Source organism: Accipiter gentilis, chromosome 7 (assembly GCF_929443795.1).
Source record: "Accipiter gentilis chromosome 7, bAccGen1.1, whole genome shotgun sequence".
Classification (NCBI taxonomy): domain Eukaryota; kingdom Metazoa; phylum Chordata; class Aves; order Accipitriformes; family Accipitridae; genus Astur; species Astur gentilis.
The window spans coordinates 37,332,862-37,477,040 of NC_064886.1; the positions used below are offsets into that span (position 1 = coordinate 37,332,862).

The 144,179-nt window shown below is 39.2% G+C and overlaps 3 protein-coding genes across 6 annotated transcripts in view; all 3 read left to right on the top strand.

Annotated features, from left to right (window-relative positions):
- Nucleotides 1-13,969: 13,969 nt before the first annotated feature.
- On the top strand, nucleotides 13,970-78,149 carry VAT1L (vesicle amine transport 1 like). Its single transcript, XM_049806579.1, has 9 exons — nucleotides 13,970-14,552; nucleotides 21,147-21,276; nucleotides 25,280-25,495; nucleotides 36,337-36,479; nucleotides 40,110-40,213; nucleotides 41,442-41,497; nucleotides 43,239-43,433; nucleotides 72,937-73,020; nucleotides 75,085-78,149. The coding sequence occupies exons 1-9, from the start codon at nucleotides 14,323-14,325 to the stop codon at nucleotides 75,181-75,183; spliced, it is 1,257 nt and encodes a 418-aa protein (XP_049662536.1). The 5' UTR covers nucleotides 13,970-14,322; the 3' UTR covers nucleotides 75,184-78,149.
- Nucleotides 78,150-93,438: 15,289 nt separating this feature from the next.
- Nucleotides 93,439-99,360, top strand: CLEC3A (C-type lectin domain family 3 member A). Its single transcript, XM_049806001.1, has 3 exons — nucleotides 93,439-93,622; nucleotides 95,780-95,860; nucleotides 98,969-99,360. The coding sequence occupies exons 1-3, from the start codon at nucleotides 93,439-93,441 to the stop codon at nucleotides 99,358-99,360; spliced, it is 657 nt and encodes a 218-aa protein (XP_049661958.1).
- A 21,891-nt stretch (nucleotides 99,361-121,251) lies between these two features.
- Nucleotides 121,252-144,179, top strand: part of WWOX (WW domain containing oxidoreductase) — a 537,288-nt gene continuing 514,360 nt past the window's right edge. For all 4 annotated transcript variants that reach the window (XR_007506720.1, XM_049805747.1, XM_049805749.1 and 1 more), the window contains exons 1-4: nucleotides 121,252-121,412; nucleotides 124,066-124,130; nucleotides 125,323-125,380; nucleotides 126,584-126,762. Coding sequence is in view for 3 of the 4 variants with exons in the window: in XM_049805747.1 (XP_049661704.1) it covers nucleotides 121,306-121,412; nucleotides 124,066-124,130; nucleotides 125,323-125,380; nucleotides 126,584-126,762 (409 nt within the window). In the remaining variant the exon portion in view is untranslated. The remainder of the gene's footprint in view (nucleotides 121,413-124,065; nucleotides 124,131-125,322; nucleotides 125,381-126,583; nucleotides 126,763-144,179) is intronic.

The window sequence follows — 144,179 nt, forward strand, 5'->3', positions numbered from 1 at the left end:
TTACTGCAGTTCCAGAGATACTGATGATTTGTCTACTATGTGGAGTTGTCCATTAGAAAAGCAGGCATGGTAAATTTAAGCTTTATTCAGTATGAAAAAAAATGTGATTTGTTCAAAAGCTTGAAGAAACTTTCATTGCTTTCAATGAGACTGATCAGATAAATAGGATCAGAGCTCTTACTGAATTGGTAATCCAAATTTTCTCCCAGGTGCCTGTCAGTATGAGTCCTTTTACACTTGCACAGAAGTCAGTGTCTTTCAGCCATCAGGGACTCAGAGTCCTGGGCTACCTTGCAAAGGTAGACAAAAGAGAGGAACACCCATTTCCCTCACACCAGCCTGGGCAGCAAAACTAAAACTCTTCACAATTTCTAATAATATTTCTGAAATTCTTCAGAATAACCTTTGTCTTTTATTTCCACTCTATGTAATTAAACCTTCTCTGGACTGAATTCCTTCAATTTGGCACTTTCTATTGACTTTCAGGTATGTGTGCCTGAGAACAACAGACTCTGAATTCTTAGGCTTCAAACTTTCACAGTAGTGCAATGGGATGATGCACCTCAAAAACAGTCATAACATATGTCTGTTCTCCTAAAGTGAGGGCTGTATCCTAAGTAAATGGTGACTTAGTTCATCCATCATTCTCTGCTTGATTCTGACAGCCCAGAAATGTGATACTGAAATGTTATCTTTTCAGAATACACTATTTAAGCTTGGGGGGGGGGGGGGGATGTTTGTTGCTGGGGTTTTGAGGAAGGAGTTGGCACTTACTCTCTATCTATGTGTTTTTAAAGCAGGAAAAATATTAAAGGTAGAATTCTTCCCTTTTTCTAATTTTTAAGAATTTACAATTAAACAGAGCAGAATGTTTAAAACTTTACTAGTTGAATCACTAGGGACTTGAGAGAAAAAATCTCTATTAAAAAAATTTGTGTTTAATTTTAGGCATGAACTTATATCCCATTAGAAATACACCAAAGCCAAGAAGGACAAAAGTAAGTGGCTTAAATGCTTTCCTGAATGAGATCCTGTATTATATTCTTTCAAATTTCCTATCAGACTCTATATTGGATAAAATTCACCCCAGTGGAAACTATTCTGCACAGAGTAATGCAAACCAGACAAGGGCCACTGGTGTCTTCTTAAAATTCCAGTGTGGTTTCACTGAACACTTCCCTGGGCTAAATAGGACTTTGTCATAGATTTGATGCTTCTTTCAAGAGCAAAAATCAGTCTGGGCACTACCAGGATGTGACAGGGATGAAAACAATGATGATGATGATAACAGTTAAAGTCTATCAGGTGCTCTGTTAGGACTATGGCATGTACCTTTGTGCTTTGTTTTGTTATTTCTCATCCATCTTCCTTCTGGTTTATGCCTCACTTACCTGGGCTTTATTTATTGCTGTTGTTAAAACCCTCACAATATGTTCTGACAGATAAATATACAGTAGGTAAAAGATGGAACATGAAAATAGATGTTCTAAAACATAAAAAAAGCCACTGGTGCTAGATGATTGCAGGTGGATGTTACCTGCTCTTTATATTGCATTTAGGACCTCAACCTGCAATAATATCAACAACTTTCTAATATGGGACCCTTATGTTTTATCTATTCTTTTCCTTGGTGCTTTGTGTTTTATGGGAGGTATTGGAACAGTTATTGCTTTATGAAGCAACATTACATTCCTTTTGTAGTGACGGCAATTAAAACTTAGTTGTGACCTAAGCATTCACTTAGATATGTCAATTATTCCAGAGCCCATAGATCTTTGGTGAGTTGTGCTATCTGAGTAACTTAAGTTGCTATGCTACATATTTCTAAAAAAGCATGCGGTACCAAAACCTGCTGATTTAAAGACAACCTCCGGCTGGTTGTCATATTTGATTGTGCTAGTTCTTTGTGTGAAAACAGACTTCAGTGGCAAGCAGGTAGTTTACTGTGTATTTATCCACAAACTGTCCTTTTTTCCCTTTAATTACAGTAGAACTAGAAGCCAATTCTGGAAAGGTGACCTAATCAGCTGACCTCAAGGGGAGAATGGGGAGGAGTCAGAGGAAAAGGAAGATGACAATGACTTGACCTGGATTTCTGCCCTGTCAGAAGCAGCTACACTCCTGTAACTATTGCACTTGAGGTGCTCAGGAGTGGTGAGCAGTACTGCGTGGTACCTCATTTTCATCATTGCCTCGTTGGGAGGGGAGGAGGCAAACAGGTGGGGGACAGATTCATTTGCACATATACTCAAAACGCTTTGTGCTGAGGTAAAGATGATGCAGAGGAAATGAGCTGCTGCTGCAAACAGATATGTTTATTAAGTTAATTGAGTTGTCATGACAACTACTTCATCTAAACTGCTACGGTGTTTAGGTTGTCATTGGCACCTGATGACTCTACACAAACCATTATACTTTCCAACAAAATCAGCAAACTGTGTTCAGTCTACTTAAAACTAGTGTTAAAGAATGTAGTTTTAAATGTTTAAAAAAAAGGGGAAAAAAAAAAAAAAGAAAGAAAAAAGGACTTACTTCTTAATAGTAGGTCACCACAGCTTAATTTTAGTGACCTCAGCTTTAGGCTGGAAGCACTCTTCTAGCTCATCCAAAAGAGCTGGCATTTCATCTTGTAACCCACAAAATATGAAACAACAGTTGTTCAGAACCTACAAAAGAAGCCAATAAAGAATCGTAAGAGACTGATGCTCAGAAGAGCCTCTGAGTATATAATGTAGATGACTGACTGCTCAATGTTAAATACACCGTAACCTGAAGAGAAGATAGAGTATTTTAAATTTGAGTAAAGAAATAAAATACTATCATTTTCACATGAAGTGAATATTGTGTCATTTACAGGGAGCTAGGATTCATTGTGATAATACTTACCACTGAACAAAGTGCAACTGGAATATCCCTGTCCTAGCAAATCTGGCAAGTGTTCACAGCTAGAAATCCACGTTCCTTGGCATGACTGGCACATCTGCAGTTAAGAGTCCAGAGCTAGACAGCATGCAAAAATAGGTGCTCATGGGAATGCTCCTCTGGTTAAGCTCAGAAGCAAAGGGCACAAGTTATGGCAGTGATTTTCACTTTAGAGTATCCTTGCCTTTGTGAGTGCACCTTACTGAGGCTCATCCCCTTGAGTTTGAAATCTCAGTATTGACTGATGGGAAAGTATCTGGAAGGTAGAGGAAGAGCTGCAGCATCAGGCCCAGTCCTGGCTGAAGGGTACATCTGTAACTGCAGAGAGGAGGAAAATATTTAACAGCAGGAATCCCATACCTTTGCTTGTCCTCAGCTTGGCACAAAAGGTGACATATCTTATGGAAGAGGGTCTGTGGTACGGCATGGGAAATGAAAAGGTCTGGGAAAGAGATCATTGAGTGATAAAGTATGGAAACTGTTCCTCTAAGTTCTTGTTGCACGGACATTTATTTTCCTGCAGTTGACACTCTGGGGTGTTTTAAGTCCCAGCAGTTCCCTGATGTGTCTCACAGTGTGGCCACATAAGCCACTGGGCCAGCCCAGCTGAGGAGGCAACACCTTGCGGCAGGTTGTGGGAATGAGCAGCGAGCAGCTGAACATGGAGTAAGCGTGAATACCCTAAACTGCTGGAAACTTTGTCATCATGAGTTGCAGCTTTGTTTATAGTTATTTAGTTCCTGACAGCTAATCTTCCATAACTTTTTGTGGACTAATAATGTGCTCTTTTCCTACCCAGCTGTGAGGCACAATGTGTTGGGCTGGTTGAAAAAGAGATTTACCTTACAGACTGGGTGATCTGTGCACGTGAAAAATCTGTTACAGCAGCTCAGATGATAACTGAGCGAGGCATGATATCGATCACAGCCATAAATCAATAAGAGGAGGACTGGAAGTTGTGATTTAGGGGTTGTTTTAAGCTCTGTCACTCATTAGCAGCATATGCACGTTGTGTAGGTTGATACAGGTGTCATGAATACACTGGATGTTGTATTACAAGATCTACTGCACAAGCACATCCTTCCTAGATGTCACAATTCAAAGGAGAGAGCAATGATAAAGGGGAGTTACTATCAGAATGTATCATTAAGCATATCCTGTAATTCTATCAAGGACCACGTATGTTCAGGGTAAGGATATGCTGCTATTAGGCTGGACTAACCTTTTAGAATGGCTTTTTTCCTGACGAAGGAATATCCTGTTCTCCACCCTGGCAAAGAAACCAGCTCCTGGCTGAGGTGCTCAAGCAGAAAAATCAGAGCCTGGCAGGTACCTATTCCTTCTGGGGCCATTTTGTCTCTTGTGCAGCAATACTGTATGATGGGGCTAATGTACTGTCACTGTTTTTGACATTGATGTGTCTATGTCACAGTTTCCCAATTAAAGGCCTCTTAATTTCCTCTTATTTTACTGATGAAAATGATCTCTTCCCTTTTAACTTCAGTCGTTCCATTTCTGGTGTTGCTCACCAGCAGCATGGGCTGTGATCACCGTAACTGTCCATCAGAATCTTTGCTAAAATTCTTGGCAGTTCCCTCCAAAATTTGACAAGACTTGGCTCTGTATTTTTATTTGAGGGCGGTTTTGGTCACTAAATTCATGGCTGCCTAGTCATCCAGGAAGACTGCTGATAGGTGTTTTGTTCAACTGCTTCTGTATAACATTTGAAGTCTCCTGCAGAGATCAGTCTTGGCAGCCATGAAGCTGGAGCATCACTAAAAGAAGTATTGTTCTGTGTCCCTGATGGTTCTCACCCACAGTACTTCAGACCACTAAGCACTCATCCTGCTATGTAAAAGATTTCTTGCCTGCCTTTAAGGAATGTTTTATTTGGATAGGGCATGCATTTTCAAAAGTAACTCATGATCCTTTTTCTAACAGCTTCACATGGATTTCTGTTTTGATGTGTTTGCTTCCCATGAAATGATACCAGATTTTTGCTTAGGTGTGTCTGTAGGGCACTGCCTTCTCTATTCTTTTGTTCGTGTTCCTACCCACACTTCTCTCAAAATATAGCAAGTTCAACACCCCCTCTCTGCATCCCCCACCCCTTGTTAAAATTTATTGCAATAAGAGAAAAATCCTACACTGTTGACTTTCTGGAGCACTGTTCATCTTTTCTGAACCTAGCTAATAATTGTGGATAGGTTCTTGCTCCTCTTTTAGCTTGATTAACCCAACAGTAGCTTTATCTTTTCTAAACTGGAGAAATTAAACCCTCCAGTTAAATACCTGAAAGTAGTTTAGGTCTCTCGCATCTTCCTACTAAGGAGGTGACTTCAAGGTGACTAGAGTCTGGCCTCTTATTTGAAAAATTCCTTTTTTCATCATCTTTTGGGACTACACATGCCTGACAATCCCACTGATTTCAAGGTCTCTGAGGAAACTTGGGTGACATTCAGCAGAAGTAATTCTGACGCTGCAGCTTAACCAAGATAGTATTGGTATTTGGATCTGATTCAGTAACACAATCCCCCTCCTGCTCTACATCAGATTCCAGATACTATTCAGCATCTCTACATTTGAAGACAGATGCTGGCTGGTTACCTACCATGAAAGGACATTGCTTACCTCATGGTTAAAATATCAAGCAGAAAAGTTTCTCTTTATTTTTTTGATGCAACAAAAAAAAGGATGATATTTTCTATTTGTATAGTGCAAAATACTAATTTCCCTAGAAATCTCAATTTCTTTTGTCCTGACTTCACTCTCCAAGTTAGCCCTTCCTGACTTTTATTTTTAACTGTAGATGTAGACTGCATTTTGAGTTATTTCTTCAAAGAGTAAGGCAAATGCCAGCACTTGTGTAGTCCACCTTGTACTGTGATTTCATAAAGTGACTCTTGGCTGCATTCCAAACTCTTGCCTAAAATGGTTTCCAGTTTTAATTTAAATCATCTGATATATCAACTAGCTAGACTTTAGATATAAAATTATCTCAGAGTGAAGGGCAATCAAACTGCATGTTTGGGAAGTAGTTGTGGCCCTTCCATTTTACCCTGAAAAAAAAAGATTTATCCAGAGTGCCCAAATTTTCTTGCAGTTTTTCTTAGACTGGACAAAAGATCAAGCAAATAATTGTTTACACAGATATCTAATTGTGTTAGGTCATACAGGGAGATAGCTGGTATGATCTAAACCTTCCACATAAAAGCCCATTTCGTCAGGACTTGGAAGCCTTTTAACAATGTCTCAAAAAGAAATGTGTGAAATGCACAGCGATCACAATCATGCAATGTGACTACAACATGCTAGTAAGCAGTCCCCCCTTTGACCCCTTAGTTGGGACTTCACGGTCTAATGCCCACTGTGGCCAAGTTCTACAATTCATGTTTAAATACCTTTTCTGAATACGTATTCCTGATAGTTTGCAAGTTATCAAAATTAGAATTCATCTGCACAGTTTCTAGAGGGAGAAAAACATGAATGCTTCCCTTATGCAACAATATGTTGTCTACGTTGAGTCTACAACCACGTCCTACCCTGCTACTAAGATGTCTCTTACCGCACAGGCTTGGTATCAGTGAAAGAAGTTTGAGAAAGCTGTATGGGCTCTCGGCTCCTGACTTTTTTTCCCCCAGAAGTTCCAAATGCGCTTATAACCGTCAAGTCCATTTGACCAGGTCCGATTTCTCAAAAGACTGGAACACTGAAGAATCATTTGTCTTGGTTGCAACTATGAAGGTTTGCTATGCAAGGTTTACATTAATTTTGTCTCCAGAAATCACTTTTATCTAACATTTAGCTGATTATTATTGAGAAGCAGACTGGAAATGAAGCCAATGCTTCTTTAAAGCCCCTAAAAACCAGAATAGCATAGTCAGTCTCTTCTGTAATAACAATGGTATCAGCAAATGCAGACTACACTTGTTTTTCAGTTATCCTCCAGTACCCTGAAATACAGCTACAGATGCAATAAATGTCATAAAACTAGAATGCTTACTTTAGTGCTATTATAAATATTGGCTACAGTGCCATTATCAATAGTATAAGCTTACCTAAAGTACTTCACTAGTATGCTTAACTGTAGTCTATGGAACTACTTCTCTAGGTGGAAAAGGCAGGAAGATTTTTCAGGCCTGTTTCCTAATTTATCAGTTTACCTGTTAAAATTACTATAAAAGAAGACAGCTGTCTTTTTGGTTGTGTTGTGGGTTAACTCCAACATGCAGATAAGCCTCACACAGCTGCTCACTCTCTCACCTGCAGTGGGATGGGGGAGAGAATTGGAAGGGCAAAATTGAGAAAACTCGTGGGTTGAGATAAAGACAGATTAATAAGTGAAGCACAGCTTCGTGTGCAAGTAAAGCAAAATAAGGACTTTATTCACTGCTTCCCAGGCAGGCAGATGTTTAGCCATTTCCAGGAAAGCAGGGCCTCAGTTGTAGTTCCAAATGTCCCCCCTCCCTCCTTCTTTCCCCCAGCTTTTACTGCTCAGGACAAAGTCATATGGTATAGGATACCCCTTCCATCACTTGGGGGCAGCTGTCCCAGCTGTGTCCCCTCACAACTTCTTGTGCCCCCCCAGCCTACTTGCTGCTGGGCCAGTGTGAGAAACAGAGGAGGCCTTGATGCTCTGTAAGCACTGCTCAGCAATACCTAAAACATTGCTGTGTTATCAGCACTGTTGTGGTCACAAATCCAAAACACAGCATCATATGATCTGTTGTGAAGAAAATTAACTCCATCCCAGCAAAAAAGAATACCGGTTCTAAACCTTGTCTACAAACTCAAATGCTTTTATTCAGTGAAAATCCCTGGTTTTGCCAGCCCAAGTGAGATCTAACCTAGCAGCTTTGTAATGAACAGTTCCATTAGCATCTTAAGAGTGCTCAGAGTAAACCAATCTCCTAATAAGCTGGCAATTATGTTTTTTGTTTTGGGTATTGTTTTTCCTCAGGAGGGAGAGTAGAAGAGAACACAGCAGCACACTCAGTGGGTTTATTAAAATCAATGAGTTAGAAAGCAGTAACTAGCTATGGAGCTGAGGAAAAGAAACCATTAATAGACCATGATAAAACACTCAATAGAAAACACAATTATGCTAAAGCACATCCTGTTCCTTTCTTCAAAAGGCCCATCACAGAGGGCACAACCAGACTAGTACTGAAAGCTGCATCAAGACTTTGCGAGGGAAAAGGACAGTTCTTTGTATTGTAAACCCTACAGAAATTCTGTGCTGTGACAGAGCTCTCACAAGAGCTGTAAATTAGTATAATGCCTTCAAGTTTAAATTCAAGCTAGAAGCATCACTGCTTCCAGAGCAGCAACCTTTGTCACATGCTGTTGGACTACAACTTCAGCAATATGCAAAACAGAGCTCAGCTTAGTAAACCTAAAAGCTCACTTTTATTTCCTTGAATAGATTTAGGAGCTACCTGTATTACACATATAAATACTTAACAAGAAAAAAACAAGAGCCACAGAAAGGTAAAATAGCTTGGTAATTTGTCAAGGTAACTTTGACCAAAAATACAAAGCATTATTAGATGTAATCAGTCTGGAAGATGACATTCACAGACAGATGTTCCTGATGATATTGTGCACTGTATTGTAAGAGTGGATAACAACTAGATATATATCCAGTATAACAACTGGATATGCTTTTCAAACTTATTCTCAGTATTCATTGAATTCTCATTCTTCTGTACACTTCAGCTCTGTTCTAAAGTTCAGAGACATTTTTTCACAAGCTTCTAACAAGTTACTCTGGATCCATAATTACTGAGACCAAATTGAGTCAAAATGCCAAGCGGGATTACTCTTTCTCAGTGCCTGGAGTCACACAGAATGAGTAAGTATATAAAGCAACGAGTGCATCCCCAGATATATAACAATCCCGTTACTGACCACAGTACTTTTAACAGGAGATTTAACATGTGTAATAATTTTTTTACTTTTGCTATGAATTACCTTAAAAAACAAGGTATGAATAATGTCTTGAACCTGTTGGAATTCAGGGATGGCATTGTAATATCCTAAAAAAGTCTAAGGGTACTTAGTGCTTGCGCTGTACTACAAGTGACCAGTAAGTGTGTATTACTAGTTACTATTCATATGAGGTAAAATGATTCACCTTAAGTTTTACAAAGAGGGAAACAAGTCATAAAGAGTTGAAATGATGGAGTCGGGACAGTATAGCCAGTCTGCTAGTCTTGAGTGATGCTTTTAAGCAATGACAGTACTAATGTACTCACCTCCTGTAACTTTGCTCTTTGTGTTTTACTATCCATCTCTGTAATTATTTTCTGACTTTCTTTTCTTCATTTCTCTAAGTTGAGTCCAAAAAGGAAACATACAGCTTCAATTTTACTATCAAAAATAATATAATAGTATTTTTTTCAGTGTAAAAAAATACTTGGAGCTTTCAGAAAACACAACAGAAGCGTTAGAATGTACAGACAGCAAACAAAAATACTGAACAGTATTTTTTTTCATTATACCGTGTATTCAGTTAGCCAAGCAAATGGATAGTATGGCTCTAAAAATAAATATATAATATAAATGAAGCTTTGTTAAAAGGGGTTATTTTGGTCTGTCCGTGTTTATTGACGACTATCATCACCATGAAGTAAAGATTTCACAATCCATTTAAATTTTCTTAAATTGTATTATTTCTTGATCACCAATAATGTGATCCATTTACTTAATTTCTATTGTACACATCACTGAATTGTCTGAGCACAATTTCTGTACAAGATGAATGGTAAAGTAATGAACAAATACAATAACTGGTTAGTCAACAGGATAAGTCCTATTGGCATATATCGGCCTTGCCAAATACTGCGTGAATGCTTTGATTTCTTTTCCTCTTCAATTTAAAACACAACACATTTTCATTACTCCTGATGTTTCTAAGGAGCTTTAAACTGGTTCTATCTACTGAAGGGAAATGTACAGTTCTTCTCATTGCCTATAAACAGAGAATTGCTTCATTGCTTCTATGATTCTTAAATTACTCCACCAGTAAGAGAAAGCCCCTGGCTAAGATAAAATAATTATCTCAATGTGAATTAACCTTAGAAAATAGAGGTCTCCTTTGTTTAGTATAGCCCAAACAAATAAATCTAGCATACTATACTCTTAAGAGATTCCTTTGGAAATGTCCTTCTTTGTTAATACATTCTATGCACGGATACAGGGCGGGGAAAAGTCACTAAAACCATTTTCCTATTGATAAGAGATGTTGTGGACTATAGGTTATAACAACCACTGAAACAGGTATTCTGAACATGCTCTCAAAACATAATACATAAGGTGCATCAACTGTCAAGCAATATGGATGTTTTATACCACACAAAGCTGTAAGGGGAAAATGCTGAATAAGACTGAAAAGTTAAGAGAGTCCTGAGGATTTGTTTTCTGTCCCTGCACTAACCAGAATTTTGTAACAGCAGACTGTAAAGAAAACAATGTTTTGGAACTCAACGTATTAAAAGCTGCCCTGTTTATGCATTAAAGCAGCCAGAACATATATCAATATGATTTCACTAATGTAATTTATAACTATTAGAAAAATACATCATTTAGCTTAAACATATTTTTAATACTTTAAGACAAAATGTGATTTATGCCACAGAGAAAATTACTGAGATAAAAAATGCAGTATTATCCATTCTAACTGAGGGTTTGTTTTTGCCACTTATGTGTTATTTCCTTTGAGCAATGTGATTAGTCGTTACTCAGGCTTAAATGTTGGTCCTGCTAAGAAGGGAAACATACAATGACATCAAGTCCTTCTTGAACACAAACCTCATTATTCTTCTTCCAAAAAACCCTTCTACAAAGTACATAACAGGGATCTAATATAGTTCTTTTCCAGAAAGGTCCAAGGGTTATTTGGTTTGGTTTAGTTTGTTTTTTTTACTTCCACACAGAATCAAACCTTGCATTTAACTTGTCTACTTTAGTTTTTGATTGACGTTCCATGTGGTCTCTTTTTCCAGTAACAACTTCAATTTCTTCAGCTATAAGTATGGTAATACTACAATTAGATTTATCCTGAATGGCTGCTCTCTTCCATGAAATTCAGGCATGAACCCTCAAAACAGTATCCATGAAGAAGGCTGTTTTGTCCCAGATATAGTCATACATGGGTTCTTCCGCTGAACAAATGATTATGTTCTGAAAATAAGGGATCTGAATCAGCAAGAGATGTTGACTGTAACTGCCAGCATTTATCCACAAGTACACTGTTCCATTTCCCTTCTTTTCTACATAGCATTTTTAAAAATCACTGTTGCAAAGCATAGATATCACCAACTTGACCAGCAGATAAAGATGGTGACAGAAGAAGTCTTAATTCCTTTTTGTTCAGGTTCTCACAGTATGTTCATTAATATTATCACTACTTGACTACACCCATCGAATCCAGTCCTATGTTTTCACTTTTACAGGCCTAATCCACCAGCCACTGAAGACAACGGAAAGCCACCATTAGAATGTTTTTCTTGAAGCCTTAGGTGATGTAAATGGCCACCTCAAGCCTATGTCTAGAGTAGTTAAATTTACAGTCAACTGTAAGTATAAATCCTGCTTTTACATATTGGTGTAAGCTTCTGTACTGCATCGTCTAATATTCTTAAAGAAGTGGTTATGAATTAAATCAAACCAATGGAATCAGGATTATGCAAAAATACCTGATACATGTTACCTCCATTGCCACAACTGAACCGTGCAATTACTGGTTCTACCATAAGCAAGACATTACGTTTCTACAAAACAGCCATCCTTCAATCATTTTGACTTGCAAACAGTACATGGTTAAATCACTTGGGATACATTACTTTTGGTTCAGGACCAAGGAAGAATAGAGATAGCTTTAAATCATTATGAATAGGGTCAATCAGAAAACTCCCAAGTCATCATCATAAAAGAGGACTGCAGTAGCAGACAAACCAGTGCAAAACAAATGCAGTTTAAAGGTCCAGATTAACTTCTTTGGATGTTTCAGACTACTGGAGTGATGCGAGTGAGCTGCCCCAGAGCCTCTTCATTATTCTGGATGTCACTTAGTTGACATATGCTATCTGCTTTACTTTCCTCAGTCATTCTCCACTTTACCATGCATTTGAGTTACAACTGTAATAAGATGCCAGTTGAGTGAATCATTTGGAGTCAAATGCATGTTATTCTTTATTCAGCTGCTGCCCGCCTGGTCATGCATTCAAATGGCCAGATCTAAAGTGACAGAACTTTGTATTCCCTATAACAGCACTGAATTAGCCAAGTATAGGGAACAGGGAAGGGAATATTCACGGTATTACCAGGGCAGCAAGGGGCTAAAAAAGGTTCATGACCTTTAAAACGGTTAGATCCCTCCACAAGCTGTTACTTAGAATGAAGTGGATGGCATCACTTTAATACGTCACACAGGAAATTCTTGATGGTGTTAATGAGCTGGCTTTGAATCTTTGTCCAAAACATATCTTAAGGACAACGTAAGAGGTGTTTGAGGCATCAGGCTTCAATTGTGATAAAATGTTTTTGAGCTTCTTGAGATAATGAAGCTAGTGAAGCTTCCCTGTGGCTAGTGCTCCTCCTTTGCTCCTAACATGTATTTGTTTACTGCTTCATTTATGACAGGCTCAGATGACAAATTCTAAGAAACAGGCTTTAAAAAACATTTTGTCTGCAAACTTTTTACAGACTATGCAGAAAAAAACCCAAAGTGTTACATATTGAGTACAAAGAAATACAAAACCTCTGTCTATATCTCGCTTTATTTATTAATGTGAACAAAAATGTTTTACCCCCTTACTCGTTATAGCTAAGACGTTTCCAAGTTTTTTTGCTTCCTCTAAATACAATATACTAAATACATAACCCAAGACAAAATCAATGCATATTGTGAAATTGAGGAATATGGATAAACTCAGACTGCAACAAATCTACAGCCCAAAGAGATGGTGGTGATAATCCCTACCATGGGTCAGAAAGGTCCTGAAACTTCTTAAGAACTCAGTTGCTGCTGGGCGTCGATGGAACAACTGTGTCCACAAAGAGGTCTGTAGGAACGCTCGCTATACATACAGCACGCTGCAAAGAATTTTGACTCCATAAATACATGCATAATTTTAGGCATGTAAGAAGTGGATTTATTCAGGCTGAGGGGGCCATCAAGAAACTGGTGCAGGCATCTAATACTGAGCTCAACAGACAAAATTTAGACACCCATAGAACCACAGTTAGCAATCCCGCCAAATCCACGTTCAGCTGTCATGGATGAGGCTGCAGGCACCCACCCTCATTAACACAGAGCTAAGGGGCTGATGCCTGAGCCTGGTTAGGGCCCCCAAACCAGGCCAATCCCAGGAAGCTCCAGCTGGTAGATGTCTTGGAGCACACCCTGCCCTCCCACTAAGGGATTAAGCTCCCTGCAGAAACCAGCAAACACCAGCATCGATCACTGGGAAGAGACCTGTTGTATAAAGGCTTAAATGCGCGCTACAGCACGGTCTCAAGCTTGGGTCCTTTGCTTGCAAGCGTGTCTGTCGGTTGTGAGGCAACTGCCTGCCTGAGTGATCTTCCTGATGCTAAGAGTGTTCGCTTCGTTGGCCCTGAACAGCTTCAGGACGGGGAATGGGTAAGGAATGACTTTGCACACCTGGTTTCCCAGCGATGATCGAGACCTGGGCACCTTAACTTGAGATTTAAGCCATGATGCCACTAGGTGTGGAGGGAGGTCAGACTGACTAGACGCCCTACCACGCGGCCCCCAGCTCGGGCACCAAGCTCCTCAGGGGCTTTGGGCTGTGCCCAGGCCTAAGACAAAAGTATGAGAGGGAGATTTTTTGGCTTTGCCTCGCAGGGGCGCGGAAGCACCTCCAGCACCGGACCGCTGCTCGGTGGGGACGAGAGCGAGAGGTGCGGCCGTGGCAGCAGGCTCCTACCTGCGGCTTCAGGCCCTTCGCTCCGGTTCGCGGGCCCAGCCCGTGAGGAGAGGAGCCAGGCTGCCCGCCGCCTCCAGGGGAGCGCGGGGCCCGCCCGAGGCCGCCTCAGGGGAGCGCCGGCCCCGCCCGGCCGCCAGGTGCGATTTTCGGCACGGCGGCGGCCCCGGGCGCTCCCCTCACGACGCCACCGGCGCCCTCGTCCCGCTCCGGCGGCCGCGCAAGGGCAGCGGACCGGCGAGGGGCGCCGCGGGGCCGCCTCCCGCCGCGCCGGGGCGGCGGATGGCGCTGCGCAGCTAGTCGGTGCATTGCGGCGGGCGGGCGGACCGTGCGAGCGAGCGACCGACCGCCGTGCCGCTCCGCGCCGCGCCTCTCCCGCGGCCATTCCAGACGGCGGCACCGCGCCTCGCACAGGAGCAGCCGGCGGGAGCCGCGCCGCCGCAGCCGCGCCATGGCCAAGGAGGGAGCGCAGCGAGCGGAGGAGACGGAGCAGATGATCGAGAAGGAGGGCGGCAAGGAAGCCGCCGAGGGCAGCGCCGCCGGCAGCCTGCGGGCTGGGGACACGAAGGAGATGAGAGCCGTGGTGCTGTCCGCCTTCGGGGGGCTCAACAAGCTCCGCGTGTCCAAGAAAGCCATGCCGGAGCCGCAGGAGGGGGAGCTGAAGATCCGCGTCAAAGCCTGGTCCAGTATCGCCTCTCGCCCTCTCCTTCCCTCCGGCGGCGGCGGCGGCGGTGGTGGTGGTGGTGGGGGTGCGGGTCCCCCTCAGGCGGGCGGGAGGCCGGGGGGCTGCCCCACGCACACCCGCGTCGAGCCCCCCGCCTCTCCCCGCGTTGGCGACTCTGCCCTGCGGCGGGGCTCTGCCCTGGCCTCGGAGGGGGCCGGGATGGAGTGGGGGGAGGGTTGGGGGGCGGCGGGCGGAGGCTCCCGGCGGGTCGGGGTGCGGGTTGCGAGCCCCGCAGCCTCCCCTCCCGCCGCCCGGGGCGGGCGGTTGTTGTAGTAACTTCCCTCACTTGTGGCTTCCCCCCGCCCCGGCGGGGAGCCCCTCTCCGAGCTGCCTCTGCAGCGTCCTGCCCCGCCGCCGGCCGGGAAACCCACCGCGGGGTCGGGGCTCAGCGCCCAGTCACTCGGTACCGGGCGGGCGTGGGGTTCGTGTGGTGTCAGCAGCAGCTATGAACGGGGAAGGAAGAAAAGAAAAAAAAAAAAAAAAAAGTCGTCGTTGATTTTCACAGTACCAGCAGGGAGAAATGGGGGGGGGGGGGGGGGGGGGGGGGGAGCGGGAACTGGCCAACTGTGTTCAGGGTTTTGTTGTTTTCTCTCTGGGAAATGTGGATGCCAGCTTGCGTGTGTTGCTCAGCACCAGTCCCTCTCCCTTCTGATACTAGCTGTTATTTTTCTGTTGGGAATCACTTGCTTCAGTCATCGTAATTTTTCTCCGGAGCTGGTGTGACAGCGTAGCTGGAGCTGAGGATAACTTACCAGCGTTTAATTCCTGTGCCCAGCTGACAAGTGGCTAGTGATCTGGTAGCATCCTGAAACGAGCTTTCCTAGAAGGCTAATTTTTTTTCCTCCCAGACAATTGGAGCAGACTGTTCTTCCTAGATAGCCGGTTCTCAGTTCACATGTTCCTTCATGAAAATAGGATTGTTTTTCTAAGTGGCAGAAGCAAGGCTAGGATCTTCCTACACAACCTGATGCGTACCAAAGACCAAATTAATTTTGCCTAGGCAGGGATTTATCTTCTGTTTTCCTCTTCTGCTATGTGAAAACATGGTGCTTCTGGAAGATAAATTCCAAGGTGAAGGCCAAGTTGTTTATTTTAGAAGTAACTTGCATTAAAAATGATACCGGTATGGGTCAGTGAGCTTGTTTTGAACCTTGTATGAGGTGGGTGTGCCTCAGATCTTGGAATATCCCGGTAGATTAATGTAGCTAAATGTCTTGGCCTGTTTGGACACTGGGGCTTTCCATCCTGAACTTAAGGGGGATCATAAGGTTTGTGACCTATGCGGGTATCCCCCCCCCCAAGGTGTTGCCCATGAAAAAGGGTGAGATCCATCAATCTGAATCATGAGTAATAAATGAAGGGCTGAGATTTTTTGCATTCTCATTTGTTGGGTTTTTTTTTCTCTACTAGGCACAATGGGAAATGCAAGAAATTCCATGCTAGGTGAATATAAGAAATAATGGTAGCATAGTAGTTGCTGGGTAGCTCATTTTGCTATGAAGCAGGGCTGTAATTACATTTGAGGATGGACTGTGTCGTTTTCCAAGTGACTTCAGCTGTTGAGTTAAGTTAATATGCAAAAAAATTGTTCTGAGCTCATTGACATGTTCCTTTAAATGCCCAAGGGGTTTACAGCATTCTCCAGTACCTGTATGAATTCCACTTTCATCAAAGCAGTAGATATGAGTGTAGGAAGTTACCTGCAAAAGAACACTTGGCTGTAAAATAGAAATTGTCAGCTCTGCTACTAATACAGTTGCTTTCCGGGGTTCCATTATCACTAGTGAGCTGTATGATTTGCATGCTTTGCTGTTTGACATCCGGAGACCCACTCAACTGCTTCATAGTTACTGTCAGGTTGCACAATACCATGTGTGTTTTGGAAGCTTCCCTTCATGCCGGAGGAGCCTGTAGGTTGTATAGTGTCTGCTTGTCATTCCTGGCTGGAAATGGCCATAGGGCTGAAATGTGATCAGGTCACCAAAGTGTGCTTCCAAACAAGGCAAAATCAATTTGCTGATCTTCTTGACCTGAGTCTGTAAATACAGAAGATTGATCAGGATGATGATGGACTTGCGGTCTAGTCTGGGAGACTGAGTGAGAATAATGTCTGTTGGCTTTGGCCAGTGTAGAATGCACATGTTAATGCATGCGGTGCTGAAAATGCCAAAGATGGGCTGCTCCAGTAAGACATATTGATGACAGAAGAATGTTTTTAGTTGAATTGGTTTTGTAGTTGACCATCATTGTAGATGATGATTATTTTTTCTCCATCAACTTGTGGAGAAAAATAATCTTTGTTTTAAGAAGAATGTATGCATGCATGATAAATAGTATATGTATCAGTAAAAAGTGCAAGTTCTGTGTGGTCTCTGCATTCACTAGGGGATGAAACCAGTTGAATCATTTGTATACACCAGTTAAATCATATGAATACGTTTTGTAGTATGGTACTATAAATGGAGGATATGTTGCTATTAGCACTAAGCCAGATGAATAATTCTTTTGAAGGTCTGGAATATCAATGATCCGATTGAAAATGTGTCAGCTGAGATGAGTCATGTGTTAGCCTCATTCAGTGACTAAGAAATGGAACAGCCATCGATGTCCAAGCTGAGTCACAGCTTCTGCATATTTCCTGAAATTATTTTTGATTGATAATGACAGAGCAGTTGAAGTCGCTGTATTTGTTGGTACTGTAATTTGCAGTCTGCAGAACACTAGTATACATATTGTTTAAAATTAGACAAGTAGCTAGAACAAACTGAGGCAGTATTTGAGATAGGATGTGTGAATAAGGAATGGTGTCCTGTAATTGCCTCCCTTTATTTTTCTTTTCTCTGTTCTAATTATTTCTTCCTTGTGCTGCTATACATGTGTGTCATGAGGAACGAGGCAGAAGTGACCCTTCTGCCTCTGTGACTGTGAGATAACAGCACTTTAAAAAAGCTGGTAGCAAATAAAAGAAATCCTAAGTATAGCAGAGTAGCGGACAGTGTATCAGTTTTGTTCTTAAAGGAAGTCTTGTTCATCTACTTTGGGTGTTTCTGGATAAAAAAGCATAAGATCTGATAATTTTAAACCTTTAAACTTTTTTTTTTTTTTTTTTAAAAAAGATTGTCAGGCAGTTTGCTGGCCAGGAGTAAGAGAAAGGACTTTAAGAATATAAAACTCCGTGGTCCTCTTATATTCTCTCTTGTATTTCATTAACTTAAGTAAATAATTTCAGTGGAGTCTTTACAGTGAAGTAAGAAGGACAGATCAAAAGCAGCACCTCTCTAAACCAAAGTGAAGGATGGTCTGCGTGATTTGGTGTTTTGCAGTGGAAGGTATTGGGCATCCTTGAGCGGATGGGGCAGAGCAAGGAGAACCAAGTTGCTGGTCTGATGGTGAAAGAAGTCTAGAATACAGCTTTCTATCTGCTGGACTTTCCACACATAAAAATGTAGCAAAGCTAAACCACAAGTATAGAAAATAATATTCAAGATCCTCAAAACTGGTGTTAAGGGAGAGAATTGCAGATTTGGAAAGTGAGATTCAAAGATACTTAGATGTTTGATAAATTCAATCTCCAGAGATGGACAGGTAATTCAATTTATGCAGTTCATGCCAACATCCCTCCTATTTCCCGGAAAGTTTCTTGCAGAACCCCTATGTCAGTGTATTGATCTTGGTAATTCATATCTTTCCCTATCTTCATTTGCATTCAACTTTTGATTTGGGATTAAAAACACATGACTGCAAGAAATTCTGCACTTTTTTTTCCACTGGATCACTTTGCATTTATACTTCTCCTTCTGCATTTGCCCTTAAAGTTCAGGAGTCACTTTCTCTGGCTACACACCAGAACAGGCTGTGCTGGTTTGTACTGATACAAAAAAATGAATTGTGCTTATTCTCTAAAACCACCACTCTTCGTGAGACATATTTTCTTGTTATGTTCTGTGCAGCCAAACTTCCCTTTTCCTGTGTCTGCTGTAGGTTGAATCTGAATGAAGGACTTGATAAGGTAGGGTGTCTTGGAGGTAGTTACTGAACTAGCCGTTCATCTTTGGGCCCTCCAGGTTATTCAAAGGGAAAAAAAAATTTGCTGGTTTTACCGTACAACATAATTGTTCAAATTTGGCAGGTAAAATAAAAGAACTTATTTCTGTCTTTACTTGAAAGTGGAGAAGAATGGGAACAAATGCATGTATGAGAGTAGCAGGGATGTGACAACATGTAGGCATATAGGAGACCAAAGATGGAGCGAATGAAGAAGAAACTCTCTGGAAAATGACTAGAAATTATTAGAAATGCTGATCAACACTATGTGCCAGCTAGTAATTAAAATCATAAAAACATGTGACTTAGGTATTATGTACCTTGTGTAGTGTTTTCTCTCCTTATCACACCTTTTCTAGTATTGTCTTGTAAGTTCATCATAATAGAGGTGAACTCTCTATTTTATTTAATATTGCTGCCTTTTATTAAGGATGAAGACAGATGAAAGAGAAATGGAACTAGAACAGAACTGAATTGCTAGTATTATGTACTTAGATGCAAAACTGAATATGTGCCCTTTCAAAAATTGTCTGTCAAGTTACTTTGTAAGAATTAATGTTTCTAGAAAGAGCTGAAATAATGTATTTGTAATCATATGTCATTATCAAATAGCTATGGTCTTTACCATATCCATCTGTCTGCTTGTTGCCTACTTGTTATGATGTCATGGGGCATGTTCCTACGCAGGTTCCTGCATCGCAGTTCTACCTCCAGCTGCCCTTTCTTGCAGGAATGTAGAAAAAGTTAACTTTCTACATGTAAAATGCTCACAGTGTGAAAAGATGGATTCAAAAGATAATCACTGCAGTTAATGTACACAGACAGTGGTTGCCACCATGTGTGTTGTGGGGTTTTTGGGTTTGTGGAGTTTTGGTTTCGTGGGCTTTTTTGTTGGGTTTTTCTTTTTTTTTTTTTTTTTTTTTTTCCTCTCCTGCCAAATGATGACTGCCTTGCAGGCATTATGTTATTTGGAATTTCTCTTTCATTATCAACATTACAGTGGTGATGTAGGAGGTGGTCTTAGCCACTGAATAAGAAGTGGCCTTTCCAAAATAATTTCAAAGCTCCCAATTTAATTGTGCCAAACCCCTCCTAACCTTCCATATGCTTAATGTTATGAGCTTTGTGTGTGAGCATGTTGAGGGTTTTTTTGGTTTGCTCTTTTTATTTTTATTTTTTCTCCTGAGTTTGTCAAACTAGACTGTTAAAAGCCATGTTTTTCAAAAATAATCTGTAATCTTGCTTTTACAGAGCTAAAAATTGTGGGTTTGGGTTGCTCTTAAACCCTCCACCACAATTACAAATATTTACATTTGGTGAAATCCCCCCCCCCCCCCCCCCGCCGCCCCCAGTGACCTACATCTCATGAATGCTGTCTTGTCTTCGTGCTTATGCTCTGTGTCTAATCTGTCCTTTTGGTTTTTTGGGTCTGTTCAGTCTGTTTGTGTCTTGACTAGTATCTGACTAAAGCTCTATCTTATAAATAACTTGTGCACATCAGTAATTTTATGTATGCAAGCAGTTGCTGGTATCATATGTGTGAGTACAACTCACTGTGTGCATAGCTTCGTAGAGTCGGGGGAGTTAGTATGCAGTAATTATGGCTAACAATAAATACAGGGCTGTGTTTTGGAACAATGGATTAATGCTGAAGCATATTGTAGCTAGTTTTAGACATTTTAACTATGTATGGCATTTGTGCCAGTAATCAGTATATGCACATAGTAGATAAACGGTGCTGTTTTTGCTTGGTTTTTTTGTGGCTGCCTAGAAACCCACAGAATTTTACTTAATAAAATTGGATAGCATATAAAAGACAAAGCAAAGATGCTTCAAGACTTTTGCAAAACTGAGACTACAGGGCAACAGCTGTATTTTTTCTGAGCAGCAGCCCTGCAGGCTCCAAAGACCCAAATAACCTTTGCAAAACTGTACAAAAGTGATCCAGGCAGAACAGTTTTAAAACAACAGCCTATCTGATACTTAATAAGTTCATGTCAAAGTTTGGACTCCTGCCTGGGACAAACACAAGATTCTTTCCTGGAGTCACATCAGAGGTTAGGACAGTTACATCAGGCTGCTCTTGGAGCAGAACTTCTATAATGTGTGAGGTTGGGGGTTTCTTCTTAAATTGAACTGGGTTTTCTTGCCAGCTAGTAATGCATTCATAGAAATCTTAATGTTTCACTGTACTGAATTTTTAAATGCCCTTAGTGAATTTCTGTGTGTGACTCCCAAACAATCTTGTAAGCTTTGGGGCTAATGACAGATGAGGTTGCCTTGCATGTGTACTCTTCTGCCTGAGGCCTGTACAGCACAGTGTGAAGTCAGTCTGTGCCACACATGAAGGATGAGAATGTCTGCTGCGTCCCTCTTACGCTGTGGAGCCCAGCTTTTTAATGCTGCCCTGAAGTTTTCTGGCTTTCCCATCACTCAGGTCAAGTTTTCCTCTTCTGCTTTGATCTATGGTAACAGTCTTGATGTTATTTTTTACCTGTGTTTTACAGTGGTTTGAACTTTATTGATTTGATGGTGCGACAGGGGAATATCGACAACCCTCCTAAGACGCCACTTGTCCCTGGGTTTGAATGCTCTGGAATTGTAGAAGCTCTTGGAGAAAGCGTGAAAGGATTTGAGGTAATACTTTCTTTATTTTCAGAACAAGACTAAATAATCACCAGTTCACTGAGTATGTTGTCCCTAATCCCTTCTGGTCTGCCAGTGACAGCAGCCTTCACCACCCTATTGAGATTTGAAAGGGCAATTTTTCCTTGCTGCTTCCCAAGCATGAGAATGACCTCTTGAATTACTTTCTAAAGCCACCACTGTCATCTCCTTCTAATCCTTCCTGAAAAGTCACTTGTGCCATGTGCATATCCTATTGGCTAAATAGGAACTGGAAAGCATGACTGATGTGCTTTAAGAAAGTGCAAGAAATTGAGTTAAGTTTCTTGTCTTGGCCGTGTTTGCTATCATTGTTGCTCTCTTTGTCAAAGCCCACGTGCTGCTGATTCTAATTCCAACTTTTGACCTTGAGTTAGAGACCCTCATCTACAACAGGCATTGCTTCTTACAATCATGTGCATTCATGAGATGCAGATAGAATTGGGACCCTGATTCTGGGTATGTGACTTATTCTGATCACTCAGGAAAAGGATCTCTTTCACTTAACAGAATAGTGATAAATGACAAACAGTTAATGTATATAATAAAGCTTTCATAACTGGTTGGCATTATGTAGTCTTTGGTATCTCTTATCACATATAAGCAGCATTCTGTCCTACCTCCTATTCCGTTACTGATGTGAAACATATGTGTTCCCTCCAATCTTGCACTTTATTTCCTAAATGTAGAAAAACTTTGGATTAAAATCTGAGTTAATGCACGTCAATCCTATCTTAGTTGTTTGCTGAGTCAGTCATGTCATCAAGTAATTGCATTTTCTGAATACTTACTGTATCTCGACCTTAAGGCAACTACCTAAAATGTTTTTATTTAAAGGTAACATTTTTGCTCTTCTAGAAGAGCTGTAAAATTTCTCAGTTGAGTGAAGATAATGGCCAATTTAGTTTCTAGTAGGGTCTCAGTGATAAGCTCTTCTTAGGACATTTTTCTACCTTCCCTTTCCTGCCCCATCTCTGACTTGAAACAAGTCATAATCTTCCAATGTTTTTTGTGACAAACTGAACGATAACTTTGCTGTTTGAAAAACTCCACTGCTGTAGTTGTTCTGCTCTAGTATCTGTGTTATAGTTACGCTCCATATTGAAGAATAATCTATGAAAGGAGTGTAGACAGTATCTGCTGTAGATCAGCATTCTCAGTTTAAAAGTTCTTGCTATTTTTAAAGGGCATTATGAGGCCTCAGCATATGGTTCTCATTTGAATAACGGTGCACCTGACTGAATATACTGGATCTCTTTTAAAGTTATATCTTTGTTCTGACTATAGAACATGTTTGTGCTCTGGTGTACTCCCTGAAATTGAAACAAACCGTGGTGTTTTATTTTTTGCATATAATCTGCATAGCCATGGTAGTATTTGAGTGATCTAGAAGGGTCAACACTCAGAATAACCGCTATGCGCAGGTATGAACCCATCAACCGGAGAACATACCATGAAGAAGATACAAGAATGTTCTGTCAGTTTCTTTATGGATTTCTTGCACAGAATAGGAGCATGCCAGATGCTTCTTGTCTCCTTGACATATGCTGCTACCACCGTCCATAGCAATGGCAGGAATGGCAAAGATTGCACCCTATGTCTTCCGTCCTTCTTTCCCTTTGTTGCCGTCTTCCAGTTCAAGTCATGTTAAAGTCGTGGGCATTTCATGCTCTGGAAGAAGTGTCTTACTCAGGCCCTTAGTCTGTGCTACCTGAGATACCCAAGATATTGCCAGCATTTATTGTCTTCATTTGCTGTGATTGCATTAGCGTATGACAAATGACAGCCCTGAATGGCAGCCCATTTTGACAGCAATGTGTAAGAACGTATTTTACATCGAAAGAAAGCCTTTTTTATGGAATAATGGTGTAATGCCTATTCCTTCTCCTATTAAAAGAAAAAGCTGATTTCTACAGAGCTCAAATGCACCAGGCCTGATCTCTCTGTAGTTGTGGGGATGATTCTCAGGAGCTAAGGCCTAATCTGACATGATGACTAGGCTCTGTATAGTGTTATTGTTACTAGGAAATCCCTTGAGAATCGCCAAGAGGGACTTCTGTGCATTCTTTTTGGTAATTGCTTATGTTTGTTTGCAAGGATATAGGACGTGTTAACATCTTCACTAATCCTATCAGACTTCAGGTTTTAGAAGCTTCTCTGACAGCAACAGGGAACCACAGACTGGTTACCAGGCAGGCATTGTTAATTTGAATGTGTTTTTCAAAAGGAGGAGGCATTTTGGTGAGATTGGAATGACAGTTCTGTTTCAGCATCCTCATTCTAAAAGACAAACCTTTCAGAACTGTCAGCAGCACCTTACCTCTTAGCAAACCCACAATATCCCAAAGCCAAAGTGATGACAAGTACTTGGGAGACCAAAATGTGCTTGTGCTATAAATGTTTGCCTGAAGGTAAAAGCGTTGTGCTTTATTCCATTGCTGTGGAATATAGTTGAAATTATCCAAGAACAACCTGTAGTATTTCTAAAGCATTAGTGGGTATTAGTAGAATGTAAGATAGGGAATATCAGTCAGATAAGCAAAGGTATTTTAGAGGGACAGCTGCTGTTAGTTTTAGTTAAAACATGAAGTCCTGAAGTTTGATGCTATTAATGCCTTTACACTGTGGCTCCATTGAAGAGCTCCTTTCATGGTTAAGGATGCTATTTTTGTTGGTGTATTATAGAAAGGCAAAGAGGTCTAGGGCAAGGTAAAAGATGCGTAGGGGCTGCTGGTGACAAGCCATTATCAAGAGTTTGTAAGAGTTGTGCCTTTGAAGGTTTTAATATACACTGGCCAAACGTTTGCTTACTGTGGCTCTCCCTAGTAGCCCCTGCAGACCAATTTCTACTTTTACATGAGTGTTGCTTTCCAAGTCTGGTTGCACCCCTGCAGGAGCCTCAGAGCTCTATTTGCCTTGTTATTTTTCTTGTCCATCTGTGGGGAGTCACTATCTCCATTTTAAAAACCTGAAGCTGCAATGAAGGCCATTATACAAACATATGAATTTGATGGGCCTCAACCTCTGAAAGGTTCCTAGGAGCAACCAACTGTATCTAATACTAATAATAAAATAGTTAATAATATTTTTCTCCATAGTGAAATACCCTTTCACTACTATGTATCTTCCAAACAAATTGAGTAGAGAAACATTGCGTTCAAAGAGAATATTTAATCGCTCCTTTAAATCCTGTCAGATTCACTTTGTAGGCTTAGTAGTGCCTCAGAATCCAGCGGTATGTTTAAGGTGCCGTATTTGAAGTTGCAGGGTCAAATTCTGCTCTGACACATAGCTGTAGAAATTACAATCATGGAAATTTATTGCTAGGATCAGTTATTAAGACATTAAAAATGGAGAGTGGATACAGATGGTGTTATCTTCTAAATGAGTCGTATCCAAACCCGTTCATGTGCTTTCTCTATCAGAGTATAAGACCTCCCCTTCTCAATCCACAGAGAGGAAAAGTAGCTCTGAGTTAGTGTGAAGACTGAGAAAGCAAAGTGAAAATTATCTTGGATGTAACTTTGTTTATTCTACGCATCTCACCAATATCATTATAATGTTTTTTCCTTTTTTCTTGTTTCTGTAAGCAAATTTTCTGGTTATTAGTAAGAATGCCGTTTTCATTTTTACAGCCCCATTTGTTATTTAGGAGCTCTGCTAGCAAAGGATGATCTGTATTAGTGATGATGGAAGACTGTTCTGTCAGAGAAGCAGCATAGCAAAAAAGAAGAGGTGGCTTTAACTTTGTTTGGATATTTTTGTTAAATTCAACTTTTTAAATGGATACAATTTAAAAAATGGCAAAAGGCCAAAGCTGAGAAGTGTAACTGCTATCTTGCCAAAGATGTGAGCACCGTTATCTTCACAGTCAGTGACCCACAGCTTGAACAGGATCGTTGCGGGTCTTGCCAGTAGCTCTCTACAGTCTCAACTGCAGCCATATCCTCAACATTGTTTTCTTCCTTGTTTGTAGATTGGAGACAGAGTCATGGCTTTTGTAAACTACAATGCATGGGCTGAAGTAGTATGTACCCCAGTAGAATTTGTCTACAAGATTCCAGATGACATGAGTTTTTCTGAAGCTGCTGCGTTTCCCATGAACTTTGTAACTGCCTACATGATGCTCTTTGAAGTTGCTAACCTGAGAGAAGGCATGTCTGTGCTGGTTCACTCTGCAGGAGGTGGGGTGGTAAGTTGGAACTTTTCTTACTTTCCTGTCACCGGGTAACTGAAGCAGTCTGATGCATCTCGATCTCTGAAATGAACCAGACCCTGCAGTTTCATTCAACATCAGACTTCCCTACATGAGGGATTGCAGTGGGGGGAACTGCATCTTGTTTTCCCATCAAAAGGCTGATGTGAATTGTTGGCAGGAGCTTTTGGTGAAATAAAAATGTTCTGACAATAAACTCTACCCAAAAAAACCCTAATTGGTTGTCAGAGATCAAGGAGCAAGTGTTGTCCTGAACACTGCATTCCTGAACTTAGGCATCTTGTACTTTTTCTATGTAAAAGAAGGCTGTAACAAAAGGAATAAATAAGTTGACTCCCTGCACAAGGTATTTGTAGGTAACCATAATCCTCCTTGCAGTAAATGGCCCTCTTGGAATACTCCTGCAAATACAGTGTGCGAGTGTGTGTGATGCTTTCTCTGTGAAAGACTTCTTTTTCTCCTTCCCCCTTTGTTTTAGAGGGATTGAAAGCAATGAAAAGCATTATCATGCCAACTCTGAGGAAGATACACAAATGCTGAATTTGAGTCAGTGGTGGCTGTTGCATGTCGTAGTTTGGATCATTAATAAGGAGGTGGTGTGTTGCATAGGCAAAGCCACAGTAGGATGAATTCAGTGGAATACCAGGCCACACAATGAAATGAAAAACCAGCATTTTGTGTTACCAGTTCCTTGAGCTATCTTAGAGGAAAATCTCTCTCCTTTGGAAAATATTTATGCTCGTGCAAAAATATTAAGATACTGACAGGGGAGTTTGTTTACTTTTGAAATTATGCAGTCCTTTTCCATAAGACAGGCTTCACAACCTAAGAACATTAGCAGAGCTCAGCCTTTCAAATTGGAGTACCTCTTCTGTTTTCCTGTTATGCCTTATTTATGCTAAATTAATATTCTGTCTACTGAGGTCTGGTGGGCAGCCCCAAACACCTTATCCCTAATTCTATGCCTTTAGACCTTCTTTCAGGTTCACATATAAAAGAAGGCTGTAATCAAAGGAATAAATTCATGAGTTCCCTTTACAAAGTATTTTTAGGTAACGATAATCCTACTTGCAGTAAATGGCCCTCTTGGAGTACTTCTGTAAACGAACGGAATTTATAATCGTATTATGCTTTGGCACAGTACAACCTAGAGCGTTATGGCTGATTTTATTGTTCTTTTAATATTAAATCTTTTCATGTGGAATTTAGGACTGTTAAAGCAACATGAGGCCACACATTCAGGGGGACAGCATATTCTACAGGAATTGAAGGCTCAGCTTTAGCTCTAAGGCCATTTGCCCAGCTGACACTATACAGATCCAAGCTAAGTATGCAGAATTAGCAAAACGCCCTAAAGCAATCCCTGCGCATATGAATGTATCTAGAGAAAATGAACTCCTTCTCCTTATTAAGATAAAGTGTACTTGCTAAATTTCTTTCTTTCTTTCTTTCTCTCTTCCTCTTTCTAACCTCACTCACCTCTGTTATTCCTTTCTAAAGTACTGTTAATGCTCTACCAGCTCTCACGTAGTCTTCTTCACTAGTGCTCAGCCTCTGTGCTGGGCTGTTCCTGCAGGGAGCTGCTGGCTTCCTCTTAGCGCAGACGCTCAATTTGCTGCTTTTGACTGGTCCTCTGCTGTGGCTGCTTGTGGACCTTCTCTGAGAGAAGCTAAAGGAAGGATGGGTTCTTGTTTGCTGCCAGGAGATCAAGGAGAAAACAGATGTGCCACCTGCTAAGTAGTTAAATAGAACAGAGTTTCCAAGGGAAGAGATGCGGGAAGAACAGCCAAGTTGGCCTGCGACTGACAAAGGTCTGTGTGTGATCCAGGAGGGACTGTACGTAAGAGGGAGACAGGGCTGGGTGGCCTGCGAGACAGGATGCTGATCGCTGTGTCTCAGGGGAGAATGCCTCATGCAGCCTGTTGTTCCTTGTAAGGGAAGAGCATGTATAGCTATAATTGGAAAGGAGAGACTTCCCACTGCTTGGTAGGTCTTACAGGTAAAATATCACTCTGAACATGCATGGAATTTTTTCTTTTCTGCTAACTAGACATAAAAATTTCAGAGGGGTCTGCATTACTCTTTAAACTGCTCTAATAATCTGTCTGTTAATGCTTTGAAAACTCTTAACGGCCTCAGTCGAACAAGTCATTCTCACAAAGTTCTTTGTTAAACCAGAAAAGTGGCACTGAAATTGCTATGGGAAGAGATATTTTTTTTGTGCTGTTGCTTTAATAGATAGAAGGCCCATTCCCACTTTCAGCAAGTGGGAAACCTGTTCAGTTTGTTTCTAAATGTCATAGAAATTCCAGAACACTTTAATGAGACAATAGGCTCCCTGTGGGACTAGAAGTTTGTAATTGTTCCTTTCTCATTATGCAAGATCATTATTTTAGCTGCTTCAGGCAGTTTATGAAAAAGAACTTGTTGCTTCAGAAACGTTTGTGAGGTTCTTTGTTCTGGTTCCCTATTAGGAGGATCCCGCAGCTTTTTCAATAAATTGAGGCACGGAAAATTCTCTGGTACCTTTACTTACCTATTGCCTCAGTTTATTTATGTGGCCTTATTTTTGTTTATAGATATTTTTGGTAGTGAGGTAGCTATAGCAATTGTGTTCCCATCTGTGCCTGGGGTATGATTAGTATGTGACAGTATCCTTTAATGTCTGACAGGATGCTTTAGATAAGTCAGTTTACTTATTTCCCGAAGTTCCAGGGGACATCAGAAGATGATGTAGAGGAAGAGGAAATGTACCAAGATAACATCTTGAAAAAAGTCTCGCGTACCTGTCTCCCTGTTACAGAGACTTGAATCCTGTTCCATGTACCAGAGGAGTATCTTCTCTGCCACCCATTCAGCCAAAAGGTCAGGGCATCATGCCATCTTCCCTGTTCACAGTAGGAAACACAGCTCATGGTAGGGAAGCGCCTTGTCTCTCTGAACCAGGAGGAGAGAGGTGGACACTCACAAACTCTCCTTCTGACACTGTTGGTATATTATAGCCCTCTACCTGAAGAGGAGGACCTGCTGCAGTGCTTAGAAAGGGGGGTTTGAAAGGAGAGATTGTATTTGCCTTTTTTTTTTTTTTTTTTTTAACATATGGCTGGCTTGTTGATTTCAATTGTTTGGTAAGGAGGCTGCTTTGGGGGTTGTTTTGGTTTTCCTGTCTCATTTTTCCTCCTGAAGTAGGGGCAGTTAAAAGAGACTGAGACTCTCAGCCTGGACAGTGAAGTAGGCTGGAGAAATTTTAGGGGCCTTCTATGAAGGCATGGTACAGGCTCATAGTTGCATTGCATGATTCAATCAGACTTCGATGAGAAATTCATACCTTGAAAAGCATTCTGTTGTTATTGCTCAAGCTGCTACTGACCAAGATCTATCAAGGACAATTGTCATATGCTCCCTTTCAGGCTTCTGCTTGGCAGGATGCTTAACACTTCTGCTAAACCATTATATTGAGTAGCAGGGCAGTTCAATAATTAACAGAAGATATAATTGTGTAATACAAATAGAGTTTAAATGCTTAAAGCTATGGAAATGTTTAAGTGTCCTTCTGAACTGATCCTAAAATAAGGAGAAAGTCAGCTAACACTGAACTTCAAAAACTTCCTGTTTTCCATACACAGAAATTAATGCTCAGAAATATGAGTTTGCAAGAACTTATGACTTACTGTAGGACATATATTGGCCTATCTTAACTGTAAACCGCTGTAATTAATGTTTGAAATGACTGTAAGACAATGGTGGAATAGCTTCCTTCACATCTTTTTTTCAAGTGAAGCAATGTGGCGACTGAAAAAAATAACACTGAGAAAACTGAGCAGAGCATGCACCCTGCTGGGACTGCTCTGTTGTATGAAGCAATTAGTTCTTTAAAATGAAAACTGTTTAAGTCAGTGCATTTGGTGCAAGTCACAGTGCCGGTTTGTATGAGATTATGAAGCTGCTCTTAAAATTACTAATGTAAACTTGTAAACTGTATCCTGGATTAGTTGAATTAGTATAAATACAGGACTGTTGTATTAAAAAACCCCAACCAAATAAAAAAGGAGGGGGCAAAAATCCTTCAGCTCTTCTGTTCTAGCTTTAATAAATACAGTCTCTATCTCTATAATATCCACCTGGAAAGTGAATTATTTCAGGGATTTAGATTTATGAGAGACAGCCATTGTGCCCATTTGCTTATTCGTTTACTCTTTATGTACTTCCTATTCTTAATATTTAGAGCACAAAAGTTTGGTCATTTACCAAGATTGTGTAAACACTTCAATTTCATTACTTAGCCCCTCAGACACAAGGCAGAATTATTAGCCAATTCTTTAGCATTTCAATCTTAGAGATGCTAAAATTAAGCTGCCTTTCATGCAGAAGCATCGATTGCTATCCTGAAGCTGGGATCTGACCTTCCCTTTCAGGCTCAGCAGCAGAGGAAGTGCAGAGTAAGTTACAGATGCAGCTCTCATGTTTGAATTTGAAGGGTAAATCTGACTTGGCAACAGATTTAGGTCATCTTGGCAGGATTGGTTACTGCTTGGCAGGAACACTCTTTTTTTATTGTGTCTCCCCTGCATAAATTGCAAATATTTGAGGATGTGTTCCAAACTGAATCACTGAAGTGGTGATATTTTATCTGACAAAGAACTGGCACTCCTTAGTAAATCTAGTCACCTGCTATCACAGGCAGTATATAGGAACCCTTTCAAGAGAATTATCAAATTTCTTCTTAAAAAAATACCTATGTGTTTATCCCTTCAAATTCTCTCTGCACTGTCTTGCTCAGTGAGAAATCTTTTTCAATTTCCAGACTTTATGTGGCCAGTTAATGCATCTTTGTTCTTCTGCTGGTGTTGTCCATTAATTAAAATTAGCTCTTCTTTCCTCTTGGGGCACTTCTTTCACATCTTTTTGGTGGGATGTATATGTGTTTATGGCTAGAACAAGCTCAGAATCAGATCTCTCCTTGGCCTGTGTTTTTCAGGTTGAAAGCAGGTTTGTTCATACCCTTTTTTTTTTTTTTTTTTTTTTTTTTTGGTAAGGTTAGATGTCTGTTTCCTTGGTCGTCCTACAGACACTAATCCAGGCAGATACATACACGTTTCCTGGGCTCTGAGCTGTTGGCAGCAAAGCAGCAGTAAGCTGGTATGAAAGTGGGAGCCTTTTAAAATAAGTCTCACAGCATCCCTGATCCTTTTAAACATTGTACAGGTAGACTGACTTTAGGTCTGTCTGCACCTAGCAGGTTGGTATCACAGTAAATAGCACTCTTGTGTTTGAGTCAGTCCTTCTTGAATGTGAATAATTAGAATTTACTCCGCTCTTCTGATGGTCCTGGCCAGCGTACTGTACAATGACATTAATACTTCCAACTTTGCTGAAATCTTTACCTGATACCTCCCTGGACTGCACTTGCTATTTTTATATTCGCAGTTCATAGCTGTTCTGCATTTGATTAAGTGCTTTCCTCTTATTTCATCTCCCGCAGCCAAGGAAGGGAATAAATCAGCTCACGCAGAGCTCTGTGTAACCAAGTCTAGGCTGCTTTAAGTACCGAAGCTATCGCACTTAGAGCCAGACAGGAGATCTGGATGCTGAGCTGCCCTGTGCCACTGAGTGCCTCTAAAGCAACGGATGTGCTCCCTCAGCAGCTCCGGAGAGTCCCAGTGCCATGCCCGAGTCCATTTCCAGACACTGCCTCAGAGCATAATCTGTTAATCAAACACAAAAGCCTGGCGAGTCATACACAAAAAGCAGTTTCCCTGACCAAAGCAGGCTGCAGTCTCTGAAGGCCTTTCTTTTTGCCTCTCGCAGAGGACATGTCCTTTCCCTGAATCCCCTGCAGAGTCGTGTCACAGACGGGTAGCGCTTAACTCTTCCTTGGCTGTTCAACCTTTTCAGGTAGAGCTTGCATCCTCTGGGCAAGGATCTCGGCTGGGGTATGTTGTCGCAGCTCCGTTAAACTGAAGAGGGTATATACCAGATGGAGAGCCAGCTCTGAGTTTTGGATGCGCCTCAGCCGCACAATTTTGTGAGGGGGTAGGAAAAAAACGCACCCTGGTAATTGTTGCAGAAACGAAGAGATTTTGAGGGTAAAAGAGATCATTGTTTCACGGTGACTGTTCCCCTCCCTCTACTCCAAAACTTACTTGCGGTGCACTGAGTGTAGCAGATCCTGCCTTACCCTTGTTCAAGAATCACGTTTTAGTTTGTCCAGTCTGCAATGTTCACCTTAGTGTTTGGTTTCCAATTTCCTCTGCCGTAACTGGAAAAATGACACCTTCAGGAGGTGGAGTGTTGCGTATCTGACTTCTCCTAACACCAGAGACGTGCCAGGACATTAGTAGATGTCTTCTCTTGCAGTTTTCTTACTATGTTTGTGCACCTCATACCACCTTCAGAGCTGGTGATACGGCATCAAAGCATTCTGGAAATGTGGATTCTTTTCACGTTTGCTTCCAGACAGGTTTCTTGTGCAAGATTGTCTGAATAATTTTTTTAAAATGCCATAGCACCTTCGGGCTGCAAAAATGTATCATAGAAATGATAATTTCAACGATGCTATTGGTTCTAATAGATGTAGTTTTACAGGGTGGTATCTTTTAGATGGTTTGTTCTTTCCTGGTATGAAGCTGGCCTCAGTTTACATAATAGCAAGAAAGATGCTTTCTTGAAAGTATACTGAGCTATAACTGCTGTAATTCAGTGCACAGCTTGCACATCAGACTGAGATCTGGCCTGTGCTATTTGGTCAGACTCTTTAGGAAATCCACTAACTTACACCCCTTATTTCATCCAGTGTTAGTATTAAGAAGCTAATTAGATTAGTAAGTTTTCTTCTATTCATGCTTTCTGTATTGAGTTTTAAATGTTAATGACTTTTTTCACTTTGAAATTGTTTAAATTCACAGAACAGTCTATTTCATTTTTGCTTCTTAAAAAAATACACTTCTCTGGTTTTATGTGATTATCTCAGTATGAGAAATTTCCAGTCCTGCAGGTTCAAAGTTGGGTTTAAAAGCAAAGGAATGTAAAGAAATCTCAATCTTTTTACTGGATCTAAAACTACTATAAGAATATCCATTTGTAATAAACCCTGTAATAATCATATATGTAGATTAGGTTCAACATACTGGTTTTATAAATTGACAGGATACGTTGAAAAGGAATCCATCAAACAGACTTTGAAGCTAACGAGACTTAAGACTTCTATGCCAAATCCATTATTAGGAGACATGCTTAATTTCCACAGAATGTTTTAACCCAAGTTATTCATTCCTTTGAGGACTCACCATGTGGAGTTCTGCATGATAAGTAGTATATAAAATATATATATTTTAGAGGAGATTAATTCCATTTTAAGGGAATATTTTGTAACCTTGTCTATCCCTGCAGTGAAGGAATTGATTTTTTTTTTTTTTTTTTTTTTTTAAAGACTGCTAAGTCCTGTTAAAGGTAAAATTAATTGTCCAAGTGAGAATTATTTTTTGCCACTTATTAATTTTCCCGGCTTCAGGAAGCAAGAATCTAGTCAGTGCTTATATGTAGAAATTTGCATCGTGATGCACAGTGAAAGCTGGTAGCAGAGATGATGTGGTTTTGTCTGGGCAGGGAAGAGACAGAAAGCCCTCGTCTCTGTCTACCACAAAGCATTTTTGAGGAGGGGAATGGCTTTGGTGTCCAAAAGACGAGAGGGCTTGTGCGCCCCTGTGATGAAGGTGTGCATCCTGGTGAGAGGTGGGCATGGGCACCTCTCCTCCCCCTCCACGGCCCTGGGAAGAGGATGTTCTTCCTTCCAGCTGCAAAACCCTTTGGGCATGCTTCATTTGCAATTAACATGTATAGCTACTAATCCAGAGGTAGCTAGATGACTTGAGGGATTAGAAAAGAGATTTAAGAGTGACTTGCGTAGCCACAGTGGTGTTTTGGAGCTTAGTCGAATTCCACAGAAATTAGTGAAATGTTTGAGTTCATAGGTTGAGTTCAATTCTCCTGTTTTGGTGGGAAAAGCCAGAAAAGTCCAATATCAGCCTTTATTCCTGAATTTCTGAGATACAAATACTAAGAATACTTTGCACAAAAATAACTACAAGTCAACTTCAAATTGGGATCTTCAGAAAGCTGTAGAAGAATGTTTCGTGGGATTGCCTCAAAATACTTCTGTGATGTTGTTTGTCCAATTATAAAAAGTACTGGTCATATGAGTCAGTTTTAGGCTTTAAATATCTACAGAAAGCTGGAAAATATTCTGATCTGGGATTTTAGATAAGCTTATCTCTATGGGGGGAGGGAGAGGTGTACTAACAAGTTTGAGACAGGAGGAAAATAGGGTATGCACATCCTGGGTTTTTTGTGCATTTCTCCTATTCATATGACTGTCATTTTGTTAAATGTTAATCATCTTCTCCAGGATAAAAATCCACGTATTTTCTACTCTAATATTTGACCTTTTAAACATTCAGTGGTTTTGGTTCAGGAGATACTCATTATCCTGCGTCTTCCCAAGTTAGATTGAAAATGCAGAAAACTAATTAGAGAATAGATCAATAATGTCAGAATTTCACTCAACTAGCATACATTATAAAATACTGACTTACCTAAATCACTGTGGGTGATGGTTTTCTGGGAGACACAGAAAGTGTGAAAAGAGGATGGCTAGTGAAAATGACTGAGAAAAGGAGATACAAAATCCAGATTAATTTTTGTCTTGTAATTTTATGTTACAATATTTGTGGAGGCTAAAACCTGGGCTTCAGAATGAGATGGTAAGTAATAAAGAAGTAAAGTATAAGAAGAGTGAAATGTTTTCTGCCCCCCAAAACATTACATCTTGAGATGAGACCCCTCAGGAATGGATTTTCCTATGATTTCTAAGAGATTAGGGATTCAAATCCAGGAAAATGGTGGAAAATGGATTCTAAAAAGAAGAGGTAATTTATGTTTGGTATTGGATTACCATGCCATGAATCAGCATTCCTACCTGGGTCCTGCTGTAAGTTTCTCTGAGCTGTTGTTGAACAGGTTGTTCAATTTGCTGTGCTATTCTATTTCTTGTCTAAAGTAAGAATGAGAATGCATCCCTTCTTCTGCTGTCTTCTCTGTGTCTGTTGGTACCTGTCCAAAGGTACATGTAAACTGTGCCTTGCTGTGTAGCTGTTTACTAATCCAGTAAGAAACCAATCTGAAACTCCTGGAGGCCACCATATATAAATAATAATACTGTCCTCTCTTGTGATGTTCAGCTCAGAGGATTGTCACTAGCAATTACATTCAGCATGATATGTGAGGATGCCAAGACCCCCGAGGGTATGCAGGGTTATCTAATTGTTCTACTGTAAATAAAACCCAAGCACTGATTACTGGTATTTACATACTAATGATCAGGGTTTCTGGTTGGAATGAACAGAAATTTGTTTATCCATGGATGATTTTACTGGTCATGCATACAGTTTACAAATGACAATCTTTTGGCTGTAAATGTAAGTAAGAATCTGCTGAATTCCGTCAGACACTATTTTTAGAATGACAGTGCTGTTTCTTGCTTCGGGGCATATCCCTGTAACCCTGCTAGCTCCAGTGGAGTAATGTGGTTACAACAAGAGGCAGGATGTGGCTACCAAAAGTCTGTCTTCCATTTGTTAGTGTGTTAAGAGTAAAACAAAACCCAGGGTTGTAAAAAGATGACCCGTTAGGATCTTTTTTGAAATCTAGATGGCTCAGCATTTACGCAGTACTTCCCTTCTCTCAGCCTCATGAAATTAGAGGTTAAAACTTACAGAAGTTAAAGACTTCTGGGGCTCAAAGCTGGAAAGTGGGAGTACAGACATTTGAATGCACAAATTCTCTAACCCCTCAAGTCCTACCTAAACACTGACATAACATTTCATTGACTCCACTGGGTTCCTGCCCAGACCCAGGAGGGATATACTAGGAGAATGACTTTCTTATACATGCTTTAGGCCATTTTATCCCCTTTGCTGTTGATAAGTTTTGAGGTTGGGGCACTGGCCTAAGCAGACCTGTTAGTGTGACTCAAGGCTATTCCTGCATTTTGAATAATCAGTAATAATTATTTTTATTTATAAGAGGTAAACCAGATTTGCTTTACTATGCAGTATTTGTTATATCAACTTGCTGTCTCCCACTGAAACCACAAGAAAATGTGATCACTTAGGAGTGGTAGACTACAGTCCTGGGACTGACTGACTAGACCTTCTGTACTAGGACGGCAAAAACCTGAAGCATAAAAGCCGTATCTGAGTACCAGAGGAGCTAAGTACTTTCACATTTTCTGCCAGAAATTCTGTTCTGGCATCAGGTGCTGCAAGACCTTTCCCGTGAGCAGAGAGGATTTGAATCGCGTGCAGAAGCAGTCGCCACTGTTTGGAGGTAGGAAGTGCAGAGAGGACTGCTGACATTACTCAAGGGACTCTGGAGGAAATGCACGTAGGATGCAAGTAGCAAATGAGAAATATTTCTCTAGCACTCTTTGAGTAATCATTTTTGGTGGTCCTTGTAAATTAATGTTGTTTCCCTTAAATTACGCTGCCATTGTTAAAAGATCAAGAAGAACTCTTTCCCAATACAATTTTAGATACATTAAATTACTTTTATCCCTGCAGTTGCTTTGTCTTCAGAATATCCTTTTGATTAAGTGTATTTTTTTCCTGTGGCTGAACTGCATAGCACTGGCAAGAAATCAGTTTGGGAACTCCTTGCACATGTTTGGTCTTGGATTTTGCTGTGTCATGAGTGAATTGGCAGCTGCGAAGTCTGTCAACCAATTTCCATGTCGGTGAACTAACATAATAATGTGTTTGCAGGGTCAAGCTGTTGCTCAGCTCTGTTCAACTATTCCCAATGTTACTGTTTTTGGAACAGCTTCATCTTTCAAACATGAAGCAATCAAAGACTCAGTAACTCACCTGTTTGACAGAAATGCAGACTATGTTCAAGAAGTAAAAAGGTAATCTTTTATTTTCCTGAGTAAGGGTATCAGTCTTCCTCCTGTATTCCCGAGTAAGGGTATACTAGAAGTATAGTATCTGGCAAAATACTATGAAAGACACTGGATTGATCATATTGGTGGGAAGAGATTATATTTGTGAGTTTGGGAACTGTCGTTTATTCCAGATATTCCATCTGTCCACTACAAGCGACAAGATAGCAAGCATCTCCTTATTTCTTTAAGCAACATAAGCTTTGTTAGTCCATGTTCAGACTTGGACATCTGTTGCAAGCCAAGTAAACTAAGTGGAAAAGAATAAAGGTCTTAACAGAAGGATGCACTTGGCTATTATCTGCATATGTAGCAGCTCACTGTAACACACCAAATAAGATATTTTCGGTGGCTCTAAGTTATGCAGGTTTTGGAGTTCTCTGGTGTGTTTCTGTCTGCCTGGGTTTTTATCCTCTGCCAAGGATTGATATCGGAGCACGTAATGTCTGTTTTAATTTCAGATCCTTAGATTTTGTTTGTTTGCATTCAGATTAGAATCATCCTCTTGCCTTTTGAAGTCATCATGTGTGTTTCTATTTACATGCTTTCAAATACTTTGTTTTCCAGTTTGCTGGTTTTAGATATTGATGCTGATACGGGTGGCAAAACGTTAGAATTGATAAGAAAATCTTAGTAAAAAATGGGGTTTTGATTTTTTTACTAGTCAGATAAGAATAATGTTTTCCCTTCATCTTGTATTTGTCAAAATACTAGATTATGTAGCTGGGCATAAACCAAGAAATTTCTCAAAGGGGCACTCCAAGGTAGTACAGTTGACAGGCTTCCTGTCAAAGTTGTGCATTCCTCAGTGACATGCAAAGTCTCAGAAGGTCTCTTGGTACGAGGGTTACTAGCCCTTAAAGAGGGTCTTCAGTATATAGCAGACTTTGGTCTGAGCTGTTAGCAATCCAGACTGGTGTTGGAGCAGAAAGCAGGGTGTCTTGCTACTGTTTCTGGAGTGCTCCCAAGGGTTTAAGAGAACATTTGAAATGATCCATCACAAAGGACATTTTCTATCAAAGGAAAATTTTTCTGTATGGGAAGTTTCACTAAAAAAGATAGGGCTTGTCCATCAGATGACACCCCTGCCATTTTCTTACAGCTCAGAATTGCAGCATATTTCTTCAGCCCTTTGATAGCCTTTCTCTTGGGGAAGTATACATACCTAAGTGTTTTGCTGCCCCTGGAAAATTGCTGTAGTGAGGTGAAGACTGAATTCTAGCAATCTCCACTCTACAAACATTGATTCAGCAAGAAAGAGCACTTGAAAACACTAATCTGAGTTCAGCACCAACCTTAATCCTAACACTTGGCAGGGGCAGCAGAGGATCTGGTCTAAGTGGATATGTGATATGGGAGCAGATACAACAGAAATCAGTGCTTAAAAAAAGGAATAAAGCCCCTTTAACTTCTGATAACTTTATGATTGCGGGTAACAGCTGCTTCTGCCCTTCATCAGAACAGTTCTTTTTTGAGACAGTTCCCTGACACCACCCCTGATTCTGTGTAACACACTGTAACTACTGAAATCAAAAGGAGACCTGGTTACGAAGGGGTGGAGTTCTGCTCTTTTAAGTCTGTCAAAAACCCTTTTGGTGGTCCTGCATTTTCACATACTTTTTCACCTTGCAACAGACCAATGAGGCAGAGAACCAGTGGGTACAAAAGATAAAATGTAGATGCAACAAGATAGTTTGTGCTTCTTTCCTGATACAGAGGTGTGTAGTATCAGCACAATTGATAGTCCTGATTAAAAGTAAGAATTGGCACCCTGTAGAATATGCCAATACTCTGGTTTGTTGCTCAGATCTGTGTATTTTCACTCTGCATTGAAAAAAAGAAAAAAAAAAAAAAGGTGGGGATTCTGAGAATGCTGTAAAGACAAATTGTCTTTTGAAAGAGGCAGTGGGGGGAACAGTGTAATTGTTTAGTTTGCTGTACATTAGCTGTATACTATGTTCTGCTAAAAATGTTTGGCTGGCCAGCAGGGAAGACTTCTAGTCTGCATTTGCCTGCTGCACATGGGGTCAGGGGCAGCCCTAAGGGAAGGGGAAGGCTCTTCATTTCTTGAGTGTTTGTGAGCAGGAAAGGGTGGGCACGGGCTTGAGAAAGGATAGTGGTAGGAATCTGCTTTATTGCAGGTGACTGGGGTATTCAAGGGAAGAGCTTTCATCAGGGAGCAGTCAAAAAAACCCCAAACAAACAAAAAAACCCCAACTCAAAATCCCAAACAAATGAACAACAACCACAAAAACACCCCAAAACCAACCCAACCCCAAACAAAAAACCCAGAAGTGATACAAATGTGGAAAAGTTCCTAGGGGATAAGCAATCAGTTCAACCGTGGAAGCCACCAAAAGCTGTTTGATTGCAGTCATTATTCATTTACAGTGAAAGTTCATCCAGTGGCCTGAATATTAACAATTTATTACCCCACATACGGCAGCAGTACCAAAGAGTAAAGTTGTCCGATTTTGTTGCTGTTTGTAACCAGTGGATGCCTGAGTATCACCTTTGTTTTGTGAGGAAACAGAAAGATGCATTACAAGCCATAAAGCTTTACCTCTTTCCTGACTGCTCATTGCAGTTACGCCACTGCAGAAGGCATGGTCATCAGGAGCTAATTGATGCTCCTGGGAATTAGATGCTATTGACTGACCCTTAAACCTTTGATAATCTTCAGGTTGCAAGTTTCTTGTAGTGTCTGTACCAGTTGTTTTCATAATTGTTTAAGCGTATTAATCAAGAATTTACTACTACTTGGGCTGTTTACTTGGTTAGGTGGTAGGATATTAGACTTAGATCAAACCAGTGATATGATTTTGCAGGCTGGTGTTTTGCCAGAAAAAAAAAAAAAAAAAGAACTATATCAGGGCATTTGGGTGTATTTTTTTTCTTCAGATCATATTGACATTGCATTCATAAAGATATTTATTGGAAAATTATAAATATGCAAACTATTTATTGAAACAGTAGAAATACTTTATGCTTTCTATAATATGGCCTGATTGTATCCTTAGAGCTGGATTTCTAGCTCTTGGTGACTTCTCTTTATGCTTGATTTCACTCTGCTGACGCCTAGTTGATACAAAGTCTGAAACAGAAGACTAAATAACTTTACAAGGACATAAATTTATCTGAGAAGAGCTAGGATAGGAAGATCTGTTTTCTTACGAATTTAGAAAAAGAATAAAAGCTGTGAATAACAAAAATGTCCTTGTTCTCTATGACATTCACTGATGCAGAAAAATGTTCTCTGATGCTTTCATTCACTCAAAAAGAACTTTATCAACTGTTTTTGGTAATATAATTTTACTGAAAGCCCTCAAGAAGGGGGAACAAGATGGTTTCCCACTCTCCTAAGCCTTGAAAGGTGTGGGTTGGCTAGCCCAACAAACTCACATTCCAGCACTGAATGAGTTTGATGTTTGAGTTTGATGAGGAGAAAGTTTTCACGTAGTCAAAGCCTCAGGCTTAAGAGTCCTTTCTAAAGTACCTGGAACGTGTTGGTATTATGTTAACAATCAGCCTGTATCATGCTGGCTGACCAGTCCTGTGGATCTTATTTCGAAGTAAGATTTCTTTCTTGCTTTTCAGAATCTCGACAGATGGAGTAGATATTGTTTTGGACTGTCTTTGTGGAGAAAATACTGGGAAAGGCCTCAGTCTTCTCAAACCACTTGGGACTTATATTTTATATGGTGAGTGGAAAAAAGCCAGGTACATATTTCAAAACTAAAGCTTTGCAAAGCTTAAAATCTCTTAAAATCACCCATGCTGCTCCTTCCAGAACTGGAGGCTGCCATGTTATACTTTCTCAACTTGACTGTTTCCAATCAAGGATTTTAGCGAAGCTGAGCATGGACTAAATTATTGAGAAACAATAGGTAATACAAAGAAACTCTTAAAAAGAAAAAATGAAAAAAATATCCAAAAGTGAAATGAACATATGTTTCAGATTGTTAAACGTTATTAGGTGATACAGGAGAAGGGTAGGAGAAGGCTTGAATCTCATTCTACACACCATAGGAATCACAGTGTGGCCAAGGAAACTGTAATATAGTTCTTGGGGGAGGGAAGCTTGGAGGAATATTTCAGGAAGAATGCTATTGTTTTTATTTGACATGACTTTGAGGAATTCAAGCCCAGGCTTCTGTTCAAAAATTTCCATTCATGTACATGGACTGTTCCACATACTGAGTAAACATGTCTGTCTTGAAGTTCTGTCATGTTGCCATGTTGTATGTTGATAAAGCAGGCCAAGCTTCTGTAGGAGGACAGCTGAAGGGATTGCTAAACTTCTGAAATGAAGAATATATCTGTATCGCAGTGGAAGGTGCAGTGGCATCATGGATAAGCATACCAGCTTCCTTGGACTTTTGCCTAGCTAGTAGGGTGGCAATAACGAATGGGTTGTCACTTGGATATCTGCTTGGACTGTAGAAGCTAAGCTGGTTGCCTGTTTGTAATGAAGTCCCTGCCAGTGAATTGTCATTACATTTGTTAACAGGTTGTAGCGTATAATGTATGTATGTTCACACATGTAGTGGTCAGATAAATTTGTCTTTACAGATACAGAGAAAGGACAGCTGTGTGTGGTCATTGCTGCTAAATAAGTGTGTCGGAGATAAATGGCATTTTACTCCTATAGAAGAGTTTTGGTGTCAAGATGCCTAGTAGCACTTAATGTATTCCTGGAAGATTTGATAGATTGTTTTTGTCATCTCAGAATACCTATAAACTTGTAGGGCTCAGTCAACTTGTCCCTTTGTTTTTTATTCCCAAAGTATAAGGATGTCTGCTAGTCCCTTTTAAATGTAGGGGAATTTTTTTTCTTAAATATGAATCATGGAAATTATTTTATATATAATAAATGGTCTGTTTGTCAGCATGTAATAAGTTATGTGTGAATGTACTCATCTTTTACAGGTTCATCTAACATGGTTACTGGAGAGACAAAAAGCTTCTTCAGTTTTGCAAAATCAGTAAGTGTCCCAGTACTGTGATTCTGCTCTTTCCTCTAACTTCAGTCTCTTCTGTAGCATTTTCATCTTTATCATTCTTACTTATCTCCACTAAGTTGTTACTTCTGATATTGCTAAAGAGAGCTTTTTTTCTGACTGCAGTGTGGTCTGATGTGTTTTCTTCTGATACAACAGCTAGACAGGAATTGGATCTGTGTGCAGTGCATATTTAAATTGTTGGTTATCAGACATATATCTCTGATGCAGCTAAGTTTAAAGTTAGACTCCATTATTTATTTACTTATGGCAGAATATCATATCCATGGGTATGGATAACTGTACCGTGTAGGTTTCTTATATCTGAAAACAGTCAGGACAGTACAGTGAATTAAAGGAGATCTATCTCTTAAGATGAGGCTTGTGTCCAGTCATTTCCAGCTTTTCGGAAGTTAGTTCCACACAGAAATGCATTTTTCGGTTCTCTGTGTTCATTCAAAGTGATATCAAAGAGATGATGTTGCATTTGTTCCCTAATTGATGATGTCGACAAACCCAAAAGTCAAATGTTAAAATTTTTTTTCTTCAGCTTACTACAGCAAAAATCTGCTCAGAAATCCTAGTGACTGAAAAGGGGACAAATAGATCAAACAAACTGCTAGCGATAAATAAGTTAACCAGGAGTGAAAGTGATGCCTTCAGACAAGAAAAACAGAGGGAGAAGCCTTGACTGAAGATCTGTCATATGATCTTTCTGCCCAGAGCTCATTTACAGCTTCCAGCAACAACCCTTTCCCAGGAGAAATTAGCTTCAAAAGTCTCTATGTAGTTGAAAACAAGATAAATCAAAGACTGTAGCAAGAAGCTTTTCTTTGCCTCCTACGTTTTCGTAATGGTTGCAGTGGCACAATCTTTGTTATTGTCATGTGTTTGTGAACTAAAACAAGATAATCTTTACTATGCAGCCTTTTTACTGTTAATATAAAAATATCCAGATGTGTATAATTTGTAGGGTAGGTTGGCCCAACAAAATCAATTTTAACTGAAATGTTTCTCAGATAGTACTGGTATTTGACTGAATAAATAAGAATAAATAGAATTAATAAAAAAATAGTATGTCAAATTTTGTATAAAAGTATAACTAGTTTCTTTATGTAATTATACTGCAAAATTAATCAAAATTGTATGAAAATTTCAATTAAAAATTGACCCATTCAAATAAAACTTGCTAGGAAGTGGAAACTCAGTCTCAAGGACGCTCTTGGGCTAAATGAAATAAAATAATTTCATTAGATATTATGAGACTTGCTCGAATACCACAAACATAATGGGTGGATAGTAGATGGAAACTGATATGCAGTGCATGGTTTTCTTGTTTCTGAAAGAAGAGTAATAGTCAAGAGTTGCTTGTGAACGTTTGGGAAGCTTGCATGGCTCTCTTGAGATAACAAAGAAGGATAGCAGAAGTAAGGAGGGAGGTCCCAATTCCTTACTTCTAGATCCATGTCCTAAAGCCAGATCTGTTCACTGTGCTTCTAACACCCTAATCTCATGCAACAGAAGTCTGTGTTTTATTTCCACATGTCAGTCGGCTGCATACTTTTTTACCTCTTCCTTAAATAAAATCCTTACTGCTGCTCTTGGCTGTTGCTTCAGATTTGACAGATGAGTCGTGTATCACACCTGCCCAGACATTTTTCTTGTGAACTTTCCTGTACGTTTCTTGAAAAATGTTTTTCTAATCCTGCTGTTTATTGCTTTCCAGTGGTGGCAGGTTGAGAAAGTAAATCCTATCAAGCTGTATGAGGAAAACAAAGTCATTGCTGGATTTTCCCTGTTGAATCTACTTTTCAAACAGAATCGAGGTGGCCTGATCAAGGGTGTGATGGACAAACTCCTAAATCTATACAGCAGTAAGAAGATCAAGCCTGTGGTTGATTCATTATGGGCTTTGGAAGAGGTAGGAGCACAATTTTTTTCCCCATTTTGAAATTTCTGCAATATATGCACTTCTAGATGCAAAATTAGATTTAAATATGTTTTCTAGTTATTAATGTATTCTGCTTTTTAGTTTGTGCACAAGTTGTCTCCAGAGCCCCTGCTGTTCATAAACTCCATGATCCAGAATTATTCACACATTTCTCTCATAAATATTTCTGGAGTTTCAAATGCTCTGTGCAAAGTTCTTGAAAATACTAATAATGAATGTGGTTTTTCAATCTTAGAAAATTGTTTCTGTTTCATAAGTGCATGCAATGTGACTAACAAGTGCAGCGTGAAATGCAGACATAATTGAAAACAACTTAAAATATATTCTGAGGAAAAGATCTAATAAATATAACACTGAAGCTAAAGCTTAATTGTGCTAGCACACCTTGGAAGCTTGGAGATTTTCAGGAAGTAACTGAAAATGTATCACAGGTAGTCAAATCAGAAATCACTTTTAATCTAAGTTATATTTGTGGAGTGTGGGGTTTTTGGTTCTTTTTTTCCTTCTAATTGCTCAGCTGTCCTTAAAGACATGTAAAGAAATTAATCTGATCATAGCCTGGGCAATTACAAGCCCCTTAACCAGAGCACTGTTTCTGAGACCTTTATATTTAAGATGCTGATAAATGAACATCTGTGTTTTTGGAGGTGTGAACAGACATTAGCATATGAATAAACAGCATGATTATAGTAGCACCGCCAGATTAATATTTGTGTTCTATGTGTTTGTGAAGTGCACTGAGCCTGACACATCACTTAAGGTGCATGATCTGTAAGAGCTCTGCTGAACATGGATTGTGGTTGTGTCATTGTACGGTTGCTATTCAGAAGGTGCTGCGACAAAATTCTGTCTGTCTGAACACGTTAGCTGGTATGACCGTGCATCCACGAGGAAATGGTAACCATCAGACTTAATACATTAATCATATTGTATTTTATTAAGATTGTGGACGCCCTGTGGGCAGGGTTTTGAGCCCAGCACGTTGTTCATTATTCAGGTGGCCTTACAGCACCACCATAGTCATGGACACAGGTAAGATATCTTGGGTTGCATGGTGGGACTCTAAAGCCTATGGCAGTTCTTGGAGCAAGATGTATCGCATGTTCACTGGGGCTTGTACGTGCCTGGGCCAGGTTATATGACAAGGCAGGTACTGCCTTAGGCTGTGTTAATGTGGGACCTATCTGTCTGTTCATGCTATCGCTACATCTGCCCCCGTGTACCCCAACATGCCACTTTATGGGGTACAGCAGATGCAAACGGTCCACAACGATATGGGCTCCATTTGTTCCTCTCCAGCAAAAAAGAGACGAATGACAATTTCCCCAGGAATCTTCTCCTGTTTCTCTAAAATGTCTACCTGAGGCCACACTGTTACTGATAGCAACTCAGTAATACCTGTCAGTGGCATGGGCGTGGCTAATTTTCACCATCGAACTGCTTAAGGGAAATCAGATGTTGCGATAAAGAGCAGCTAGCTAGGGCAAGACAAAATCCTCTGCTGTTGTCTGAAAGGGAGAGCCCTTTGAAGAACAGTGTAAAGTAGAAATGTGATCAGATTTAGGTTTTTCATGTGGGGCTTTTTACTTAATTATTAAATAAGCTTACAAAGTATTTAAAAAAATTAAGTGGCACAAGTCTCTAGATAGGCATTCTGCAGTTTCTTTGTTCGTGTAAATACATACTTTTCATGTATTGGTGAGTAAGAAAAGGATAAATTAAAATAGTAACAATAGCTTAAAAAAAATCTTGATTGAGGACATGACATGAAAAATTACACATGGTAGGCTGATCTTAATCGTCAACATGATGGGAATTTGTTGGGAGACTTCTGTTTGATAACATTACATCTAACATTTGGCAGTAACATGCACCATCCCTACCAGTAGATATTGAAATGTGTAAATACATCTGTTGAAAAGCACAGTCTAGAAAACTACAGCTCATTTATCACGCCTGCTCACTTTCCATGAGCTATCTGGTAATTTACAAAGGAGATGTTTGGCTAGTATCTTCAGGGATATAACAGTGCTGGAGGTGTCTTTAATCGATTGCAAAGTATTACTGAAATATTACTCATTCAGGGCATTATCATTTGGGGGATATGTTTTTTGTGGGTATAAAAATAACTTAGGGCTGACTCTCAAGTTAATATGATACACAGAAAAATGTGTCATAATTGAGCACTAAATGGAACCAGACTGAAGAAGGGTTGGTATGTATTTTTGTTCTGTTTTGGGAGGCTTCTTTTTTTAACTCCCTAGCTCTAACATCTTCCCCCCTTCAGAGTTTGATATTTGATTGCTTTTCATTTCCTATTGAGTAAGCCTCATTTTCTCCAGATGTCCACTTCCATTTGACCATTCTTAGTAGTCTTCATTAGAGACTAAACCGGTATGACTAATTTTTACCATTGATGTTTCCTGAGGAAATTTCCTGACCCATAAGAGCATTGAGAATAAATATGTTTAACTAGAGAGTGGCAGAAAGGTGGACTCCCTGCATCCATTTGAAAATGAATGATTGAATAGTTTTCCATGGAAGAATATCACCCTCTCCAGAGGCTCACGGGAGAATCCATTTTTCCTCTGACCAGTAATTCTGCCATAGAGATGAGCTTGAATCTAGTAAGTGACATTCAAAATGAAAACATTTTAAGGAAGAAATCTCAGAGGTGTCTAACCATGGGACACCTTTCCAAATGTTTAAGTACTTGAATGTATCGTCACATTCATAAAAGTTCTGATCTATATATGAAAAGCATATCCCCAACATACCCCTTCATCTTGCTTTATTCACTCTTCATCTGTTTCCATGTATTCCTTCTTTGTGCAAATATCAATTCACAAATTAATGCAGATTCTCTAAAGACAACATGGAAGACACCTGGTTTTCTTCCAAAACTGTATTACAGTACAAATACTTATTCAGTCCTGTATCTGTTGCAATAGCCATCTGTGTATCAGAACTGAAAAGCATCTTTGCAATCTTAGGAGACAATGAGTTATATTTACAGTGGTATTTCCCCTTTGCTGCTTAAGGCTGGCTGCTACAGGACCGCTTCCTTGCATGATAACCCCAAAATTGAGGGCTTTATGTTCTAGTGCTTGTGACAACAGCCAGAGAAAGGTTTTGCGTCTGTTTAAATAGGTCTCTGAACTGTCTAAAAAAGATTTCATTGTTCTAAAAGCCTCGTATGGTTCCTTGAACAGCATTTGTTTCTTAATACTTTCTGCAGGAGTACAGCTTGAATTTAGAAGAATGTACTGATTAGAGAATATTGTAATTGCAGTGAGATTTTGCATTTTTACAGTGTTTCAAGTGGCAGTAATACAGGGTTTAGAGAAAGTTATTAGATTCCCATTTGTCTATCACATAGTGTATGTTAAGTGATATCTAGTTGATTGTTGAATAATATTCAAGATAGGAGTGTTCAGAAATTATTAGACAGGCTTAGGTTGATACTATTCCTGTTGAACAATGAAGGTTTGTCTGAGTGTCAATGAGATCATTCTAATTAGGATAGAATCCCTTCTGGTATTCTGATTTCTGTGGTTCAGGGCCTCATCCATAGGCCATGGAAGTCAGTGGAAGGACTGCTGGATTCACTGGTCTTTGTTTTGGGATGATTGCCCTGCCTCTTCAGTACAAGCTGCTTAAACACTTTTACCAACTGACTGAAGAGAGAGAGAGGGACAGAATTTATTCAGGATGGTAACTTAAAAGCGACTTTGTTTTCTTCAGTGCCTCAGATTATTGCCGATACAAGGGAGATCAGGATTGAGACTATTGGCTACTGCTGTGGAGCAAAACTGCTTGTATTGCTGTGTTATCTGTTGGTGTTGGCTTGGGAAGGGTAATTTTTATCTCAAATTTACATCCATAAATCCCAGTAAAGTCAAGTCTGTTCTCAAGTAGGCCATTAGAGGCATTTTATGACGTTAATGTAAGAAAGATTTAACTGAGAGACAGTAAGAAAATCCATAGATACTTTAAAATGGAAATCTAACAGGGGAATTATTCATCATGAGATAAGTGAAGTCATACAATAAATTAGCTGCTGTTGAGATGTCTCGCTATTTTGCAGCTATTTGTTTATGCGTTCAAGTGTTTAAAAGACAAGATAATTTGTAGATGGTGCATGCTTAAAATACTGTTCTGTAGTAAAAAGCTGATTGTCTAGTAAGATTGCATTTCATTACAAATAGAGGTTAAAACAGAATTAGTATTCAGTGAATATTTGTTGAGCTTTGTGGTTGTTTCTTTGCTAGTAACTACTTATCTAATCCTTAATTTGCAGTTAGTTTCATTCTGATTAATTTGTAGTGCACATTTATGCATTGGCATTCTCCTGAGGGTCTGTGAATCTCTGGCTTGATACAGTAGACTATTCTAGATTATTAAGCAGGATGAAAACTGAAGGTTCTCAAAACCTAGTGTGTTGAATAAAAATGTACGCATTGCACTTCTCTATTAAAATTCTGTTTTCTTCAGCTTTTTATAATTGCAAAAGAAAATACATACTCAAGGTAGAACAGGTTATTGACACAGAAGTTATATAGACCTTCTTTGGTGATTTACAGCAGTTAAAGGTAGCACTGACAGCATGTAAAACAAAACTCACAAATTCTTGCACGTGAACTGCCAGTCAGGAAAGTGACAGTGCAGAATATGGTCCGTATCATCAAAGTATCTGTAGGCCCCTTTCCCTCATGCTAGCCTACCTGTTTCAAAAAGGACTTGGCATGTCAAAGTTTTCAGACTTGGGCTATTTTGGTCCATATGGATGACCAGTGAGACTATAGAAAAACTCCCAACTACAGACCTGTGTTGTGTACCAAAGGATTCATTGCGTTCTTGTCTCTCAGATGATTTAAAGGAGTGCACTGTTAGGTAGTAATAATAGTATCAAAGACCGGTACTGCCTTAGGGCCAGTAAGAATGAAGAAGATACTGAAACCTGTGGAATAGAGTTGCTACTTATTCTTAAAAAGTAAGAGGATAATCTGATAATATTACAAGATCAGGCAGGTACTTAACAGTAGGCACTAAACATCACCCTGTGTCATTGTTTTGTTGTGATAACGTGGTAATGTCTTCGGCAGCTCCTTCCTTAGCAAATAGTAATGCAACAACTATAGCCCAGATCCAGGAATATACTGTGGCACTCAGCTGTGATTGAAATCAGTGGAATCAAGGCACTAAATACACATATGGATCAAGCCCCGTGGTTCTTGATGTGAGTATCAGAGGACTCTAATGACTGTACCTCATGGTCACTGCATAGAATATTTTTGACTGGAAAGAGCCCTGCACCTTCATTTGGTTTGAAAGGATCACTGCACTATCAGGTGCTTTTTTTTTTTTTTTTTTTCTTTTTTTTTTTCCCCTGAATAATTGAGTGATGTTGCAGGTCTAGCTGTAAATACAATTTTTATATAAGTGAGATTTCCTTGTCTTGAAGCCAGAGCTTTTCCCTGTAGTAAATTGCTAAGGAAAAACCAAGCTGTGTTTAAGAACCTAAACCTAAAGGAGTACAGTGCAACTGATTACATTATAGTAACATTATAGAATACCTGCTGATGCAGTAATTTCCTTGAAAAGAAACATTTGCTCATATGTTGCTGTTCTCGCATACTTTCTGTTCTCTGCGTTAGCTTTCTATGTTATTAGCATGCAAAGGAAAACAGTGGAGACCTTACCTATAAGACCACAGCCTTATCAAGTTGCAATCCAGTGATGAGAACCGGATGAAGGAACACTTTCCATACAGAATTTATAGTATGTTTTGGGGAGGGCAAAGCCATCACAGTATGTCTAGTTTTAGCACTGTTCTGTGTGGCTTCAAAGGATTTGAGTACTGTAAAACTGTTTTCTTCCACTGAACTCATTCTCTTGTACAGATTACTATCTCAGTGCATGCCTTCAGGTATCAATGATACCAACATTATTTGGGGTGGGGGCAAGGGAAATCTCAAACCTATGATAGCAGAATAATAGCAGTGAACCCCCTAAAGCAGAGACTTTAATTTCGTCAAAAGCTATTCATGCCTTTCACTGTTCTTAGCTGTAGGGCAAAAAGCCTTTCATGTATCACTATAGTAAGGCATAGAGAAAATTGACCCATTAGTTACTTTTAACATAGTAAGGGGGCAGTCTAATAATATCTAATAAAAGGCTGGTACCTTGTTATGAATACTAAATACCATATTGTATCTGTTCTTTTTTAGTGATAATATAATAATGGCACGTGCAGGTTTTTATCTTTTCTGCTTGATGGAAAACTAATTTTTCAGATGAACAAAAACTATACCTTTTTTGAAGTCAAGTGACTTCCATAGCATTTAGAACCTGTATTTGTTCATCAAGGTATGCAAAATAATCTAGAGTAACATGATAAAAATGGAAGTTCATTTATAACCAAAATAATGACCCACCCTGAAATACAGAAGAAAATAATTTTTTCATAAGCATAAAACAATTTACTTTGCAGTGTTATATTGTAGAAAGAGGGAAACGTAACTCATTCTGTGAAAACTCCCATGAGCATATTGGTGTTTCCTTTGCTATGACTGCTCCTCTAGCATTACAACGCAGAGTCCGCTTGTTTTGATGCTGCGAATATTTCTCTGATGGTACTTCATTTGTAGTTGTTCATGAACTGCTTTCCTGATTTACAGGTATTAGCTCTGCATATATACTGTCCTGTGATACTGCCTTAGAACTCTCTCTTTGTTCTTCCAATCTATGAGATTCTGTTCCCTTTGAATGTATAAAACAAACATCTGTAGTTCAAAGTAAATTTAAATGTTTTATCTGTACATCACTGTTGTTTCTTTGTATACAAACAAGTCTAACATAAATTTAATGCAAGCTTCATGCAGATATCAAAGCGTACAAAAATGCAAGGAGCTGTGTCTTACTGATGTAACAGGTTTCAAGATAGAGATGTGGGGAAAACAGACAGAGAAGCAAAACCTGAATAATTCAGGGTAGCTTGCTTCTCTGTTCACAATCAAATTATACACAGTTATAGGCCAAAATATTTTTCAGATTTCGGGAAGAGTAAGGGGAAAGCTGTTGCACTTGAATTTTACCTCACTAACATTAAATGCAATGAACACATGTTCTAAATGAATGAAAATTGAGCCACGAGTAAGGTGATTTTAAATGAAGACTTTGCAAAGAATTTTTCCCAAGATGCTTATCTGAAGTAAATTTTAATGAAAACTCAAAATAATTTCAGTGCTATATGCTTAGAAGAATAAAACATACCTTGAAAGTACTGGAGATTAATTAGGTATTGCAGTTTTTTTCCTTCTAAAACATTGTGTATATGTGATTATGGGATCTCTGCTGCTCTTACATGAGTTCCTTCTAAATGCATATATAATTTCATTTATGTTTCTTCCCAATTTAATGCTGTTTAACAGGACTTCATATTACTTTATCATTCATTCTACCCTTCCTACCTGCATCAGCAAGTGATGGCATAACCTGGTAGTCTTTTTGGCTTTGCACACTGTTGATGGCAATGTAATGTGATTTTGATTTTATTAAAAGTAAGCTAGAAAGAAGCAAGACAAGATTTGGATACAGGCACTGTGGCTCCATAATAAGGCCTCAGATACATGACACTAGCTATGATTACCACAAAACCAGGTTGAGTAAATGAGCTGGTTTAGGAAACTCAGACTTCACTTCTTAAGTCTGTTAAGTATGTAAGCAGAAGTCAATTATTTTCAATTGCTATATATTATTCATAAAGACTGCATGAAATTTAAGCTACATGAATGGAATTTAATGAAACTAGTAATTAATTTCAGCTCTGTTCTTTGTTTTATTTTGTTTACAGCTTCTGAAATTTAGCCTGTTTTGTCTAGCCTGCCAGTTGAATACCTGTGTTTAAACAATTTTGCCATCTAGAGTCTTCAGAATGCTCCTTTATGCGTGCTGAGAATATTCATGCTATAATACTCATTTAATAGATAAATAACAAAAGGGACTGTGGATATCTTCACTTGCCTGGTGCCACGCAGCGTGTTAGTGGAAAGATCATGGATCAGCCTGAAAATCTTTTAATTTCCAGTTCTGGTGTCTAACAGCCAAGCCCCTGGGCTGTGTCTCAGCATTTTTGTGAGCCTTTGTGATTCAGTGCATTTATTGGGGGCTCTAATCTCAGAATGGTATGTGTTCTACCAAATTCAGTAAGCTGTTTCATTTCAGGGGAGTGGTATCTTAATGTTTTGGAATGAAGTAGCAGACATGGAAAAGGATTTTGGCAATATTTCTGATGAACATTGATTCTGTGTTCAAATGTTGCTATTACAAAAGTCAGAAGCTGGCTAGTGTGAGACTAAACCTCTCTCGGTTAACATAAATACAGCCTGCAGCTACAGCACTTTTCTAATCTACTTAGTAAGCACTATGCTAAGAATTAATTAGTTATGGAGATACACAGGCAGAAAATACTTTTCTAGAAGGCATGAGACACTGGAAGTTGAAAGTGCAGTGGTGAGTCATGGTATGTGTTTCTGGGTCAGGACAGATTGTCATTTCTATTTGCCCTTGTGTGCCACAGAGATAATAGCTTTCTGCAACTGCAGGCCAAAGGAAAACAACATGTAGACTTGGTTCCTGATGGATAATGTGAGGGCGGGGGGAAATAGGCAGAAAAATAATACAGGAAGCATTGATAGATTCCACTCAAGAAAGTGTGCACTATTAAAGATAAACTAGTCACATTCTTCCAGTTAATTAAATTAGCAACAGGAGATTATATATGGGAAAACCTGGTTTGTCATTTATTAGAAAAAAATAGAACAAACCTGTTACATGGAGCAAGCTGCTGATTAATTACTGTGAAGAAGCAGTATTTTACAGGAGTAGTCTGCTTACTGAAATGTATTAGCTGGCTTTTAAGTAATAAATTGGCACATGCTCCTTATGTATTGAACTGATATGGTGATACTGTACCTGTGGAAGAAAATAACCAGAGACCTAGTTAGGGAAAGCTTTACCAAGGCAAAGGGGATATACTTTAGACATCAAGGACACCTTTGAAAACACCAATGTGTGCGTAACTCCAGGAGATAGAGTATACTCTGTTTCTTTTATGTCTATCTTGAATGTTTGAGTCTAACACATGTGTTTTACACTTCATTTTTACTGTTCGTGTCACAGAATTTAAGCTGTTCTCAAGAGTCAGGAAAACAGGGTTTCATGGAGTCATTTCCCTATTCAAAATAATTTCTAGATGCTTCATGAAGTATTAGACAACAAAAGTTACTTGCTTTTTATACCCTTGATCCAGCCGTGCTTCAATCCATTCCTTTATTTCTACCTGATAATGCAATGAAATATCTGCCTGTCTTCTCCCAGTCTTGCATGCAGGTTGGTGAAATATATGCCAATACATTACATCCACCAGCAGAAATAATTTCAAATGGATTCTAACAGTTTATTTCCTGTTCCACAGAGTTAATAGTACCACTAACTGGCAAGGAATTCTTAAGATTTAGAAGAGTGAGTGTTTTCTGTCACTTGGAGAAATAACTGTTGGATGCCATAAATGAAAAACACTAGATAAATAGCAAGTACTAAAGGGAAAACATTAGAAACTAAGTTTTCAAAGACACATTTAGATGTTATTTCATTCTTGTGTTGTGCACTATTAATGTGCGTAGTTTAAGCCAAAGAGCCTCTGAATGGAACATAGGATTCTCCTGTGTGTCAAAAAATTCCACTTATGCTTCTTTGTTAATTAGTCGACTGGTTGGAAAGAAAGCTTTCAGTTGTTCAAGTTGAACTGGCAGGGAGATTTCTCACTGCTGATGGGAGAAATTCAGCTTTTCTCCCAGTGTGCCATGAAGGTTTGTGTTAACAATTCTTAGTGATTGTTTTCATTCTCTCGGAAACTTTTTTTGGTATCAGTTCAAATTTAAAATGACCTATTTTCCTAGGTGCTAAGTATTTTAAAAAAAACCAAACAAACCCAAACAGATAATAATAATAAAGTCCTGTTGGTGCTGCTGAGAGATGTCATCCTGTCATTCAGATTCCTTCTGCCTTTGAAACCTTTCCATTTTCAGGCTGGGAAGAGATTCCTGATGATATGGGGTGAGGTTTTGGCCTCTGATTTGCAAAAAACCAGACTAGTTATTTGGGGGTTTCTTCTGGCTATAATCTAGGAGTCTAATCATTAATCAATGAATGCCTAGAAAGCTGTCTAAGGAGTCGCTGAAAAGAATCAAAAGGGGAGTGGGAGATAAGAATAAGGGAAATATCTCTATATATTTAAATGTGCTAGGTCCATTTTGTCTAAATGATGCTACATTGGCAGCATTGATCCCTGTGACTATCTTCCATGACTGACAGTGAGCAGAAAGGTTAACAGAGCAGAAGGGAATGAGATGCTTTCAGAGACTGCAAAATTACTGTGGTGAGAAACATCAGTAGATAGTATGCCTTCAGCATTTCTGCTTTTGGGGATTTGGGGTGCTTTTAGCTACAGTAGAAGGATGTTTAGTTGTTAGTAGACACAGAACTCTGGTAAATGAAATGAATTGGACCTTTTTGGTTTTAGAAATGCCTTTCTGAAGTGAACATTCTAGCTTTTCTCCTGGGATCTGCTTATCAGTGTAACAATAGCCAAAGAAAAAGTAAATTATTAGTTCTGTCAGCAGAACCAAGTTTTTCTCTTGGCAACTAATCATGTTGATAACTAGTTCTGGCAGACTGGTAGAATTTGTGGCAATCTCATCAGCAGTAGCAAAAAATTCATCTCCTGGGTGGTTGTTTTCTTTTTTTTTTTTTTTTTTTTTTTTTAATTTTCCATACTAGTAGTGTAATTAGGTTACTAGATTCTCTTTATTGCAAAGTTGACACAAGTTTTGTGTGCCATTTCATACAACTTTGTCAATATCCCAAAAAAAGCACTTATTAATGTCTTACCTAGAAGACTTGTAGATAAGATAATTTTGTAGTTTTATGTAGATAATCTTCTACACATTAACCAGATGGTCCATTGCTGGTATTGATTGTAATTAGGAAGGACAGTTCAATATTAAACTTCATGAGTCAACATATTGCAGTGTTTGAGTCCTGCCTTACACACCTTGAGATTCATTACTGAATCATCACAACATGGACCAATTCATCTTCCAGGCTGTGCTTTAAGCCCACTCTTGGGGTTCACCAAGAGACTCATGCGCTTTCCCCAAGGGCTGTGAAAGTTAGTGATGGGCACTTAGGCAGTAGTAGTAGCAGCACACACTATGTACAGCTCTGTTCTGATTATGAGGCTGTTCTGATTTGGAATTATTTTTTTATATTATCCAAAATTCCCTGTTGTGATTTTTAAAGTCTTAAAGCTTTAAGATTTTATAACATTTTACAACATTAATGCATAGTATGATTAAATTCTCCTTTCCTTAAGTATAGTGGGGAACTTTAGTTGGAAGCAAGTTTACTTTTCTGGTTTACATAATTTTATCCTGAACAAAATGCAATGATTGTGTCCAAAATAACACTTTATTTTAGTGCATAACAATCATTAATCAAGATAAATGTTCTTACCTAATGAAAATGGCTCATAGATTCTTTTCAGTCGTTTTAAACACAGATGAGTTTTAAAAGGAAAATTACTCTTGGGCATAAAAACATCTCTTAGCATAATATAATCCAAATTTAATGTGATAATTGAGAGTCTTATGTGGTATTGAAGTTTAGTAATGATATTATTGCTCATTACAGATAACGATATAAATTAACACCAAGGCAGCAAAGCAGATATATTGTCAATACTAAAAGCTTCCTCTATATACTAGCCTGCTGTGAATGATTGAATACAAAGATATTTTGGAGGGCAAATCTGTATGTTACAGTCACTGACTTACAGAAAACAATACTAAAAGGAAGCAATGCAAGATTTTCAAATGAGCAACTCATTTTACTGAATATGCTAGTTTGAGTATCAAAGTTCAGGCTTTGAATGTGGTATTAAAGTGTACATTTGAAAACATAGGCCATACCTGTAAGAAATAAACCTTCACGCATCACAGACACCTCCGAATCTTAGTTTAAATGCATAAATGCATTCAGTTTAGTAGAATGAAAGTTGTCTAAAAGTGAATTCTCTACCATCACCAAATACCAACAACCTTGAGAATAACCTGAGGTTTTTTCTGTTGTGTGCTATGGTTATGTCCTGGGTAAATATCTTAAAGATCTTCAACCTTCCTGATGAAAAAGGGCATAACCTTTGAATTCTTTAGCAGAAGTAACACAATGCTGTATCTTTTCCTTCAATTTAAAGTAAACATCCAGCGTAATTCTGAGAGTTCCTACAGTTAAGCCTACAGTAGCCTAGAGCTAGCAAAATGTGTGTTATTAAAGTTCTTGCCTATTTTCCTGAATTAGTGTAGCTAGTATACGTGCCGTTTCCTTTTTTGGTGCATCTACACATGCATGTTTAATTGAATTAGATTAGAAACTGTCTCAGCTGAATCAGTGACTTTCTGTCACATGAACACTTTGCTTTGGCTCCCTGCTACCATTTACATAGCAATTTGATTTCAGTTGATACAACATAATGCTAAGCTGAATGACTATTCCACATGAGCATTAAACTTGTTGTAAACTAAATCAACTTTTATAGCAATCACATTGGTACAATACTTATGTGGAGTTAAGATCTTAATATGGGCTTAGTATTTTAACAGTGCCAGGAGAAATTTTAAGTAATAAAGCAAATAGGACTGCAGAATCTATTGTAAAACTGTCAACTAGCGAACAAGATAAATTCAAATACCTTTCATCTCACCTAGATGAATGATTTCAATCTTACTGTAAACTGATTTAGCTCAAACTGAGGATAAGAATGAATCATACTCTCTAACATTACAACTGTATTCCAATTTAATGTATCAGTGGTTTTTAAGTACAATTTTAATGAAGTTACAGAGTGGCACCCAATGGTAGGCTCTGACTTAGCCTTTTGAATAATCAAAAAATATGATGATGACTTATGAATAATTAGATTTGCAATCCTCATGGTACTACATTCTGAAACAGAAAAAAATTATACAAGAAATCAAAGGAGAAATATTTCCTCATTTGGATCTTTAGAGACCTTTGGGATTTACCTTGATGAGTTTCAAGAATTTCTGTAATTGGTTTACTGATTAGGGATGGATTTTATTGGAGAGAATCGATTGTTACAAAAGAACATGGGAGATTTTTTTCAAAGACACAGTATTAATATGCTCTTGTAATTGAATCCTAGTAGGTGGATTTGCATATGAAGCTTCTCAGACTTTGGAAACTGTAGTGCCAAGGCTTTTTAATGATTATGTCTTTACTATCTGGAAGACTGAATGTTTACTGTATTTTGTAACCAGTCAAGTTTGGTTCCCATGGTTTGGAATAGTGGTTCTAGAATAGAGCACAATTTCTTCTCCATAGTAGTAATAAAGGAAGACTTAAAGTTCCTTGAAATAAGCAGACAGGTAGTACAGGGATTTCTAATTTTTTGTTACTGATTTTAAGATCCCTTATTGTGAAATAAATAGCTCAAAATGGAGGTCAAGGAAGAGTCTGAGGACTATGTGATAGAAGGTATTTGGGACTAAAAATATTTGACTCACTTGAATTGTTTAGAAAATATGATGAAAAATTATATTGGCAGAAGTCATGTTGGTCACAGGTTTTGTGCCTGACTTCCAAAAAAATCACCTGTCATTTGGGAAAGGTAGCGGAAGAAGCACATGTTTTCATGAGGCAGGATCTTATTACAAGGTTCAAGTAGAAGAAAGCAAGGCACAGTCAGCAACCCTTACTAGTGCAAGACAAAGAAGAGAGGACACGACAGGGAAGGTTAGGGGAGAAAAAAAGGGAACTACTGTCATGCAGGTTGTAGTGCTTTAAGTCTGGGTTTAAAAGTGTTGGTGAGAAATACTGAAAAAATCAGTGCTGCTGGTAAGCTATGGAGAAGTCTCTAATAATGACACTGTATAAATGAGTTTCTTGTTACTGAATGATGATTCTGGTGGATTAGAGAACTGGAACAAGCCTGAAAGACAAAAGAAGTGGGAGTAATATAGGCCATCAGCATGGAGTGCTGGTCAAATAATATGAGATACAAAAAATACGAGGTAAAAAAGGACCTTCCTTTTGGAAAGTTTTCTGCGGTTTTGCAGCTTCCTAAAACAAAGCAAATCCTCTCTAGTGAGGGACACACAAAGAAATATCTCCTTTATGTAAAATAAACTGTTTTGTTGCCAATAAACAGAGTTTTCAATAAACAGGTACTGATGAAATTTTGGGAAAGAACAAGAAGGTAACCATGTGTGGGTTTTTTAGTTTTGTCATATCCAGAAGGTAGTTGGAAGGGCTTTTGGTCTAAACATACAACTGTAAAAAAGAACAGCTGTTCTTTCACTATAGTAGTAAAAAAGCGATAGTACAAATCGTCTTCTACCCACGCACTCAAACCTAATGGTGTGTGCATCCTGGAAGGGGGCAGAGTAACCAGTACTAATAACACGTAGGAGTTAAGTGACCATCTTTATACAGGCCTCAAATGTCAATGTACCTGGGTGAGTTCAGGTTGCATCATCCCTAATTTGATGGCATTTGGAGCATATGAACAGTCATATGAGGTCAGAACAAGGTTTCATCTACACCAATATTCATCTTCTAACATGACAAGGGTTTTTGGTTAGAGAGACTATAAAAGAAACAGCATATAGAACAGGCACTTTGAGCTTTCTGGAATAATTTTCTTACATTTGACTCTGAACACTAAAGCCATGGTATGGTTTAAAGGGCCACCTGAGTGATGTACTAGCACACAGCAGTATTCCTATAGACTACGTAAATACTGTGTGTTATCGTAAAGACAAAGAAAACCAGGCATGTAATGAAAAGGTTTTGTACATAGCCATACAGGGAAGCAGTGTTAAATCCACAAATAATATCCGCAGGTACTGTCACTGTGAAGGTTTAACACTGCCATTATTGTAAAGCCTGCTGTGCCTGGAAACCTTGGGAATCAGGGCCCCATCGTCCCAAATGAAGTGGAGTCCCTGCAGAAAACAGCGTAATCTTTGCTATTTCATTTATATTCTGGTGTAACTGCATAGACATACAAAAACCATGGTAGAATTGCACTGATTCTTGATAAATGCCTGTTCAAGAATCACCTAATATTTTGCAAGCTGGTTTGTTGCATTCCTCCCTACCCCCTCGAAGTGACAATGTTTGTGCCCATTTGCCCAGAGGCAGAATTAAGACATGGATTGACTTGGAACGCCTTGAAGCTAGTTAGCTCGGAGGCAATTCAGAATATGGTGTCAAAGATTCTTCTGTCTTTATAGATAGTGGCCTGCAAGTGTATAGATGGTCTGTGTGAAAGGCTGTGGTTCTGGAATTGTTTCAGACTTGGAGTTCTCATATGGCTGTGAAACAATATAGTTCCAGAAAGGCTGTCTGATCTTTCACTTGTGTGTCGAGAGGGATCTCTGTCTGCCAGATTCCCACCGAGAAGTAACCAGACAGGATTGCTGCTGCAAGGCTGTGCAGAGGAGATCAACAACATTCACCTTCTACAGTCTAGGCATTATAATTAGAAAGACAACAATACAACACTACACAAAGCAGTATGCTTGTAATTAAGTTTGCATGTTCTGGGGGTGGAGGAGGGGGAGAGTTTAATGACACTCCAACTATTAGAGTATGCTTATGTGAAAGAGAACAAATAAGACGTACTTGTGGGTTGGTGCAGTTTTTTCTCTAAACATTTTTTTCAAAGAGATCACAAGGCAACATTGCTGAGGCAAGAGTATAAAAACTGATGTCATGGAGCTTGATAGTCAATAACATAAAATGTCTTTTTTTTTTTAGTTGCACAGTGATGAATGTAATAAAGTTTATTTCCTTCCATAAATTGTTATAACAGATTGTGATGGAATACAGGAATACACCAAACTGAACATTATATATGAATTCAATTTAGGCAGGAGACTGCTGCATCTTAACAAGACACAGAGTGCCGTTTTGCCTGCAACTGCCAAAACTCCTCTGCAGCCAAAGGAGTTTTCCCCAGTATAAGAACTGCTGCTGCAGACCAAACCAGACTCACTGGAGTGGAATCTGAGCCACTACGCTTTTGAATACCCCAAGGTTCAGGAGTGTCTGGGGCATCCCTGTGTGCACAGTTGGCTGCAACTTAGTCTAGGATGCATTATTGCTCAGAACGGAGAAAGGTAACCATCAAGGTGACCAGTTCTGAGCTCCTCTACTTGTGGCTTTGATGTGCTTGAAGCCATCTTCCTAGTATAAATTGGGCCCATGCTTTCTACCAGCATTCCCAAAGACTCAGACAGCAGCTGAGAGTCAGTGAGAAGTGTGATGTAGGAGGGATCCCCCTTTGGTCAGTGGATTTGAGGAATGCTTTAACTTTATCACAATAGTTCTGTATCCCTTCCACACAATGCTGTGCTTGTCTTCAGACTGGTTAATCTCCGTATAGAGTCAATATGATTGTAACGTGCTGTCAACTAGCCAGACTGCTTGTAGAAGATTTGGGTCCAGGAGTTCTGGCTTTATTGCTGCTCTAAAAGAAATTCCAGCGCAGGATCCTTAAAGCTTCATCCTGATTCACAAGATGAGGCTTTTCTGCTTGAGTGTGTTCCAGGGATTTCTTCACCAAATCTTTACCCTTCAGAAACAACCCTTGACTTTGAAAGTAATAAGGTAATTATTTCCCATATTAGTACAGAAAAAAATTCCCTTTTTCTTCAAGCGTATGTTAATAATAAGTCATAATGAGAAAAGCTGTGCTGTGCCAGTTTAAATCAAAAATAGCTTTCCTTTTCACTCTGTGCAGGTTTTTCTAAGATAATACACATAGACTTATAAAGATGTTCTTTCCGTAGCACTTCGCTTGCAACCAAAACGCTAGTCTTTAACTGTGAAAGCGCAGAATACCCCTGAGCTGTCCTAACTTGCTGGAATTGTCTTGTGTTGATGGATCAAATTTGGAGGTCTTTTCTCCTCTTTTACCATGTAGGAAAACTCCCACCAAATTGATAATCTAGGCACTGCTGTTTAGTACTTCTAAATAGTTAATTTGATATTGGTCCTGCCTCTTTTCTGCTTCATACCTGTTAACTCTGTGAGTAAAACCTGGCAAGATTTGGCTCAGTTATTCTGTAATTACAAGGCTTTAAATCTCTTTTTCTTTGAATTTTACTGAGGCAAAACAGATACTCATTGACGTCAGCAGGAGCTTATATAGGAATAAGGGAAGAGTGAAAACGGCACAGTTCTGCAGCTGCAGCTCTCCATCTAAAAGATGTATAACTTAATAGGTATCTTCAGTAGCCGAGGGAGGACTCAGAGTCAGAATTTGCCTGTAGCGTCAGTTTTTATTCCTTTGACATTTTTCTCATCTTGGGTCTGGTTTTAGTCTTGCTGCCATGGCAACATACAGTGAGGCTAAAAGCTATTCTGGAGAAAAGGTCTTTCCTCACTGACAGGCAGCAGAAGGGAATAGAGGCCAGAGCTACTGTTTGCAGCTGCGAATAGCAATGGAGGAATGAAAGAGATTTTAAAAGTACCTTCTGTTTGAATGTGTGCAGGCAAAACTATTGGTACAAAAGTTCAGCGTTAACAGAGCATAAACAGGTGAGTTGGATAAAATAATTTTTTATTTCAGATTGATGCTAACAAGGTGACATGACATGTTAGCTTCACAGTAAGGAAATAGACTCCATGACCCAAGTTATTTTCCTACTCCTGTGTCTAAAATACTCTAATCAGCTCAAAATCATTGCTAACGATACTAACTTTTTAACACTTTAGCAGTTGATTTTGATTGTATCTGTCTTTTCCTCATGCAGTTTTTTTTCAGTGGGTGTATATGAAAATTGGGCCCCAGACACCCTGAGTTTGATGCGTCTTCTTGCATATGCTCAGTGCTTGATTTCTGCATGTTAAAAGCTGGCTGTATTCACCATGGGCAGGAACAGAGCCTATTCAAAATCCTGTAAATATTATGCTGCTTTTCCATCTGTATTGCAAGATGCTGCCTATCCACAGCCTCTAGGAGAACGAAGAGAGTTTGAGAGGTCTCTTCAGAATTAGTGGTGTAGGTAAGAGAGGAGAATCCAGGCCAATTGCAGATGCATGTTTACCAGCCTCCAATATACCGAGCTCCCATGCAAACAGATAATTGGAGGATTTTTGTCACAGCAGTTAGGTGAATTAAATACTAGAAGCACTGCTGGCTATTCTGCTACATGGTGGAAGGAAAATATTCCTATCATGAATGCACATCATTCCCATGGAAGTGTATTGTGGTCAATACAGGTTATTCAATTGCTCTCAAGGGAAATAACCCCTACTGTAGACATTCGTCTGATCACCCCGTGGGACTCGGCACAGGGTCCACCATACCCTGGGCCACAGAGCACTGACACCAATATGAGGATGCTGCAAATGGCGTTTATTCAACTGCGTCACGCCCTTATATACTGCCTGTCGGTCATCCCGCCTCCCTTAACCCTTCTCTTTCCGTACATCGCGAGATCTTCCGAGCGCCAATCCCTACACCCTACCAGCAAAAGGATGGTTTTGTCCAAATAACTGTGTCTGTGGTAGCGTAATTATCAGTAATTACGCCCAGGTAAACAGCTTTTCTACAAAAGCTTGTAAAGAAGACTTAGCCTGAGAAAGGAAGGTATTGCAAACTCATTTAAAAAAAAAAAAAAAAAAGCTTTATAAAAAATTCAGCATGTTTCCCAATGAAATATTGCTCCACTGAATCATATTGCATAAACATGAGAGAGACATTTCAAGATCAGGGAGGAGGAAATACACCAGCAAAACAATAGGCCTGAATTTTGACAGATGTGTCTTTTGAGAGTAGAAGGACGCAGTCATTAGTGCGAAGGAGCCCAGTGACTGCTCGCTGTGCGTGTGTCACAGGCTATCCAGGGAGCCCATGTCCTGTACCTTCTCTTAGCCCAAGCCACATTAACAGGGCTGTGGCAAATGTAGCCTAAAAGAGAGATTCACTTTTGCTCTGTACTTCCCATGCCCTAGCGCCCTGGTGAAATCTGCAGGGAGTATGCCGGTTCACTTCCCTCAGAGCTGCCAGCAAGTTAAGAAACTGTTATCCTTGGTTTCTTGAGCTTCCTCCCTTCCACAGACCAGAGCTAAACAGACATAATCCAGAAGACAGACTACATAATTTTTTTTTTTGTTTTGGATGGAGTGCTGTGTTCAGTTTTAAAAGCCATAAATGCCAATGACATGAAAGAAAACTCTTCTGGTCTGAGAAGAGCAGCTGCAATTATAATGCAGCTCACAATTCATATTAAAGACATCATTGCTTTGTGATAGACCACAGCAGTGAGTCTGATAATAAAAATGATGTTGCCTTATAGCACTAATGAAAGCTACAGTATTAAAGCTTTGCTTATGTGGCATCTCAGCTAGAACAGACTGCAGTATGCATCTTTTTCTTCATTACTGCATACAAGTGATGCTTAAATATTATTGATATTAGTGTTTGTAATTCTAATGGAGATAGCTCTGGGCTCATTGAAATAGTGTCTGTTATGAACAGCAACAGAACAGAACCAGCCCTAGAATGAAAAACAGGCAAGTTTTTAAGTCAGATTATTCTTTCATAAATCTGAACAAGATTTGGATCATTACCTGTGACACTTGGGTTGCCAAAGTAACCTTGACTAGTCAGCTGATGTTTGCATACCGCGTGATACGATCACCATGGAGATCCTGTCCATGTGATTTTGCAGACATGATGCAGATGCAGGCTTCTCAGACACACGACAGTGAGCAAGAGAGGAATTAATTATTGGTAAGGAGTGCTCTTGCAGACAGCTCATGTCTCTGTCAGAGAGAGCCTGCACAGGAGTAATGCAGAAGCTATATTTCTCCTTATTTTAGCTGCATATAGAGGACTAGGGCAAGGGTAATAGGAGGAAGCTCGCTTAGCTTTCATAAGGAAAATACTGAGTTCTCCTTATGGAAAGCTCATGCTCTGCCAAGATTAGAGGAGTGGTCAGAAAGTGCTGACCTGTGTGAAAACCATGTTTGAAGGATAATATTCATTTACAGAACATATGTTCAAATAATTGAAGCCTATTGAACACTACTAGTATTTCTTTATCAACTGAGACTTTTATTCTCCCCCAATACCTGCTCTTCTCCTTCACATGCAACCTAATGATGTCAGCGAAGTTACGCTGGAACAGTTAGTGGAACAGGGAGTGAAATTTGTTTGTATACACAGAATATTCTAAATTCTCCTCAAAAAGTAGCCGTCATGCTGTGCGCTTTCCTTTCCAGTGTCTACTGAACCTCACAGTAGCACCAGGAAGTAGATTTTGGACCTGTTCTGTACAACAATACCAAACCAAGGACCGTGCTGAGTGTTAGAAAGATCCCATGAGATAAAGATTTTGTCTTTTCCAACCTATTTCTGAACCAAGGCTTCTAACTTTAAGTTCTAGCACATGCCTGTATGCTTAGAAAATTATCTAAATCCCTTTGCTAGTTTCTGCTTTTCTTGTATTTGGCCTCCACATTCCTGCTATTTCCTTCTCTCCTGAACTTGAAAGTTCATTTATTGATGATACAGTTAAACAAACAAAACTTTTGAGAAGAGACACGATTCTGTTTCTGATGGTTAAGCACGCTAAATGGGTGCTCCCTCCTTTCTCCCCATATTCTTTGGAGAACAGAAGTAAGAGAGCCTCAGGATAAAGCTATTTTGCTGTTGCAAAATGCTTTGTTCCACCTATTTTACTTACATATGAAGTTGGCTGTACAATAGCGGATGGTTAAAAGGTGCTGTTACTATTTCTGTGTGCTACAGCTGTGATTAGGAGGCTTGGCTGTGTTCAGGTGGGGGTTCTCTTGATGTGATATACGCACCCCTAAGAAGACACAGTCCCTGCTTCAAAAACTGTCCAAGAACATCACGCGGTATGAGCCAGTAAGTGAGGGAGCATGGGGTAACTGTTCCATGACTATGGCAGCTACTTCTCAAATCAGCTGTTTTCAGCCTCCCATATAGACAGCAAAAGAGGCTTAGGAAGAATTTGAGGGGTGTAGTGACATTGCCATTTGGGGGATTACTGTAAAGAATCATTAAAGCACCAGCTTTGGAGAGGTCTTTGTTGGACTTTCTCTTATGTGTAAATGCAGCAAAGGAAAAGTCATGCGGGTGCTTAAAATAAGACAGAGTAAAAGTGCTCATAGGAGGTGATGTGGGCAGAAGAGGCTTCGGTTGATGGCCACATGCAGAGAGTAAGTGTTGCTACTTACGTCTTTGCTTTTAGTCTGAAGAATCAGCTGAAGTATTAGAGGGAAGGGGTATAGCTGGAAAAGTAAGACTTCGGGGTGATCTTTGCAGTGCAGGTTACAATGGATGAGGGGATTATTTCATGGCTAGATGGGAGCAGTCTTGACGTGCTGGAAGGCTTGGACCTTTTCAGTGTGTAAACAGAGGACAAAAGGAGATTCTTTGAAATGATGTGTGAAAATAAACAGCAATATTGAACCTAAAGGTGTAGAACTAATTAGAAGGAAAAATTATGGTTGTAGACCGTAAATGAAATTGATGCTCTCTTCCACTGTGCCCATCTGGAGGTGAGGGACTTTCCCTTTATTTGGGTGCTGACCACCTTTTTGACAGCATGTGATGATACAGCATTAGAACGTTTGGGGGGGTTTGACAGATTACACTGAGATAATTGAACTAATTTCACTTCTGACTTGGATTAAATTTGTAACCTTGGCATAAGATTCTTCAGCCTTTCATACTATGGCCTAATTTACCAAAAAGGGGAATGAAGGATTCCTTTACTCTAAGCAGAAATCCTTTCATATACCTCAGGGAAAGCCACTATCAGCAGAGAGGACCAAGAAAAGAAAGTACACAGTCCTCTGCCACCATCCAATAAACCTGCCTTAGCGGAGAGTGAGGGGGTAAAGAAGTCATCTGCAAAAATGAAACTGTAATCTGTAGATGGCAGTTTGTGCAACAAACTGCATTCAACCTCATGGATTTAAAAGAATATCCACTCTTCTATTGCGCCAGTATCTTTCAATTCCTTTTTTATTGTTTTCTTTAGTAAACGTGTAACTTTACTAAAAAAAAAGTTTATAAAATTCATTATATTACTGAGCTGAACAGCTTCATGTAGGGTGATGAAAGCATTATGTTTTGACATTTACACTAGGAAGTTTTTCCATGGCATGTTGCCTTCATTGTTTCTATCTATTAAACATCCATATTACTAACATGGGCCTAAAGCCCCCAATGTGTTATATTGGCATAGCTATCATTTTAGTGTTCCAACTGCGCAGTCTCTCTTATTTTACTCCTGAGGTTGGGTCCTTATAAGCGCCAAGTACAGAAATGGATCATTAGGTTTAAAATAATATCCAAAGGCTTGAAAGTAGCATCCATTTCTTAGGCAGGCTGGATTTATCTTTCACCCTGTGAAATGGTGCAACAGATAATTAGTAATACATTTTCCATTTAACTTTTCCCATATTTATAAAGCAGTAGACCACTTTTGCTATATTCTAACAACAAAATTAAGTTCCAGAGACAACTGAATGTCAGCAAGCATTTATGAATACCTCAGCAGAAATTACTGTTGGCTCTTGGTTTCAAATGCAGAACAGCCAACAAATTAGTTAGAAGTAAAATGAGTAAATAAGCAGAGGCTTGACTATAGCAATACAAAGTTGGAGTATAATTGTTTCAGGCATATATTATTTATAAAGGGTCAGACTTACATCCAGGAAAACATGTCTATTCAGGAACTTTCCAAAATAATCATGGTCTCAGTACAGATTTCAAGCTTGTTCTGTAATGGGGTTCCAAGATTAAATCATAAGATATCTTCTGTAAGGCACTGCACTCCTCACTTTGTCTCACTTCACTTGCAGGCTTCAGCAAATTGAAGGATCAGTGCCATAACTACCAGGACAGTAGAGGTGGAGACCTGAAATGAATGACTTAAGATGAAAAGCCAGACAAGAAATCTGTCCCAGTTACTAATTTCACCTGTGGAAAAATTAGTGCTAAAAACAAACAAGAAAAATCCAAGGACAACGTAGGAAAAACACTAGTGCTAAGGCAGGTGTACAAGATGTATTTCAGGAAAAAAATTCTTTTAGTCAATTTAAAATGGAATGTTTTTACACACCCCCATCAAAAGCTATAGAAAACCAGCGTAATCGGAAGCTAGCTGCAAATACCCAAATGTAATGTCATAATCTGATAGCATGTTACTTGCTCTGTTTGGAATACACCTTGTTTATCATGATTTTAGGTTTGTAGAAACTATTTGAGTAAAAAAAATGTGTGTAGCTGCTATTTTTAATTTCAGTATGAAGATCTTTTTTCCAGTCTGAGTGGTTACAGGTAACAACATGCTTAATTTTGAGCTCATTGTGCTTTTTTTTACATACATTTCTCACATAGAAATGTATTACAAATTACTCAGGAGTGCTGACAGAGTACTTCATTAAACTTATGTAAGTCATTTGTGGATATAATGTAATTCCTTAAAGCTGGTTTCTTAGTTTAGTACTCTGCTATTATTACTACTTTACTATTTTAGAAATGCTAGTAATAAACCAAAATAATGTTTTTCTCTTTTTTTTTAAATGCAAGCTTGTACTTCATTTTAAATTAGTCTTGCTGTCAGCTCACTGATGACAGAATGACTACAATAAAATCATACCATGTTCCCAGTGCATACTCTGGTGGTGTATTCAGTAGAGGAAAATAATTTATGGCTGTTATCATAGAGTATTCTCTTTTGCTTTTAGTGAAATAAAAACTTTGCAAATCATATGGTCTACCATGAAGTACTAGCTAAAGAAATATGGAAATCTGTCTTTTCTATTAGAGATACCATATCAATTTAGCATATCATTGCTACAAGGAACAGGAAAACTTTTGTATTTATAATACCATGCTATTTTTCTTTAACAATATCTAGAGCTAATGTGATAGTACTAAATCAGCTTTTTTGTTAAAGTGAGATTAAATAGGCATCTCTGTGAACTACAGCCTAGTTAAAAACATTCTCTTTGCTCCAGTGACAACTTAATTTTTTTACAAAAAGATACCATTTTAAAATTTCACAGACAAACTTCAAAAATTATTTAATTTTTGTGTCTTCTTTTTTGGCTTATTTGGCAATAGGTAGCATCAAGACCTAAGTATCAGTAATTTAAAGGGACATAATCAATCTTTCTAAAATTATGTGAAATTTCCCAAATCCAATAGAATTAGCAACACTGAACTAATCATTTTAGCAGCCTACTCCGCTGGAAAGATACCTTTTAAAAACCCCACAAAGTAAAGACCAGACTAATCTTTTCCCCATCACAAAGCACAGCAATAAACACTCACCCAAACCAACAAACAGAATATCCCCAAATACACACACCTGTTTAGTTCAAGCATTGTCCTAAAATGTGCTGAGATTTTCATCTTGATTTCTTTGTGTTGCTCTTGTATGAACTGGACAGGATTATAATATTCAATAGTTCTAATTTTTTAATCAGTGAAGGAAGGTTGAGCAGAATGTTGCATGCCATTACCCCGAGTGTGGCATCATTTCTGAATTTGCAAACAACTATTGGCACAGCCAGCTATTGTCAAAGTTTTCATTGGAAGGAAGAAGTATGGAGCTTTCTTAATCCAGGTTTTAAAAATCTGCTAGACCCACATGGAATTCCAGACTTATCCATTGTTAGAATTTCCAAAATCCTGTTCTTCACTGTATATCATTACCTGCATTGTGTTTGAAAGCCTGTAGAACTCAGATGTTTGAAAGTAGGAAGATAAGGCAGATCTCTGTCCCTTGAATCTAGAACCCAGTGTCTCTGGTCACCTTGCTTTTTCTTTGCTTTTCTGTTTTAGTTTGTATTCGGACTCTTAAAAATACTAACTTTTTGCAATACTTCCCTGTATAAAAATTGTTAGAGGGAGGCCTTGTTAACTGCTTGTTTTTGAAGACAGAGAAGATATAGTCTGGTAGGAGATGAAAGTATTAAACAATATTCTGGAAGTTACCATTGTTGGTCAAGGTAAGTGCCTCACCTTGATTTTGAGAAGATTTGAGGCTGGAGAAGATGAGCCTGTTTGAAGCAGTTTAAGAGAGGACACAATATCCAAAGTTCTTGATACTTTTGAGGAGTACCCCAAGAGAGATACTACAGTGGTATTGGAGAGGATTCAGTGCAGCTGTCATACCTTATACTTCCAGAGAACACAGCTGTCTAGAGGAACCTCTTCCAGAACATTCTCTGACCGGTAACATGAAGGCATTTCTGCCCTTACTCTCCTGCCAAGGTCTATTGACAGTAATTGTTGCTCTTCACAGTATGATACATGATACAGATGGACAGAAATGGCTCTGATCCAAGAGAAGCTCTGAGATCCCGACCATAACGTGCCCTCAGGAAAATATACTTGAATAGGCTTTTTCAGAAAAAAAAGCTGCTGCCTTTGCCAGCTTTGTGATTTTTTTTATCCCGTGCTTATATGAAGACTTCTTTGAAGAATTCTGTTGGTAGCATAACACCTCTTCAAATGTGCAAGTATGTGTTAATAGATTAAAATTTTCTACAAAATGTTAAAGCTGCTAAATTTTGCTTATAATGCTGACACAGTGCAATGTTTCTGTAAATTCCCAGTTAAGCTCTATGCATTTTATATTCCTTGCCTCTCTGCTTGGGTCCAGCAGAGTGGTGTGAGGAAGGAGCTCATAGAAGGCTCAGAAAATCTGCAGCACTTGGGGAGTTATGATGGAAAATGAGAATTTTAATATTTCTCACAGGGCATGGTAAGCATGACTTGTAAAGGACCTTGAGGTACACTGCTTTTGTCTTTCTAGACCATGTTTTTTGTTTTACAGATAACCTCATGATTGTGCAGGTCATCTTAATTTCCAGATACACTGTCATTACTGAAAAACCCTTGAACGAAGATATGTGATAACATATCCATGACTGTACCATTTGTAGAGCTGAAAGGAATGGGAGAAATGTACTTGTTCAAAATTGTTTCTCCAATTATAAAAGCACATTCCCTAAAGCAAATGCAAATAGTTTCAAACTGAGTTAGAAAGGTCCTTTTCCTGTGTTTGTTATCATTTTCCACTAGACTGAACAAATAGGGGAAGATGGTTCTACTCTACAGTGTGCTTAAAAACAGTATGTCAAACTAAAATACAAATTGATGCAAGTGAGCTTGAGGGAAAAGGCAAACTTGGGATTCCTTTTATTTCTCCTTTGCTATTAATCATTTTCCTCTACTGCTGCCTAGGAGTGCCTATGTCAGATTCATCAGATAGCGCATGGCAGTGCAGCATTCTGGGCCTTTCTTGTTTTTCAGTAACTGGTTTGCCAACTTTCTTTACATAAATAAAATGGAAAGTGGAAGCATTTTCCAATTGTTCACTAGTGTGTAAAAATAGTTCTGATTCCAGTGTAGAGCTCTGTGATACATACTGTGTAAATTTGGGGGCTCTCAAGGCTAAAATTAGCATTAGTTTAGACACAAACCCTCTAAGGGCTGAGCTATACTGAAAGCAAACAAAGGCCAACAGAATTTTTGTCCTTTATTCCAATGGAAACTATATTAGTAAACACTTCTTTGCATTATTTCCAATCGAAGAGCCCTCTGCTGATGATACTGCACAACAAGAAATTCAGTTAACTCATTATAAACCAAAGTACATCAGAACCGTTTACTTGGATTTTAGCTGACAAATGTAAGTAGCAGCCAATATAGAATAATTGGTGAAAAGTAACTTAGGGACACAATTCTGTAAGAAGAGGGAAGCCTTTTTGATCCTTGCTACTTGAAGGGATATTTGTTTTGAATCAAACTTCAGCCACTTCAGAGAACCTCCAATAAATTCCAGGATTTCCACATGCCTCACTGTACTACCTGTTAAGCCTGGGTCTGGTGATAACCAAGTAAGAGTGATTCACTGTCTTCATTGGTAACATGCAAACACTCAGGCAGAGACTTAGCAGAAGGTCCATACCACACCCTGAGAAAGGCAGACTATGCAGCACTTAAACGTTCACATGAAAAAGTAAATGTTTTTATATAGTCTGCATAGAACAACTTAAGCCTTAACCATACTTGCATAGCAAAAAAAGGTTTTTAATGCTTTCTGCCCTCTATAGTATAGGAGGGGATGGTTTTAATATTCAGGCACCTTGGGAAACGAGTAGTTGCAGTCTTGGTTGGGTAAGTGGACTCTTAGCAGCCATGAACATAAAAATTACTCATTTATAAAATAGCTCATGGTCTCTTAACTCAGACATCATGTACTGAATGGCATTGCACTAGTACAGAGTTTGACTAACTGGGTAGGTAAGTTGCAAATAATACTAAAATACACAGATGTTGTATCAGCTCTTCAAACTTTTTTCCAAATTTTTTATGTATTTTAATAGCTCCATCTGGATTCCATAGCCACTATTACTGTTACAAGTTTTATTGTTCCCTTTGCCTCTGCCTGCTGTTTGCATTTGCAAGCTACTTACAAGTGTCCTGGAAACAACTCCTGAACCTTTCTCCAGAGTCTTAAATTTGATACTGTGCATGTGAAAAATGCAGCGAAAGCACATTTTCCTCAAACTTGTCTTGCTAAATATGATACGATACAAATTAAAATAAATGTTGCATACCCTGCTTTCCACATGATGTTCTGGTAATAAATTTCAATGGATGGGCAAGTGTGTTTGCTTATTTCTCCAATTCTGTCACATCTGTGTTGGTTATTTGTGCCATGCTACAGAGACTCCTAATAGCTTGATTTGGGTAATAAGAGTCATAAAAAATAATATCGCTGCTGCTTCTTCAGAGTCTTTGTTGGATATTCTTAAAGGAATATTGTCCATAGTGCAGGACAAGTCTTATAGGATAGTAAGGTATTGTTTATGCTGTAAGGTAACTTCATGAAAGTTACTGTGATTTTGTGGACTACATTTAGAGGTTAACTTTCTATCCAGTGGGATTCATAAGATTGTGTTTTCCAAGGTTAAGTTACAATTATGCTCTAAGTTAGAAAGTCATTGTGTTTTGCAGTGCAATTTTTCTTTTGTTCTAACAGATTTTTTTTTTTTTAAGTGTGGTATTTACTAATTGAGGGAACCACTTTGCAAAATTAGGGTTGTAATATTGAGTACACTGCAGTCAGCTTTCAAAGTAAGGCCGACAGATGGTAAAGACATTTTGTCCCCAGCATCCATTAAATTTAATTGGAAGTTGAAAGCTGTATTCGCTCAGTATCTTTAAAAATCTCATACCTCCTTCTGTATTAGACATTCAGTCATTATCTTAGGTGCCTGGACCCCGATTCAAGCTTTTAAATGTACTGTGGGACCCACCTGTTCCCAAGTCAGCATATTGTTTCAACCTTCTATGCCGTTATTCTTAAAATGTTCAATAAAACTATGTCACAGATGGTAGATCCTATTAACATAAAACTCCTTGTCTCAACATATCCCGTTATGCCGGCAAAAAATAGTGTGATGAGGATATGAAGCAGCCTTTATGTGTACATTTTCAGTTCCTGAAGATTCCCACCATGAAAGTGAGGAAACTGTTGACATCTTCCAATTTTCAGTGATTTAATAGTGGTCTGCATGCTGCGCATCGAACATTCAGTGCAACACACACACAATTTCAGTTCATCAACACTGAGCTCTCATAGGCTGAAACTTCATGCATCAAAATAAGCTCCTCTCCAGTGCACTAGTAAGAAGAGGTTTTTGTTCCTTTCTCTCACGTGCTAATTGCAGCCAGCTGTTAAATATCAAGTCTTAGTGGTATCTGTAGGACACTACTTAGAATTAGAAAAAAGAAGGAAAGAAATACTTGCTTATACAGCAAGAACCACAGTATTGCATTAATTGCAGCCACTGCCTGGATACGGCATTCCCTCTATGGGAACACAAAAGCAATTAATTGAAAAATATCATAGGTCAATAAGAAAAACATTTCACACTTTCAGTGAAAGTAGGGTTTCTTGACAAATATTCTGCAAAGAGAAAATCTAATGAACAACCTGTCAGGATTAATCCCTGAGCCTATATTTCTCTCTGCACCTCAGCTAACCATTATGTTTTTACTGCATTAACATTATGTGCATATTGTGCTTTTCAGAAACGGTCATCGAGACTCGCATCTCATTTTGGCGAACACAATGCAAAAGTCAGGCCCTACAAATTCACTAAAAAATGTTTAGCTACTAATTTTGTTTCAAGCAGCTATTTGAATGACCTTGCATATAGCATGCCTTAAATATATTGCTGGTTTTGGAAGGAAGGAATTCAGGCTTCTCTTAGTGTGTGCCTGAAGATGATCAACAGGTTATCTTTCTTTCAGGTGAAGGAGGCCATGCAGAGAATCCATGACCGAGGAAATATAGGAAAACTAATTCTGGATGTGGAGAAAGCACCCACTCCTCTGGTGAGTGCAAAGCACTACATACATGGTGTACAGTCACACAAGTTAAAGCATGGTAGTGACTTTTGGAGACATGTCGCTTACGATTATTTTTTTTACCCTGTTTTCTTCTAAATCCATAGCACCTAAATACAACTAATAATCATAATTTATATATTTAACCCAAAGTGAAATATAATTGTAATTCCTAAAGTCCCAGCAGTTACTTTTCTATACTGAATGGCTATCTGCCTCTCCAAAAATGTGTCTGTGAGTCTTAGGTCAGGGTAAAACTGCCACATCAATTTCTGTCCCTGTGATGGAAAACAATAGGCATTTCACATAATACAAAATTACTGTTTTAGTAAGAATAAGTTGATTGAACAGAAAAAGACACAGTCAATATCACTTCAGCGTACAAACTTAGAAGTGCTTTCTGATTCCCATATAAAAGTCAGAGTATACCCTTGGTAGGAATTTCTTTTACTTTTTTTATAGTAGATGAAGTATAATATCTAAATACTTCCTTCTAGAAATGTTCTGAAGGAAGATAGTTGTGATGGCACTCTGGTCCACTGAATTTGGAGCACTTAACATGGTACTGAAACATTACAGGGAGCAGTAGTAAATGAAAGTCAGGCTCATGCCTAAACGTTCACTAATGATGTAGGGAAGAGCAGTAAAGATAATGAAAAACTGACTTCAAATCAATACTGATGTATAAAGTTTGCTTTGAGACCCGAGATATCTCCTGTTTCAAAAGAACAGAAAAGAACCTGGAATTACAGTTAAGCTCTTACTTGCGCTTACTCTAAAATTGGCCCCAAATCTCGTACAAAATTGCTGCAAGGAAAAGGAAGGTTTTGGGGACCTCACAGATGGAAACAGGGCATTAACTGAACTGCATCTTAAAACTGTAAACAATAATCCATAACACAACATCAATACATTTATTCCATCTGTTCTCTTGATATTGTATATTCATAATAGCCATTGGTTAGATGGTGAGAACAAATTTGATATACTTTCAAGGACGGGTGTTAATTAAAAAATATGGGTAACTTCAGAGCATTGCTTTTCTCCATTAAAATCAGGTTGTGTTTGAGATTTTTATTTCCTGGAGAGGCTAGTAATCAAACAGGGGAGGTAAAATGTCACTGCATTTCTCTTTAAAAGTAGATGGGTCCCTTGCTTAGTTGGTTTTGAAATAGTTATAATACAAGAATCTTCTTGTGTCCTAAGAGGGGTCATGCTGGTGTATAAGAGAATTGAGTTATACTAGTATATGCTGTTAAACACTACCACCTGTCCAGTTAACCAGACTCTTGTTCTGCCCCCAGAGACAAGTCAAACTGACAAGGTGAAGTACAGGGGAGTCTTGCATCTTTACACAGCTTGTAATAAATATTTGCATATGAAAAAACATGATGTGCTCCTTAAATGCTATCCTGAACTACAAATTTCTGCAATTGCCTGCTACCTGTACAGACATCTTCAATGAAATACGGAAATGCAGTTTCTGCCCACTCCTTTATGATCCAAGATTTGCACTCTGTCATGGGTATATTCTGCCAGCATCTACATATCCACTGCTCTATAAAGTTTCATTGTTTTTTATGTAAAACAGTTGCACTCTGAGTTTTCCTGACACTATGCCTCATACGGGACCAGATACCATCCGTTAGCTGGTGTTAAAGAATAGTGTTTCTGGAAGAGCAGATACAGGAGGGGTTGTAAACCAGAGGTCTCGCACATTCTGTAAACTTCCTACACAGCTGTATTTCCTATCTGAGAGCCTTAATACCGGTTTGCTGCAAGCGCACAGATCAGAGTCTTGCTTGTGCAACGGTCCTACAAAGCAGCTTTCTGTTAGGTAATTCAGCTGTAAGCTGTGAGGGAACAGTTCACAATTTTAGCTGGAAGTGGTGCGGTGCCAAAAAACGTTTTGCAGACAGAATGTTTATTTTCGTGTTGCACCCATGTCTTCTTTCATTTTTAAAGCCACTTTCTCAAGTGAATCAAACTGAAATAAGAATGAATGAAACAACGTGAAAGGCGCTCTGATGTCCTTCATCTTTCGTCCTACAGATGGCCAACGACAGCACAGAGACAAGTGAAGCTGGAGAAGAGGAGGAAGACCATGAAGGGGACAACGAGAATAAAGAGCGCATGCCATTCATCCAGTAACAGCCAGAGGTGGTGGATGCAGAAAGATTGATGAAGTAGAAGGGAACAAGACTGGGAAATCTATTCTGTGCATCAGTGAACAAATGCTGTAGTACAGTGTGTGTTGTATTTGTCTGCAGTCAGCTGAGCTATGAGCTGTTGATCATTGTTGTTTTGAACTCAAGTGCCATTCTCATCCAGTGCAGTATTATGACATTCCTGTGTAATACCCGGTTTCCCTGTAGGAGTCCCATGGATTTTTCTGTTCCAGTTTAAAAGCCTTATTAACTTACTGTGTAATTTTAGATGGGCATCTTTCTCATGCAAATTCCAACATTTTGCATAAAGTTATTTGGGGGTTTGGGCTTTTTTTGCAAGTTGGAAACAGTAACAAAAAAAAATTCCCCACTTGCTGTCTGGAAGATTCTAGTAACTGGAGGGAGGATTTTAAGTTTGTGGATTTTCAGTGTTAAAATAGTTTCCCTTTTATGAACCACAGATAAAAGTTGCAAAAAAGATAAGTTTTCCTTTTCCTCAGTCATGCTTTATCATTTTATAAGCAATCCTATCTTCACGTTCAAAAATACCTCATTTAGAATTGTGGAATCTGAAATTGTGCAAGAAATCATTAATTGAGAGACTTCGATTCGTATTGTATAATCACATTAGTCATCAGCACCAGTAATTAAACACTTCATTCAGAGTGCCAACTATCATGCTTTCCTGTTGATCTGAGCTATTACCCTGTATGTTACAGGCAAAGAAAAAGGTCAGTGAGCCACTCTTTTTAGACCCAGAACTTTAATTGCCTGTAGCAATTAGCATTCTTACTGACAGATCAACATCTTCTGCTAAGGACATACTGACTCATCTGTGTCCGAAATCCAAACCAATTTTAAATTTCATTTTTAAATTGTATTGGTAAGGATCACTCATCAGTATGTGGAAAGAAATTTGTTGACGGAGTTTACTGATCTGAAATCGCTAATGTGTTGGTCAACTATCAAGCTGGAGCTGAATTCCTACAGAAGTTAACCCTGCTAAAAATGAATTTTAGGCCTTAATTCCATCAGAAATTATGCACAGGGATAACTTTATCTAGGTGAGTAGTTCTGTCAAAAGCTCTGCTCCATATGTACAGTTATGTTTGTAATTATTTGCAGGATCAAGTATTCAAAGACCAGCTAGTCTTATCTACCTCCCACTCGTGGAAACTATAAGTAAACATGACAAAAGTAAATATTTTTTTTCCATGTCTTTCACCTATCCAAGCAGCAGCTACTCAGGTCCTCAATTGTCTTGTTAAAACAATTATTTTAAAATTACTGCAATCACCTACAGTAGAGATGCTAAAGGAATGTCAGAGACCTTGCGTAATGCCATATATCTTTGAATTAATATCTTTTTTTCAAAAGAAAGTATTTCTCCAGGCATGGCTAGTTGTTCACCTAAATCTTCAAGTATTCTGTAGTGATAGAAGTTAAAAATTAATACAGAGAAGTGGAGAGGGAGGACTTCTCAGGTTCTTCTCAATGTGAAAGGACTTGTGGGTCTGGATGATTTTTATGTGTGGTTTTAGAAGATTCTCTCTTGTTTTTTCTGTTTGTTTCATCTTGCTGCCTGAGTATTAATGTCCATCTCTTTACACTGTACTCATGAAGTTGCTGTTCTAATACCAGATAATTGTGCAGAATGTTCATTCTGAAGGATTTTCCCTTGGGTTAAGCAAATTCAAAAATAATGAGAAGAAATAACTGTGGAGAAAAATGCCAAAAAAGCTTTTGAAATATTAATTGAACCAGAACTTTAGTTTTCTCTAGATGTTGATATAGAACTTCACTATAGCTGATTTTCTTTTCAGGCTGGACTTGCCTACACTTCCAGTGCCATATCAGGCCCAAGCAGGGGCTTTATCCACAGAAAAAATACATGTTCAGTGAAAGTTTTCCATGTATTGGGCTTGCCAATTGGGCTTTTAATAAAGGCCATTAAGTTTTCACGACTCATAAGCTGACAATGGTAGGAAACATGCCCAATTTTGTTTTGCAGTTAGTGTAATGATGTTGTCCTGCAACAAACCTTAACATAACTAGGAATTTTGATTTGACGCCAAAGTGAGCAATATTGCTGGTGACCTTCGAGCTGGCAGTAAAGTGGCATTCTCAAGGCCTTAAATTAGTAGGGCAAGCAGAATAGCAAATCCGTTCTTCTGTTATAAACCGCAGTATGGTTGGCTCTACAGTTAAATTACCCTTCAAGACAAAGAAAGATGGGTGATCTTGGTCATGGCCACAGACGCCATAGGGACAACAATCAAATGAGATAATTTTGGCTAGTTCTTTCTGGTTTTGTTAGCAAGGCAAAAATACTCTTCATGCTAATTCATGCCAATTTTAGGGCCATTTTCTGATCAGCAGAATATCAGGTAATTGCAGTGAGTACAAAGGAATATTTCTGGATCTACCCAAGTACAACACAGATAAGCATTACTATCAGCAAGCTAAACTCTGCTCTGTGTTTTACTGGTACTGATATGGCATACATGAAGGTTACTACTGAAATTAATGGAAATTTTTCAGGTATCTGTTCTGGAAGCAGGATTTGTGCTAGCAGAATTTGGCCCGCAAGCCCAAAGTACCTTTTAGAATACCACAAACAGTAGTATCGCGTCTGAAATGGTAGAGGTCAAGCTATACAAAATGATGATGCAGAGACTTGTTACTGACCAAGTCTTACTGTAGTAGCAATGAAGGTTTGTGCTTACTACTGACAGTGTTGTTTAAACAACTCTAAAATAATTGGACAGTTTCTTCAAGTGAAACAAATTATTTCTCAATTTGCCTTAAAGGAACTGTGAAAGCTTCTCTTTAACTTAAGCCTGATTGAAGTGAACTGAAACACTGTTTAATTGTATTCGTTGCTTTAGAGCTTTTGTTATATTGTGCCTACAAAGCAAATTATGTTTACATAAAAATATAAATAAAATATTGAGCATAGCATTATCCTTGGCTTACATGTTTTATTCTAATATTATGGTCACGTTAGGGAACTGACTTGGAATTGGTTAAGAGGAAAACTTGAGGTCTTATTTTCCATTTTGGTCACTGAGGGATATACAAAGAATTTTTTTTTATTATTATTATTACAGAGTACGTCAAGGTTATTAAAATGCATAAGTGTGCTTCTTTATAGAACATTAACAATTTAGATATAAAATGTTTAATATTGCAGTCTAAGAAATTCAAAACGTTATATAAGCACCATTCATGGAGTGTTCAGGGAAATGTATTTTGATACGGATAGAAACTCGTTTCCAGAATTTTAGCACTCAGATTGCACTGGGAGATGGATTGACACACAAGTTATCCTCAGAGAGACAGTTCCTTTCAGAAATGAACATACTGCAAGGGAATAATCTTACAGTAGGATCCAAAACGGCCACCACCAAATTAGCTAATAGAAAGCAGAAGGACATGATTGAATCTAAAATCCCACTCTCCCTGAGTCTTGGTCTTAACTCAGGGCTGCAGGGGGGCTTACACCTTTTCTTTCGAAGAACTGATTATGGTTACCAAACCTTACAGGTTATCTCAAGCCTCGTACTTGAGTACATGGCTTTAAAGGTCTCCCTGCATGAAAGGAAGAAATGGTTCAATGAACTTCAGTTTAATATCTAAACAAAGAGGAAATGTTAGCTTTGGTTCATTCCAGTCATGCAGGACATGTTCTAAAGCCTGTAATGTCCCTGGAAAATCTCACTTCAATAGTTACTGCATCTGCTCTATAATCTAAAAGCTCATATGAATACTTGCTGAGTGTGAAGAGGAACAGAGTAAATTTCTGCCTCTGTTTTTAAGTCTTAATAAGCAAATAATGATCAGTGCATCCCTAATCATAGGGTCAGGATAAGGCTGAAAGCAAACAGCCATAGCCTTTTCAAACTCTCTGTGATTATGAATAAAGCACTGCCTTCTACCAGCTTTCCCACTGGGCCATCTACTTGACTGTCTTACAGTCTGACACACACAGGCTGCTACCAGGCAAGCAGGCATGCAGCAGGCTGCCTTTGGCATTTGGCCAGATAAAATGCAAAAATCATCCTAGGATACTGAGTATCCTTGGGTCTCACCTCATCCTCCATTTTCCTGTTATTTTCTGTGAGCTTAGCGATTAATCCTAGCTGGTTTTTTTCAGAAAAGATTCTTCTACTATGGCCATGATTGCCTGCACACAACACACTTAAAACCTCCAGTTCCTGAAGAGCCATGCAGGAGTTTTTCCCCTGGCAGCACCTAAGTCCCTTAGTGTGAGCTAGTGTTTTGTTTTATTGCAGAAAGAGCCAAAACAATCAACACATCGCTATCTGCATCAAGGCACCTTCTCTTCCAAGTAATTTGTAACATCTAGGCAAACATCCTGATGTTCTCCTTTGAGAGAACAGGTTTGCGTATAAATGCAAATGTAGCTTTATCTCCTCAGTCTGAGCTGTCATGCTGATTGATTGTGCTCAGTTGATCCTAACTAACTAAGCCATTCCTTTCATGTTTACCTCGCCTATCTCTGTCAGCTACCTCTGCAGCAAGTGGCATGGTTTTCTGAACATTGCCTCGATCTTTGCTATTTGTAACAATGCTGTGTTGGGCACCTCACCACCGGTATGCTGTGTAGAAACTGGAAAGTGTGAGAACAGTGGAGATGATGAAGAGTTAGAAGATGAATGTATGAATAGGAATGAATCATGTATGTCTCTGCCCAAGAGTAACAAGTGAGTAGAATTTGCAGCACGTTATCTGTTGATTTATTTGTATGCTTGAAAGGGAGGCAGTGGGGTGGTTTGTTACAGTTGTGGGGTTTAGTTACTGCCCAGACTGTTATACTCCAGTGTGGCAGCCTCGAAGGCTTTCTGGTCTCGCTCTGTTATTTACCACGTCGCTAGAAACCTGACTCACTTCAGATAAAGTGTTCAGTACTCGGGAGCTCAAGTTTAGCTCCTGTCTCTCTGTATGAAGCCGTGCATGTTTACCGGGTTGCAGAACAGCCCATCAGCGTGGACCTGGGAGGTAAACGGGGCAGCTGCACTACTGCTTCCTATCCCAGCCAGCCAGACCTATGCAAAGCTGAAAAAGGGAAGGTTCAAAAGATGCTGCTTTTTACTGTATAAAGGGGCGACTGACACTGACACTGCTGTTGCTGAAGTCAATATCCTCCTTGGAGCTACTTTAACAGCTCCCCCACCTCTCACCAGGCTTGATATGGGGGTCACAGACTTTCTCTGCAGGGTTTCTGGAGTCTCTGCAATACTCAATAATCATCGTTGTTCTCTGGTAGCGCTTCAGGAAAATTAATTTTTTACCTCCTGAAGAATACTGGGTCATGTCCGCTTTCATCCCCCACAGAATGTGACAGACAAACTCCTAGTGGACTTAACACAGGTAGATTAACCCTTCACGTATGGGAACCGTTCCTCTCTTCTGCAGGCATTATGGGCAAGATGAAAAAAAAAAGGCCAGGAACAAATACTGACAGTCTTCATAGTGATTGGCCTGTCTCTCAAAAATTCAAACACCCGCCGTCATGTAAGATCAACTTTCATTTAGAAAGGAACAGTCTTCACAGTTGTTGGTAAAAGCTTTAAAACTGACTCAACTGAAACATAATCTAAAAAGACAAAGGAAGACGCTAATCTTGCAGCTTCTGAACCCTCACGATGTTTAATGCTTGGTACAGACACCACTAGACTAAGTTGCAAACTGCGCGGCCAGGGATTAAATGAACGGGCTAAGAGACGCCACTGGCACTTGTTAGTGTAGGAACAGCAGCTGCCAGCTATAAAAAAAGGGAAGAAAGTTGTGGTTTGAGTGGATGGGGTCTGTGACTGAGGGAGGGCTGCAGGGGTGGGGGCCTGCTTGTTTTCCTTCTGAAATTAGAAAGGCTTTGATCTGACTGGAAGAGCTTTTGGGTTTTTTTTCCCTTGCATAGCGACCGTGCTGAGATGCTACAATTAGCCCAAAAGAACTGAGAAAAATAGTCGGGAACTGTTCCACCGTGAGGGCTGAGGGAACAGGAGGCGAGCGCTCCTCTGGGGGCAGGTTTGCTCTTAGAGCTCCAGCTGTGAGGTGCTTGTGCCACCCATGCCCACAGCACCCATGCCCTGCGAGCTGCTGTGCCCACCAGGCCCAGGGGCTCTCTGCCTGTCCCAGGTCCAAGGCGCAGCTGCCATCCATCAGCCTCCTGCTACCTGCAGCCCTGCTGGAAGCAGCTTTGCCTCTGCAACCGCCAGAACTGGAAATGTGCTGTGTTCTGCTAGACGTTAGCTGTGTCCCTGCCAGACATCATTTTCCTGATAAGCTGCAGGTTGCAGTACAAACCATTCTGTGCTCTTCTGCTGGGTAATCTTTGAAAATACATTTCCCACATGGAGAGATGTGTTTCACTACATAGTGCAGCAGTAAGCGATGCAGCATCTTAGCTGCCCTAGAACAACAGAGTGAGATGGCAGGTATGCGAGATGCATTATTTATGATAAGGATTTCTGTACTGTCCCTGAAATGGCTGGCCAGGTGATAAGCTAAAAACCAAACAGTATTTGTAAAGGCTGGTGGGTGAAGTTAGCTGAACTGTGACTGAGGTGTCTTCTGGTGATACAGGCATCACGTGGCCTGGAGGATGTGTCACATCAATGGTATTCTCCAGAGGCTGCTAAGAGAAAACATTTCTTTTGTTGCTAACACAGAAGAGAGATGATAAGTGTTTTTCTTTTCTAAGTCAGTTTGCTTTGGCAGACTGTTGTTCTGTTTCTCTGCTACCGTTTTTTCCTTCTAGTGTCTGCATTTTATATTAGGAATATTTTCCCACTGTTAAAAAAAAAAAAAAAAATCGAACCAAGTCTCCTGTGACTTGCCAAGTATCTCATTGGTCGTATAAAAGCATCACTTTGAGTTCCTGGACCATTTCTATTGTAGATGGGAAAAATGAAATTAAGTGACTTGTCCAATGCCATAATACTGCCATTTAGTTTAAGGACTTACAGTTCTCTGGCATTTAATTCTCTGCTTACTGAAGGAATCCTGATTAAACTTAGCAGCTGAGCTGGAAGTTTTGCCTCCATGGCTGAAAGCTGTGTCTCAAATCGTACTTGCTCCAGAGCAAAGGATATGCACAGAACCTTACGCTGCACGCCTTCAGCTGAGACCGTGTCAGCAAAGCCCCATAGAAATACATGCAGTTGAGAGACAATAGTCTAAATTTTCCTTGCTTTCTCATCAAATAGAATGGCTCAGAGCCTGAACCAACACTGAATGTGGCCATTTATAAGCATTTTCTACTATTTTCTTGATCCTCCTCTCCACACATCTCTGAGTAATTGCCTATGGTAGGGCATCACAGAGAAAGGAGCAACCTGGATCCCCAAACCCAGCCTTTTTGAACAAGCAGTGCCTGGATTCAGATGAGACTGCAGATCCAGCCATTCTGGCTCATTCTCACCTCATGAGTGGAACTGGGATTGCTCCATCTGAGGATCAGATGGGAAATGGTGTTGCATACTGGGCTGTAAAAACAAATGCCATAATAAAGTCTGATTGCCAAGTGATGTTGGACCTGTACATCAGCGGTGTGTTTATGCAATGTGTCACTAGAGAGAGGCAGTACTCGGAGATTCAGCGTAGGCATGCGACAGGAGATTCACAGAAGGAATTGTCTTTAAGGTCTCACTTGAATGACCAGTCTGCAACCGCTCACCTAAACGTAGTAGATGCCAGTGGCTGTGCTGCGTGACACCTGCTCTAACCAGTCCTCACAGTTCACATACTAAATGTTAGTCTCATTTCAATATTGTCTTTCTTGCAGCACGTTCCCTGGCATCGTAGGTTAATTTAATAAAGCATACATAATATGATTCATATGAGATTTTCGATCTGTGTTGTGTTCAACATGTCAGCAATTTATAAAGTTATTACACAGTGTTCTGTTTGCTAATCATCAAGCAAAACAGGATAATAAGAGGATAATTATTGCAAGCTTCCTTCCTATTCCCATTAAGATGGTAAACTCAACTCAAACCGGAATCTCACAGGAGTTTCACCACTGGCTTTGACAGGGACAGCATCAAGCTGACTGGTCCCCTAAAGGAACCTAATCATAGCTGCAGTATTAAAAATTCAGGGAGTAATATTTATTTCCATGTTGTAACTTATTTGATGGGGAGAAAGTGACAGGATTCTTTTTTTTTTAATCCTTACTCAGTTCTCCATATCAAAATACACTATATACATTGCCAAACCCAATTATCTTTCTCGAGGTTGCAGTATTGGTTTATACTGGTTTTATGGAGCCAGTGGAGCAAGTAAATTAAGTACAAAATGGAAAATCCTTGCACAGAGAATACAGCTGCTCCTCTGCATTTGCAGCTGTGCTGCTTCTTGCACTCCAGGGGACATGCGGCCCTCCACTCTACCAGAGGCAGCATGCAAAGGCCAGCCAAGCTCCTGCATCAAGTGCCAGGTTGTACAAGAAGCTTGGATAAGCAAAGCAAGCACTTGTCTTACAGGTCCTGCATTGAAAGATGAATTTGCTAGCCTTTCGAACAGCTGTTTTGTTTCCTGGTCACATTAGATCCCTTGCAAAGGGGCTGCCTTGATAGAGACCATTCATTGCTTGAAACCTGGGGAGCATCTACATCAAGTAGCAGTGTGCGGCGCCAAGTTCCTCAAACTAATGGAGACCCAAGCTGTTAAGTCTATGTAGCAGCGTGAGGCACCGCGCAAACCTGCCAGCTATCTGGAAGCAGTCAGTCTTGCCACCTCAGCAGGCTGGACTAGCTCAGATCTAGTGCTGCGCAAATATTACTGGCTCGCTTGTACGTATCCAGCTTTGGCAACCTGGCACCACTTTTCTTCTGCATAGGGAGGCGGTCCCAGACTGTTTTGCCGTTAATTATCAGAGAAGGAGCAAAGGCTGTTGGCCTACTGCAGGCAAAACTCTGCTGCCTTTACTGAGAATTTAACTCACAGGAACTTCCCCTTTCCTATTTCTGTGGGCTGAGAGCCTTCCAGTAACACGCAAGTCAGGTGAGCAAGGGAGAGCACAGGGCTCGATAAAGCCATAAAAAAGCAGCTCTCTCCACTGTTTGATTGCCGAGAGGGGAGGAACCACGGCACATGGCTGCAGCCTGAGCCTGTGCTTGCCAGCACTGCACTGCAGCTGTGTACCCCTGCCAGTTGCTGCAAGAGGAGCACGGGGCAAGGAGCAAGGTAAAGCATAAGATTTGGCAGGTACACGTTAGCTGCACACCTCCCTGTCAGCGCGGAACCTGGCCCTGCAGGGAGAGGTGTAAGAACTGCAAAGAAGGTTTGTCCTGTGGCTGGGGAGGCACCAACCGTGAATACGGGCAGTGAATGCTAAATCCAGGCAAAGCTAACCTTTTGTTCGCCCACTGCAATGAAGTGGTATCAAACACATGTGATTCTGAGATTCAAAGATCTTTAGAAGATTAATCAGCCAATTTAATCAGTCAGATGCCCATGTAACTTGTGGAATCATGTCACCTTGTTAGATGAAGCAAATGCAATCCAGGCAGAGCCCATAGCGTTATTTCAGGAAACAGTATTGGCAAAGCCAGGACAACTGATCTCCCATTCCTTTTGAAACCCCTATTGCACAAACATGTTTGACCTGCTGCGTGTCTGTCTGCAACTGCTCTTCCTACAGTAATGAAGCATCTAGAAAATATATGATCCGAGTGAGCATGATCCTCTACTGGGTAACACTGGTGTAAGGCCATACAACGAAGTGGATTTACCCTGAGAATTCAGCTGGCAGAGGAGAGCCTAGTCTTTTCTCTTTTACTTTGATGGATAAGCAACATAAAATTGGTGCGCTCCTAATCATTCCTAGGGCACTTAAGACATCTGCTGGAAATGAGAATAAACTGCAGTAAAAATGTACATGACAATGAATAATGAAATAGTGAAAAATCCTGTGAAATTTATGTTTAGACAGTGTCTAAATTACTTGGCAAATGCGAGAATATTTTCCGTTTGCAAATATTTGAATAAATAGCCTGTTTATTGCTGCTGTTCTAGTTGCCACTGAAGAATCAAACTTCAGTTTCAAAAAAACTTCAAGTTTGAATGCAGTCTTTGAACTCTGTTCTTCCCTGATGTGTAAGGTCACACAACAGACATGCACGCACAATATGTAGCATCCTGTGCTGGGACTAAAGTGCAGGCCAGGTTTCAGGCTCTGGATGGATGTAAGCATCAGCTGCCTTTGCAGTTGCATACAGGGGATCACACAAATCTCTCTTTTCCTCTTTACTTAAAAATCTTGTTTGCAAAAGTCTTGCTTACAAATCACGTTGTGACTCCAAGTCCTCTTTAAAAAGCTTCCCAGAACATTGTATATTTTGTCAGAGTGTGTGGCCCTGCCTCTTGCACATCCCCAGCTGCTTAATCCCACCCTACAAAGCCACAGCTCAGGTTCTCTGGCTGCGCCTGGTTTGTGGGGTCGTGGCGCAGGGACGGGATGCTGCACTGGGCTGGAAACACATGGGAGATGGGCAATGATCCAGGAGTGTGACATGAGGTTCACACATAGCCCAAGCAGCACACAGAGAGGTACATGTCTTACAGCATCCCCCAACTCTACCAGAGGAATCTCATTTTTCACAAAGAAAAAAGGACGAGAAGTGGGGATTTGTATCTCCCTTCTCATGACCAACAGCCACTTTTAGCTAGTTATAATGTTACAACATTAATTTCTTCAGTTCTGAAGGATGTATGTCGAGACCCATAATCCCTGCTTCTGAAATCTCCCTAAAATGCAGATGAGTCCACCCTTTCAGGTATAACTGCAGCCACCTTCTTGCTGGTTCCTTCAGCTTTTAATTTAAAAACTCTGGGTTCTCCCAAACATGAAGTGTAGGAGTTGGAATGTCCTGCAATTTCTGAAGCGGACTAGTCCTACTCATTAAATATTGTAGACAGTGCAGTGAGTACATTTTATATAGACATTAACAAGCTGGCTTGATACTCGGTAGCTTGAGTTCTATCAGCAAACAAGCTACAGAACATATCAGAAAAGATAGGTGAATGTACGTTTTGCTAGTCAGCATTGGAAGCCATGCTAGTGCGGCTACAATACCCACCCATGACACGTACTAAGGCTTCAAACCCATAAAGACAGCAGCTAACAGGAAAGGCAGATGCTGTGCTACCTCGTCATGGTTCTTTCTGCCCAAGCTAGGATTCAACAGGGAAAAGCAACCAAGACTTCAAAAAAGCCCTCACAGATTTCTGTGTTGTAATCGGGAGAATTTTAGGGACTGCATTTGAAGCGACATCTAATAGTGTAACAGCATGTAACTCCTCTGTATATCATCAAAACACAGCCTTAAGGGTAGGAGAGCTGAAGATGGGATGGGAGGGGATGTTATACTATTGACCTTTCACGAGAGGGCAGCATTCCCAGAAATAAATGTTACTTCTCAATAGACACACTGGGCTGTTAGTGAAAATTGTGCTGATGCAGGTTATTTTTTCTTTTCCACTCTCAGCATCCTTGTGTGAGCATCTCCCAGTATGTGATGTGTGGTTTGCACTTTCGTCCCATCATGGGGGCAGAGACATGCATAGTCTATGGTGGTAGGGCCTGTTGCAGTATCTCTCTCTGCCCCAGCGGCCCCTTCCCCAGCCTCCAGCAAGGCAGGGCCACTTCCCACTGCCTGCAGAGAGAAGCAGACATCTCCCAAGAATTAGGTACTATTTTTCCTTCCTGACCAGGCAGCTAAAAACTTCCTTTACATTTTAAAGAACGGTGTTTTATTTGGACTACGTCACATGTTTTCCAACGCTGGGGCCTGGTGCATGAGCTGATCGTGCCTGTGCATGGGGGGTAGCGCTGCTTCTAAGCCATGGTAAAGCAGGGTCAGCTGTTTGCAGATCCCGTGGCAGCCTTGAACTGCAGAGCCGTGGCTTGGTTTCTTGCCCCAAGCCAGGCTGGCAGCCCCCACGTGAAGCATCTCCCTGTCAGTGGGCAGCCACACCAGCCGGGTGGGAGCAGCAGCTCTGAGAGCACCTCTGCAGAAGGGCCACGGCGCAGGAGTTAGGGACCTCAGAGGTCGTATGGCCATACACGAGGTGGGAACTTGAGTTTCTGGGTTGGCGAAGCGGAAGGTCTCAGCCCCTGAGCAGAACCTTCGAGTCCTGGGTGAAGTGCAGCCAGCAAAGGGAGACATGACCACGCTCCTGAGAAGGTCCGATTTTCCATCTGGTATAGGAAAATCCTACAAATATCTACACAAGCCAAAACGTAATCCTCACTCTGGCCGACCCTACTGGCAGTATGCAAAGCTGCACTGTTTGTAACCTGCTATGAACCTGTGACTGTGCAATTCAGACTGTCTGGAGAGCTTCACAGTGGCTTTGTCCGAATCATTTTGTCTGGCACATGTAGGGATGAGCAGAACCTATTAAGATCATGTTAATGTGAAGCTGGAAAACCTCATATTAGGGAGACTGTGATGATAAAAAATAAAATATTTAAAGAGAGAAATTAAATGCTCAGGATGTTTTCAGACCATTTCCAGGAAGAAAAAAAGGCAGTAAACATTACAGGAGAAAAATTAGCACAACAGGTAATTTGTGTTTACAAAAGAAAGAGAGAGTCATTCTCGCACACATCCCGAGGGCTAAACAAGCTGAGCTGCTGCCAGTAATTCCCAACATGGAAACTTTGCCAAGTCCGCAGGAGTAGCATTTTAAAAGACCCCATTCAACTCTTCTATTTGCACCTGGACTGCAAAGAAACCACTTTAAATTTTCTCCTAAAGTCCCTTATCTTTAGGGATGACACAGTCAGCTGATCTGTAAAGTCTCTGTTTTGAGGGGGATTATGGTTTGCTCTCTTTGCACATTTCACATAGCCATCAAAACATTCATCTCTAAATAAATAGCTATTTCTTTGGAGTCCTTCCTGCCTAAAGAAATAGGCAATGACAGTCAGTAAAACACTCAGTAGCTACTTATTTTTACAGCTAAAGGCCTGAAGTAAAAAGGATTTGGCAACTGTGCCATTCCTTTGAGATATCTGAACACAGTAAGCAGGCAACTTTATTAGTGCAGAGCGGCATTGGATAGGTAACCCAAAAAAAAGAGTGCAATGGCTTTGCTAGCATTGCTTCATGTAGATTTGGTGAATCTCTTCTAAATTCTGAATTTCTTCTGACTTTGATAAGCAGTATTTTCTCAGCTTTACAACCTATAATCTATATTCCCTGCCATTACAAGAAAATGAAAGGAGTACAGGTGAGATAGTTTGGTCACAGAGGAAAGATAACGATATTTGACTTAAATATGTGTGATAGATGCAAGACAAGCCTTTCTGCTGCCTCTTGCAAATTGTTTACTCTCTGCTTGCTAAGACCCAGCTGTGAGATGCTTTGTGACAAAGACCCCAAATCAGAGATACAAAAAGCACTTATTCCAGAACCTCAGAATACTGCCCTGATTCATCTTTTCAGTACACATACATTATTTATATCTCCAGTTTCTTCATTTTTTTGAACCTTGTATTTACAGCATGGGAATTGAAAAGCACCAGACCTGTAGGTAGTAACAGCTATCTTTGGAACTGAAAAATACCACCTCGAGAAGCCTATTTATTGATCAATCCCATTATCAGTGCCATAGTGCAAAGGTGAGGCACACATTTGGGGTAGCAGCATCACTTAATCTAAAGACGACATGAATTCCCTCATTTCAACACTCGGTGACATTCAGTGCAGGTCACTGGTGGGCAGTCTGGTTTTGTAATAAACCAGGAACCTCCTTTGATTCTAATGGACAGAGCAGATTGCTTATAGCCAGAAAATTTCCTTTCAAAAGAGAAAATTAGCATGACAGGAAAAAACCTGAACTGATTGCAAACCCCCAAAATATTATTAATAAGTTTCACAAAACCTCACATACCATAAGGTTAGCCCTGCCCTTTTCTAAACATACAGTTTGTACAAATCTCCCCAAAATAACTTTGGTATTGGGATGTCAGCCATAATCCTGCCTCATACCTGGTTGGACTGCAATCAAATCCTTAAGAAAGACTGCAAGACTTTTCAAGGCCAAAGAAACCAAGCATACAGTAATTTTCCACGCACGACATAATCTGTGACTAGCAGAACTTGCAAAATTTGTTACATTTACTTGAAACAAATGAAAATCAACCAGTGGATCCCATTTACCAACTGAGACAGTCATAAAGACTGATGTATCCTTTGTGTTATCTACTTTTGTTGGCTATACTGGCTCTTCAGATTGCCCCACTTGAAATTCCTTAGCCTGGCAACAGCTCTGATCAGTTTTCATTTTCCCTTTATACTCTAAGTAGAAGGGGCAAATAATTACCCACATACAAGCTTTTTTTTTTTCAAATCCTATGCTGAACTGAATTTTCCACAACTGAAATGCTGGGGGGGTGGGGTGGGGGGAGTTTTCTGTGATTTCAGTAGGAAATACAGCCCATCAGTTTCCCATTTGGACAAAGATTTCACAACACAATTAGCTCTGAAGCATGGAGGGCACTGTAGGTCTCAGCAAAACATAGCCAGTCTGCTAGGAACATGTGAGCAGTTTGCTTTTCAACAGACTGAAGCACTAATTTTCTTTAAAGATGTTTTCTTACAAATAGTGGTTTTAGCTCTACTACCTCAGGGGGTAAGTAAAGGACATGATCCCCCTTACGTAGGATTTAACCCTATGTAACCCTTCTGCAGCCAGACCTACTTCAGAATCCAGTCCTCATCTCACATCAACTTCTCACAGTCTGTGCCCAATTGCATGTTCTTTCCACAAACCCAGTGATGGCTGAGAATGGAGAGGAAAAAACAGCTGTATGAAGAGTTTTTCTGAGCTAGTGTATAGGAGCATATAAAGGTAGAACTGTCTCTGAGGGAAACAGACTTTTTACCTTGAAGAGCCTCTGTGGAGAAGCTGAAATAAACCTTTTGCCAAAGGATGCTTATGTTCTGAATGCTTCAGTTGTCTGAAAGCAAATGGAATGAGGTGGAGAGACAGGAGCCAAAAACCCAGGTGCCTGCGCATAACAGCAGCTATGGCTTTTGCAAGATGTTTCCTATCAAACAAAGCACTTCAAGAGTGCTTTGAAGTGAACTAAGCACTTCAAGAGAAACCACGATTTTGTCTGTGCACGGAAGTTCTACTACTCTGGTGTAAATAAAAAAAGCACAATCCCATCCTAGTCTGGGTGCAGCTATAAATGTATTTGTATAATACATTCTGATATGGAAAGAGGAATAATTTATCCCAGGAAAAATTCCTTCTACACAAATATAACCGTGTTCACTCTCTGGGCTGTATTACGTTACTATAACTATGCTAGTAAAAGAAAATTTACAACGCTAAATGACATTGTAATGCTGGTTTCAAGACGATACACAGACCAGGTACTCACTTCAGTGAGACTCTAGGCCTCCTGTGTGGTTCCATTTCCTGCTTCCTCACAGTAGCACTGGGAGTTTATGTCTTCTCAGCAGTATTTTGACTCTTCTCTGACTCTCCTGCCCACACACTGTATACAAGAAGTTAAACTTGCTTCCTCAGTTGCTATAGATTAGTCATAAGTGTGAAACCTATTTCTCAGGTACTCTAGACAAACAAGCCCCTATACCCTTTTGGTCAGCTCTAATGACAGCTTTGTGATTCAGGTTTTAGGAGTGAAGTCCAGCTGAGCTACTCACAGACTGGTAAAATGGTCAGAGAGACTACTGAATGAGGTGGATGAAGCTTTCAAAATAGAGTTTCAGTCTGTTCTTAAAAGGACATAACATGGCATACTCCAAAAAGCACAAGTTTTTACTCAGGCTCTTGGCCAAGAACTCTCAGAATACCGAATCTGTGTTTTCTTTATACCTCCATCTCTAGTGATTTGTGTGCTTGCCTCAGTAGAGTACAAATCTTTTTCTGTCAGACTCATTTCACAGGAAGAAAAGAAAGCCTGTGTTAGAAAACTCAAGTTCCTAGGAGCAGGAACAAATACATTCTGGTACTGAGCCCTTAAACACACAAAAATTCTTTCTGACCCCAGCTACTGGTCCCGCCTCTCTCAAAGCCTGTGGGACAGCTAAGCTCCACATGAAAAAGCTCCAGGGGTTTACAGCTCCCTTACCAAGGTAGCCCCAAATTAGCACTAGTTTAATGTCAGGCTACAAGCTGCAGTGGTTCAGGATCAGCTCCATGTGCAATTCCACAACCTCTGAGAAGGCACCAAGTGAAAAACTAACTGGAGGCAGTTATTGATTCAGCTGTCTGCCCTTAATTAACTTATATTGATGCCCCAATATCACTAGGATAAAATATAGGTCAACCCTGAACTTAGGGTTAGTTCTAAATGACAGATTAAATTTTGAACTAGACCCTTGCAAAGCTCCTTGTTTTCCTGACAGCTCACATTGCAGTTTCTGGTGTGCCATTTGGAATGACAGTCCTTTCCACATTTAACTGTGTACTGAAATGTGCAGCTGTGCGAGTGATTTGTTAGACAGTTCTGTAACAACCATCTCTGGTGTGCTATGCTCTGTAGTAGCATTGAGGACTTAACACTGTTGATCCAGAGGTTTCCCTACACAACATAACATACTCCAATATTTTGAAGCAGGACCACTGAAACTAAGTTTTACTATATCAGGATGCATTTATGAAAAGTTTATTAAGTAACGATTAATAGATGCTTGTAGGGCTTGGCGTTTGGAAGATCTCACGATGTCATGGAAGGATGGAGGGTTAGTCGCAGCCCTATGACACACCTGTAACCCCGCCTGCCCTTGTTAGTATAAAAGGAATTAACCCCGCAATAAAAGGTGGAAGCTGGCGCTCACACCACGTGTGTTATCTGTTTCTTTCCCTGGTCTGGGTCGACCAGTGATCTGATCGTGGCACCTGGATATGTAGCGAACGCTACAGATGCTTACCAGTTACAGATTATTAGAATACAGTTAGTTGTTTAAAGGTATCCAAAACAGATGGTGTACGTGTGTTTTACATTATAAGTACTGAAGTGCTTTTAGACTGTATGTGGGGGTTGGAAAAAGCCAGTATGCAGTCATGTAGTGTGACAGCATGTCCCTAAATTTCAGCTTTCATTTAATAAAGTAATAAGTCTCTTGCTGTTACAGTTCTGAAAAAATCTGGCACTGTGAGCAGAATGTAACCAAGGCAGAGATGGCAAAGAGATGTCTGGAACAACAGCTCTGAATGGCATGAACTGCGCCTGTCAGCACCCCATCACCCAATGATAACTTCGGTGTCAACATTTTAAACAAACCCTCTCTTACTCAGGGTGGGGGGAAGGAAAAAGAAAAAAAGAGAGGAAAAAAAGAGTGTGATGGATGGGCACATTATTGTGACAATTTCAGTTGTCCACCAAAATCAGTGAGAGGTTCTAGCACTTACAGCAATCCCAGTTAAAAGGCAGCCCCACAAAACTGAACAGAGCCCGAGGGCAAATGGAAGAGATCCAAATGCAGAGAGCTCTCCTGAGTCCAGAGACACACTGTCCTACTTCAAGCATCTTGTGCTTTACTCTTCCTCTGACCATATGGTCAGGACTTGGGAACCTTCGGAAGAGTATCACTATCTTTTGTTCCCCTGACTAGACCCTGCTGATAGCACATACTGTTCTTAATCAGAAATGCCGTCATATCTATTAGGCATTTATTAACTATTCATAAAATAATAAATGCACATCTTGCATACTGTGATCTCAATGTATATAGACTCTGTGTGTGTGTAGCTGCAGTGTTTGCATTTACTGAGGGGGTGACATTCTTTTTTTGTTTCAGTGTAAATAAGATGATGACCGTTGTCATGACTTAACCAGCTTGGGACAGAGCCATGCTAGGTGAGCCTGTTACATTTGCAGAAATCTTTTGGCTACCCCTCCCTGAGGCTGGCATTGCACAATGTGTTTTTGAGCATCCATCTTCTTTTCCATGCTTTTTGGCTTCAAAGTTAAAAGAGGAGATATGGCACTTACTAGTGGCAATCGGTGCACTGTTCAGTGCTGGTCCAGCCTCTGTAAAAGCAACCTGTCCCAGCTAAACTCAAAATGGAAACAGGAGTTTCAGATGAGATGTGAGAACAAGGGAGTGCCTTATGCTACAGCCAGCTTAAGTTTTTAACACATTTCGTAAGCAAGGAGTACAGCCAACCCTATCACTACACTTTTATAAAACTGACCTCAGTCAGTCCCTACTGAGATGTGTCTATGTCACTTGCTCTTGTAGCTGCTAAACAAGAAACTTCAAGAGATTCTCTTAAGTTTTTTAAGAGAGACATGGCACAAACTGGACTTACGATTTTTCTACTCATAAGCATACTACTGCTGGATCAGACCATCAGCCAGGCTTCCAAATTCAAAGCGAGGAAGCACAGCAAACGTAGAGTGAAAGGTACTGGGGTTTAACTGGGAGGAGGGATAGAAGCTTATAGACTACACAAGTTTACTATGTACTTAAATAACATTGCATGAACCAGAAACTAACATTAAACAAATGCTTATTGACAAAGGACATTTGAGCCTCTATTATATCCATCTTTAAAATATTTTTATGTGAGTTAGCAAAGCCAAGGTGCCAGAATGAGTTATGGAATTAGAGCTGTATAACAGTTGTAAATATTTTGCTCTGTTATGCCTATTCATCTCTGTCAACATTTAGGACCCACAGGTACAGCTAAGCAAGGACTCTGGCCGATCACTCTTAGTTACATAGTTAGATTGACTAAGATTAGAAGAATGGAAATTTATGTACATATGGTGGAAAAGAGCAGAATAAAACATTCAGTCTCCCAAGAGTTATTGTTCAGAGTTTTGTACCATTTCCTAATTTTAACAGAATGCCTGTCTAATATTTGCAGAATATTGCTTTACCGGTGTGAAAAGTACTGTGAAATGGCAAGTCAAACTAATGAAAAAGAATTAGCAGAAAAAGATGAAGCGTAAATTCCCAGAGCAAAGCTTACAGAGCAAATACAAAACCGCTGAATGTTGTTTGGAAATGTCTGTGTATTTAATTTAAAGACTTATTTCTAATAAAAGAGGGTATGATGGAGGTTACACTAATGGCAAATATTTAAATTCCTAGTCAATGAAAAAACCTCAGCTTTGATAAAGCCATTGTACAACATGATTACACTGCTCCGGAGCTATACAGTTATATATATACATATATATATACATACACACATATATACTTCCTTCTCCTTTTGAATCTCTGTGGTTTTAAACTTGGTGTCTTAATGACAGGCTGCTTATAAATTTGTTTTGCCAGCACATTTGTCTGTCAACCTTCCACTAATAACTTTTGAACCTGAAAACAATTTGGCAGAAGAATGGAGTTCCTGAGGATAAGTTTCCCAATATTTTATGGAGGGGAAAAAAAAAAACAACCAAAAAAACCCACTGCATTAGTGTCCCACTATGAAAAGGTTGCACCAGGAGCTCAGCTTGTTCTCTTTTTTGCCTCCAGTAAGCAGAGGAACACGGAGGGGCTCTTGTGAACTGGGACTGGCAGGGAGTAACATGGATTGGGGAACTGGGAGTCCTGCCTTGGGGAACAAGGGAGTCATAAAGGACAGCTGGGGTTATGCCCACAGGCAGTAGGGAATATGGAGAAGAGATGAGCTTTCTGGGGTGCTGCTGCAGGATTAGGTGATGTAACACAGATCTGTAGGAACTGTGGTTCTGTTAGTTCTGCTACGTGTGAAAACTTATTTATTCCTCATGTTCATTACTGTGGCTTCTGAAGGTCTGGTTACTGTTGCAGTCAAATTGTCATCTTGTGCAATGGAAACATGCCTGCTAGCTGTTTGATGGTGATGGAATATGATAATGATTAAGTAAAAAGAATGGAAGAGAGGACACAAAAATGGAGTTATGTGCAAATCAGCTTCTTTTCTTGTCCCACCATCTTCTTGGTGCTTTTGCAAGTGCTACAAAAGGTGATTCAGCCTGAATTTGTGTGACTGAAGTCAGCAGGTCCTCTCTGTACTGACAGAGAGAGGAAGGCTCCTCTTGGGGAGGGAAATTGCAGCTCAGCAAGCTTGTCCGCATTCAGACTCTGAAGTTGGATTATATTAGTTGTTCCTCACTGTGTTAAAACAAGAGTTGTGTGAAACTTTCATGCTCACAGAAATAACATTTCTTTGAATAAACACAACTTGTGTCCTGCTATTATTTGTATGTCATACATATACACCACAGTGTACACGCTCAAAAGTAAATAAGCAAGTTTTGCTGTAAATGAGATACTGGCATGCAAAATAATGATTAGCTGCAACAATCCATGGTTTTCAAACAGTTACTAGGATACAGTCCAACTGAAAATGAGATTCAAACTATGAGGGTGAAAGGTAAAGGTGCATTCCTCCTGTTTTTTATAGGAACCCTATAGGAGTCCTTTCATTAAGGAAAAATCTTTAAAAGAAATCAAAACATACCTCAGCAATGCAGAAACCCATGATGTTTTGAACCAGCTTTTAACATATAATTTAAAAAATATATTTGTGTGTGTGTAGCTGTTCATTTCTCTATATTTCTTTTATTCAAGAAAAAGATGACCTAAAGACCCAGATTGACAAATTGTGGCGAGAAGTAAATGCTCTGAAAGAAATGCAAGCACTTCAGACAGGTAAAGCAGCTTACACTGGTCAATGGCTTCCAAAAGTTATCCCTGCCTTTCCTCTCTCCTTCACACCCATCCTTTTCTTTAATGGGGATTTGTGACTGAGAAATAAAACACCTTAGGGACATGGTATGCCATAGCTGTAATGGTGAGACCAGTGTTGAAGGAAGCATTCAAGTAAAATCAAGTCTGAACTAATGGCGTACAAGTGACAATTCTTCACTAAGAGCAAGAACTAATCTGGAGCAAGAACTACTTTTGTCTTTGCTATGCACAACCCCAAGCTGTGACTTTTAGGTATAATCAAAGGCAACACAATGAGGGTTGCTGGGTTTCAGATTTTAGGTTGGAGGGTCAATGAGTTAGGTCCCCAGCTTTGATATGAACAGGGGCTCACGAGGCAAAAATATTCATGGAAAAGGTTGAGAATATCCCAAAAGGAAGGTAAAAGGACTGAGCCTTTTTAAAGGGTACAGTTCGTGACATTCAAATGTGACTGTTGCCATGAAACTTCAAAGTAATACCCAGTGTGAGTTCAGAAATATCCTGTATCAAATGTGCAGAGTCCTTTAAGTATTTAAATAGCCAGATGGAAATTTCCAAACAAAACAAGAAGGGTAAATACACATGCACCAACTAGACAGTTGTGCTTTTTCAGTTGTTGACACAAAACTTGGCATTTAAACATGTACAAGAGGACACTACAGAGGAAATTACATCATTCACATGAAACAGAACTTATTTTCCTTAGGCATGGTAATATCTGGGTTGCCCTGTTTTACATCTCGGGTTACATAGAGCTTTTTGAGCTTTACAAAATATTTTTATTTTAAATTTCTTATAAGACTTTAGAGGTTTCTTAAAAGAGGGAGCCTGTGCTAGACAAGTAACTCTTGTTTAAAAGTAATTCTTGTATTGCTTCCAGAAGGAGCTTGCGAGTAGTCATGCACTGGCTTAGAAAAGAAACCAGAGCCGGGAGATTTTCTATCCTCAAAACTTATTCTGAGCTATATTCTAAATTCAGAACCCACACTGTTCAACTGGATTCTAAATTTGGCAAAAAGAGATCTCTCGCCCCTCTAGCTCTGACTGCATTTATTAATGACCTTGTGATACTTGAAAAAGGAGCTGCTTTTTTAGCTTATGGACATTTCCAAGACAGACATTACAATCTGATTTCTTCTTTTGCTTGAATTTCCTAGGTCTCCTTTCTACATACCACGAAATGTTGCTACATGCCTTTTAGTAGCACACACTTTCTCCCTAAAGAGGGCCAGTCTCAACCATTACTGCAGCATTGTTGAAGTAGATAAGGTCTCTCTGACCTTTCCCATGAATATAAATTTGTTAAAGAATTCAACATTTAGCAAACATGTTCATTACTTTTCTTTGGCCATTAGCAGTTGGAAAGGTTAAAATTTGAAGGATAAGCCCTAATATAAAATGATGACCCTGAAAATGCAGCTAAGGAATGCAATGAATACTAGAACTGGAAATACTTAAAAACTGAAACATACAGGATATGGTCCAAAGTGGATTTCCATATCCTGTTGATCGGATACACAATTACTTTTTTACAAGAACAGATGACAGGAATTAGAAACAGATTATAGAAAACATCAGGACAGAAGATGTTCATATTGTTTCACGATAATATTTCTAATATAAGTACGAGATGAGTTTAAGCAATAAATGAAATAATCTGGAAGTAGTCCCATGCAGGATTCTAAAAATATTTTTTACAGGAGTTTATTAAAGGCCTTTTCTACCTTCTGCAGCCGAGAAGGAACACTCCTTCATGGATAGTTCTCTTCTTGCAAGTATTTTCCTTAGGAGAATCAGTTTTTCACATATCTGAATTAGGAGAGCTGGAAAGCAAATTTTAAGGGGTCAATCCTGCAAGCCTGCCCACACAGACCTTGGACTGGAAGAGCTCTGACAGCAGTTCTGCAAGGCAATTCCAGTTACAGAGCATATGCCAAAATAACGTTCTAGTATATTTGGACTTTACATCAAGACTTCCCTGGTATGTTCCAGTAGAACTAAAAGCAAACAGATTTATAAATGCAAATGTTTAGATTATTTAACTCAGATTGTCATGCAAGCTCAGTAATAAGTGTACACTTTTTGAAAGTCTTTATAGATTGAAGGCACTTTATCTCATTTGAATTTAGAGTTTGAAGGGATAGAACTGACGAGGTGAATGTGTACTCTTCTGCAGGTAAAAATATACTTTTATCAATCATCCAGATATTTGTGTAATAAATTTCAAAACAATATTTTTCACGTGAGCAGGACACACTTAAAATAGCACTTTTCTGTCTTGCCTTTGTTTGCTAGGAACTAGGCTTAGTTAATTCATAAAACTTTTTTTTTTTTTTGGCACTTAAACATCATAAATATGAAAAGACCTTTAGATCTCTCTCTCTCTCTACTATGAAGCCAATATAGATTTCCTGATGACCAACTCACATCTGCCAACAATACAAAACATCCATACCTCATCCATTCCACCAGTTTTAAGAATGATGAAATAAGGTAAAAACGAGTGAAGGCAGGACTATTTGCTAAAAGGTGATGTAAGATACACTGACAACAGGCCTGGGCTATATTTTAGCGTTCTGAAACAGCAAAAAAAAAAAATCCTTGAGAGAATTACATCGCTGGAGGGAATCTGGGGCTCAAGAGCATGCCTGAGGTTTATCAGCATAAACACAGGAAAGAATCTCTAAAGCACTTCATGGTGTTAATATCACAGGTATGTCTGGCCTTCCTTTTCTCTGGAGCAGCTGTAAGAGCATGCTCTTCTTTTGGCCATCTCTTGTAGTCCTAGGTGCTTTGCAGAGTGCCTGTGAGCAGTCTGTTCAGATTCCCCAAAGGCACGCCAAGATGCTGGCTGCATACAAGGTCCTATGGGAACAGGATGAATAGCAGGGAAGTCTGATCCTACTGCTACTTTCAGGCCCACTTTGTGGAGGCAAGACCCTTTCACATGCTGAGGGACTTGTCTGCTTAATTCCCTACATACCTTTAGAAGATTACTGTTTTAGGAAACATTTTTCAAAGCTATAGCCCAAGCTTTTACTGAACATGCAAACCAATATCTATTCACAGTTTGTCTTCGTGGGACAAAGGCCCATAAGAAGTGCTACCTTGTATCAGAAGGCACCAAACATTTTCATGAAGCCAACGAAGACTGTATAGCCAAGGGAGGGACACTGGCTATCCCAAGGAATAACGATGAAACAAGCACTCTTCGAGATTATGGCAAGAAAAGTATGCCTAGAGTGTCTGAGTTTTGGTTGGGTGTCAATGACATGATAAATGAAGGGAAATTTGTTGATGTCAATGGCATGGCTCTACAGTACTTCAATTGGGATCGCGCCCAACCAAATGGGGGGAAGCGTGAAAACTGTGTCTTTTTTTCTCAGTCGTCACAAGGCAAGTGGGTGGATGAAGTCTGTCGTACTGCCAAAAGATATATTTGTGAATTTCTGATCCCATAATTACATATACAAATGACCATGACTATGTTTTGGGTTATTAACATGCAGTTTTGCTTGTTAGTAACCCCTCCCACTTAGACAGTGGTGAGTTAAAAATATCCATCTCTAGCATTGTACTCATTCTTTCCTGAAACAGAAGTTTTCTCTATTAATTTATTTTCTATTCAGATGCTAAAAATGTTATGTTTAGTGAGTGCTCTCATTATGTACAGGAATATATTGTAAGTTTTGACCTACATTGTTTCATATTTTGGCATGTTATTTCAGCCTGATGTTCAGGTTGCTGGAATTCACCTCCTATTTCTGTACTTTGTATCTCTATGGTAGGATAGTATTGAACTCAGAATTCTAGTGAATTTATTAAAAGTTTACAAAAGATTGCTGTATCGTGACGTGCCAATATGAGGTATAGGGATCCTTTCAGTTCCAGTGCTTAAGAGGGACTTTGGGATTATGTAAGCTCCTGTGAAAAATGGCCATCATCCTTACAGAATTTAACAGAATAGACCTGTGACCAAGAGTTTTACCTATGGGTTAAGAAAGCCAAATAAAACAGAAAAATCTGATGTTAATTTTTGAACTACATGGAGTTAAAAGTGATAAACTGCTAGAAAATGGAGGAAGTAGCTGTTCTAAAACATCAGTTAGTCTAAACATGTTTGCTTCTAAATGTCTGTTATGGTTAAATATTAGATGTCATTTGGAACATTCCCATAGAAGAAACCAGCCTGAGACTAGATCATACCTCTACTATGTAATGCCTTAAGATGTGCAAAAGCCTTCTCTCCTGCAGGATCAGAGAGAGGCTTTGTAATTCAGACAGTAACACTGCCTGAAAGCACAAGCAGAGAGGAAGGATCCCCTTTCTGGGCACAACATCATGGCTCATTCACCTCTTTCCACACGGCTTGCAGCACACCTGATTGGCACAAAAGAGTGGGCCCAAACCACAGCTCATTTAGCCACATGCAAATTTTCCCAATTTAACTCCTGACATTTGAAAATGAAGTAAAATGCGCTGGTTATTTTTTGCTGTTCTTAACCTCACAATAGAGATTTGCCTTCATGTTATAAATAGCAGTTTCTCTCTTGTGTAAAGGAATTTCATTTAGATATTTAAATATATTGCTGCTTGGAGGCTAATTCCTAGTTTTTATCTTTTAGTTGTGCAAGATTTTCTTAAATTATGCAATAAATTTATGATTACTGGTATTTAATTGTGGTATTGTTTTTGACAGCTTATGCTTCCATGTGAAGGCCATTCTTTGCTAGGACTTTTCTTGATGATTCAAAAGGGGTATCAACTTTGGGCACATTATACTATACTTTTAATTTTTACTAGTGTACCTACATGCCACAGGACAAAATTTGGATCCCTGCTTGCCTAAGTTCTGTATGAGATGCAACTGTTCAATGCACAACTGTAATGTGTTGTACTTAATTTCATTTTCCAACACTTAATGTTTTTGTAAAATTGGCCTGACTTTGAATTCTCTCACTTAGCTCCTGAGTTAAAATAAAGGGGCAAAAAGTTCCCAAATATCTCCAATATTCTTTCAAAATCTACCAACCTTTGCTAAGGTTGAGATCAATACTCCTTTTACCTACCTTTTAATATGATTAAAAGTCTGCAGTAATTTTGTATGGCTTATTAACCTCTGGCTTGTCTGAAATAGGTCAGTATCTCAGCATATCTCTACAGCTACAGTCAAATTGAAAATTCACCACAAATTCCAGAACTTCTTTACCTTTGAGGAGTTTATAAATTTATGTCTTATTCAATCTATTTCAGCCAAGCTTCTAAAGTTGTACACAGGATTTGAAACCATTTATAGATAGTATTGATGGATGTTTATCAACCAGTGGATACAGACCCCAGAGACAGAAATAACTATTTGTTTAGTAGTGATTTACTGCACAGAGACAAAACCCACCAAACAGAAATCAGTAATCAATTTGAAGATTCCCAGCAGAATGCTTAGTTAAGAAATAACAAAGGGACATAAAGTAAACCGGAAAAATGATGGAGGAAAACTTAGGTGGATAGAGTTGGAGAGGTGATGGCACGAAGATAAACTCCTCCAGAAATGCCTGCAATGGGAGCAAGACAGACAGAAAACAAAGTGGAAAGACAGCAGGGAGACAAACTGTCCTCTCAAATTAACCGCTGCTATCTTTCCTCTCAATGACCGAATGTGCCTGAGCGAAGTGAGCTCAGAGTGAGGATGAGTATTTGCTGCCTGGTGGGCCTGCTCCGACCTGCTGCTGCACCAGTTCTTGTCTCCCGACCTTTGCTCCCTACTTTTCCTCTCTCCTGTTAAACGTGGTATTGCCCATCTTTTCCATTCAAGCAGATTAGTCTCCCTTCTCTACACCTGCCTCCCACAATTCGTTTCTGAAATCCTCTGAGGTCTCCCAGTGATGTTTTTCCCTTCAAATTCCAACTCTGGGTTCCTCCTTTCTGCAAAAGTTACCCAAAACTGTGCACTAGGGACCCCCACTCCCCAGTACATGCATGTACAACTGGCAAAATGGATGCAAGAGCCAGAGTTTCGTATGCAGCTGGGGTATTTTGCTCTGCAAACGGGTGCTGTATCATGGAGCCGGCACTCACTTAATGATTTTTCCATTTGCACACTGGATAGTCATCACGGTTCAGCTGGGAATTGCTTGAGCGACTGGGAATTCAGCAGGACACACGATAGCAACTTTTATAGACATTACTGCAAAACCACCAACAGAAAAAGCTCCAACACTCACACCTAGTGGTATAACAGGAAAGTGCAGAGTTTACAAAGTTTGAAGTGCCACTTAAATGAGATTGCTGTAATAAATACTGCTTCTAGCTGCTTGCTAAAGGAAAAAGGTCCAATGTAATGTGTCCAAACATGTACTAGCATCTTTGCAAGAAAATAGAAAATAAAATTTTTTGAAAGACTTGATACTAATTTTCAAAAGTGTTTAACATTGAGCTGCTAAACCTACATTCTTTTTAATTTTGTGACAAATACTAGCAAATTTTCATTTTAGGCAGAAAAAAAACGAGTTGTGGTGGGGGTTTTTGTTTTGTTGTTTTTTTTTTTTTTTTTAATTCAAACTGTTTCATGGACTCTATCTTGACAGACCAAGCAGTCATTGCGATAAAAACCTCAGGAATGGTGCCCTGAATATATGCTATGATAACATAAAAACCCCTAGAACCACTCCTCACATTGCAGCTTCACAACAGGTTAAGTAACATGTGATTTTTCTCCCCACTTATTTCATACTTATATTTGTCCTCCCACCTTGCATCTGATGTGTCCATGGATTTCCCTTCTCCTTTGTCTCACCCGAAGGGAGGTCTCATTCTTCCACCTTCCTACCCTAAAGGAACGCAAAGCTGGCCATGGGCACCTAAGTGAGCGAGTTCCCTCCCCAGCCTTTTTGACTCGATAACAGAAGAAGTTCACAGTCAAGTTACCATATAGGGTGGCATATGGTTAGGTCACCATTCTCTGTTCCATCCCTAGGCAACTCATCTCTTATTAGAGCAAGAGGTTGTCCCTTGTAGTGTTCACATCCCTTTGCTTCTGCCTTGCTATGTGTTGTAGCAGTAATTTGTTTCTAGCATAAGAGCTGGTAGTTACAAGAGGTTGTCAGAAAGAGAAACTCTTTCATCCTGTTCGTTACATGTGATACACATCCAGTATCATTTGGTCTGGGTTCAGCTGTACTACATCTCACAGGATTTTTTCAACAAATCAGCTTCCTTCCTTCCTCTCTCTTTTTGACCACCTCAGCCCTTCCTGTGTGTATTGAACCAGGCTGATCTTCATCTTAGTGAGTCTGCTGACACTGCCTGCCAGCAAGGGAAGAGTCTGAGGCAGAAGAAAGACTGCTAGCACTAAAGTCCAGCTCAGAGCTTAACTGTACTACCCTGCCTGGTCTGCTCCTGAAGGGAAAGGTCTGATATTAGCCAAGAGATCCTCAGGAGCATCTCCCAAGCTTTTCAAACTGCACAGCAGAGCCTAAGGCTTGCTGATTAGCCCCTGAACTTCATTAGAAGGCTTAGTGGCAAGTATAAAGCTCAAAGTAGAGGATTTTGGAATGGAAGGAAGTTACAACTCAAAGCCAGGCCCAGACCTGGCCTTACACACAAGAATATAAGCACAGTACTTTTATTTAGTGGTATTTTCACCTTTTTCACTTTTCTCTCTTGACTTTTACTCGCTCCATTTATTTTTCTCCCTATGTTATTTTCCATAGTCTTCATGCATACACATTAACCCCCTGGGAAGGAATATTTTCTAGGAGCATAGAAGTTTGCTTCTGTAGCCAGGTCTATAATTAAAAATACTTTAAAGATCTGTTCTTGATTACTCACCCTAGTACCAGTGCAAAATTCAACCTTGTTAAACTCCTTCCATCCATCAGCAACATCCTAGTATCTTGTGGGGCACTCTATTTCTGAGGCACTGATGTTGTCTCAGTAAGTTCAGACCAGTTATGAAGTCACCTGTGCTATGTCACAGGGGCATATGGCTTGTCTGAATCACACACTGCAACTGCCTAAATCTGAGTAACTACTGAAGGACAACAATTGTAGCCATGAACAACATGAAACAACCTCAGAAAAACTTACCTTTGAATAGCAGCAAGACAAATTCTCCCACAGGAACAAAGGACCTCAGCTGGAACCTCTGCTTATATTTAAGCTCAACCTAAGCTTGTTAGCATACATCAAGTGCCCATCCCCACTTGAATGCCTGGGTTGCAGGGAAAAGTTCTCAGCTGTGCTTGAGGCACAGGTTGTCTGATGGATTAATGTGTGCTGTGGATTTCAGCAGCAGCAGCAGCTTTAAAAATGGAAAACAGTCAAATGTTTACTAACTAAAACTAACTGGAAAACCATTCAAATGTTGGGAAATTGCTTCAAATTTCAGCTTTCTTTGTCTTAATCTCCAATTTAAGCCTTCTTCTGGGATTCAGCCAGCTCTACAGACCACAGAGATGGCTGTGCTATCAGGAAAGCTGTGTTCCTTCTACTGTAGGGGTGTTTATAAAACGAGAAAGTCCAGACTGCAAGATAGGGGTTTGGAGGATGTAATCCCAGATAAAATTTCTGCATCCCAGCTGGAAGCATCTCTCTCTGCTCAGGAGACAAGGCATATGTGTACCTAGGTGAGCTCAAAGCCTTCAGTAGGAGCTGGATTAGCCCACTGGGAGCAGAAGGCTTGTGAGCACAGGACACAGATGGGGGTTACATGCACAGGCACCACCTGTATACAAAAAGCCTGTTTACTTGCATCACAGGCAGGTATCTTCCTGCCTTGCAACCTCTCTGAGGAGAAATGTGCTATGCAGAACAAAAGTACTATAGGGGGTTTGCTGTGCCTCAGTTGAACTGCACAAGAATTTTCTTATTAGTACAAGCCTTGTCCCTCCACCTTTGGAAAGAGGCAAACAATCTGCTTCAGGGAGCCACAGATCCTCTTACTGATCACTATGAACACATGAAAAAGACGTATCTGCCATGAATCAGACTAGCCTTACTGGTGATCAAGTAACTTGCAGATAGGCTGTTGAAGATCACATTTTAAAATAAAAATGTGATGCATCATCTTAGATTGTTCATATTTGTCCTAACAGCTGGGTGACTGCTAACAAATTGAGGCAGAATTTGGCCCATTTAGGCTTAGCTAAACCTCTAACAGTTCTGGCACTATTTTCGGGGGGGTGGGGTGGGGGGGGGGTGGGCAGTAAGGCTTAACTATGCATACTTTCTTCTTTAAAGGAATACTACTTCTTTTTCTGTTTATTTCTTCCCCTCTGTGGCCTGCAATTACTCCTCAAAGTTTGGAAATATTTCCTTCCTTATTGATTTTCTATTTATTATACAGGAGGTTTTTTATAGACTTTTTCTTACAAACCCTCCATAGCTTCTCTTTTCTTGTTAAATTCCATCTTCTGGATCACTTTTGAGAAGGATAAAAGCAGTACTAGATCTTGGAAACTAAATGATGGGTACTTTAGAAGCGGTTTATTGCACTGGTAAATGTAACACCAATCTCACTTAGCGTTGTCTAAACAAAAGATAACTTTCCTGCAGTGATGGTCTTGATACAGCATTCCTCCCCTCAGCCAAGTTTTAGGCAGGAGGGGATGGCTTGAGAGTATTTTAAAGATATCTTTGCTCTCTCAGGTTGCAGCTGTCTATAGGCTCAGAGAAATAGAGGGACACAGTATTGCACTGCGCCAGATAGCCTCTTCTCCTTCAGCAGCACCTGAGATGAGGCTACAGATGGCCAAACTCTCACTTGCTAGGGAGGAATAGCCCAGCCACTGGGGTGCATGCAGAGTGTTGCTTCTTTGCACTGACTGTGTGGAAAAGGAGGAGAATTTATAGGACAGGGGTTTGAATGTAAATAATCTAGTTTGAGCAAACTTGTAACACTTGTGGTTTTTCTTGAGAAAATCATCCTGTGACAGTCAGAGTATTACTTTGGCCCATACTTGCAGTCAACTAAGTAGAAAAGAAGTTTAAGAATTTTTTTTTGGTAGTGAATAGAGCCTGTTACTGATACAGTATGGCCAGGTGCCCACAGATGGCACATGTAATTAGACAGGCTGCCTATGAGATAGATATATTCAGACCTAAAACATGGGAACATGATACACGTACTAAAGCACCATGATTTATTCTTATATGCTTATGCAGAAGCAATGTGGAAAATTCCACAAACACAGATCCCTTCTGTCAGGATAGCCAAAGATTAATATAGGTATAGTTAAAAAGAAAAGCAGCAGCATGGCAGGGACAAGACTGTAAAGATGGTTTGCTTGATAAATGATGTACTTTTAAATGAGCTGTCTTTTCCCTGTACTGTATCAGAGCTACAAGAGCTGCTAATAATTAATAAACCCTTTGAAATTAAAGCCATCTCTCTGTCTTTAATTTAAACAAATATAATGAAAACTAGCTTTTCCAGGGATACTCAATCTCCTCAGTAGCACAGTGGCATTTCTCTTTATTCTGCTAAAGTACTACTTTATTCGCCTATGTAATGGTAATAATTTCATAAAAATAAAATGTACATCCTTAGGGAAAATGGAGCACAAACCTCCTAGTGTTGCATTATTAGGACATGACCCAAAGTTCTTTAAAGTGAACAGAAAGACTCCTGTTGAAATCAGACTCTTAGTACATAAATGTTACAGTACAATCCACTTTAAGGCAAGCATTTTCAAGTGCTCCTGCAGAAGATGGCTGTTCAAACCATGGTGTTGCCAGGTCCTTTTGCTTTTTCAGTAAATTCAACTATAAATGAAAAGACTCATTTCTTCTTCGATTAACAGTGTATTTTTCCTTCCCAGTGAAGGAAACACAGAAGCAGAACTAGCAAACACTAGGTGGTGTTTGCTCTGGAGATGTATTCTCTAGGGAAATCCTTCAGTCCGTTCCGGGTGCAAAGGCCTGCTTGATCTGCAAACTGAAGGGGAAGGACTGTTTTTCAATTTGCTTCAACAGACTTTGGGTCAAACCCCAAAGTTCCTACTTGTCATTCCTCTTCTATTTTAACTGGCTCTCACCATGATTTCATTTCTGGAAGTGTTTAAACTAGTAAATGCAGACATCAGCTCAAGAAGGAAGGGAGCAGAGAAAACCCTGATTTTTTTTCCCTCTGATCTCCCAGCCTCAAAGTGGCGTGAATCCTCAGTGGGCTACGGGGGTACCTCAGCAGCAAGAGATTTCGTCTTCCAGCACAGCAGTGCCCGTGAGTGCTGGCTGCCCTAAATACCGATGCCATCTGCTACATCACCGCTGTCCCTCGACGGCCCCTGCTGAGACATCTCCACCGTGAGAGCGGCTCTTCTGCCCGCTCTGCTAGGACCCGGAGGGAGCTGTTGCTGTGCAAGAGCAAAGGGATTTTCGGGGGGGCAGGCTGCCGCTTGCTGGAGGAGCTCTTCCCACGCTGCTTTCGCGCTCCCCCCGTGCACGCAAACAGCACTCACCGCCCACCCGACGGCGGCTCCGGGGGCGCAGAGCTGCCGGTCCGGGAAACGCAAAGCCAGCTCGCTACGAGCTGGGCTGCTTTTTTGGGGGGGTTGGTGTTTTTGGGGTTGGATTTTATTTTTTTTTTTAGATGCTTTTTTTGTCCCCCGGGGTCAGCAGTAATCGAGAAGTGGCCATGCCGGGCCGGGCCCCGGGCGGGCGCCCCGGTCTCTCCCGGGGCGAGGCGGCGGTCGGGGCGGCGGGGCGCTGTCCGCCGCCCCCGGTGCTGAAGCTGCCCGCGGCGGAGGCGCGCAGCGTCCGGCCCCGGAGGGGAGGAGCGCCCCGCCTCTCCGCCCAGCCACCCGCGGAACACCGCGACCGTCCCGCAGGGGGATCCGCAAAGCGGGGAAGGGTCCCTCTGGCCGGACGGCAGAGGCTCGGTGGAGTTTCGGCCCCGGCCCCGGCTGGGAGCAGGGCGGCTGCGCTTAGCCCCCAGGCTCCCTCGGGAGTCTTTACCCTCCGGCCTCTGCTCCTGAGTGAGGGCGGCAGCTCCTGCGCGGCACCCGTTGGCAAAACCAGTTTCTGCTCTTTGAAACACGTAGAATTTTAGGAAATTTTCTTTAAGTTCTTCTGCCGATTTTTTTTGTTTGTTGAGCTGGGGCTAGTGTGCAGTGTCAGGGGTATTTCTTGCTCTTCTGCGAGATGTTGTTCAAGACATCTAGAAAATCAGTTGGAATGTGCTTTTGATCACAGTTTCTCTCTAGACAAAAAGACATTTACCATGTATTAAACATGTTGGTAGGGAAATGTAACCCTGCTGCGAGTCCTGCTGTCAGCTTTTGGAGGAATGGGGTGCAAAAAGAGTACGAGAAGGAGGAGAAAGAGGAGTTGTGGGACTCTTGAGAAAGGAAAGAGGTAAGGAATAAAAAAGCAAGCTGTTTTCTTTCGGCAGAATCAGCTTTAACCAGCAGTGCCCAGCAGCTGCAGAACTAGCCCTTTTTCAAAACGTCACTGATTTGTTTAATTTTTCCCTGTATGTAATCAGTTACTTATTCTAACTTGAAATATTAGCATGTCCTGTGTTCAGGAACTTCTTGTGTATGTGGTAAAGCAAAGTGTCTGTTCCAAAAAGTTTACAGTCTAGATGGACAAAAGGAAGGTTATTATCCCCATTTAACAAGGGGGAAGCTGAAGCCTTAAGAAATTAAGGATTGAAATAAAGCATCATCGAGCAAGGGAAAGAAAATGAAATCTTCCGGTCCCAGTTATCTCAGCCACCAGGTTATGTTGCTTTCCCAAGAGTCAGATCTGGGGCGTGTGATGAATTCTAACAAATGTATATCTCCATCCCGAGCGCAGGAGTTGAGCGTGCATGTGTGGGAGTAGCATAGGGACTGGCCAGGCTGAAGGAGCCCAGCACCAGATAACAAAGGTGGCATCCGGGAGAGTGAGGAGGGCAAGGACTGTTTCTGCCAGAACTACCCTGTCCTCTGACAGAGACCCTGAATTTACCTCCTATGAAAAAGCCCATATAAAATTAACTTTATTTTTGATTCTTGGGCCAGGTAATTCTATGCCAAGCATCCAATTGATAAATATTGTATTTCATATTTACTCCAGTACATCTAGGGTAATTATGTTAGTGTGCACTACGTGATTAGTGTAGCCAATAATGAGTTACTATTGAACTGCTCTATAGATCTAACATGCTGTTAAACTAATTATCATCTTATATATTTAGCTGAGCAATCAGTCTAAGCTAGCTAAAGCAATATGAAAAATATCAGATTAAAAGCATGAAACAAACTGTGGCTAGTGTTTAATTAAGCAGGGAACAATGTGGTGAAGTTCAAACATGGAAACTGCAGGCAAATTTATTTTAGGAAACCTGTCCAAGTTTGAGAAGACACTATTTCAGTTAATCCCACTGTAGTCTGCTGAAGAGTGAGATATTTGTCTTAGTTCAAATACGTATTGTATATTTATAATGTTAACGACTATAATTGGTCAGAGAAATGGAAAGAAGAGCAAACTACTTCTGTTCCTATTACAAATATATTTCATACATGCTACACAAAGTTGAACCATTTCCTGTAAAAAGATGGCTAAAGCAAAGATTTAAGACTGTGTAGTCTGTAGTCTCTAGGCATAATTATGTTGGTACACTAGATGAGAAACAACTTCCTCTGTTCCAAGCACCAAGGTCAGAGGTTCAAACATTATCTTCAAAGATGTTTACTCATGCCTAACTTTATCTTGGAGTTATTGACATTATGGGTGAATCCTTATTGTTAATCATCATACCTATTACCTGCAACCATCTAGTATGTCCTTTTGCTGATTAAAACACAACATTTGCTGAGAATATTGCTTACTAAGAATCACCGTAACCATTTTGGAACATTATAAAAGGTAGTTGAAAGGCATTGCTAAGAAGCTCTTTGGCCATCATAAATCCTACATTTCATAAAATCTGTTGTGTAAAGACAATTACGAGAACATCGCTTAGTTCCCAGTTCATGAAAACTTTGGTACTAATTCAATGCAAGACCTTAGTGGAACTTCTCCACTGCTTTAAATGAAATTAAATTCTAACTGCTTAATCTCCTAGGCTGCATCCCACGTCTATACAATGGAAGATACATAACTACTTCAAAGTGTTATCAGGTGCAAAATATTACTAATACTGCTGCAATCCTTTGAGATCTTTCTAAAGAATTGGCAGGTGTGTTTAGTCTGGATAAGGGATCTTTCAAATGAGGTATAATGTTTTTGCTTATGTTTTCTTGTAACATTCCTAACGAGTTTAACTGACATAGGACTACCTTTTCATAGGTTATTTTACTGGTATATCCAACATAAAGAACATGAACTACTCCATGCATTTACTCTAGCAAATGTAAAATAATCACATATGAAGAGGCTTTTAAAAAAACTATTATTCAAGTGATTCTGTAAGGAAGCATTTATCTTGGGAGTGGCCAAAAAAACTGTGGTAGTGGATGGATCTTGTGGAGAACCCAGTTCAGTTCTTGAGATCAGCCCAGATTTCATAATGGAATCTTGGAATGCATACGGAGCAAATGCAGCTTTTGAGATCATAGACAGGTAACAAAGAAAACAGCTTCAGCTTTCTTTTGTATACTCTGCTATGGAGACACTGTGACAAATGGAAGACAATGGAATTCATAGGAATTTTATAAGCATGTGAATCTTCCCAAACTTTTATCTGCACAGCTCTATAATTTTTCCTGCAATATTTTTGTCAATATATAGCAAGTAAGTAACATCCGCTGGATCTTGCTGACATAGCAGGGACACTAGGAGACTTAATATAGTCCTTACTCACCAGAAGACAAGCTTTGATGTCTTTTTTTTCAAATTTTTTAAATCCATTTTTTCATTCTTCATTAGATGCCTTACTGAAACTCGATATTCTACTAGTGTTAAATTAAAACCAGATGGTTTCTTAGGAAATATAAACTGTATCTGCACACGTGTGTGTGTACGCAGCTGTTCAATAATGTTAATGACTGGAATGTAAGTCCATGACTACAATTCTAGTAAGAGTTAATAAAGAAACTGCTAATAGCACCTTACATGAGCAGTGTGTACCATACATCACTATGCCTCAACCTGGATCACTGATGGTTTGCCAGACATCACAAGGTAGCCTGCAAAATGGTCTCTCTCCCTTCCAAAAAAATGGTCTCACAAACAATTCTGTGCACATGACCAGACCATCAAGGCAAAGTAAAAAGATATGTTAACATGAATAACAAAATACAATTATTAATATGAAACATGAGACATTATGGCAGTGATGCGTAAAATAGTCCATTTCTACAGGACTAGACAGCACTTTTTTCAGGATAGTAGGGGGCCCTTTGTTTTTAGAAAGGTTGAGAAGTACTGTAAGCAAATCAGAAGAGCTTTTATAGTTATAAGCAATTTATTGGTTGGCTGGTCCATGTAATAGCTGTTTTTTAAGGCATAGATTAAGCACTCTGTAACCTTTAACAAATTATTTATAAGTGTTAATTAATGAAAAACATATTTTTGTTAGCATGCTGCCAGCATTATTAATCAGTTCTCAATATCATGAAAGACAGATACCCCCAACAGTCTCATTCAACTTTCTTGGCAAGTAGGAATAAGTAGGAGTGAATAAGCAAGGTTACATATGAAACATTGATTAAAAGGAAATGATTACCATATGAATTGAGTAATTCTACTGAAATCTTAAGGGAAGGTGATAAGAATAGAATGTTCTGGAGACTCTGCCAGTTTCCTTTCCCATGCATTGCATTAGTAGTATTGTAGTGTTAATCCATTCAGTCATTGAAAGAAAAGAGAAAAAAGCCATTGGTGAATAGGCAGGGAAATGTCAAGCTTTACACTAGATGCAGATGTTCTTCATTATGCAGGGTACAAAAACTCTGAGAAAGGAGCTCATTAGTAAAGTTGGGTGAATAATGGGTTGTCTGGTTTTGTGGTCAAACCAAAAAACCAGGAGGAGAAAAATGATCAAACTAAGCAGAAAATTTTGAGGTTTTTTAAAAAATTTTATTTTCTTGGAGGGAAGAAGAAAGAGAGATTGGATGCAGGGAAGGGGGGTAGGGAGAAAAGAACTAAAAAAAATGTAAAGCTGATCTCTGATCAGCTTTGCTTGGTAGCAATTGTACAACCTATCCTCTCCAAAACTGATGAGAACAGATACTTTTCAGGATAGAATGAACAGGGTATGTCCATAGTGTCAAATCCTCTAAGTTACGTCCTGAGACAGCTAGACATGAGTTTCCTTTTTGGAAGTTTTGTAGTCACTAAGCATGGAGCTGAGAAGCTCTGCTGACAACAACTGTCTGCCTCAGATGCTCAAAGACCTTTTGTCTTTAAAGTCAATCCTGAGAAAGTGAGGGCACACCAACTGCCATAATCTGTGACTGTTTCACAAGTCTTCCTTAGCTGCCATGTCAACCAGGCAGTATTAAAAGGTGATTTTAATACTATCTTTTTGTCATGATACAGTAAACTTTGCTGGAAATATCTTGGTAAGGTAAGAACCTCTGCTTCTCTTACTTGTGTTTCTTCCCGCCTTCTTGCCTGACAGTGGTATGTATACTAGGTAGGCATCTCTGCTCCCCCTCTTGTGTCAGGAACTAGGATGGGTCCTCACATTCTTCTGTAAGATCAAGATACAACTGACTTTTATTGAGGAAAAAGTTAAATAGTATGTTATCAAGCTCTGCTCCTGAAGGAATCACACTTGTTATTAGAAGCTAATGAATAATGTGAAAAACATTCAGGAATATGATCTTTAGCTGAAAGGACTGAGATCTGCTTTTTAACACTGTCATATGCTACATTTGAGTATTCCAAACACTTGTTGAATATTTGTAGCAGAAGATCCCCATTAGAGTCTTGTGTCTGGCTTAGGGATTGTGTGTTTGAAGATTTTTATTAATGTATTTTGAGGGTTTCATTTTACCACTGAAGATAGAGTAATTGTGAAGAGTTTTGTGAGTTTGATCAGATTTAAAATGCTGGATTCCCTCCAACTACAGAATAGAGGCTCCAGCATAGAAATGTTTCATGCCAAGAAAAGCAATTTAAACATGAGTAATGAGGGCACGTTGTTAACCATTACTCTTTAAAGATCTATTTTTCATTTTTAAAGGCTGCACAAGCACATACTATTTTTGGAAGTAACTTTCCCTTTGGTCCCTCTTCAAAACCACAGAACATATATTCTCATTCAGTAAGGAAAGGTGAATACCTTAATTTAAACATTTTGTACAATAAAAGCTAGACTTTCAAGGGAACTCATGACCAGGTTTTTAAGAGTACATTCAGACTCAAGACCCAAGGTTCAAAAGCATTCAACACTCAATAACTTAAGCCCTTTTGAAAATCCAGCTACTTGGTGCCAACATGAGATTTTAGCCATTTGAAATTTTTCCTCTGATAGGGACATACCGTTCAGCGAAATGTACTGTTTTTTCCAGGTCATTATGTAACGTTTGAAATGAAACCCAATGTATCCATTAATTTGCACTTCCATAAATGCTTTTGTTCTCATTAGATCATCTTAACACTAAGTTAGTAGATTAAGCAACTGTGACTGCTTTTTTGTTACTGAATTACAGAATCAGTAGATGTCAGGAATGTAAATGAATGTACTGCTAGCCTTTTACTGAATTCAAATTGATTTTCAGGCAGAACAAAAATCGGCTGAAGGACCATAAACAGAAGATAATAGACCACTGAGGAGAAGTACCCAGTGAAATGCCTCAGGGACATGCATTAGGCCTCATGCTATTTGATTTATTTTATTGAGATGACAAGGCTTACTCCACAGGACACATTTTCAAGCTCTGTGAGACTGTAGACCATTTAACATAAAAAAAAAAAAAAAAAAAAAAAAAAGAAATAGGACTAATGATTGACACAGAAATTTTACAAAAACAAGGTGTTTTTCACGAGTCTATGCTGCCAGGCTTCTCTCTCTCGCTTTTCACACTCAGTAAGCCTTATATGAGGAGCCCTTTTCTATTGTGTCTAAACCTACTTGGGTAGCCCATCATAAGCCACACAAGCTCCAAGAACTGTTTTGCCATGATTGTGTTGTTACCAAGATTTGCATGATGTGTTTTTTTGCAGAAGGTCATGTCCAATATGAATGAAATCCAGATGAATTTAGATAGTTGGTCCCTTTCCCCTGCATTCATGGATTTTTCCTAAGAGGTACAGTATCAGTCATGCCAATCATATGGATATCCTGAACCAGCTGATGAAGCATCTTTAAAATCAAGTTCTATCAGACAGCTTGAAATGCTGTTACAGGGTTGTATGTAACATACATTGAGGAAGATTTCCCACAGTCTTACCAAGGAAATAACTGCAAACCAGATGTGATGGGCTTTACTGGGGTGACTGTTAGAGATTCAGAGAGAGAAGGAAACAAAAGCAAAATTTTTAAACAAATAATCTGTACAGTCATCCAAAGGTAACTGAGAGGGAGGTGTAGAAGGACTTATGATAATTCTTTATGCAAATGTATTACACACTAAAGTTCCTTTAAAATATAAGCTGGATTCAAGTCTCTCACAAGTGAAATGTCACTATGTCAGTTATCAATAGTTTAAGCAAGATCAGAACCAGCTCAAGATTTTTCAGATTATTTCCAAAATAAGTTTACTGCAGTCCATACTGCACTAACTTCTGCATATTAGTCCTGTTTTTCCTTGACATAATCCAGCAGCCAGCCTATTAAAAAAACCCTACTCCACTACAATATTTTTGTAAAATATATCAGAAATACTGTTTTTCTTTGTAGAAGTTCTATTTTTTCCTAGCAGTTTGATATACGTTAGAATGCTTTGTTTAGTGGAGATAAAGTCTTTTCCATTTGATCTTCTTGATCCTGTATCTAAACAATACCTTTTCTTCCATAATGCTGTAAAGTAATTACATATAATCAGTCCTCTGTACTTATTCTAATGAGTTGCTTTCATAAATAAGGCAGTCGTGGTCACTGACCTTCTAGATCAAGGAAAGGAGCATGCCATTACTTAGTTATAATGGGCTATCATGCTGAAATAATTTTAGGAGAGAACAATTTTTAGGAAAGAACAATTTTTCTAAGAAAAATGCTAGAGTTTAATCCAAATGACAACTCTGAACTGTATTAATTGTGCATGGACTGCATCCATTGTTATGAGTGTGAAGATGCTCATTAAAGATGAGATTAATCAGGAGTGATAGCTAATTGGATTAAGAAAGGGTACAGATGATTAATATTTATAAATGGTTATAATGATTTTTCTATTTTCTTTTAGTTATGCTCCATCTCTTTGATTTCTCCTGTGTAAGTATAGACAAATTATCTGAATGCTTTTAAATCTCTCAGAATGAAAACTTCAGGTTTTTCATGTTTGTGGTTAAATATCAATTTTCATCTTAATTTTAAATTAGACTGGCATTTCCCCTTCTTCCATTGCCAGTAATGTCGCACATGCATATTCTAGCTTTCTTACCATTGCCTCAGGTAGGAGCTGGACTAATAATGAAAAAATGAACCGCACATTCTCCTATACCCTCCAGGTCTGATGCTGCAAACATATCCATGTTTAACTTTAGATGTATCCCTGAACTCAGAGCAAGATTGCAAAACCAAGAGTCAATAAAAGTGTTCATTGCACTGAGGTATAAGAACTTTACCATTAATCTGTTCTTCCACTAATTAATTTTATTTACCTCTTGCTTTCTTGTCTCTGCAAAGCAATTAAAACCAAAGCTTTAAAGGAATTTAGATACCTGACTTCCACTTCTTTTTTCTTCCTATCTTGTCAGTGTCCAATTTTGCAGCCTGGAAGATGAATAATTACTTAGTAGGTGTGAGTAAATACTTCTCTGTATGTTCAAACACGGGTTTTGTACCGAGGGAGGCTTGACTATTGTTTGTTCTTTTTTTTTAACCAGCTCATGAAGAATATTCCATCAATCTTTCAATGCCTCCAAGATGGATATAGAATCCAGGGTGAATGAACTGACTGTGTGTCTCTTCCGATATAGCAGGAGACTAAATGAGATGCGGTGTCTCACAGGAGGTTTACAACTGCCTTCAATGAGGGAGTCAACGTCATTGCAGAAGAAGTTGCCAGAATGATGAATTTCGACACTGGCAAGTTTGGACTTTATTTTACAGGGTTTTATGCATGCTGATGTACATATAAATATATGGAAAAAAAGAAACTTCTTGATCATGCAGCATCCAAGAAAGGAAATGCTTTATTATCAGTGTGTTTGTCCCTGCAAGTGCCACTACAGGTGAAACAAGAACACTCAAGGCTAAGGATACTTAAAGCTTAGAAAGAAACAAATAGCATGAAAAATTACTAGTGGGTAAGGCAAAAACTTATAAGCTCCTAAAATAACATATACAGCTCAAAGTTTGGCTGAACACTGGCTCCCTCATCTTTTGGATTTTTTGACTTTTCTGCAGAGGGTAAGGTTTGCTCCTGGAGAGTGACAGAAAGTTCTTAGATGAATGATGAATAAAAAGATAAAATCTTGTCCTTTCTAGCATTTATACCAAAACTGTTAAATATCACTTCCTAGCATTATTTTTGTAATCATGTTGAACAAGCTTAATATTTCTATTAATAATATATCAGAATTTTCAGGTAAAGACATCTAATATGAACCTTCACATTAACTTCCACACTGTGCATGTTCTTAACAAATGAATATTAAATTAAATGTAAAAGGTAGACTTTACAATGTTCAAATGTGGCCTATTGGAGGTTACTGATGCCACAAGCATTTCAAGGCACAATTGTATTCCACAGTTTTTTGCAGCTCACTAGTATGTTGTTTTCTCTGGAAATATAATATTTAAAAAAAGGACACAAACTCTTATGACTGGGATTCCAACTCTGCAGTTTCCACAGAGGTTTCACAGATAGATTCCATACACAAAATGTTCTTTATGTTGCTTTCAGAGGAAACTGGAAGATCATAAACAACAAGGCCTGTTTGAATCCTATTAACTTTGAAATTATGTTGAAAATGATGTAGTTATTATATGTAAGGAAGGAGGATGAAATTCTTGGCATTTCTAAAAATAAACTTGGATAAAAACTCAGGGATTTTAAAAGTTTTAACAGTTTTCGTAACTTGAAAGAAAGTCAAAAGTGACCTTGTAAACATTTTTATGGAAAGCTGAATTTAACTCCACCCCCAAAATTAAAATTGTTCACTTGCAGGACATGGCACATTCACACTAGGCAGTAGCTCAAATATTCATTTATCATGTCCCAGTGGATTAAAATCATAGTCTGATGCAGACTGCACTGTTTTAGTCTAATGCTGAGGTAAGAAAGGCATGAGTCATGGAGGCAGAATTTTCACCTGAAAAGAAACAGCTGTAGCCTATGCAAACATGTTTTGGCAGCTGCTGAAAAATTATGATCTGAGAGCTGTTTAGATTTTTGTCATATTTCTGAATCATGATTTCTAACAAATAGACACATGCTCTATCAAAAGGGTGAATCAACCTTTTGCTGTGCCATCTGCATGCCTTTGCAATATGTCACGATTATTTTTCTCTTGTCCAGATAACTCTCAGAGCCCAAAAGCTTGTCAGATAAATCAATACTCAGATCTTTGACAGACAATGGCCATGATTCAACAAGGCATATTAGCCTGTGACTGATGTTAAGGAAATGTTAAGTTTTTGCTGCCTTAGGCTTGCCTGTGTAATTATATGGCCAAATTTTTGCAAATGTTTCTCACAGAGAAGCTAGACAAATACATTTGATTTTGATGATTTAAAGTACAGCTAAGAGAAAATGAGATTAAGATTCTAATTGTCATTTATGTTATTGTGAAAACAACAACCGTTTCTAAATGTCTTCTCATTTTAATTTATCCACTTTCTGGTAGGCTCTGGAATTAATCTTGGTCTGCGAGGCTTAGAATCATCAGAAGAATTAATTTACAGGATTGCTGCAGCAATGGATCAGAATGATATCTTTGAAGCACTATTTGCTGAAATATGACTCTGAAAGCAAGTGACAGAATATTTTAAGCAGAATGGATTATTTACTACCCTGCCTGAATGAACATGATGAGTGAGATCACTGTAATAATACAGAGACCCATGTTTTTCTGCAGTGCAAGAAAATGGGTAGTAACTTTACACAACTGCTATTACAAAATAATGAAACAAAAACCAAACCCCCAAAACCTCAACCAGAACCATGCACATACTATATACCTCAAAGATAAGTACATACACTCAGTCAATTTATATACAATTTCTTGCTTTCCTAACACAGAGATGATGGGGAAGAAATGATAAGGAGGAAGACTGCATTACTCCTACCATTTTAGGATCTGAAAAAGTGTCTTAATTTGTGGCAAAACTGTTACAGGCCTCAATCTGTGTCCTAACGTTACAGTCCTGCTCTTACGGAAATCATGGCCATTGCTTTCTGCTATTTGAGAAACCTAACAGAACTCGTTCTGCAATTTAGTACAAATGAACAGAAACCTGAACTTGCATGGACACCCACTGAAATCATACCTAAATCTCGTATGTCTGTATGAAGTTTCTTGATGCAATTTGGATTATGTAAGTAAGATATGTAGGTAATTGGTATAAAAAAAAAAAAGCTGGAAAAGATGGCAAAGAACTTCTCTGACCCTCTGAAAGAGAATGAATCTTCTATTTGCCAGAATTTGAAATTGAAATACATGGTTGAATTTCAACATTCTTTGAATCAAGTAAATAACACAAATCACCAAATTATCAAAATGTGACTTTTTTTTCCCAGTGAAAACTTCCTGTAAAGTAGGAGGTGGTTAAAAGTAGAGGGGAAGAAATATTTGTGAAAATATCATAACTGTTGGAGTCTCTGTTGATTCTGAGTTTTCAAAGAGGGAATGTCCTTGTTTCAGCTGGGACAGAGTTAATTTTCTTCATAGTACCTGGTACATTGTGTTTTGGATTTAGTTTGAGAATACTGTTGATAATGCACGTATGTTTTAGTTGTTGCTAGGTACCACTTACCCTAATTTAAGGATTTTTCAGTTTCCCATGCTCTGCTAGCAAGCAGGTGCACAAGAAGCAGGGAGGGAGCATGGCCAGGACAGCTGACCTGAACTAGCCAAAGGGATATTCCATACCATAGAACGTCATGCTCAGCATATAAAGCTGGGGGAGTTGGCCGGGAGGCACGGATCGCTGCTCGGGCATCAGTCAGTGGATGGTGAGCAATTGCATTGTGCATCACTTGTGCTTGTTTGATGTTTTTTTTTTAAATTTTATGATATTCCTTTTCATTACTACTATTATTATTATTGTTACATTTTATTTTACTTTAGTTATTGAATCATTTTATCTCAACCCACGAGTTTTACTTTTTTTTCCCCAATACTCCTCCCCATCCCACTGGGAGAGGGGTAAGGGAGTGAGCGGCTGCATGGTGCCTAGTTGCTGGCTGGGGTTAAACCATGACAGGGAAGTGTGGAGTTTCTTAAATATTTTTGTAGAAACTGAAATTGCACTGAAAACAATATCAACCCATAGGACTCTGTGGTATCATATTACTTGTGTACCAAGGACTTCAAGGCAATTCATTAATAGCCACCTTGTGCTGCCAAACAAAGCCTTTGCATTTTCATTCAATAAATATTTTTACATGAAAGGCAGTGGTTCTGTTTAATGGGTATATACACATATATACGTGACTAATTTTGAGATTCTATTTCTCTTTTTAATCTAAAGTACACCGTACACCCTTAACACTGAAATACTGTAATGCTGCTGTTTACATTTAGGACATAATGCACACTTTATGCAATACAGATGGTTGGGATAGGATAACTGTCAGACAAATGATTTCCACATTCCCACTGAACGAAGTTGGTGGAACACTGGATGCTGAATACTGACAGACTGCAACAGGAAGAAAACTACAACTACCTTTTCCTACAGTACTACTGCTAGATTAATACTTTTCCCCCTGTACTTCAAATACTGACTTAAATAATCTGTTTTCTTGAGACTTGGCACATCTCTCTACTCAGTCACCTCTGGAGTATTTCATCAGCTTCCTGAACCAGAAGTGACCATGTCACTAAGGTTTCCCTTCCCATATGTTTACCCAAGAGAGTATAGTCACAGTCTTTTTTAATACCCCCAGTAATACTCACATGAAAACTGGCTCTTGATGATGTATGTGTTTTTATTTCTAGCAGGAGGGGATAATTTAGTAGGTGTAATTCCTCAGAGGGACTTGCAAAGTGATGGGAGCAGCAGGGCAGAAAAAAGTTCAGGCTGCTTTTCTAGACAGATATGAATGCCATTAGTGGGGAGTGAGCGAGCCATATAGGTCAGTGTCTCAAATAGTGCATAAAAATGTTACCCGAAGGAGTCAGGGCGCTCCAAGGCATTTGTGGGGTTGCACTGCCACCTGGTGCAGTCCTCAGTGATTACAGGCTCTGTCCAACCCTGGGGTTGGCTTTTTTTTAAAAATTTTTTTTTTTTTCTTAAAACACTTGACAAAGGACTACAATGGGAAGATGCTCTTACAAATGCTGACAGTTGGGTTTGGTTATATAAATAGATATGAATATGTCAGCATATGGGTATGGGATCAAAAGCACTGAGGTAGGTCGGGGGCGTATGCCATATCAGCTGAGTAATGGTAGCAGTCCAGGTACTTCATCCGTCACGGCTGCAAAGTGGGCTGCCCGGGCTTCAGCGGCGGGGGCAGGACTCACTACTATGGGTTACTGTCAATTCACTGACCTGGAATGCTTCGGCCTCTGCAGCCGACTGTACTTATGTCTCCAGGTGACACAGGTTTGGCAAAGAGGCCTGTGCGGCCCGGTGGGCGAGGCAGCCTGCGGCCCCTGGGCGTTCGGCGCGGCGAGGCGCTTCTTTCTCTCCAGCCGGGCTTTCCTCACCCAGCAAGCGACGCGGAGGAGCTCTGGCTAACACGGCCACGACGGAGAATCTCGTCCCAGAGCTCAGAGGCTGACAACCGATGGCAAAAAGCTTAAAGGACAGTTCATTTTTTCATTGCTTTCCGGGGCCTCGTCGTATTCACGCCTGACCCCTGAAAACAGAGGGCTGGAAACACTCAAAGCCGCCCAAATCTGAGATTCTTATGCCTTCCGTGACGATTTCAACTCAATCCGGGGCCCCTTTGGGGTTAAAACCTCAGTGTCACAGGTAAAACCCACAAGACCGAGGACGAAGTCGCCGCTCGGCCACGGTTCCCGCGGGCTGAGGAGAACGCCTCCCTCCTCTCCCCCCTACCCCGCCGGGGGCCGGACTACACTTCCCATGGTGCCCCAGGGCCGCCTCGCCGCTCTATTGGCTGGGCCGGCCGGAAGGGGCGGTGTGGCGCGCGCCCGCTGGCCGGCGGCGGCGGCGGCGGCGCGGAGCGCCCGTCCTAATGGCGGCGCTGAAGTACGCGGGGCTGGACGACACGGACAGCGAGGAGGAGCTGCCGCCGGGCTGGGAGGAGCGCACCACGAAGGACGGCTGGGTTTACTACGCGAAGTAAGGGAGCAGCGGCGGCGGTGGGGGGTGCTGGGGGGCGAGGGCGAGCACGCCTGGAGCCCTCTGCCCACCCGCCTCTTCGCCCCGGGGCAGCGTCCGTGGAGCCGCCGCCGCTGCCCCCTCAGCGCGGGGTGGGGCGGGAGCCGCCATTTCCCGCCCTGTACCACAGGGGCGAGCTGCCGCCGTCGGGCGGTTGGGGCCGGGTTTGGTGGCGGGACCGGTCTCCGTGGGAGTCGGTTTCCGCGTGGGGGTGCCCTCCCGGCTCCTGGGAGCGCCGAGCGTGGGCTGGGCTGGGCTCTCCCAGCCACCGCCTCCCCGCGCCGAGCCCCGCGGGTTGTCCGCGGGAGGGGAGGCCGGGCCGGAGGGGCGGGAAGGGAGCGGGCAGGTCCGCCTCGCCTGCCTCGAGTGGGAGCGATGCTGGGGCGGCTGCGGGCACGCCGGGGGGGCGGGAGTGGGCTCTCAGCCAGCTGTTGCTGGGGCGGGACGGTTCACGGCTCTGCGGGTAGAGTCTTTATACGTATGGGCGGCCGAGCCCGACGCTACAGTATTGTAGTTTCCTTAGTTTTCCTTCTTGTAGGGGTAGAGAAGAAACAGGTGCCGTGGAAGTTAGAAGTTATAAATGCGCTGCCTCAGCTCTTCGGGATACTACAGCTCTGACAGGAGAGGAAAATCTGCGTTTGGCACCGTCTGCTTGTGCCACTCTGCATCTGGGCTGGCTACAAAAAGGGGTGTGCTACAGGGGCTTAAGTAACTTAGTGGAATATATATTTATACGTTTTCTCCTCGCTTGTGGTTTCTGTAACCATGCTGGTCTTGGAATCTGTTTCAGTCTGTTTAAAGCTGCAACATTTATTCCCTTCCACAAAATGGGGGAAAAGTATAGCGCGTTCTCACCTGTGGTGAGTTGGCATCTTCCTCCCAAGTTCTGCTTTACAAACACTGGACAGAATGCTTTTGTTTATCAACACTTGGTTTATAAACGCTGTAAATTTCCCTCTAGATGATCGTTTTTCTTCGCTCAAGTTTCTGTGTATTTCCTTTGACTTCAAAAGCCCTTTCAGAAAGGAATCGCTTGGTGAAAGTAGCAAATGTACAAAATAATAAGATATTACTGAGAGTAGTTTTTACACAAACGCTTGATTGAATAGTTCTTGTTGTTTAACTGTTGTGAAACTGAACTAATTCCGTTTAATGACGTGACATTAGCGTATCTGTACCAGCTGAAAATCTTGCCCAGTGTGTCTAAAAATACTTGACACAAAGAGGTGTTACGTTATTGCTACCTTTAACATAAGCTCTAGATCAGTGATACCTCTGCATAATCGGGACATTTGTTTTAAAACCTTATCAACAATATGAACTTTAAACTTAGCAAGAACAGGGTAACTTTGGTTTAAGACCTTTAAAGGTTTTTGTGATGAGTCAGGTGTGAACACAGACAGTTACCAAAGCTTGGTGGGCATGTGCTTATTTGTCAAGCTATGGTAATTTGGTTATGTATCTTGCATCAGACAGGAATAACTCGGGATCTTATATCTTTAGTGTATGAGTGTCCTGAAGTTCGAGTGTTACTGCAGGTCACACAGATGTACTTATTTAGTCTCAGACCACCAGCTGTGATTCTTGTAATACAGTATGCTGTCACTGTGGGCTCACTGCATGGTTATTATAAGAAGGAACAGTTGCTTACGTTGAGTGGAAATTGCTGTTGGTACTAGACCTGTAGTTTAGTGATTATTTGTGTATATTATTCAATAATGTTGTCAGTCTTTATTTCGTACTTGGGCAATTTGGATGCTCTTTCAAGTAATCCCTGCTTGACTCTTAATATAAAAAATTGGTTATTATTTAAAAATATTTAACAAAAGATAAGATTTTAATATCCAACCTGATTTCAGCACTTCGTGTATTTTAAGACCTTGGTTATGTGTACATCATTTTGCTTATTAGTCTGTAGTGCAGAAAACCTTATGATAGAGTATAGTAATTCTGTTATAGTGATTTGAGTGAATAAAATCTCTGAATTAGAAGAGGACATGCGATACCATTGTCACCCATGTTAAATAAATACTCTGCTAGTGAAGGCCCTTAGACAAACTTACCTGTCCAAAGCTGTCATTCCTCATGTAGAAATCGAGACTTCTTTACAGCTTGCAAATTAATGTTATTAGACAAGTGGTTTAGGTGCTTTTGTTATTTGAGAACTTTCTAATATTATTTCTACTAGTTTCTAATAAATTCTTTTCTTGCTTCTTTCTTCTTTTTTTCCTGCCAAGGATCACCACCTTTTTGAGACATTTTCTGAGTCTGTTAGTGTTATTCTTTAATGACTTTTGGGTTTTCTTTCTTCTCATGGTAAGCAACAAAACTTAGCTTGGAAGTCAAATATTTATTTGAATTTTTATAGACTCCTTTGCTCTCTGGTTAGTTACTTTTCCTTCAGAACTGTGGCAATATGGAAGCCTGACAACTTCTAAGAGCAGTTTTGACCTTTCTTAAACAAGTGATTGACATAGAAGACAAGCCATTTTCTGAACTGTATTAAAAAAAAAAGTAGTTAAACTGTATTTACTGTATGGAAAAAAATTTTTTTATTACATCAGAAAAATCATTAGGCAATTTTTTAAAATCTTAAACTTTTCTTTTCCTACAGCCACCTGGAAGAAAAAACACAGTGGGAACATCCTAAGTCTGGGAAGAGGAAACGTGTTGCAGGAGGTTTGTGTTAAGCTTTTGTAAAGAACTGAAATTATGTTGCAAACATCAACTGGATATTGTGCAGGAACTAGATCTCATTTTGATCTTCTAGTTGACACTAATTACCTAGGCAAACTGAGCTTGCAAAATACAGCTGATTTCAGTGGAGCTTTACCTGTGTGATTGTGTCTGTGTAGGGTGATCACTTTGCAGTTTTATGGCTTTCTTGTATTGCTCCGTAAAGCCAAAGTACTAATTCTAGGATAAAGGGATTGTTTTACTGTGGCTTGTAAAGTATATAGTCAAGGGCTGAATTTCTCTGATATCCTGGCGTCCATCAGATAAATATTATAGTTGGATTATATTCTTCAAAGAATGTATGTGATCAAAGAATATCCCTGGCACAGAAGGAAGCCCCATTAGTTTTCATTTTACTTGTTTTCCCCAACCCAACTGAATGTTTGCGCCAGAGCAGAAGACAGCCAATGCTGCAGGGTACTTGCAAAGGTATATGACTTCTTAAGGACCTTGGATCAGTGCCTTAAAATAGATCTTTCCAGAAGCTTCTATGTGGCGTACTTAGGGGTACTATACTATTGGCAAGCCATATTTCTTCTGGCACTGGTAATATGACTATAGCTAACTGGAATATTTTCAGTAGATTTTGAGCCAATTGAATTATAATTGAATACTTTTCATCCAGGATTAGAAGTACTGGGAACGCTACCTGTTAAGTATTTCTGTAGGCTCTTTTATAAAATAACTTTAAAAAATAAGCTTTGTCATTTTTGTTCTTTTATCTGTCCTTTCAACTTTGATTTAATGTATTTCATACCCCCTTGAGGGAGTACCAGATCTTCCAACTTCTGGTATGTTACATGTAACTTTTCCTACACTTAGTTCATGGTTGCATTTTGCCAGTTTGTGCTATACCATGAAACAACCTTTATACAGAGCTTTTAGATTACACTTAATATGCTAGTCATTACAGTTGTACCAGATCTCCTGTATATTGTACTCTTATTAGAGAGCAATTGCATGTGATTAGGGAAGCAATCCTTCTTTCAAGTTCCCATATTCAACTGCAGCAGGTAAGCTGTATTGCCTACGTGAATAATGCAGAATTTTGCCCCATCTGTCTGAGAAATCACTTAAACTTCAAATCTAAGTGTATTCTAAGCCTGCAAAAGGTAATGTTTTATGTGTTTCCTAGGTCTGCCATACGGATGGGAGCAGGAGACTGATGAAAATGGACAAGTCTATTTTGTAGAGTAAGTATGACAATATAGAATATGGACAAGTAGGACAACTGTGTTTCAAGTTGGGTAGCCTTTTGGAGGTATGATACTGTGACAATATCGGCTGGAAAGATAAAGAAATTACTAAGTACAACTTCAGAATCCATATGCAGATATTACACTTGTATCAGTGTCTAAACACCCATTTGTGGTTTTATAAATTCTTCCATGTGCACAGAAATACTAGCTTGGGTGGCAAATTGAAGTGACTTGCATGTCCACATCTCAACGTGAGCTGATCCTCAGGCAATGTTTATGTAGGCTCATTCTGTTTGTGTATGTTTATGGATAAACTCTGTATGTATAACTTTAAAAACATATCCAGAACTTCATGGCTGATTGGTAGCATTGCAGTGGTGCTTCAAACATACAAGATGAAAACAAAATTGCTGCAGCTCTGACTCGCTTGCAGTCTAAAGCACAGGAAGAAAAGAGGTCAGTGATTGAGCTAGCAAAGATTTTTAGAAAGATAAGGTAGGAGGAAGTTCACAGAAGCAAAAAGGGATTTCTAGGAACATTTCCTTTTGTATCTTTTCAATGGGAGGGTCAAAATGGGGTAGTTATCTTAATTTTACTTGGCAGAATGAAGACTGGTCATAGGCCAAAATAGTAAGTGTAGCTTCTCTGTCCTATAATTAAGGGTTGAAGACTGAAACTTGTTGCTTAGTGTCTCTGATAATTGTCTGAAGAAAACTAAAATTCCATTTTAGAAAGGTGAGCCTGACCCAAATTGTGCCATTTGCTGAGCTGATGTGAAGCTATTTGTTTTCAGTTGTTTGAGTAAAAAGTACTGAGCTACATTTCTCATTGGTATGTTGTTTCAAGGAAGTAGCGTAGGCCCTTTTTATAGACCTCCTAAGAGAACATGATCTTCCCTAATATAATGTGATTTTTTTCCTTGACAAAATTCTGCTTTTTATGTCAGGGGTTCATGTGAAGTTCAGAATGGCGTTGTGAAGTATGTGAATACAACTATTAATGGACACTGTCACAACTGGAAAAATGGTTGATAAAAAAGTAATAAGGATCATTTTAACAAAACTGAAAAAAAATAATGATTTTTGGGAATTTAGATAATCCACCTGAATTGTACACAACAGTGGTTGAAATACATTTAAAATCTAAATATGGATTATGGAAGGGTCAAAGCAGTTGAATTTTTGTGTTCTTTTGCAGCCACATAAACAAAAGGACTACCTACCTTGACCCAAGACTGGCCTTTACAGTTGAAGATAATCCGGTAAAACCCACCACTAGACAGAAATATGATGGAAACAGTACTGCAATGGAAATACTCCAGGGTCGTGACTTGAGTGGAAAAGTGGTTATAATCACGGGAGCAAATTCAGGAATAGGTAGGTTAACATTACACATAAGGTACAATACGGCAATCTTTATCTTACTGGCTACTTTGTTGTTAAATATCTGTGTACTTTTGGTATTCAAACTTGGTTTGCATTATTTCCATATAAAACCTCTAGTTAGAAAACTTTTTTCAGGTTTGTGTACTGCTTTTTAAAAAAGTGTGGAGATGTTAGAGCTTAGAGGAGAGCCACAGGAAAGACATCAAGTCTGAAACAATTGATTTTTGTCTAGAAAAATACTGATGGAGGCATTTTACCTTATGTGAATATATTAAGGATGGCTGTGAAAGGGAAGGGAAGTTTCTTTTTATCATCTTGGTGGCTAGGACAAGGAGTAAGGTTTGTATGGCTGCAGAGGAGTTCAGATAAAGTATTCAGAAAAACTTTCTAAGGGCAGCAAGTAAACTCAGGTAAAGATTTTCCAAGGAGGCTGTGGGATTTTTATCTCTGAACATATTTTCAAGTCAACTTGATGATGAACTTGTGTCAGAATGTCATATTCAATTCTCCTTTAGGGCAAAACTGCATGTTTATCACATTTTGAATTCCCTGTTAGTTGTATTTTCTAGCAGGATCATAAATCCTTTTAGACACTCAGGTTGTTTAAGTATCTGTTACATAGTATTACTTCTATAGCGGGTGAGTATTTGAGAGATTCTAATTAGCTGCTTTTGTTTCATTTTATAATGATGCTTTGGTGCTCAGGGGCTTTGCCTTTCTTCTCAGAAGGCAGGATTTCTTCTCTAACTTAATTTGCTAGGCTGTTTGAAGTTTCAGTCAGCAATCTGCACAGGATATGTCTTTTTTCTGTGGCTTAAATTTCTGGAGGAGCCACAAATATTAAAACACTGGTATGGTTTGGTGTTAGATCTGAATTTTTTTGGTACATGAAGGGATCTACCTAAATTCTAGATAACTTAATCTTTTGTTTCCTTTTGTGGTTTGCATTTTTCTTTGTGGTGGGAATACATCAATATTGGAAGAGTCCTTATGCAAATTATTTGGTGTCTTTTTTTTTTGTAGTGCAGGATCTTGACTTAAATGCATTTATGAGGACACTGGAAAACATTGGAGATGTTCTGGAAAATGCGTTAATAGCAGGACTTACCAGTCTGAATTCTCTTGGTCTTTACCTCTTAATTATTTAAGGGAGTGTTATCCCACAGGAGTCAGATGAAGAATTTAGAGCTTTATTCTGGCTTGCAATTTAGGCATTAACAGAACATGTCCTGCTGTCATTCCATGATATGCTACTACAGATTGGTATTGCAGTTAGGGCAGCAAGTGTTGTACTTGCCTGTCTCAATGAGGAAATTGTGTTTTCTAGTAAAGTTTACATTCCGGATTCTTGGTACAGCCTGTCTTTACATTGCATCCAGCAGTAGAATTTGCTTTGTATGCAACTGTGCAGTCTCAGAACATTTAAGAATTACCTGGACTCAAATGATTTGCCTTCAGCAGAAGAGCTGCCATTCAGACTGGCTGAATGAGCTGAAAGTGTTTCACATATGGCAAAAGATTAATCCAAGATATATGATGCTTTTGTCAAGAATTTTTCCCCCTATTTCTCCCTTAGTTTATAATCTGGATTGAGCACAAGTGATCGAGTATATCCTTGCACCAGATCTTCTTCACTTGTGACATATATGCGCAGATATATGTATATACATATACACACATATACCGTTTTGATTTCTATTAGTAGGTGAGGGCAGGCTATTGCTCCTGGTCAGAAGCATACCAAGAAGAGTGGGAGCATTAGTGAAATAAGCCTTGGGCTTGTGCTGCTTTATGAGGTTAGGATATAGGGAGTCCAAATATATGAAGGTGGTGTCGCAAATATGTGATTAAGGTGGTGTTATGGCCTATATAACTCAAAACTCTTGCACACCATATTGCATTTAGTATTGCTGTAGTGCTAGGCTTTGTGTCTGATAGTACTTACCAATTGTCATGGAGCATGGATTAAGGAGAAAGCAGTTCTAGGGTTAACGCTTTTTATGTAATCTATGTTCTTTTTTCCTAGCTCTAAGGGCTTTGGGGGGAGGATATAATCTGAGCTGGGCTTGTGCTGGTTATGACTTCTGATTGACCTGCTTGGTGGAGAAAAACAGGGTTCAAACTCCTCGGTTTTGTGTGAAGGGAACACTCCCCCTTTGGGGTTGGCTAATAGTGTTCTTGTCCAATTAATTTGGATATAATTGGCAGAATTTGAAGTTTTCTTGAAACTTGTCTGAGTCTTTAAAATGTATCAGATTAGCTTAACTGTTAACCATGCTTTGTGACTCTTGGCAAACTGCTTTGAACATGTCAGTGTCATGTAATGGATTGCAATGTAGAGATCCCTGTGAGCTTTAACATGTCTACACAAGTCTTTGGGACTCCATGTGGAAACACTAATTAGCTAGCTCAAGTGGAGTCTTACCAGTTTTGGAGCTTATTCCCCAGTTATTTTAGGATTTCAGTGCCGTGCTCTACTTTGTGTTGTAGATACTTCTTTTAAACTCTCAGTATATTCTGGAGCTAATTCCCTCCCTGAGTATTTTGAGGAGTGAACAATTACTGTGTTTTCAGAACACTGACATGCTTTCTTTAGGAGGTAAGTGTAAATATTTCCAAGGAAATATTGCTGCCCATTAAGTAGAAAGTGATGAAAAAGAATGTATTACTTGTTGAGCATTTGTACTTAATAACATAATAAAAAAAAAATAAAAATCACTCAACCCTTTCATTGTTGTCAAAATGAGTTTCAATGGTATATTTGAAACTAACTTTATGGTTTCTGTACATTTCTTGAGAAATTTTTCATTTCAAGATGGGTAGAACAAAGATCAAGGTGGTATAGACTGCAGTCTTATCAAAATGCAGAAGAATGCTTTTTCAATTACTGCATTGCTGCATGCTCAAAATAAAGTTTGGAAAATGCTGAGGATCCCTTGAAAGATGGATGAACATAGAAGTTATTTTTTTATTCAGCCATATACACTGCTTTAAGATAGCAAAGTTAAAAACAGATCAACAAAGATGGAATGATACGTTAATTCACTTTATTTGTGAATCTAATACAGGGAATCCAACATAACTTGCCAGGAACACTTTTTTTTTTTTTTTTTTTCTTATAGTTGAAAAATTTCCTCACCTTCTGAAAAACATAGATGCTTACTTGATTACTGAGGGAATACTTTGGATGACTTCAGCAGTGGTAGAGTTCTAGTGGTATCACACATACTGGCTTCTCAGATGTTACTTCATTGCCGTTAACTTCTCTTAACATGTCTGTAAAATGCGGACACTGTCTGCTCTGTGGTTCTTTTTGTTACTAATTAAGAATATGGACTGTAAGAATTTCCTAGATTACATACCCACTTTCATAACTTAGTCTTTGAAATTGCTGCAAAAAGTGTGTGTGTGGGGGAAAAGAAGTACTAAAAAAAATTAGATTTATAAACAATTACTTCGATTTCATTAGCAACTTTGACAAGGTTAATGAATTACTCTGTTCTTACAATATGAAGAGATCATAGCAGATCAAGAGTTATTAGTAAAATGTTTGGGTTTTTTTTAAGCTTTTTTCTTCTGACAGTATAGTCCAACTATTATTTGGGGTTTTTTCCTCATTTATTTTTTAAGCTCAATCAAAATTTTAGTCTGAGTATCACATTAGAATTTGAGGTAACTTTTGGTCACAGTAAAGCTGGTGTAGTAAAAAGAAGTAAGACTGACTTACTGAACAGTTTAGTCTTGTGTCAGTCCTTCTGGCTTTAAAAACTTATTCTATGTACATTTAAACATGAGTAGTGTAAATTGTCAGTTTGTTCTCCGAAAGTCAGTGAGACTTATTCCACTGTGAGCAATTGAAGATAGTGTGCAATTTTGTGTGGGGGTTGTTTTTCTGTTTTAAGGGTCTCAACATCAGTTAGGTTACAGTGAAAATACTTCCCTAGCATGCTTTTTGTATGAATGAAGTCATACTTTCTAATTTTTCCACTAGAGGGCTGTGTTGCTCTTTGAAAATACTAAACAAAAGAGACCTGGTGCTTTTTCCTGTTTTTAGTAAATGCTCCTGTAATTTTGTTTGTGTTCTTAATTATTAGGACTAGAATTTGAAATTTTAAACAGCATGTTGGCTGTTTATCTAGGTTTAATTTTATAAAGAGATGTGGTACTTTCAACTGCATGTGTGAGCAATCTCAAATCAAACACATTTTTAAAAATAATATTACTTGGTTTTAATATCAGGGAGACAGTTGTGTAGCTAATGTGATTTTCTATGACTTGTATAAATATTGCTATCTGTTTTTAAGATTCATGTAGCTATATGACCTTGAAATGACAATGTGTTCTGTTTTCTGTGTTGGGTGCAGTTGCATCTAACCTATTGTGAGTGCTAGAGTATGCATGAGTAGCAAAATGTAAGTAGTATTGCAGTATATGATGGAAAGGCAAAATGTGTATGTTCTATGCAGTCAGGCAGATTCCACAAAGTAGGGTTTTTCTTAATGCTTTTCCAAGATTTTATCACAAAACTGTATTGATAATCACAACTAAACCATTGCTTAAACTTCCATTTCTAATTTTACTGCTATATGAAGGTCAAAAGAAATCTGTTAATTGCTTTTGTAAAGGATGCCCAGAGTAAGCACAAATTATCTCAAGAAAGTGAAAACCACTTTTGGCTTTGAGCAGCTTAATTTATTCAAATGCTGAAGAAAATACAGAAACTTCAGTCATAATGTGGCTTGTTATATTGCTTTTCTTGATTATGTTTTACCAGAGTAAAGCATGTAATTTTATAATTGTGGAAATGTTTTAGATTATTTCTTCAAAATAATTGTCGGCTAATGTTTGGTTAAATGGAATTCTCTCTTTTGTGGCACTTTTATTGCTATGCAATGAAGACACTTTAGCCAGGAGAAAAGTTGTATCCTAGTTACTATTAATCAGTACTTGAAAGATGAGTCACTACTCCAGTGAGCATATACTTTTGGTATGAGAAGCTACCATATTTCTTTTATTTCTTGTACCGAACTTCAGTATTAGTAGCTTTTGTCACATTGATGCAAAAGGTCGGGGAAATGCACTTATAATTTATCACAATTAAATGTCTGCTTTATGATTTAAAAAGTTGTTTTGAATAACTGGCCCTTTAATTTATAAATGATAAACAGAAGTTTTTCTGGTTTATTCCTCTCTCTCATAGCTTTTTTTCCTCCTGATGACTCTATTGGTGTATTAAGTGTGGAAAGCTAGCTTGACATAGTAATAAAACATGGTTATTGCAAAACATATGCAGGTTAGATTGTAGCACATCACTTAGGTTTTTAAGCTCTAAGAGTCTGATTAAGTTATAACTAAAAATTATTAGTAAATTTTAGCAGAAGATGACATGTTTTATTAAAATGTGTTTTAACAAACCAAGGAAATGCAAAGTGACCTACTTTTTTTTTTCTCTTAACTACTAAAATACAGTTAGAAGCTATATTCTTTCATTGTTTCTTTTTAAATTGATTTATGCTGCACCCATGGCTGACTTGCATCCCCTTAAACAAATGTAGCCAATACCTGAGGATTGGGTATATGAAATCAGGGGAAGACACTTAGAGCTAAAACTCTGTTTTGAGCTCAACTATCAGAATAGCGCCTATGCAGCTTTTGAAATGCGTGGTATATTTAATGAGCTGTATTCCCAGTATCCAGTGTCACAGTTAATTGTGGTGAGGGTTTGTATATCTACAGAAACCTAACTGAACATTATGAAACTGTAGAAGGTAACATTTTGACAGTGGGTAACCTGGTTATTTACTTAGTATAATTGTCATGGTAACATGTAGATGATTAGATTTTGTTCACACATGGTGGTGCTTTTGTGATAAATACAAATTATGTAGTTCTGCAACTTATCATGTACCTTTCACTGTATCACCTGCACCTAATTCAGAAATCTCTGTCATATAGGACATTATTTGAACACTTTACACCTGTGAGCAATGTAGAATGGCTACCCCTCTTAAATTATTCTGTTCCCAAAATACTAGAAACTCCTCTGTTGCACTGGAAAAAAACAGTAAAGTTTCAGTGGTCTGGTATGTGGGATTAACTGTGTTAATTCTGGGACCAATAGCATCTAAGATCTGGTACTGTCAGGGTAGAAGTAGAACTTTAAACTATTGGAAAGCTAGGAATCTCTCTTTTCAGTAAGTATACAGTGCTTACATTAATTCAGAAAGATCCCAAGGTGTTTGTTTTTTCTGTCATCATTTTATTGTAGTAAAAAATAAGTTATTTTTGGTAGCTTTTAAACTTTTTTCTGTTTATCAAAGGAGTATAAAACCCAAGTAAACCTGTACATAAACGATACAATACACGTGGCCAGACTGCTGTGCTTTGATTATGTGCTTTTGTACTTAGTTCATACTGGCAGAAGCTAATGAAACTTTGTTTTATTGAGGGAGTGACATACGGCATAGCTGCAGAATTTCTGAATTCCTGATTTCTGGGCTATTGTTTCTGTATGTTGTGTAATAGCGTTTGAGCACTTCCTGTATTAGTATTGTTCTGAGTGTTTCTTGTAGGTAAGAAGGAGAATCTACCTTCAGAACCTTGATAGAGGCAGGTATGGTTAACCTTTGTTGCAGTTCTTATGCCAATTGAGTAATAGCTAATTGAGTAATGGCTAGTTAAGCTACTACCATAAGAGGAGCAAAATTAAACTTTTGAAGCTTATCTAAATTTATCGTGAAGATCATTTAAGGTCTCTAATAGATGCTGGGTAGATTTCACCACTATGCCCTAAATCTATTGGCAATGGAGAGATAGGAAAAGTATGATGAAAACTAATGGCTTTACTTCTTAAGAAATAAAAAATTGACTGCTCTGTACCTGCAGAGAAGAAGATTTTGTGAATATGGGGAACCATTCTAGTTGTAGAAGTTACTGAGATTATTTGTGGGCGACATTGCATTTTTTACTGGCTTTATCGGCCTTCACAAAGAAGGTAACATTTGCTGAATCCTAATTAGACCAGTGAATGGTCTCATTTAAGTCAAACTCAGATCATATGGGAGGAATAAAACAGACCCTTACAAATACCATTGAGGACTCTCATTTTAATAGTATTAGTCTGACTGTCTTAAATATGTTCATTGTCTTTCACTGTATTGCATGGAGTTTGGTGGTCTAAGCCTACAGATGTCTGTCTGAATCTGTCAGTAAGGAATTGTTCAGCTCTATTGTTGAGCTAGATTGCAAATTTTCCTTGAAAAATGTGCACTTTTTTCTTTGAAAGCACGAAGTTTATTTTCTAGTTTCTCTCGTCTGTTTCCAGATGAAATAGTGTATAAAGGTTATACAACTGGCAGAACTTCTACAAAGGAACTGCTCAAGATTAGTCCTCTGTTTCAGATTCATTTTACGATTTCTTCTATGGTTTTGGAATTTTTCTTATGCTGTAACACCTGAATTTTGTCAGCCTTGAAAATATCAGCCTGTTTTTGTAGGATAGTTTGTTTTGGGTAAAATAATCTTTTAAGAGAAAATACATCTGTCTGGTTTTGGTCTGTATTGTTATTTTTCTCAATTCATATGTTAACTTTTCTCAAAGATTTCTAAGTGTAAACTTCTTGTATGTTTTATTACACTGAATAAACAGCAAGGTGTTTGCTTTCCAGTAATTGTCTATTATTTGCATCCCTTTTTCTTATGAGAGCAGAAAAAAGGGGTGTGACATGGGGGAGCAAGCTTGTGACAATGCTTCTTGAACGGTCTTTTCCTACTATCTATATCTTTTCCCCAATTTAGTGAAAAGAGTTTGTTGTCTGAATCAAAATTAGTGTTCATAAATGCATGAATTCCTGTGGATTAATAAGTTGAAACTTCTGCCTGTTTTTATTAAGAAGAATTTCTATATGTAATTCTGTTGTAGCTTGATGGTGCAGGGAGGAGGGAAATGCTGGGGGTTTGCGAAGGAGATGCATCTTATGTTCTTGCTAAACCAGCATAACTTGTGGTGAATGAACTATTACAGCCTTTGCATGGTTGTATGTTTTCATGCTGGAAGTGTTTCACATGTGGAGAACTGAAGTGGATATTATTTATGGAGGTTTGGGTTCAAAGCTTACTGTGAGGCAGACAGAAAGATCAGCAATATATAACCTTGGATTATTTTTCTTGGCCAAGTCCTAGCTATCCCTGAGATTGTTTTCATGGGATACTTTTGTATTTATTGGGCTTTTAAATGCATGCAAGAGTTGTTCCTTGATGTATATTTTAATTTTTTTGTGAATTCTAGGCTCCATGTATCACATGTTTCACTATTATAAGCAGCACAGTATATTAACAGAAAAGCATGGCTGGCCTGGGTGCAGCCAGTGTGTGTATGCTTTGCCCTGGTAGAATAAAATAACGTCTTATAAGAAAAATAAGTTACCCAATAAAAACATCGTTTTGCAGATGTAACTTTCACAGCAAGGTCTTCTGCCAGCACAGTTGTGGTGTTTAGGGACTGTTTTCTTGCCATCCTTTGCCAGCAAAACAATGGCAATTAAGGTTTGATTTTAAGCCCTTTTAAAATGTGCTTGGGTGGGGAGGGTGAGGGTCAAAAATAATCATGCTTCAGCCTAATACAGTTCGGTATTGTATATGTAGCTATGCCTTTGTTTCGTGTTGTTACTCTGGCTTCAACAGACATATTCATTCTCTTGAGGAAAAACTGCTTGCTTAATGAAGAATTCATGGGAACAGTAATGCCAAAAAATTAAAGGCTGAATTTCTTAAGTCTCGTGATCCCTGTGCTGTGGACCAAACTTGGCAGGGATTATCTTAAACCTCATGAATAGCCCTACCGTAAAAACATTGGTGTCCATATAGAAGTTTTGTTGTTTGCTTCTTAAACACACCTTAAAAATCCAACTTACACTTTGCTGATTTTTTTTCAGCTATTTTCTTTGTGTAAGTCCAAAACTTTGTAGCAGGCATGAATTATGTTGTACCAGTGTTTTTGGGGAATGGGAGTACAGCACTTTCGCAGGAGAGCCTGGATCTTGAAGGAAGTGTATTTTTGGCCAGAGTATGTTACCTGGGTAATTGGTGTTGAAAAGCAGAATTTATGGAAGTGAATGTACCTGTGGGGTGGAACTTTTAACTCATTCTGTTGCAGGATGTTAGTAGCTGCCAGTCAGGGATTAGTACTGATGTATTTTGAATAATTAAAAATGACTAAAAGCTATTCTTTTTAAACTTAGAATAATGTTAATAGAAGAGAGTTTTCTTCAATTTACAGTGCTGTATTCTAATAATTTATGGTAGGTAATAGTGACTGAGTTTTCCATGAGGGCCATCACTTTGTTTTAACGCTGGTTTAATATTGTGGAATACTAATATTGCTCTGCTTTATCTAAGGCTCCAACTGTCTACTTGTTACATATTGTAAATATTCAAAGGTCCTCTTGGACTTCTGTAATTTATTTTTCTTATTGAGTAAGCTGAAAATGGTGTCAGATGTTCATACTGCTTTTTCATGTCCATTTTGATGAATCTATTTATTACTTCTGTAATGAGTAGTACACATGGTTGGTTAGCCAAGTTATTGAACTTCATCAACCTTGGCTGAAATTCACAATGCATGTGAAACTTGTAACATGTAAGAAATTACATCTGGGCTAAAATGTTCAATAATGATTACTACTTGTAATGGAATCTTTTCACAAAGGATGGGATTGAGCTATATGCCTGTGTTGTACTTTCTGGTACTCCTTTTATAGAGGAGTAACGTATTTGTAGAACAGGAGCCTTTGTATGTGGTACTTACTTTCTTGTCTGTTATCTAAAAGTTAAAAAGACTTTTCAGTGGGCTGCAATATGACTTGATCGCTTTTCTGTCTTTTTGAAATATTTAATTTCACAAAGGTTTTTCTCATTATTTTACGTATATTTCATAGTCTAGAGATGCAAATACCTTTTGCGTGATTCAGTCTGTCTTGCTGCAGCACAGAACTTACTCTCTGCATCATCTTGTGTCTTTGAGTTTTGAAAGCTAATTGTGCTGAAAGAGTTCTGTGAATAGTTTCAGCTGCACATCTGTATTATTTTGGAATGCGTGTTAGATGGTGGGGACAGAAGAGGTTGATAAATGTATACTGTTTTCTAATGACAGTATTTTCTGAGACATCTAGTGACTTTTCTATGTACTGTCAAATCTAGTTACAGCCTAAAGATGTACATTAATGGACATGATGTTTTTGGCTTACCAGCAGAAAATTTCATAGTGACTATACCTATGCTAAGCAGTAGGGTCACAAGAAGGAAAGGATTTCAGTATCTTGTGTCCCTTTCAAGCTCCTCATGCTTGATTGGTTTTTGAAACTCGAGTCTGAAACAGTAAATCCCTACCAAGAAGGAAGTGAAAGGAGGCAGGTAAGAACTTGGGAAGATAAAGATCAAAATCCTGAGCTGATTAACAGGACTCTTGCTACTGACTTCGGGATCAGTGAGGCCAGAATTTTGCCTGAATTATGGAATAGGAATAGTACTGTGAGAAAGAAATTGATCTTATATTCATCCTAAAGTCTATGGTATGCAAACCTTTCTAAAAGACAATGTGTGAGTTAGGAAAATAAATACAACAAATGTCACATTCTTTTAATAATCCTCAAGGGAAGAACATCAAAACCAAAAGTAGTTTTGTCTGCCATGATGTTAATTAATGATATTTGCAGTTCTTAGCTCTGTTACTGACCACACACTAAGTCTTATGCCTTCCTGTTTTTATTTTTCTTCTGTGAGTGAAAGATGGTTTTTTTTTGTTTTTTTTCCTCCTTTTTCCAGTTCTTCTATAGGCTTCACATATTAGCCTTCTGTTCAGCTGTATAACCTCAGTTTTTCTGTTTCTGTAACATCTAGCTCGTTTTGGTTTCTTGCTGTACTTCTACATGGTGGCTTTTAGTACTGTTGCTTCAGAAAGCTCCCTACAAACCGGCTGTCTTCAAATCTAAATAGTTTTGTAGTAATATGCTTTACGCTTCCTCTCCTTCATTTAAGTATAGTTACCTTGGTCACTGTTTCCAAGTTCCTATTCTTAGTTAGTGTCTCCTTTATACTAGAAAACTTGTGAAGTTAGGTTTTCTGGTTGTTATCATACATTCTTGATAGTAATAATATCTGTGTGAACAAGGAACTGTCACCGTTCAGTTTTGGATATATTTATTTAGATCTTTTGCATGCACTGTGACTTGAGGCTCAGAAAAATGAGTGTTGCTTAGAAATCTTTCATTTTTTCCAGGTTATGTTATCTTTGTAGAAGATACATTTGTTGCCTCCTCATTATTTATTCTTTATCCAAGCAGCTTTAATTATCCAAGCACATTTTCTCATTGGCTTTCCTGTATTTTTGGTATCTAAACTCAAGTTCACAAAACTTGTGGGGCATTTTTCTCTTGTGATGGTTAGTCAAAAATCTGCCTTTGTGTAAAAATTCACTGTTTGTTTAAAAGTTTGCAAGAAGAATCTCTCATTCTCCTCCAGCACAACCAAATTGAAGACAAACAATATTATATTGTGTATTCAGAGATCCAGAACTGTGAGAGGTTCTGGTTGTGTTCCTCTTCTGCCATTGGCAAGCATGAGCAGTATTTCTTGCTTCTATACATTTGTACATTGCAGACATTAACTATGCTACTTAAGATTTTGAGAAATATGTGATTAGTCTTATTTTACATATGGAGCAACATATGGCTGCATTAACTGACCTAAGTTTACAGGTTATGTCCGTGTCCTTATTCCAATTTAAAGTGGGAGTTAGATTGCTCTGTCACAGGATAAAAAGTATACTCCTCTGGAAGCTATTCTAATTCTTTACCAGAAAGAGTAATTACGATATATTAAGACTAGAAAATATGGTTACTAGAAATGCGTAAAGAAAGCTTTTCCAAAAAGTGCTTTATTTGTTTGGGTCTGTCCAGCTGAGAGCAGTGGCTGAGGAGTATAAATCTTACTCTCGTTGAAGGATTTTTAATTCTGAAGGTAAATTTGGACTGTTTTGTGCCTTAAGATAGGCGATGAAGAGCACATAAAAATGTTCATGATCTACTTGGCAGCACACTTTTGGCATCCTGAGTGAATGAAGGTTGTGATCCTTGAAAAGGTATTTTACTGCATCTGTTTCTGAATCTAATCTGTGGTCAAAGGAATAGAGACCTAGACTTCCTGATTCTCTTCTTTGTGTATGGTACTTTAAACACTTATCTCTTGTAAAACAAAAAGTTACATATCTAGAATGTAAGGCACAAATATGTTTCATAATGGTATATGATGTAATTTGATGAATAAATATCACTTACTAGACTTCATACACACAAACTAAGATTTGGTCATTTAACTGGGGAACCTGTCACGGACAAGGCAGACTGAATACGAGATCAGGAATTGTACAGCCTGATGTCTCTGTAATGTTGAGCCAACTATTTGGACTATTTTGTGCCTTAAGATAGGCGATGAAGAGCACATAAAAATGTTCATGATCTACTTGGCAGCTCTCAGTGGAAGTAATGCTTTTTACCTAATTAATAGTAATGTTGCAAATTGTGACTCAAGATTTTATAGTATCATTAGAAAACCAGTACGTTTTAGAAAACATTTAGTATGCTTTTTTTACCTGGCAGTTTTTCCTATTTTACAGATGTAAAGTTTTGCAGGCATATGTATTTTTGGATTTAACATCCCCTTCCCCAAACTGGCAAGGTCTAACTTCTTTAAAGATGAAAAAAATTGTTACAGAATGTGCAGCTGTAATTAGTCATTTGCTTTAGATTGTTGTCATTGAGCTCTTCGGTGGGTTGCTAGTGTTCCAGCTGTTAGCAGGTAGACCTTAAATGTTATCTAAAAAAATATACATTAGTTTTGGTGTGAAAAGATGCATGATATGTTTTCGTGCCTTTCTTGAAAGTGTGGAAAAGAAGTCTGATTTTTTTTTTTTTTGCCCATTGCCTTACATTATAATTTAATGACTTCTAATTCTTGCTTGCTTCCCATTCTCCTTGCTTTTGTGTATAGACACTTTTTGTTAATACTGTTCTTATTCTTCATCTTTTGTTTCAGAATTCCATCTCCTGCCTTACTTTCTATGTCGGAACCACATGATGGATCATTTGAGTTACATAACAGCTTCCCATCTCCCTCTTTCCTTCGTAGTTTAAAGTACGCCCAAAAGGTTTGCCAGTTTTGAACCTTGGGAGGTTGGTACCCATCCTGAATACCATCTAATCCAGAAAAACTAGAATTTAAGGAGGTAACCCAGGACTGTATAAATACCCAAACCTCCATGTCTTGTTATCTTGCCCTTTGCTAGCTGTCTTTTATCTGCTTGGTTTTTTTGCTTGCACTAGAAAGAACAATGAACTGCATCTTCCCTGGACTCAGTTCTTTTTTATAGGATTCTGAACTGACTCTTGTATTAAAATCTTCTGTTGCTGCTTAACTAAACAAATTGTCTTATCTCATGTTGCCCAAAGACAGAGGTGGGTAGTGACTGCCAGAAATCAAGTAGTGTTGTTTAAATTTTTGGTCTGCACATCTGTTCCTTTCCCTCATGACACAAACTGTGAGCTCTTTAGAACAGGACCTAGCTGTGTATGTTTGATTCTCTAAGACATCTTTTTTTGTAACCTAAATTGTGAGCTGTTTAGGACAGAACCTTGTTTTAGTATTTATCTGTAAAATGTCTAGTATACTAAATTTAACATCTTTCACTGTTTGTGTAACTGAAATAAATATCAAGTTTGTTTTAAGAAGAAATTTGGTCTGATTTATGTTGTAGTACTTTCTCGGTATCTTTACATAACACAGTATTTCTCATGAAATAACTTACGGATTAAAGCTTGGAGGATCTAGCACTTCAGCTGACAGCACAGTATGTCTTTTAATTATTCTGCCTTGGATGAAGTATTCTTCTTTATTAAATTTACTTCTTTTATTAACATTGCACTGTTGTACTTGCCAAAAGGAGACTCAAAACATGCAACTGATTTTTTTTTTTGTTATGTTTAATTAGGGCTCAGCTCAGCAGTACAGAAACCTATGATACTGTTGGCTTACAGAAGAACAGAAGTATACTTGAAAAGAAACTAGACAACTTCTGGCTTTTTTCTCCATTTTTTCTTTGGTGGGAAAAGCTGTTGTGTTGCCTGAAGCTACTGCTGATGCAAAGAGCAGCTTTAGAGAAGGAGAGTTTGCCAACCCCATTTCTCTGAACTTGGAACTTTTTTTAAAAAATATCTGATTTTTTTTTTTTTTTTTGTTTAAAAAAAAAAAGCATAAGAGAGGCAGTCAAAGATAAATTTTAAATTCTCTGGGCTTTTTTCTGGTCACTTGAGTAAGTTTGTCTAAGAAGGTATGTTAAAAGTAGTAGCAATAAGGGGGGTGACAAAGCCCCAAAGTTTTGGGAATGAGTTGAAAAAATATATATGCCCCTCAAAACAGCTTTCAAAACCTAGTTGATGCTGGATATCTGCTCAGACTTTTTATAAAGCCAGTTATGAATACTCTTAAGGCTGGCACTTTCCCAGAACACAAAGCCTTCCAAGGGTATGTGGATTAGATAGAAACTGGAGTCTCTTTATCGTTGGCCTTTGACACTTGCTACTGATGTTAGGTAAATCCTTAAAGATTATTTTTTTTTTGTGTGTGACTGTTGTAAGTTTTGTTGCCACTGTTTCTCTTTAGCTTGCCTCAACTTTGCTAGAAAATAGCAATGAAGCTACAGTAGCATGCACAAAAATGTTGTTATTTCCTTAATCCATTCAAGTAATGGTACTTGAAAGCCAATAGACTGGCTTTATTTAAACAAATAAACAAAAAACCTGGTCACTTAACCCATAGTGACTAAACATTCAGGAATGATTGCTTACTGGGAAGTAGTGTGCTCTAAATGCCACCTCAAGTTTGACTTCTTGGATCTGATCTAGATTTGAGATGCTGGTTTGATGTTGACTTACATTGCAGGCAGATTTATTGTTTTCTGCTACTCTAGATTTCAGTTAAGTGTTTATTTTGGAAGTGTTTATTTTGCAATAAAAATAGAAGTAGTGTATTTACATAACTGTAGCCTAACAAAATATTTTTTATCCCTTATGAATATAAGCATATGTAATTCTGAACAGAGTAATTTAGGTTTTTAACTAAAAATAGGAATATGAGTCACACTAAAATGAGTTCTGCTCATTTTGAGACAAAGTTGCTAGCTCAGGTTTCTTTTAAAATGTATATAACTTTTTGTTTGACTTGGTAATAATACATGTAGATGGACTTTTAGGTGGAAAGGTTTTTTTGTCTAGAAAATGTGAAGTTGTGTGCCGAGTTGCTGCATATTCAGATGCCTATCTTCCCCTGTGATACGTTATCTGTTACAAGGGGAAAAATATATGTGCACAGAAAAATAAACTCTCTAATAAATTCTCCTTAAACATTAAATTACAAAGCCAAATGCTAAATTCTGATATATTTTTTAAAATACAATAATTGATTTGTGTTGGGAAAACTGGCTGACTTCCTTACTAGAAGCCACAATGTAATTTTTAAAGACAATCAAAAGAAAACATGGATTTATTCTATGCTTGAAGAAACACTGAGAATAAAAAGTTCAGAGTAATCTTCAGTTGCAGATGTGATGCTAGGATATGACTAGTTGTGTTAATTTCTGCGAATTATTTTAGTATTGGTAAAATGCCACTTTGATAATGTCCATTGGACTGATACAATATACTTTAAAAAATATTCAGGAAAAATTTGTTTGGGATTTAGTGGGAGCATGATGCTATCATTTAATAGATGAAAGGTGAGATGAAACGTGAAGCTGAGACTTTCTTTTCCCCTCTTGAAGGAGCGTATATTATTTAAACAGCTTTGGGATTAGTTGAAATGAAAGATGCATGTCTAAATCCTTCTTGACTGGGATTTTTGGTTGCTGATGTACATCTAATGCAAGGAGTATATATGAACGATGAATCTGGGATTTCACTCTGATTCTCCTTTCTCTTCCCTTCACTCTAATCCTTAGCTACTGTTCATCTGTTCAGGCACCTAACAGGACCTGTTTGTATTTACATGACCTAGCAACTGAAAAAAAAAAAATAAATCTTGATTGGGATGATCTGTGCAGTTTAGTATTAAATTTCAGTTTTGATTCTGTCTCCCCCTATGTTTTAATTAAGCTTCTTTAAGAATATCTAACTTACTTCAAAGCCACAGTTTTTCAGGGTAGTCATCTCCTTGTATTTTAGGGGTGGACATTTAACAGTTGGTGGGAGTTGCCTTTACACAACTAAAACAAGGTCTTATCATGGGACCTGACAAGTAGTTTGGCTCTGTATTTAATATGCTGTATCTCACACTAGGGCTCATTCCAGACTGGAACGCTTGGCTGCTACTGCAATATTTGTATTGGATAGTAGCAACTCTACAACATAAAGGATAGGAAACGTGGGTTTGAATCTGCTGCTAGACTGTGCCTTTGGACAGCTGAGGTGATTGTCAGTGTTAGGTCTTAACAGAGCTGAAAGGACTGAAGTCCAAGCTTTGTTCATGTCTTGCTTAATGGCATTTTAGAGTGAGTTGGTGGGGGTCTTTGAACAATACAACTAGAGTACATACCAGATCTGACTGCAACTTTTTGGCTTTTAGTTGCAGCATATTTGTAATGTATGTGCCTCACATAGTCACTGTTGTATATTTTTGTTTGCTTGCAGCATCTTCAGTTATGAGTTTAGCTTTCTTTGCCTCAAATGATGCATTTTAAATTTTTTACAGGAACAGCAAGTCACAGAACTTTATAATCCCATCAATTTAAGGATGTTTTTTTGTATTTGTTTAGTATTGTGATCCCTTTGGATGAAACAAAATACCTTGAGTTTTGTCAGTGACAATGGCAATGCACTTACTGTTAAGAATAACTTTGCCTTTCCCAGAACAGTATATTGCAAAGAAGTGTAATGTGTAATGAGTGCATATTTTTAAGTTGGTTAGATGGAAAACAGAACCAATGCATTAGTCATCCTGTTTCGTTTTGGTTGGCTTTCTCTGTGGTTCATGGCTCCAAGAAAAACACATTTGTCCAATTTACACACAAAGGCAGAGGCAGGATGTATCTTTCATATAACATCAAACTTTTGAATGAAAAATATCAGTATGTGTCATTACCATGTGTCTGCAAACACACAGAAACAAGGGCAGCATTAGTATTTGATGTGAATTGTGCATTTTAAATTTAGTCTCTTAAAAATATCTTGGTGCTTTATTTGCTTGAAAACTTGCATTTGGAGCAATTTGAATAATGCATCTATAAGATTTTTATCCTGAATACTCTTATTGAAGCAGAGTGATTGTGGCCAAGCAATCCTGATACAGAATGCATGGTACTTTTT

Coding starts and splice junctions, on each gene's coding strand:
- CLEC3A (XM_049806001.1), top strand. CDS start 93,439: ATGTCACTTGCTCTTGTAGCTGCTAAACAAGAAACTTCAAGAGATTCT. Junction 93,623..95,779: donor CAGCAAACGTAGAGTGAAAG/GTACTGGGGTTT, acceptor CTTTTATTCAAG/AAAAAGATGACCTAAAGACC. Junction 95,861..98,968: donor AATGCAAGCACTTCAGACAG/GTAAAGCAGCTT, acceptor ATCTATTCACAG/TTTGTCTTCGTGGGACAAAG.
- VAT1L (XM_049806579.1), top strand. CDS start 14,323: ATGGCCAAGGAGGGAGCGCAGCGAGCGGAGGAGACGGAGCAGATGATC. Junction 14,553..21,146: donor AAGATCCGCGTCAAAGCCTG/GTCCAGTATCGC, acceptor TGTGTTTTACAG/TGGTTTGAACTTTATTGATT. Junction 73,021..75,084: donor AGAAAGCACCCACTCCTCTG/GTGAGTGCAAAG, acceptor TTCGTCCTACAG/ATGGCCAACGACAGCACAGA.